The following is a 144179-nucleotide window of genomic DNA, read 5'->3' on the forward strand; positions in this document are numbered from 1 at the left end:
AGAAGTTGATGCCTAAAAAAGAAACTCAGAGAACTCCAGAATGCTGCATTTTTGAAAAGCTAGTGTAAGACAAAAAAGCCATGTAATGAACCAAAACACCAGAAAAAAAAAAAGTGCTTGTCCTGCGTTTCCTGTTTCCTATAGACCTTCAGCTATCATCTGGAGCTGGCATTTTTACTGCAAAACGCACAAAAAAAGGTGCAAAATTGCAGATTATTGGTGCGGATGTGCAGCAGAAACGCACATGAATCAGCACGGAAATTTGTGTGGATTCCTGTGCACAGGCTCGGACTGGCCCACAGGGGTACAGTCCGAAACCCCCGGTGGGCCCCTAGTCTCCCACCCCCTGCACAAGTGGCACATAACACATTAGATTTTCCTGCACTGCATATATATATTCAATGTACCGCACCTTAACCAGCCTGTGTTCATATAAAAAACTTGTTAGATTATTTATTATATTTGAATGTATCCGTACGGTGGGCCCCCCAAAATAAATTTTACTGGTGGGCCCTAGGTACCCCAGTCCAACACTGCCTGTGCAGGAGGTCTAAATCTGCACTTGTTATCATGGTTTTTATGCAGATTTGATGCAGATTTTCCAAAGATCTCACCATTTGATTGAAAAGGGCGAAATCTGTAAAAAACCACAACAATTGATATGCTGCAAATTTCAAAATCCACACAACAGGTCAATTTCCACACCTAAAAAAAAAAGCTAAGTGTAAACTTATCAGAATGCTACACCCTCGTCACTACCGGTGATGCGGGCGCACCGGAAGTGATGAGAATCAGCTGGAGGGGAGGGGGGTGCGGCGCTGCGCAAGCGCAGATCCACAGAGGAGTCAAAATTATAGCACCGCCGCTGGGAGAAGCACCCACTTAATGCGCATGCACGAAACCAGCCGGGACACACTGCGCCTGGAGCCATGGCTGGGTAGGAGAGGGTGTGCACGCGTGGCTATATACTCCCGTCAGCCACACACACCAGGATTACACTGCGCGTGTGCTCTCAGGGGTAGGGAGGTCTGATGGAACATTTTGCACTGACAAATCTACCTACCCCTGAGTGCGCACACGCGGTGTAATCCTGATGTGTGTGGCCGACGGGAGTATATAGCCGCGCGTGCGCACCCTCTTCTACCCAGCCGGTGCTCCGGGCGCGGGCGCAGTACGTCCCGACCCGTTTCACACATGCTCATTAAGTGACTCCCGCGGCGGTGCTATAAGTTTGACTTACCCGTGGATCTGTCCTTGCGCAGCGCCGCACACACCCTCCTCCAGCTGATTCTCGTCACTTCCGGTGCGGCTGCGTCACCGGAAGTGACGAGGGTATAGCATTCTGATAAGGTATAGTATTCTGACAGAACACCGGTGCTGTATTACGCTGTGATTTTTCTGCACGGAAAAAAAAAAAAAGCAATCCACTTTGTGTGCAGGCTCTCTAACGAATGCAAACTGAGCGCAACTAATGCTCAAAATAAGGACCCATTCACATGGCCGTAAGTGTTTTGCGATTCGCAAATTGCAGATCCGCAAAACATAGATACCAGCTGAGAGCATGCCACCATTTTTTTATCTCCTGCAGAAGTGTCCTATTATTTTCCGCAAAATGGACAAAAATAGGACATGTTCTACTTTTATGCGGGGCCACAGAATGGACTTACGGATGGGGAAAGCACAGGGGTGACGTAAGAGTGAGGGCTCATGCTGTAGCCTGTTCGCAAATTCTGGATCTGCAAAACACAGATATTGGCCGCGTGCGTTCTGCATTTTGCGAAAAGGAACGTCCGGCCCATAGTAGAACAGCTTTATCCTTGTCCGTAATGTGGACAAGGATACAACATGTTCTATTTTTTATGCAGGGCTGCGGAATAGACATACGGATACCGTGTGCTGGCCGCTCCTTTTGCAGCTCCATTGAAGTGAATGGGTCCGCATCAGACCTGCAAAAACTGTGGATCAGATGCGGATAAAAATACGTTTGTGTGCATGACCCCTAAGGCCTCTTGCACACGAACGTTGTGTGCCCGTGGCCGTATTGCGGCCCGCATACAGTGAATGGGTCACGTCATCAGGGAGATGCGGAACAGAAGCACGAATCGGAACCCCACGGAAACACTACGGAGTGCTTCCGTGGTGTTTCTGTCTGTGCCTCCGCAGCGCATGAAAAAATAGAACTTGCTCTATTTTTTTGCTGTGCGGACGGATCACGGACCCATTCAAGTGCCGTCGCACGGATGTTGCCTGTGCATTAGGGACCGCAAATTGCGGTTCCCAATGCACGGAACGGACCCACAATGTTCGTCTGCAAGAGGCCTAAGTGTGAACACAGCCTTAGATGCCCTAAGGGCAGTTTCACACACAGCTTTTTTCGTTGGAAGAAGAAATTTCATCCATACGATGCTTACAAAAAGTAGTCGTAGCTCTCCACCGAGGATTTCACACTTTGCATTGCAGAACGTGAAACCCACAGCCATTTCTGCAGCAAAATCCTGCCGTTTTTGCCACAGATCGGCGAAAAAATCTGCAGCAAACTTTACCACTGTATCCTACATCCCATGCGCACACGCTCTTATGGTGGCACTCTGACTGTTCTACGGCACCTCAACTTTGTTTTGGGTTGTCTTTTTTAGGCCTTGTTCACACTTCAGTGTTTGATCAGTGATTTCCATCAGAGACTGAGCGGGGCCTGCACTCAGCCTACCTGGTGACAGAACTGTGGCTGTATCTTGTTGCTTTGAAGCAGGTGTAATGTTCACATGTGTACAATCCACGCACTTGTATCCCTGCACATGACATTGCCACTTTAAGTAGAACTGTGCTGCTGCCCCTTTAAGCAGTGTTTGTTGCTGGTGCATGCTGGGACAGTGGGCGGTGTAGCAGAGCTGATGTAGGGAAAATCAGCTGCACAAGGTGTAGTGGTGACAGCAGTGACAAGACAGAGAGGAGCGTGCACTTATACACCAACTGTAAGTATCACTCTGTGTGATGGGAGACCTGGGCAGGGGCAGCGGGCGGTGTGGGCACATAATTTGGGGCACCTGTAGCTCACACCAGTACACGGACTACTGCGTCTACTACTGAGGAGTCTTGTGACAGCTTTATTCCAGTGACTTTTGTGGCCTCTGTATAGAGGCCACGGAGATCATGACTAGCCCTGGCATCCAGCAAGGCAGGGTTCATGTCTGGGTCACATATTCCAGCAAAACCTTATTGGTCGCTCCTCCCTGGGGGGAAGTGTTAGCCCCTACCTTCAGTGTTAGGGCACTTTCACACTTCTACTTTTCCAGCACTGAGTTCCGTCATAGGGGCTCAATACCGGAAAAGAACTGATCAGTTTCATCCCCATGCATTCTGAATGGAGAGCGATCCGTTCAGGATGTCTTCAGTTCAGTCACTGAACGGCGTTTTGGATGGAGGAAATACCGCAGCATGCTGCAGTATTATCTCCGTCCAAAATTCCGGATCAGTTGCTGGAATGCCGGATCTGGCATTAATTTACATTGAAATGTATTAGTGCCGGATCCGGCATTAAAAATACCGCAATGTCAGATCCGTTTCTCCGGATGATATCCAGAGAGATGGATTTGTTCTTGCAATGCATTTGTAAGACGGATCCGCATCCGGATCCATCTACAAATGCTGTCTGTTTGCATGCAGATTGCCGGTTCCGGCGACGGAACTGCTTGCCGGATCACTCTGCTGCAAGTGTAAAAGTAGCCTTAGCCTTTCAAGGTGACAAGCCACCTCAACGCCTGAGCCCCAGCCCGGTACTCAGGGCTCAGAGGTCAAGAGGCAAGAAGCCTGCTAGAAGAGCTAAATGGCTGCCGGACAGGCAGACACCGGGGCACTTCTCCCCCCTCCCTCCACATCAGGTGTAGTATTTCCCCGCCAAACCAGTCCCCACGGGATGGTGAGAGTAGCTGCTGACATTCCTCAAACTTACAGAGCCTACTCCTCATAGCAATCATCCTCATCACAGCTCTCTCCCTCCACGTCAGGTCTAGTATGTCCCCCACCAGTCCCCACGGGAGGTGAGGATTCTGGAGTGGTTGCAGACACTTATAGAGCCCAGAAGACAGACCCTGCTCCTCATAGCCATTCATCCTCACTTACAGCCCCCTCCCTCCTGCCATGTTTCCAGAGCTCTCCTCCTGTGCCCCGAGTTCATGAGTGCAGGGCCACTCGCCAGCCAGCCCATGGCTACATCCAGGTGCTGCCCCCTGTCCTCATTAACCTCAGCAATAGGCCTGAGGCAGCAATTTCCAGAGCCTCTTCTATAGGAAGTCCCATCCTAAGGACAGAAGTGAGCTGACCGTTGTCACACATGTCACTAGTCCCCTCTGTATACTGATCCCTTTGTTAGCCCATCACTTGTGCATCCCAGCACAGTATGTCCCCTGAGTCTGTGAGCCTTGCGGCTACACCTTCATAACCCCCATCTCTTAACCTGTATCATCAGCAAGAGGATCTACCACAGATAGCTCCCGCTGTCGCACCTCTGCTCCCAGATCCCTTAGGCCTCAACCTCATCTTTACTCGCCAGTGTCCAGCCTCCACAACAATCCACCTGCTCACTGTTCTGCTTCACGGCGGCTTCCTCTTATTCGCCGGAGCCTTCCCAAGAATCTCTCTGCCACAGCGAGGGACATCACAAACATTGCGACTCCAGTTCAGCCGGTATTCGCCCATAAGTAGGTCACGGTCCAGAGTGTTCACTAGGTGACTGTTACTGGGACTCGGTGTGGCGGTCACCGATAGTACACATAACATTAGAAAAGCACTTATTTTAGAAAAGTGTTCTGCCTCTCCAGCTAATGTACAGCACATAATCGCCTATTATTTCAATTTCAACTATTCTTTTGCTACCCTGGTGGCGGAGCAGTTGGTAGACAGCGAGAGCCGGTCTTCCGCTATATCGACGGGCCCCTGCTTGTTTGGTGTCGCCGCTGAGCTGGTACCTGGCAAAGTAAAAGAAAATCTGGGCCCAACAGTATGTAGATGTTTATGATTTAGTCGCCGGACAGAGAATCTGGATGAACCATTTACACGTCCAGGTGACTCGGAGGTAGACAAGTCTAATCTAAACAATCGAGAATTGGCTCAAGGCTTCTCTAAATTTGCGAGCACCCTCTGTGAGTGTTTCCCGGAATTGCCAACCCCCCCATTGTTTTCTTACCTGACATGATCTGGACGGTTGTTCATGCTGGGTTAGATATGACAAGCAGTTCCGCATGTCATGGTAGCATGACATGATTTAACTTGGGATAGCCATGATGTCAACCAGTGGCTTCTGGTAATGACTCCTAATCGTCCTGCATCTCACACCTTTCCAGGAAGGGCTGGTGTACACAGCAGAGCATCGGCCTACAGAACCAATCCCAAGCTATTACACCTCCTGTTCCCACTGCGGGGGATCACACCTAGCAGTGCGAGGCTTTGAGAATGCAAAGCTGGCGACAGCAAAATCCGCGGCTCCTGCCCCCTCTCGTAGGGAGGACGGCAGTGAACAGCCTAAGGATGGAACCGAGACTCGCCCATTATCCCAAAACTATCTGGGTTTTGGACTTTCACTCACTGCGACGAACCATCTTTTGCTGACAATGTAAAAACAGCCAAATGTAAAAACAGCAAAAAACTAAAACTTTTTTTGCAATTGGAAATCGCTCAGTTGAGTCAAAACTTCATTACTCTTCCTTTGATAGGGCGCTACTCCTATTGCGGCAAGCTGGTCAAGGAACATTGATGGCAAACCCGATCATTGAGTCGGCTTCCATCTCTTGGCGGTTCACCATGAATGCTTCCACCTCCTACGCCGTTTTTCCAGGGACACTACTACTATGATATGAGCTTACCAATGGGATGCTCCATATCCTGTTGCTACTTTTAAATATTTAGCTCTTTCTTACAGTTGGTGGTCTCAGAGGAGCTAGGACGCCCATCTTTACTGCATTATTTAGACTATTTCCTTTTCATAAGCCCAGCATTAGACACTTTCCGTCGCATGCTTGCTGAGATAAAAACAGACGGTCACCCAACTGTCCTTACATTCAAAATCGATGCAGATAGGAAGGTATTTTTTTTACCCCAACAAACATTGACCAACTTAAAAGGCCTCCTGTCCCAAGTCCTGTCTTCCAAAAAGGCTACCCTTAGACAGGTTCAGTCCCTTCACATTTGCCAGCAGGTTGTTTCCTGAGGGCAGAGCATTTTGCCGCAGGCTGTCTCTCGCTACTAAGGGAGTAAAGCAGCCGCACCATTTTATAAGGATCACAAAATCTATCAAGCAGGACCTTTCAGCGTGGCACAACTTTCTGTCAGAATTTACTGGTGCCTCTTGCTGGCAGGAGCCTGAGATCCCAAATACCCATTTAGAACTCTTTACAGATGCAGCACAGGCATAGGGGGCTACTTTCAGGGTAAATGGTTTGCTACGGCATGGCCACAGTCGTGGGAAGTGTAGTGTCCCACTAGGTAGGGGTGGGCACTACACAAGGGTCAATTGGTGTGCGCGTTACTCCTACTCACAAGGGACAGAAATGTTATATTTAATTGTGCATTTAATGTATGTTCTAATGTGTTTTTATATGCAATGTTCCCCTGTATGATGCAATAGCAGGCCTAGTTGGGTGTAGTTAGACATCCCAGACACTAGAGGGAGATAGGGAGCCCCTAGTATAAATGTCCAGGCCCAGACAGGGGGAGGGTGTGCAGAGTCAGGAGTCTGAGAAGACAGAAGTGAGAAGGCACCAGCCCAGGATATGCTGAGGGCCTCCTCCTGACATGCAGCTTGATAGCCCTGGCTGCTAGCTATGACCAGGAGGCTAGTGAAGAGACCTAGCCTGCCTGAAGCCAAGAGAGCCTTAGTTAGCTCTGAAGTCACCCCAGTAGCAGGACAGAACCTCCTGGGAGAAACCCACAGTCCTTCACCAGACAAGTAAGGATATCACAGGGAAAGATAAGTAACCCTGATGGGCAGATGCATTAGAAAGTAAAGCAAGTATTTAATACCAGAGGAAGAGATATTCACCAAGGATTTAAGCCACCATTTAGGCATCCGGGCCTTGGGATAGAAAGCCAGACAGGAGTTCTAGAAAGAACAGTGTACACTATTTCTGAGGAAAGGTACAACCTGATTCTGAGTGCTTGTGAATTTACCCTCTGAGTATCTTGCATAATCAATACCTGCCATCTTGTGAAATAAGCCTGCTTGTAAATCTGTGATCTAAGAGACTGTGTCACTATCTTTATGTACAAAGTTGGACTGTTAAGTAAAGCAACGTTTGGTTCACTATACCACCTGTGTACCTCACTTATTCCAACTATCAACCGGTGTGCCACCGTCAAAGGCACTGGCGTCACGAACCTTAAAGGGACCTTGCCCCAGGCACTCAAAATACCCGTAACATCCAGGGCACCTCATCCACCATCAGGACTGGTCCCTACATACAGAGTGTGCCCCAGAGGAACCGTGTCTACCTCTCCTTCACTGCCACGCGCCTGCCCAGGGTTCTCCAATACAGTGAGCAACCCTCGATTGCCCATAACCGTGACCTCGCTTCGCTATACCCTGCAGGTCTGGCGTGTTGCAGAAGGGTCACCATTGCTCCGTAATCTGACATGTATGGAGCTCTATCCCATAGTAGCAGCGGTCGTGGTTTGGGGAGAGGAGATGAGAAAAAGACACAGTATTCTTGACAGACAATATTAGTGTGGTATACATCCTGAATAGGTCTACCTCATCCTCTCTCCCAGTCCTCGCCCGACTGCGCCATTTCATCCTCCGTTGCCTAGCGCTAAATCTCTGGTTTAAGGCAGAACATGTTCCCGGGGTATGCAATGATTTAGCAGACTCTCTGTCCAGATGACCAGGTTTCGCAGTCTGGCTCAACACGCGGAGCAGTCAGCAACTGCAGTGCCACCCTGCTTATGGAACATCGTTTCAGAGAATTGTTGAACCTGATGAAGGAATCCATAGCTCCTACCACCTTCCGATCCTATTACAGTACCTGGCTCTGATGGCTCAATGTCACAAACAAAGAGCAGGGGATACGGGATCATCATAACGGAGTAATTGCCACTCTAGGTCTATTGGAGGCCATGCGGTCTCAAAGAGCCTCTAGAAATAGTTCAGGGCTGGAAAAAAATCCTCCTGCGCAAAAACAGACAAACGTTGACCAATTTCCCCTGCCATTTTGAATTGACTACTACTCACTCTCTGATTCTTCTGAAACACTCATTTTTCCTTCTGCATTTGCCCTTTTTCTTTTCGGGGCTTTTCGACTTCATATCACTACAGACTGCTTTACAAGGCGGTTTACAAAAAGATGATGTCCTCCTATTTTCTGATTCCATTGTTTGGCTGCCGAAATCCAAAACGGATCAGCAGGGAAATGGCCGTATTGTCCTGTTATACACTATTGGAGGCGGTTACTGCCCTGTTCAGAACCTTTGTCAATGTCTAAGTAGCAGACCCCCCCCCCAACAAAAGGCTCACTATTTATTCACAGGGACGCCTCAGCTCTTTCCTTATACCAATTCTGCCACATTCTGGAGCCTGTTGTAGCCGGGCAGGGCATTTTCTATTATAGTGCCGGCGATGTGCGGTCCGCAAATTGCGGAATGCACATTGCCAGTGTCTGTGTTTTGCGGATCCGCAGAACACTTACGGACGTGTGAATGGACCCTAAAGGAACAACTTTTAGCAAATGATGCAGTGGGAAAATGGCTCAAGGGTCATTAAAAGGAGTTAGATGGAAACCCTTCTGTCCTGTGTGGGGGGTCCTTGTTTGATCCTTGCTATGGGGCCCTTACTTCTCTATGGAAGCCACTGGTTGCAAGTTTCATATTCCGACTACTCTGCCCCAGTGCTATTCTTCTTTTAACCCCTACCCATTGCAAAATGTATACAGCGATTATATGAACAGAATATAGAGAGTACTTGGGCCCCTTTCACATCATGTGGACAGATATCTGTATGAGCAGTTGGCTCCCATGCTAAATTTTTGGACAATGCAGCATTAACCACTTATTGTACACCATAGCAGAAATTCACTCTGGGTTTACAATGGCCATTCATTTCTGAAAGCCGCTGTTGTAATTGCACGTGATCAGGGGTAACAATTGTGGACTTGCATGAGCTTTCACATTGTCACATGCTTGGCCTGGCGCGTAGCCAGATGGGAGTGATTATCCTGTCTGCTGAGTGATGGGACGAGGCGGACTATTGCTATGTATTGCAACATCCATAAACTTTCTTCTACTTTTCAGATACAACATTTCAGCCATGACTCAGTGTGTGCACAGATCTAGTGTATATTTATACCAGCGTGTCCGGGAACGGATATTATAGAAAGCCCATTGTCATAGAAATAGTTAGGTTTTATTTAAAGGATATTTTGAGATTTTGTTTTTAAATTTCATGTGCGCAATTTTTAGCGACTTTTTAAATTGTCGCAAAAGTAAATCTGTCTAGAGATTAATTTACATAAGAAAACACGCCTACTTTCAGAAAACTGGCGAGCATAGCGCAGAGCCAATAAGTCTCTAATTTTTGTGCAGTTTTAGCGATTGCGCAAAAATTTTCAACTTTTTCACTCCATTACTTTGACTTGAGCTAATGATAAATTAGTATTTTTTAGATTTACTTTTTTTTTTTTTTTTTTTTTTTTTTACAATGTGCAGATAGTACTGTACTACTAACCCCTCCAACCACCCAGCACCCTTACTCGCATAAAACAAGTAATATATAATATAGCTTACAGTGAATTACTGTAAATACTTACAGTTCTGAAGACTCCAGCAGGCTCTGGGCAGGGCTGGAAGTGGGCTTCGGCTCACCCTAGCGTTGCAGTGCTGGCGTATATAAGTTTGTAAATGACCACCTATATGTCTGTGTTCTGGCCTTAGTGGATTATGGGCAGTGCCAACGTTCATGATCCCTAAAACAGTGCCAGCCGGAGAAAAATACTTCTCTCCATGCTCCTGCGCCGCTCTGTTCCTTTTTAACCCCTTAAGGCCTCTTTCACACGGGCGTCATATTTTTGGCCCGCGATTTTTCTGCGCGAGTGCCAAACATTGTCATGCGTTTTGCACTCGCGTGAGAAAAATCGCGCCTGTTTGGTACCCAAACCTGAACTTCTTCACAGAAGTTCGGGCTTGGGATTGATGTTCTGAAGATTGTATTATTTTCCCTTATAACATGGTTATAAGGGAAAATAATAGCATTCTGAATACAGAATGTATAGTAAACTAGCGCTGGAAGGGTTAAAAAAAATAATATATGATTTAACTCCCCTTAGTCCACTTGATCGCGGCCCGGCATCTCTCCTTTGTTGAATAGGACCTGTGGTGAGCATTAAATACAGGTAAAGGACCTTTGATGACGTCACTCCAGTCATCACATGGTACGTCACCATGGTAAAAGATCATGTGATGACCGGAGTGACGTCATCAAAGGTCCTGTAATTAATGCTCACCACAGGTCCTATTCAACAAAGGAGAGATGCCGGGCCGCGATCAAGTGGACTAAGGTGAGTTAAATAATTTTTTTTTTTTTTTTTTTTTTTTTTTTTAACCCTTCCAGCGCTAGTTTACTATGCATTCTGTGATCAGAATTCTATTATTTTCCCTTTATAACCATGTTATAAGGGAAAATAATAATGATCGGGTCTCCATCCCGATCGTCTCCTAGCAACCGTGCGTGAAAATGGCACCGCATCCGTACTTGCTTGCGGATGCTATGCGATTTTCACGCACCCCATTCACTTCTATGTGGCGTGCGTCACATGAAAATCGGACAATATAGAGCATGCTGCGATTTTCACTCAACGCACAAGTGATGCGTGAAAATCACCGCTCATGTGCACAGCCCCATAGAAATGAATGGGTCAGGATTCAGTGCGGGTGCAATACGTTCAACTAGCGCATCGCACCCGCACGGAATAGTCGCCCGTGTGAAAGGGGCCTAAGAATCTCTCCCGTACATATGATCCCTAAACATGGCACTGTCCAGTCCCTAAAATTGGCACCCGCTCGCATGTGCAGCTGGGACCATAGCTGCCAGGTTTCTGCTATTTTAAGTCGCACGGTTACGATCCGGATCAGTGTTCCCCGACTGAGATCGGGGAACCTGTTAAATTACTGAAATAGACCAAATCCTCAAGCAGGCTTCAGTGCCTGTCTCAGGAAATGACCAAGACGGCAGCATTGTATTGGGATAGTGCAAATTAAGTGTTCAATGATGTCTATATAGCCATCAATATACACAATGGGCAATCTAATGGTTGCCAGTTATTGTCACCCAAGGTGACTTAAAAAAAGTAAAAAAAATTGTTTTTACAAAATATAAAAAATAATAAATAAAAAAAACATAAGTTCAAATCGCCCCCCTTTCCTTAAAATAAAAATACTTAAAGGGAACTTGGCACTGGGATTGTGTGTATAGAGCTGGGGACATGGGCTGCTAGATTGCCGCTAGCACATCCGCAATATCCAGTCCCCATAGCTCTGTGTGCTTTTATTGTGTAAAAAAAACGATTTGATACATATGCTAATTAACCTGAGATGAGTCCTGTCAGCACACAGAGCTATGGGGACTGGGTATTGCGATGTGCTAGCGGCCATCTAGCAACCTATGTCCCCAGCTCTATACACAAAATCCCGGTGACAGATTCCCTTTAACCAATAACAAAAATTAAACATCATGGGCATCGCCGCATGCGAAAATTCTCATACAATAAAAATATAACAATATTAACGGCAAGTGCCGTAACGGGTAAAAAAAACACACAAAAAAAATGCCAATTTTTTTTTTTTTTTTTTTTGTCACTTCAACTACCCAATATATTTTTTTTTTTATAAAAAGTGATCAAAAAGTCGCACACAGTTCAAATTTGTATCATTGAAAAGAACAGATCGTCCCTCAAAAAATGAGCCCTCACACAGTCCCGTACACATAACTACAAAAAAGTTATAGGGGACAGAATATGGTTATAAATTTGTTTTTGTTTTTTTCCCTCAAAGGTTTTAAAAAAAAATAAAAAATCTGTATCAAACCGCGAGAAAAATTCTACAAGTGTGGTATCGTTGTAACCATACTGACCTGGAGAATAAAGATAACAGGTCACTTTTACCGCATAGTGTGCATTATAAAAAATAAAAACTTCTATCGGCATTGCGTTTTTTCCCAATTCTACCGCATTTAGAATTTTTTTTTCCGCTTCCTACTACATGGTATGCAACCGTAAATGGTGCCATTAGAAAGTACAACTTGTCCCTAAAAAAAAATAAGCCCTCATAAGGCTATGTGAATGGGAAAAAATAAAAAGGTTAGAAATATGGGAAGGCGGGGAGTGAAAAACGAAAACCCCCGATCCTTAAGGGATTAACGAGGTACCATCATAAATAAACTGTACACAGGAGAAGATAGTAATAGCCGGACTTGGGGGCATAGCCTTTAGGGAAGTCAAACATGACAGGGGGCTGGTTTGAGGGAGCCCCCAGGGAAGCTAACTGGCTAGTTTAAGCTATGGGGGGCGTGGAGCAAGGGGTTAAATAGTCGAGGGTCCGGTGAAGGAGGCCATTTTATGGTGAATCAGAGCTGTACACATCGTTACTCACCATGGACGTCGATTCGCTCATCGCTGATCTCAGGAAGGCTGCAGCTGCTCGGGGACCCGACTGGCTTCGAGCAGGTCCAGCATCTGCTCAGAGGGGCGGCTGAGGCAATCACTCCAGCCTCAGCCAGCTTTATCCCAGCCGCAGCGGTCCAGGCTGCCGGCGCGCCTCAGCCCAGAGCTTGCCTCCCCTCGGGCTCAGCGCCGAAGACGGAGCCCTGCTTCTCGGGACCCTTCACGCCTGCAGGCGCCGGGTACCGCTCCTGCCCGTGTGCCCAGGCGTGGAAGGAATCCGGCCAATAGGCGGAGCCCACGTGCAGGCCACAGGAGGCCTCTTCAACAGCCCAGCAGCGCCATCTTGGGTTGGGTGTTGAGACAGATGAATTCAGAATTCCCATGCTGTTGTTCATTGGACATTGTAGAGAGGATGGGTGGTCTATCTTTAGAATTAACAGTTGCGTTTCGGGTTTGGCTTTCGGTTTTTGCCTCAGGAATCTGCCGGACGTCACCAAGTCTTTTCTGGTGGTGAGGGCGTTAAAGGGTTGGCGGCGTTCTCAGTCGGGGGAAGATGATCGTAGGCCGGTGTCTTTTGCCTTGCTTTTAAGGTTGGGGAGCAATTAGACTGTGTTTATGCCTCGCCGTGGGAGTTGCGTTTGTTTCGGTTAGCTTTTTCACTGGCATTTTTCGGGGCATTGCGTTTGGGTAAATTGGTTTGTCCGTCTGTTAAGAGACAGGGCGGGCTGTTCAGGGATGATGTGGACCTCTTTCCTGATAGGGTAGAATTTTGTATTAGAAGATCAAAAACGAATGGGGAGGGAAGAGGCCGCAAGGTGGTTCTTTTTGCTGTCCCGGGTTGTTTAATGTGTCCGGTATATTGGTTGCGGGAGTATGGGTTGGAGGTGCGGGGGACAACTTCCCCTCTCTTGGTGCATGCGGACGGGTCTTTCCTTTCTCGTTTCCAATTCACATCGGTCTTCAAACGGTGTTTAGGGCAGTTGGGCATAGGCCTCTTTCACACGGGCGTTGCGGGAAAAGGTGCGGGTGCATTGCGGGAACATGCACGATTTTTCTGCGCGAGTGCAAAACCTTGTAATGCGTTTTGCACGCGCGTGAGAAAAATCAACATGTTTTGGTACCCAAACCCGAACTTCTTCACAGAAGTTCGGGGTTAGGATCGGTGTTCTGTAGATTTTATTATTTTCCCTTATAACATGGTTATAAGGGAAAATACTAGCATTCTGAATACAGAATGCATAGTTTAATAGCACTGGAGGGGTTAAAAAAAAAATAATAATAATTTAACTCACCTTAATCCACTTGATCGCGCAGCCCGGGTTCTCTTCTGTATTATTTGCTGTGTGCAGGAAAAGGACCTGTGGTGACGTCACTCCGGTCATCGCATGATCCATCACATGATCTTTTACCATGGAGTGACGTCACCACAGGTCCTTTTCCTGCACACAGCAAATAAGAAGACAGAAGAGAAGCCGGGCTGCGCGATCAAGTGGATTAAGGTGAGTTAAATTATTTGTAGTGGTGGGAGGTCCTTGAAGTTGGAGAGATTCAGGTGAACGAGGATGGGAGGGCTCCCATGGCTGGTGGTCGGTTGTGGCGGAATTTGGGCAAGCCGTCAGTGGTGCCTCTGAGCTGGAGCTTAACCGCTGGGGGCAAGTCGGCTCAAAGATACTGGCGGAAAATTTCTAGGTTTGGGGCTTCAGAATCTCCCCTGTGTTACTGGGAATAAGTTGGATATATATTTTAAGGTTATGTTTTGTAAATAATATGATATTTATTTATGTATGTGTTTGTAGTAAAACGGCTGCTGTGGCCGATATACTCCAACTTGGTGTTCGTGTCTTATTGCGGTTCGGACAAGGCCGGGTTCTGGGGATCGGGCTGGGGGTGGGGGAGTCGGGGGCTAGTAAGCAATAGATCAAGGAGGGCGATCGGAGGATAACCAATACCCCGTCAAGCTAAAATGTACTATATTTTAGCCCATGCCGACATTTGCCTGGTCTCTCTCCAGTCTCTGCTCATGCCGGTGCAGTTGTGGCATCTCACGTGAGACTGCAGCGGTAACATCAGTGAGGAATAAACAAAGACCGTCTGGGAATCGGTAACGTTTTTATGGGTGTGGAAAACCCATAGCATTTCTTTATCCTTCCCTCCATATTGGAGTGGCGCCTCTCTCTTCTACTTCCTGGCTCCGGTGCAAGAGGAAAGCTGTTAACGGTGAATTCCCATCTTCTAATATTGTGTTTATTGCCAGGATGCTCCCTAACCTCCTACACTAGGGGAAATTTATCAAAACTGGTGAAAAGGAAAACTGGCTTAGTTGCCCCTAGCAACCAATCAGATTCTAACTTTCATTTTTCAGTTTTAATAAATCTCCCCTAATTTTATGCAGCAGTTTTTTGGGTCCAGCAGAAAGGAGAAGTAGATGTCCTTCCTTTCTATTTCTAAGCCTTCTTCTTTCCAACTAGTGTTGAGTGAAGTGAGCTTCTGATGTTACAGCCAAAGTCGCTTCGTTCATAGCCTCGAATTACTACTGTATGGAGATCCGTCTCTGTAAAGTATTAGAAAGTATGGGCTCCGAAGAGCCGAAGTTATTCTCGAAGTCATGCATGACTTCACTGAATAACTTCGGTAATTGATTTTTACAGTGGAAAACCACTTTAAAACTTAAAACTGAAAATCGACTTCAGTTCTGACTGGTACCTCTGAACCGAAGGTGAGTTTGGTTTCAAGTTTTAAAGGGGTTTTCCGCTTTAAAAATCAATTACCGAAGTTATTCAGTGAAGTCACGCATGACTTCGAGAATAGTTAACTTCGTCTGAGGAGAGAATATTTAAAAGAAGAAAAACTGCTACAAGAGGACACAGTTTTAAATTAGAGGGGCAAAGGTTTAAAAGTAATATCAGGAAGTATTACTTTACTGAGAGAGTAGTGGATGCATGGAATAGCCTTCCTGCAGAAGTGGTAGCTGCAAATACAGTGGAGGAGTTTAAGCATGCATGGGATAGGCATAAGGGCATCCTTCATATAAGATAGGGCCGGGGCTATCCATAGTATTCAGTATATTGGACAGACTAGATGGGCCAAATGGTTCTTATCTGCCGACACATTCTATGTTTCTATGTCTCTTCGGAGCCCATATATTTTAAGGGTCCATTGACATGTCCGCATCTGTTTCACAATTTTGTGGACTTTCCAGAGGTTGGACATATTAAACCGCCATATACTGTAAGTGAACTGAACAAAGCAATATGGGGGGAATTTATCATTCCTGACATGCCAATTTTTGTGCATAATAAAGTCGAAAGCCTTTTTTTGTGTGTGTTGCAAGTGGAGCCTCTCCGGTGCCCACGCCACTTTTCCCTGAAAATAGGGGGGCTTGCCGAGGGAGGGAAGAGCAGGCCTAGTTCAGTTATCTTTATTTGCACCATTTCTGGTGTAAATGAAGGCAAAAAATTTAGTTTAGGCATTCGAACTGCGCCTAATATGTTACGAGACCTGCACCTCCTCATAGATTAGGAGCATCTTCCTGCAGGGGAGATCAGAGACCGGTGTAAAACGCTGGTCTGTGATAAATCTCCCCCTAAGTTTCTTCAGGGTCAAAGCCAACTTGTGTTACTCAAAATGATCTCCGGAGACCGGTTGAGCAATTGATATCCAATATGGTGATCTACTGAGCGCGTAATACAGATGATTTATGGCTCGACACTCATCAGCTTGTACAAGGATAGGGAACATTTGAGGAGACGTTGGCAAATTGAGCTTCAAGTAAAAAAAACAAGCGGTGTTCACGTTCCCATGACTAGAGCAGCTGACGCTCTCCCTGGGTTACTAGAGGACAATGTACACATGGAATAACTTAACATTTAGATCAACGCAGAATAATAGAATTATAATATAGAACCTTATAAGTCACAAGGCACACGGGGATCCCTGGCTTCTGAACGTGGATTCCTGTATAGATTGTTATTAAGTCTATATGGTAACATGCTTTCTGTTAAAGGGAACCTGTCAGGTTGAACACGGTGTCTCATCTGCAGCAGGTTATAGAGCAGGAGGAGCTGAGCAGAGTTGTATATAGTTTTTATTGGAAAAGATTCAGTAAAACCTGTATTTTATACATTTAAATTCCTGGTCATTCTGGGCTTTGAAGTCCAGGGGGCGGTCTTATCAGTGATTGACAGCTCTCTCTGTATACACTGATAGGACCGCCTCCCTGACTTCAAAGCCCAGAATAAGCAGGAATTTAAATGTATAAAATACAAGTTTTACAGAATCTTTCCCGAGAAAATTGTCAGTCTGCTCAGCTCCTCCTGCTCTATAACACAGTGCCTTCACTATGACAGATTCCCTTTAAACCTGTAAGGCTCGCTGTTTACAAGCGGATTTTCTCACTAGCTCTGATGTACCGTCACCTACAGAATATGAAAAATCCTCTCTCATACGATGTAATATGTAATTATTACTGCACATGTAGCAATTATCCAACATAATCAAATGTATACAGTGTACTCCTACATAGTGTACTCACTCCTTATACGGTGTCCTCATACACAGGGGCGTAACTACCATAGCGGTAGACCAGGCGACTGCTGTGGGGCCCAGTCGTAGTTGGGATTATCTCTTCTACTGAAGGTGAAAACTTGGTCAGGACTTTACCCTCTAAAGCAGTGATGGCGAACCTTTTACAGACCGAGTGCCCAAACTGCAACATAAACCCACTTATTTATCGCAAAGTGCCAACACAGCAATTTACCTTGAATACTACAGTCCAATATAGAATATCTTCCATGTACTTTATCATTTATCTACAATATCCTGCCTACATTCCATGTGCTGCCTGTGCTGTTCATAGTGCGCCCTGCGCTGCTGAATGGCAGGAGAAGTCTAAGGCATATTGGTACACCATAGACTTCTTCCAGGGTGTGGGTGCCCACAGAGAGGGCTCTGAGTGCCACCTCTGGCACCCGTGCCATAGGTTCGCCATCACTGCTCTAAAGGAACAACTTTTAGCAAATGAGGCAGTGGAAAAATGGCCCAACGGTCATTGAAAACGGTCTAGGCAGAATCCCTTCTGTCCTGTGTGGGAGGCCTGGTTTGATCCTTGCTATGGGGCCCTTACCTCTCTATGTACGCCACTGCTCATACATTTACAGTGTACTCACTCCTCATACTTATACAGTGTACTCACTCCTTATACATATACAGTGTACTCACTCCTTATACATATACAGTGTACTCACTCCTCATACTTATACAGTGTACTCACTCCTTATACATATACAGTGTACTCACTCCTTATACATATACAGTGTACTCACTCCTCATACTTATACAGTGTACTCACTCCTTATACATATACAGTGTACTCACTCCTCATACATGTGCAGTGTACTCACTCCTCATACATATAGTGTACTCACTCCTCATACATATAGTGTACTCACTCCTCATACATATATAGTGTACTCACTCCTCATACATATACAGTGTACTCACTCCTCATACTTATACAGTGTACTCACTCCTCATACATATAGTGTACTCACTCCTTATACATATACAGTGTACTCACTCCTTATACATATACAGTGTACTCACTCCTCATACTTATACAGTGTACTCACTCCTTATACATATACAGTGTACTCACTCCTCATACATGTGCAGTGTACTCACTCCTCATACATATAGTGTACTCACTCCTCATACATATACAGTGTACTCACTCCTTATACATATAGTGTACTCACTCCTCATACATATACAGTGTACTCACTCCTTATACATGTACAGTGTACTCCTCATACATGTACAGTGTACTCACTCCTTATACATGTACAGTGTACTCACTCCTCATACATATACAGTGTACTCACTTCTCATACATATACAGTGTACTCACTCCTCATACATATACAGTGTACTCACTCCTTATACATATACAGTGTACTCACTCCTTATACATATACAGTGTACTCACTCCTCATACTTATACAGTGTACTCACTCCTTATACATATACAGTGTACTCACTCCTCATACATGTGCAGTGTACTCACTCCTCATACATATAGTGTACTCACTCCTCATACATATACAGTGTACTCACTCCTTATACATGTACAGTGTACTCCTCATACATGTACAGTGTACTCACTCCTTATACATGTACAGTGTACTCACTCCTCATACATATACAGTGTACTCACTTCTCATACATATACAGTGTACTCACTCCTCATACATATACAGTGTACTCACTCCTTATACATATACAGTGTACTCACTCCTCATACATATAGTGTACTCACTCCTCATACATATACAGTGTACTCACTCCTTATACATGTACAGTGTACTCCTCATACATGTACAGTGTACTCACTCCTCATACACATACAGTGTACTCACTCCTCATACACATACAGTGTACTCACTCCTCATACACATACAGTGTACTCACTCCTCATACACATACAGTGTACTCACTCCTCATACACATACAGTGTACTCACTCCTCATACACATACAGTGTACTCACTCCTCATACACATACAGTGTACTCACTCATACACATACAGTGTACTCACTCCTCATACACATACAGTGTACTCACTCCTCATACACATACAGTGTACTCACTCCTTATACATGTACAGTGTACTCCTTATACATATACAGTGTACTCACTCCTTATACATGTACAGTGTACTCACTCCTCATACATATACAGTGTACTCACTCCTCATTCACATACAGTGTACTCACTCCTCATTCACGTACAGTGTACTCACTCCTCATTCACGTACAGTGTACTCACTCCTTATACATTTACAGTGTACTCACTCCTCATTCACATACAGTGTACTCACTCCTCATTCACATACAGTGTACTCACTCCTCATTCACATACAGTGTACTCACTCCTCATTCACATACAGTGTACTCACTCCTCATTCACGTACAGTGTACTCACTCCTCATTCACGTACAGTGTACTCACTCCTTATACATGTACAGTGTACTCACTCCTCATTCACGTACAGTGTACTCACTCCTTATACATGTACAGTGTACTCACTCCTTATACATGTACAGTGTACTCACTCCTTATACATGTACAGTGTACTCACTCCTTATACATGTACAGTGTACTCACTCCTTATACATGTACAGTGTACTCACTCCTTATACATGTACAGTGTACTCACTCCTTATACATGTACAGTGTACTCACTCCTTATACACGTACAGTGTACTCACTCCTTATACACGTGCAGTGTACTGACTCCTCATACACGTGCAGTGTACTGACTCCTCATACACGTGCAGTGTACTGACTCCTCATACACGTGCAGTGTACTGACTCCTCATACACGTGCAGTGTACTGACTCCTCATACACGTGCAGTGTACTGACTCCTCATACACGTGCAGTGTACTGACTCCTCATACACGTGCAGTGTACTGACTCCTCATACACGTGCAGTGTACTGACTCCTCATACACGTGCAGTGTACTGACTCCTCATACACGTGCAGTGTACTGACTCCTCATACACGTGCAGTGTACTGACTCCTCATACACGTGCAGTGTACTGACTCCTCATACACGTGCAGTGTACTGACTCCTCATACACGTGCAGTGTACTGACTCCTTATACATATACAGTAAGAAAATTATAATTGCAGTAAAAATTATATGTATAATAGCACCATATATCAAAAAAGCCCTATAGCAAGTGCTATGTCTAAGGTTACGCCCATGCTGTACTCATACATACAGTAATAATGGATATATAGTATATACAAACATACACCGTAAACTCTTGACTATACAGTTACACACACGCTTCGGGATCTGCTAGCAATCTAATGGCTTTGGGGTGGCCATACTATATAGATATTTCTGACTGCTGATTTACATACAGTCAGGCTATCCTCAGGGTCGCTGGCCTAGTTATGTAGGGGATGGACAGGTTGTGTTTTCTTGTCCAGTCCTTTGTGTCACTGAAGACGAGCAGCACTTGAGGTTCACCACACGAGACCAACCTGACTGTAAAACTCAAAAAGCTTGGATTTTTCTTAGGCTATATTCACACAGGGGGTAATAGTGTTTCAGAAACTAAAACTGTACGCTCATACATGCTGCATCACTGCCAGCGTGACTATAGATATCCTCATTCTTCTCCCAGAGATAAGCGGCGCCTGGCAACAGCTTTTCTTCTTCAGCTCATTGTTACATTTACGGTAATGGTGTACTTTACAGCAGGATAAATCAGGGGCTGTTTCCCACCCAGTCTATTAAATACAGACTTATTACTGCATTTTTATCAGCTTATAATTATAGCAATCACCACAAAACTAAAGGCAGTGTACGGAGACCCTGTAGTCTTGTTTATACCGTATCGGATGCAGGGCGTCCTGTGTAAGAATTAAAGTGATTTGTAAGCTGTAATTTGCTGTTACATAATCGCTTTGTTCTAATCTGCAGAGCGGGGGTTATGGTGAGTGTGTGCTGTCAACGGTTGTATAGTGGATAGGTCTACATAATGCGTGTAATACAAATCATGCTAAGAAAGCAAATAGAAAACTTACACATAATGCACTAGACCAACAATGAATAGCGTAAACCATTGCTTTATAAATAGATTAAATAAACCTAAAACAACATATAAAAGGGACATAACCTTAGATAACAAATTGACACAAAGGTACTACATAATATAACGCCACATAAGGTACCCTGACGGCTATTCCCACAGCCATAGGAGAAGCTTTGGGAGCAAAACATACATCGGGGTGTCCAGTGCTTCAGTCGGTATATTTGGTGTGTGTGTGTGTGTGTGTGTGTATATGTGTGTGTGTATGTGTATGTATGTATGTATGTATGTATGTATATATCTATATCTCAAGAGCAGCACCATAAAAAATCAAGAGTCAAGGAATACAGTATAAGGAGTGCCAGTGGACATGGATTCTGACAAAATCGCCTGATTTAAATATAGAAGAAATTCCATGGCATCTCCATATGGTGAAAGAAATTGTGTCTTTTATTCACCCAAGACATGGCTGTGAAGCCCTGATTTTAACAGATTGTTTGGGAACCGTGTGCAGAACCTGCTGACAACACCCTCCAAATATATGGGTTGGGTGTTTTAGTGCCATAATGTATGGGAAATGACTAGTGATGAGCGGCATAGGTAATATTCAAATTTGCAATTTTTCTTGTATTTTTGGCCGAATATTCACCATAAAGTTGCGAATTTGAGAATTTGTGATTGCAACCACGTGCAATTTCATTACCTGTAACGTACAATAAACAGTCAATCACACAAAAGCTGTATGCCGAAAGCCAGTATGTGCAAGCTAACAACCTATCCATGAGACAGGTACAGTCAGCATGCCTTACAATGGCAGCCTTATGCACTATAAGACATACAAGACCAGCTCTCTATCGAGGAGGAAAGAGCCAGTACACCTCAATGCTTCTTGGTTTAAATTGGATGGCTTGGGGGACCTGCGCACCTAGATCATTATCATTAGGGTGACAAAAATGTAACATTTTTATTGGGATGCCAGCTAACTCTTCTCTTACTGCTTAGGAGGGCTGCATAAAAATTTTCCGTTTTCTAATGGTCCTAACATTATATTCCATAACCTTTCTATACTGTTTTGTCATGTAAGCTCATTTGCATAAACTTGGGCATTTGCATAAACTTCCCGTATGCCCAGATTTATGCTAATGAGTTTGCATATCAAAACATTATAGAAAGGTTATGGAATATAATATTAAGACAATTAGATAATTGAAAATTTTTATGCAGCGGGTCCCCCAAGCCATCCAACACAAATCAAGCAACTTTGAGGCTCACCGGATCTCTTCTTCTGGATAGAGAGCTGGTTTTGTATGTCTCTCAATGCACAAGGCCGCCATTGTAAGGTATGCTGAATGTACCGGTCTTCTGGATAGGTTGTTGGCTTGCCCATAGCCGGCTTCAGCTTTTGTGAGATTGTCTGTTCTATGTTGTAGGTAATGATTTATTTTAAAAATAAACTAATATAGCATCTATAAAAAGAAATTATTAATGGTAGGTAGGAAGATATTTATAATTTTTTTTTAATGATAGGTAAAATAATAACTATGAAGTAAAAAAAGGAATGGCTGATGGATAGCATAATAAGGCTAAAGAGAAGCTATATATAATAAGTGAGAAAAGATTATAGGTTCATCTAGTGATAAAAAAAAAAAAAATCTAGAATATTTGCAATTACGAAGATAAAGCACTATATTCCAGATCTTCGCAAATTCTCGAAGTGCCGATATTTGAGATAAAAATTCTGCGTTACAACACTAGAAATAACTACCGCCAAAAACATTACTCCAGTAAGGCCTCATGCAGTGTACCCCTGCAGTGTGGCATACAGGTCTATAGGCAGAAGCATACTGTAGTCTGTGTGCCCTCATGTAGTATTTTTGTGCACATTGGCAAGGCAAACTACAATACTACTGTGACTTGGAAAGTCAATACTATGCGGTGCTGAATTAGTAAAAGGTTTAACGATAATTTCAGCTCTGCTACATCTGTATTATAATAAAATAAACCATCTGATAGGCCATATAGACACACATAATGATGACATTACTATGTACCTCTAGTATAGTATGTCCTAATTTGTTGCTTTCTTTTTCAGTAATGGAAAAGCAGCCCCTTCCAGAAATGCAGGAAAACGCCTTGATCCGAAGTATTGAGGAAGAATACAGGAAAGCGTTCGTCTATATAAACAAAGGTCTGAACACGGATGAAACCGGGTACAAGGAAGAAGCCCGCAACTATTACAAGCAAGGCCAGGAGCATTTGATAAGAGGTCTAAGCGTCTCATTAGAGGGACCTCAGTGCGTTGGTCCAGCTTGGGACGCTGCCAGACAAATGCAAGTGAAGATGAGGGAGACTCTGGAGAACGTCAATACCAGACTAAATATCTTACAGCAGAGTATGGGAGGCTCTGCTATAAACCCTCCTGCTGTGAGTGCCTCTGCCCCAGCACCAACCTTATACCCATCACTGCCACCAAAAGAGAAGGAAAGACCTGAGAGGCCACCACTGCCCTTGTTACCACCATTCCCTCCACAGCCAGTGAATGGAGTCTCATGTATTGCAACAGACAGTGGGGCAGCACTTAACCCCTTTATAGCAGGGGTTTCTGCCCCCCCAGCATACACCCCCCAGGCCACAGATGGACATTACACTGTTTCCTATGGGACAGAGTCTGGAGAACATTCCATAGTTGGGGATGAGTTCTATGCTATGCCCACCCAGCCACCACCAGTGCAGAGTCTGGGGGTAGATGCAGAGGAACTTATTCTTATACCCAGAGGGGTGCAGATTTTTTATGTGACCCCAGATGGACTAGTGAGTGCCCCCTCATATCCGGGGTATCTGCGTATTATTAACTTTATGGACACCAGCAGTGAAATGGACCAGAGCCGCCCTCCTGCTTTCCTCCAGGTAAGACGTACATATGGCACAGTGTCCCTGAAGAGGGGCAGTACTAGTATCGCCAAAGAAGTTTCCACTAGTAGGGCCATTTTTAAACAGAAATGTAATTGGTGGGGAAGAGGCCTGGTAGTAAAATTACAAATGGGTCCTTACCTATTGTAATGTCACCACATCTCCACACCCTAAGACAGGAGTTCCTATAGTTGTCCACCGGTGTTCCTTAACATCTCTTTTGTATGAAGCCATATCTGCACAGTAGTTAATGTTTGAATCGGGGCATAACTCTAGGCCTGGTTTAAATGAGGTTCTCGGGGAACATTTGCACCACAATAAGGCAGGAGGAATGGTGCTTACCTGAATTGGATGACCACCTCTTGGCAGGTTCCATAGAAGCTGTTAAATCCAACTCTATGGTCTGTGTACCTTATTTGACTGTCTAATCCAGGGATTGCCAACCTGTGGCTCTCCAGCTGTTGTAAAACTAGAACTCCCACCATTCCCTGCTGTAGGCAGTGTAGGCACACAAGGAGTTGTAGTTTTGCAACAGCTGGAGAGCCTCAGGTTGGCCATCTAATCCCTCACACAAATCACTTTGGAAGGAGAGATGTAAGAGAAGATTTTAAGGTTGTTGTTAAAGGCTTTATCCCATGATTAATGTAAAAAATGAAAATCTGACATCCTCTAGTACATGGCAACCTCTTTCTAACAAAGCTAGAACCAGCCCTGTACCTCACATGGGTCCAGAGATCTCCTCATTTATTGCTCTGCTAGATTTATATCAAGCTGACAGCTCAGGGGGCGTGTCTCAGCTCCCCCTATCACAGCACAGGAAGCAGTTGAAGGATGAAACTGAGCATGTGTGGCCATATATATATATATTTCTCAGTACAGACCAAAAGTTTGGACACACCTTCTCATTCAAAGAGTTTTTTTTTCTTTATTTTCATGACTATGAAAATTGTAGATTCACACTGAAGGCATCAAAACTATGAATTAACACATGTGGAATTATATACATAACAAAAAAGTGTGAAACAACTGAAAATATGTCATATTCTAGGTTCTTCAAAGTAGCCACCTTTTGCTTTGATTACTGCTTTGCACACTCTTGGCATTCTCTTGATGAGCTTCAAGAGGTAGTCACCTGAAATGGTTTTCACTTCACAGGTGTGCCCTGTCAGGTTTAATGAGTGGGATTTTTTGCCTTATAAATGGGGTTGGGACCATCAGTTGCGTTGTGGAGAAGTCAGGTGGATACACAGCTGATAGTCCTACCGAATAGACTGTTAGCTGCTTTTTTCTTGCCATAATACAAACTCTAAGTAAAGAAAAACGAGTGGCCATCATTACTTTAAGAAATGAAGGTCAGTCAGTCTGAAAAATTGGGAAAACTTTGAAAGTGTCCCCAAGTGCAGTCACAAAAGCCATCAAGCGCTACAAAGAAACTGGCTCACATGCGGACCGCCCCAGGAAAGGAAGACCAAGAGTCACCTCTGCTGCGGAGGATAAGTTCATCCGAGTCACCAGCCTCAGAAATCGCAGGTTAACAGCAGCTCAGATTAGAGACCAGGTCAATGCCACACAGAGTTCTAGCAGCAGACACATCTCTAGAACAACTGTTAAGAGGAGACTGTGTGAATCAGGTCTTCATGGTAGAATATCTGCTAGGAAACCACTGCTAAGGACAGGCAACAAGCAGAAGAGACTTGTTTGGGCTAAAGAACACAAGGAATGGACATTAGACCAGTGGAAATCTGTGCTTTGGTCTGATGAGTCCAAATTTGAGATCTTTGGTTCCAACCACCGTGTCTTTGTGCGATGCAGAAAAGGTGAACGGATGGACTCTACAAGCCTGGTTCCCACCGTGAAGCATGGAGGAGGAGGTGTGGGGGTGCTTTGCTGGTGACACTGTTGGGGATTTATTCAAAATTGAAGGCATACTGAACCAGCATGGCTACCACAGCATCTTGCAGCGGCATGCTATTCCATCCGGTTTGCGTTTAGTTGGACCATCATTTATTTTTCAACAGGACAATGACCCCAAACACACCTCCAGGCTGTGTAAGGGCTATTTGACCATGAAGGAGAGTGATTGGGTGCTGCGCCAGATGACCTGGCCTCCACAGTCACCGGACCTGAACCCAATCGAGATGGTTTGGGGTGAGCTGGACCGCAGAGTGAAGGCAAAAGGGCCAACAAGTGCTAAGCATCTCTGGGAACTCCTTCAAGACTGATGGAAGACCATTTCAGGTGACTACCTCTTGAAGCTCATCAAGAGAATGCCAAGAGTGTGCAAAGCAGTAATCAAAGCAAAAGGTGGCTACTTTGAAGAACCTAGAATATGACATATTTTCAGTTGTTTCACACTTTTTTGTTATGTATATAATTCGACATGTGTTAATTCATAGTTTTGATGCCTTCAGTGTGAATCTACAATTTTCATAGTCATGAAAATAAAGAAAACTCTTTGAATGAGAAGGTGTCCAAACTTTTGGTCTGTACTGTGTATGTGTGTGTGTGTGTGTGTGTGTGTATATATATATATATATATATATATATATATATATATATATATTTTCTTTTTTTTTATTGAATAACTCAGTGGCTATACAAAATTTTGAATTACATGAAATTACTAAAGCATTCAGATCCAGGTGCTGGTTTGAAAACTGTAGAATATTTTTCATTGGACAACTTTTAGGTCTCTTTCACACGAATGATACGGACTGTGTCAGGATGCATTCAGTGAAACTCGCACCATTTTGCACGCAAGTTTAGTCAGTTTTGTCTGCATTTCCGTTCAGCATTAGTTTTTTCCGTGCGGGTGCAATCAGTTTTGATGCGTTTTTTAACATGTGAAAAAAAACCTGAAGATTTACTAAAATTTCCTAGCAACAGTTTTGTGAAAAAACGTATTGCTTCTGGGTGCAATGCGTTTTTTACTGAAGCCCTATTCACTTCTATGGGGCCAGGGCTGCGTGAAAAGATGCAGAATAGAGAACATGCTGCGATTGTCACGCAACGCAGAACTGATGCGTGAAAAAAGCGCTCATGTACACAGACCCATTGAAATGAATGGGTCAGGATTCAGTGCAGGTGCTATGGATTCACTTCACACATTGCACCCGCGCAGAAAACTCGCTTGTGTGAAAGGGGCCTTAAAAGGTAAAAATATTGTTGAAACGGATCAGTGTGTGGAAACAACGAACTCTCCAACAATCCCGTTACGAGGCTGCACAGTTCTCCAGTTCCTGCTACTGCGAAGATGTCCCAACACAGGGATATGGGACTGCTGCGGCAGAGGGGGACGGGTACGGTCATTATTAGGGATGAGCGAATTTCATGTTATGAAATTCGTTTGCGCTTCGTTTAGTGGTAAAAGCAGAATTGCGTTTATGGATTCCATTACCACGGACCATAACGCAGTTCTAAGACGGAATGTATTTAGTGGCATTCCGTTATTCATTCCGTCATAATAGAATCTATGGGTTGCATAACGGATCCGTCCGGCTTCCGTTATGCAGGGGAGTCCTCTCCTGCATAACTAAAACGGGACGGATCGCTTATGCAGCCCATAGACTTCTGCTATGACTGAATGAATAACGGAATGCCTCTAAAGACATTCCGGTATGCATTCTGTCATAGAATTGCGTTATGGTCCGTGGTAACGGAATCCATAACGCAATTCTGCTTTTACCGCCACAACACAAAGCGCAAATGAATTTTAAAATATGAAATTCGCTAACCTCTAGTCATTATTAGTGATAAGCGGCATAGGTAATATATTCGAATTCGCTAATTTTTGGCAGAGAATTTGCAAATTTGAGAATTCGTGATCTCCAGTTATTGTTTACTTGATTGCGAAAAATCGGCAATGTTATATATTCGCAATAAATTTGCGATTTAGAATATTCAACACTATTCATGAATACGAATATATAGCACTCTATTCGAAATATTTGCAAATTCTCGAAGTGGCGATATTCGCGATTTAAAATTTCCAATTTGAATATTCGCGCTTAACACTAGTCATTATGCCTTTTTTATTTCCCACCGGCTGACCTGTTTTAATGTTGCCTAGAAAAAAAAAAACTTCAATCCAACAAATAATAGTAAAAGTCCAGCTCACCTGCATCAACAGTTTTAAGAGTGCACGGATGGGATGAGACCCAAGCATATAAACTTGAACGGAAAGGAAGAAAGATCCAGCACCTTGTTTTTCTTGCTTGACGTTTATTCCACAAACCAAATGTACAGCGGTGATAGAAACCTCCAAAAATAAGCCCCAGTACGGTCTACATGTTTCGAACCAGATGGTTCTTAATCATGACCTCCACAGTAAATTTCCAACACAGTGTATATATAGAGAAGCTTTCTGGATTTTAAAACTAAATTCCAGAAGCCCTGCAGGACTAAACCAGAGAAAGGAACTTATGTATATTTACTGATAGCATTAACAACTACACCATGTTGCAACTTTGAAGGATATTATTGTATAGCCTAATTGAACTAAAATGGATTGCACCCAGCAGATACAGAGGAGTGTTCAGACAGGGCGTTTCCAGATGCAGAGGAGTGTTCAGCCAGAGCGTTTTCAGATGCAGAGGAGTGTTCAGACAGAGCTTCTTTAGATGCAGAGGAGTGTTCAGACAGAGCTTTTTCAGATTTTTTCATATATCTGTTCATTTTTTATATCTCGTGACTGCACTCTTATTTCTCTCCTCCCTACCTGCTGGATGCAATAATATTATAGAATGTTTGTTCATAATGGCTCATTTTGGATTTTAATTTTTAATTCTGAATGTGTTTTTGTGCACTTAAATTTCTGTTAGCACTTTTAATTACAACACCTGAGATAACCAGCACCGCCCTGCTAGTTTAATGGGGGAGGGATTTCTGTGTTCACCTCTCTATATATACACTGTGTTGGAAATTTACTGTGGAGGTCATGATTAAGAACCATCTGGTTCGAAACATGTAGACCGTACTGGGGCTTATTTTTGGAGGTTTCTATCACCGCTGTACATTTGGTTTGTGGAATAAACGTCAAGCAAGAAAAACAAGGTGCTGGATCTTTCTTCCTTTCCGTTCAAGTTTATATGCTTGGGTCTCATCCCATCCGTGCACTCTTAAAACTGTTGATGCAGGTGAGCTGGACTTTTACTATTATTTGTTGGATTGAGGTTTTTACCGTGTCTCCCTGCCTGGAACAAAGTTGCTAGACTATCACAAACCAGCGGTGACAATAGATTCCTCTTATATCAAGCCCCAAACACAATTTGTTGCACATGGCGTTTGCTATAAGGCCGGACCGCTTAACAAAAGCGGAGCAGGTATTTTCAAGAAGCGATCCAATCTGTCCAAAACCCATACAATATGGAAAGCATCTTTTTACAATTGGAAAACCTGCAAACTCAAGAATTAAGACTCTGGTGGGACCATACCACTCTGAACAAATATCTGGAAAAAGACATGATACCCAGAGGTCTAAGAATCAAAAAGATCCCTACTACTGTATATTCGAATGCTTTTGTACAAACATGGAATAACATACTCACGGACTGTTCGTTCAAACTTATGAAATTGATAGTGGAGTATGAAGCGGAAAAGCTGGTTTTGATACAACCTGAAATAGACAAATGCAAACAATCTATGTCTCAATATGAATCTACTCAAAAATATGACGAATTATTACAAAAGGTAAATAATAACATCAAAGAAGCTGAGGAACATATCATTGAGTTTAAACACAAAAAGTTCCAAAGGGATCTATACGATTATGACAAGGATCAAGTATACGAATGGGGGCGCAGAGAAAATCCCTATCAAACTCCAAAATCCATACTGAAAAATACAAAGAAAAAACAACAACAACAAAAAACGTACAAAAACCACAACTGTCAGTTTTGACTCATCAGACTATGAGGGCTTTGAGACCAGTATGGAGATACAATCAAGCGAAAAAGTGGACACAAAAAATAATACTACAGGAGCTCAGTCCTCATATTACAAGAAATCAAAAATGAAGTCTAAAAATCAATCAAAAAACGAGTCAGAAGAGGAGGAAGAAAGCACAACAAGAAAAGCACACAATATGGCTACCCGATTTCAAAGAAAACAGTGACTCAAACACATGAAGTGATTAATTTATCAGATGCCATTTTAACTAGAGCAGCAATTAGAATTGTTGAGTTTGGGTTTAAATTTTGTTCCTGCCACTGACTTTGACCTGTTTTCAACCTTACTGGATATTAATAAATTCATCAGATTACTCACGGTTAAAAAACATTTCAGTGAGGTTGGGAACAGTTCAGACTCAGTGGCAGACACGAGGGTTGAAAAACATCAAAATCTTTATACAGGTTTTTCTTTCCGTGAACAGGTTACATTGTTGCAATTGCACAATTTACAGGAATTTTCAGATGACATGTGTGAACATAATAAAGTGAATTTTCAGGTGAAAAATCCCAATTTCTATCCCCTTAAATCACGGAGCAGTGGAATGGATACATTCCAAGAAGTAATAGAGAAAGAACTGATGCAAATCCATGCTGACACAGTCGGCAACAAAATAAAATAATTATAAAAACAATAACCTTACTAAACTACAAAAAATAGCTATGGGGGAATTGAGAGATAGGGAAGATATTGTCATCAAAATGGCAGACAAGGGCGGCGCGGTGGTGGTTCTAGACAAAATAGTATACCAGCAACAAATGTTGGAAATTTTGGGGGATACAACTACATATTGCAAGTTGGACTCCAATCCTTTGGAGTGCTACCGCAAGGAGTTAACAGACATTCTACAGGAAGGTAGAGATTTGGGAATTTTTTCCCATGGTGATTTTCAATATTTAAATGTACAATGTCCGATTACTCCTATTATACACGCCTTACCCAAGGTTCACAAAGGTCTCTGCCCACCACCGCTCCGCCCTATAGTCTCGGGAATTGGCTCTCTGACAGAGAAATTAGGCCAATGGCTAGATACAATCTTACAACCTTTAGTCAAAAGAACACCGGGGTATATAAAGGACACAGGAGATATACTGAGAGGGTTCTATGATAAAAAATGGTCCCAAAATTATACATGGTTGACAACAGATGTAGTCAGCCTCTATCCTTCCATCCCCCATCATATAGCGCTCCTAGCGTTAGAATACCACTTACATCGCTACAGTATGCATGGTGACGTTTTCATTGACTATGTACTAAAGATAACTGATTTTCTACTCACACATAATTATTTTAGTTTTGACAACAAGTTTTATTTACAAATACAGGGTGTGAGTATGGGAGCGAAGTTTTCCCCGTCACTTGCAAACGTCACCATGGCGTACTGGGAGGAGCGCTATATATATGACACCGATAATCCCTTTGGTGATTGTATAGAGTGGTATGGCAGATACATCGATGACCTGTTATTCATTTGGTCTGCCGATGTATCTGCCATACCCTCTTTCCTGCAATATCTCAATGGTAATCTTTATGGCTTGCGGTTTGTTGGAGCACATGATGGCTGCAAAATTAATTTCTGGATGTAACTCTGACGGGTATTCCGGGACAGACAATATGCACCCGAACATACCGTAAACCCATAGCGGGAAATACAGTACTGCGAGCTGACAGCCATCATCCTCTCCACACAATAAAAGCCATTCCAGTAGGGGAGATGATCAGAGCCAGGCGCAATTGCAGCAGGGACTCTGACTTCTATGAGGAGATACAAACAATTGCCAACAGACTACAGGATAGAGGTTATCCACTGTGGATGACCGAAAGGGCATCTAATATAGCCAAGGGAAAAAAACTGCAAAATTTGTTATTTGGATCCCCCTTAAATCACAAAAAATCTAACAGAAAAGAATGTAATAGAGAAAAAACTGCTGAAAATAGACAGGAGAGAGAAAACGGAATCAAACCAGATTCCACCAATATCCCAACACTTGTACTAACCTTCAGCAACCAATTCTCTATAATAGAAAAAGCGGTCTCCAAGTGCATTCCCATCTTGTATGAGGATCCACAATTATATAAAATACTAAGGGGAGGACACAGAGTAGTATCCAAGAGACCTGCGTCTTTGGCTGCCTCACTGTCTCCTTCTTGTTTCAGTTTAAAATCAGTGGGAAAATCACGGACATGCTGGTTGCGATATACAGGCTTTTCACGATGTGGCAGCTCCCCATGCAGAGCTTGCAATTATGTTACCCCAAAAAAACAATTCCAAGATTCTGAAGGTACCAATAAATATCATATTAAAACTTACATTAACTGTAATACATCAGGGATTATATACATTATTGAATGTGAGGAATGCCGGCTAATATATGTGGGTTGTTCAACCAGAAAATTTAAAGTGAGGCTGTTGGAGCATATTAATTATATATTAAATCCTGCATATGTTAATATCTCAAGTCATAATAGAAGTCTATCTTCATTTACAGCCTATGCTATAGAAAGAGTGTTTTTGCCCACAAGAGGCGGAGATTTCAAAAAGCTTGTATATCAAAGAGAAGCTTTCTGGATTTTAAAACTAAATTCCAGAAGCCCTGCAGGACTAAACCAGAGAAAGGAACTTATGTATATTTACTGATAGCATTAACAACTACACCATGTTGCAACTTTGAAGGATATTATTGTATAGCCTAATTGAACTAAAATGGATTGCACCCAGCAGATACAGAGGAGTGTTCAGACAGGGCGTTTCCAGATGCAGAGGAGTGTTCAGCCAGAGCGTTTTCAGATGCAGAGGAGTGTTCAGCCAGAGCGTTTTCAGATGCAGAGGAGTGTTCAGACAGAGCTTCTTTAGATGCAGAGGAGTGTTCAGACAGAGCTTTTTCAGATTTTTTCATATATCTGTTCATTTTTTATATCTCGTGACTGCACTCTTATTTCTCTCCTCCCTACCTGCTGGATGCAATAATATTATAGAATGTTTGTTCATAATGGCTCATTTTGGATTTTAATTTTTAATTCTGAATGTGTTTTTGTGCACTTAAATTTCTGTTAGCACTTTTAATTACAACACCTGAGATGACCAGCACCGCCCTGCTAGTTTAATGGGGGAGGGATTTCTGTGTTCACCTCTCTATATATACACTGTGTTGGAAATTTACTGTGGAGGTCATGATTAAGAACCATCTGGTTCGAAACATGTAGACCGTACTGGGGCTTATTTTTGGAGGTTTCTATCACCGCTGTACATTTGGTTTGTGGAATAAACGTCAAGCAAGAAAAACAAGGTGCTGGATCTTTCTTCCTTTCCGTTAAAAAAAAAAAAACTACTGTATATTAAATGATAAGAGGTTTTGTAATGTATAGTTAAACCTCATTATATTATACAAATATGACAAGACAGTAGGTGTATATCAGCACAATAGCCTCCTGGTTAAATATACATGGGTACGATTGGATTACTGCCACATTCAGACTGGCACTCGACCTGCATTCTACTTGTTTTTCCATGAGTTCGACTGAACAGTAGACATTACCCTATGTGATTATTCCGGGTCTGCAGAAGATTGGATTGGGTTTCTTTGTTTTACAAAAACACAAAACAATTGAAGTGAATGGGACTGAACGCGATCCCAAGCACAGCCGCGATACAGTGTATGGTGCTGTGCTTGGTAAGCTGTGAGAAGGCAGCGGCGCTCACAGGAGCGCCCATGCCTTCTCAAACAGCTGATTGGCAGGGGTCCCGGGTGTTGGACCCCCGCCGATCAGATACTGATGGCCTATCCTAAAGTTAGGTCATCGGCATCCAAATCTTGGAGAACCCCTTTAAATATATAGAGTAAGAAGTGACTGTCCAATCGTGAGCTCAAAATGATATGAAGGTCAGTTTCTATTGGGGATTTTACCAGCTGTTTATCTTCTGCGGCTCTTTAACTCAGCTCCATTAGGGCAGAGTCTGTGGTTCCTACAGGGAGTCTGAGACACACCCCCTGGTCCCATTGGTCAGGCTGCTGCTGTCTCCCTTCCCCGGGCAGCTCATCCTCCTCTGATTGGCTGCTGTGCATGGAGAGCTGATTTCTACTATACGAAGGGCAGAATACATATAAAGTACAACGTCAAAAATAGACAAAACAGAACATGCTGCAGTTTTCTCTGAATGAACAGATGGTCCATGAAAAACTGATATGACTATATCCACTGGAGAGATGGACTGTGAGGAGAATTTCAGTCTGCATTGCTGTAATTTACGTCACATTTAGCAAATGTGGCACGTTATCTGATAAATTTGGTGCATTTCTATGTCTAATACTTTGGTCGTTTGAAATTAAAAATGTCATATAATATTTGCACAAATGAGCCCAAAAAGTGCAGGGAATACATTTCCACATTGACTTAGGGTTGTCTCAATAAATCAACCTATTCCCTATCCACAGGAAAGAGGATGTTTATCCCATCAATCTGCACTCAATACTTCATAATGACAAAGTAAAAACTGAATGTTAGAAATCTTTGCTCATTTATTGAAGGAAAAACTAAAATCTTGCATTCACATAAATATTCAGACCCTATACTCAGGACAAGCACCTTTTGGCAATGATTACAACCTCCAGTCTTCATGGGTATGATTGGGGGATTTTCTGCCATTCTCCTCTGTAGCTTCTCTCAAGCTCTGTCAGGTTTGATAAGGACCATCGGTGGACAGCCATTTTCAGGTCTCTCCTGAAATGTTCAATTGGGTTCAAGTCAGGGCTTATTATCCCCAAGCATCTCCTCTGTTGTCTTGACTGTGTGACAGGTAATTGTCTTGTTGGAAGGTGAACCTTCAGCCCAGGCTGAGGTCTAGAACACTCTGGATCAGGTTTACATTAAGAATATCTCTGTATTTTGCTCAACCCTGAGCAGCCCCCTGTTCCAGCTGCTGATCTTACAGGGGGATATGATGGTACAATTAACCCCTTCAGGTGCGGCATCTGAGGGGTTAATTGTGCTGATCACGGCCCCCCTGTAAGAGATCAGGTGCTGCCAGGCAGCAGGGGGCAGTCATGTACACAGTTTGTACTATATTCTAACTAGAACTCTAACTCATATCCGACAGTATATTCTAACATAGAGGCGTTCCCATGGTGATGGGGACGCTTCAAGTTAAAATATACCATCGGATTGGAGAAAACTCCGATCCGATGGTATAAAAGGGACTCCAGACTTTACATTGAAAGTCAATGGGGACGGATCCGTTTGAAATGGCACCATATTGTGTCAACGTCAAACGGATCCGTCCCCATTGACTTGCATTGTAATTCAGGATGGATCCGTTTGGCTCCGCACGGCCAGGCGGACACCAAAACGACTTTTTTTTTCATGTCCGTGGATCCTCCAAAAATCAAGGAAGACCCACGGACGAAAAAACGGTCACGGACCTACGGACCCCGTTTTTGCGGACCGTGAAAAAATACTGTCGTGTGCATGAGGCCTAAGAATGATGGAGGTCACTGTGCTCTTGGGAACTTTTTCAGTGCAGCAGCATTTTTTTACCCTTCTTCAAATCTGTGCCTCTAAACAATCCTTTCTCTGAGCTCTGTAGGCAGTTCTTTCCTCCTCATGGCTTGGTTTTTGCTCTTATATGCATTGTGAGCTGTGAGATCTTATATAGACATGAGTGGACACGATTTGGAAAGACCTGATCAACTGAATTTAGCACAGGTGGACCCAATCAAGGTGTAGAAACATCTAAAAGATAATAAAGAGAAATGGGAGGCCCCAGAGCTAAATTTCAAGTGTCATAACAGAGTTTGAATACTCAGTCAGGTCCATAAATATTTGGACATTGACACAATTCTAACATTTTTGGCTCTATACACCACCACAATGGATTTGAAATGAAACAAATAAGATGTGCTTTAACTGCAGACTGTCAGCTTTAATTTGAGGGTATTTACATCCAAATCAGGTTAACAGTGTAGAAATTACAACAGTTTGCATATGTGCCTCCCACTTGTTAAGGGGCCAAAAGTAATGGGACAATTGGCTTCTGAGCTGTTCCATGTCCAGGTGTGTGTTATTCCCTCATTATCCCAATTACAATGAGCAGATAAAAGGTCCAGAGTCCATTTCATGTGTGCTATTTGCATGTGGAATCTGTTGCTGACAACGCTCAAGATGAGATCCAAAGAGCTGTCACTATCAGGGAAGCAAGCCATCATTAGGCTGAAAAAAAAAAAACATCAGAGATAGCGCATTAGGCGTGGCCAAAACAACTGTTTGGTGCATTCCTCCTTTTAAAGAATGTTCCAATGAGCTCAATGACACCAAAAGACCTGGAAGACCACGGAAAACAAGTGTGGTGGATGACTGAAGAATTCTTTCCCTGGTGAAGAAAACACCCTTCACAACAGTTGGCCAGATGAAGAACACTCTCCAGGAGGTAGTAGCTGTATGTGTGTCAAAGTCAACAATCAAGAGAAGACTTCACCAGAGTGAATACAAAGGGTTCACCACAAGATGTAAACCATTGGTGAGCCTCAAAAACAGGAAGGCCAGATTAAAGTTTGCCAAACGACATCTAAAAAAGCCTTCACAGTTCTGGAACAACATCCTATGGACAGATGAGACCAAGATCAACTTGTACCAGAGTGATGGGAAGAGAAGAGTATGGAGAAGGAAAGGAACTGCTCCTGATCCTAAGCATACCACCTCATCAGTGAAGCATGGTGGTGGTAGTGTCATGGCGTGGGCATGTATGGCTGCCAATGGAACTGGTTCTCCTGTATTTATTGATGATGTGACTGCTGACAAAAGCAGCAGGATGAATTCTGAAGGGTTTCGGGCAATATTATCTGCTCATATTCAGCCAAATGCTTCAGAACTCATTGGACGGCGCTTCACAGTGCAGATGGACAATTACCCAAAGCATACTGCAAAAGCAACCAAAGAGTTTTTTAGGGGAAAAAAGTGGGATGTTATGCAATAGCCAAGTCAATCACCTGACCTGAATACGATTGAGCATGCATTTCACTTGCTGAAGATAAAACTGAAAGAACAAGCAGGAACTGAAGACAGTTGCAGTAGAGGCCTGGCAGAGAATCACCAGGGATGAAACCCAGCGTCTGGTGATGTATGTGCGTTCCAGACTTCAGGCTGTAATTGACTGCAAAGGATTTGCAACTAAGTATTAAAAAGTGAAAGTTTGATTTATGATGATTATTCTGTCCCATTACTTTTGGTCCCTTAACAAGTGGGAGACACATATGCAAACTGTTGTAATTCCTACACCGTTCACCTGATTTGAATGTAAATAACCTCAAATTAAAGCTGACAGTCTGCAGTTAAAGCACATCTTGTTTGTTTCATTTCAAATCCATTGTGGTGGTGTATAGAGCCAAAAATGGTAGAATTGTGTCGCTGTCCCAATATTTATGGACCTGGCTGTATGTCCATGCCAAATTTTACTAGTTTCTTTTTTAATAAATTTCAAAAAATTCTGTATTCGCTTTCTCATTATGGGGTGTTGGAGATTGATTGGGGGGCTTGCATTTTTATTTTTTTTTCTATTTTAGCACAAGACCGCAACATAAAATGTGTGAAAAGGACTGAAGACTTTCTGAATGCATTGTATTTTACTTGCTTATACAGCGCCAACATATTCTGCAATGCTATACAGACATCATCATCAGTTGCCCCATCAGTATGTCTTTGTAGTGTAGGAGTAAACCGGACAACCCAGAGGAAACTCGCACAAACACGGGGAGAACATGCAAACTCCATGCAGATGATGTTCTTGGTCGGATTGGAACCCAGGACCCCAGCACTGCAAGCCACCATGCTGCTCAATATGGTTCACATTGATTTAGTTGCTGAATCCGGGCCTAGTATTGTGTAGGCATCAATGTTACTGAATGCATTCTGTAAAGGTCTCGGAGATGTATACAATGTAACTACCGCTAACTGCAGTATGTAACATATGTGAGTGCCACTATATAGTGCTATTTATCGAACTATAACAACATATAAAAAGTGCTATTTGTTTGGCAGGTGTGTGACTGGCTATATCCCCTCATGCCTAACCAATCTCCGGTGCTACGCTCTAATAATGGGGTGTACATGTTCCCAGACCTGATGTCGCAGGAACCCGGCTCTTACGTGGGGGTGGTGCTTTCAGCTGAGCTTCCAGCCGCTGATCTGGAGCTCTTTGAAGACCTAATGAGACAGATGTCTGACCTGAGAATTCAGGTGAGTGGAAACCAAGGAAAATCCTACCGGTGTGCTGGGAGGGTCATACAGTGAATATGGTCTTTCAGAATGGAACTACTCACTGATTGTGTTCTAGATTAGATACTCGGACATTAGTGAGACTTGTCACTATCCTGAATCTCTGCTCAGCCCATATTAGAATATCAAATAGACTATATAGGTCCGTTAAATAAAAATGATGAAAAAAAGCCTTACTGACTTGCTTAATCCCCTGACGTTCCAGCACTCCTGCTCTAGGGGTCCCAGTAGTCTTTGTTTCCGGTGCTGCAGTGATATTGTCCCTCGCTGTTTCAGGTGATCTCTGCAGCTAGAATCATGTAAGGTAGTTGGGTACCTCACCCTTGTAGCAACACCGGCGCTGCAGTGATGACATGCCCAAGTACCTTAGGTGACCAGGGAGATCGGTGATTGGCGGGCATGTGGACTAGTCATTGCTATCATTGCTGCAGTGCTGGAAACAGAGACCCCCAGGTAGAGGTAATCAACATAATTTCAACGAGATGTAGTGCAGAGACGCTGACCGTTTCACGTCTTTATTACAATTGAGGCTAAAAAAAAGTACTGCCAGATGTCTCCAAGTAAACAAATACATAACGTCTGGACAGTGTCCATTGTCTTTGTGCTTAGATTGTTCAAGTAGGTCAGATGGTTTCACACCCACTTTGTTTGGTGGACAGTGTTTTCTTTGTACCCAAGTGTTTCAGAGCCTCATATGGTGCAATCTGGAGACCCTCCAATCCAGTACAGGGGATAATTCTGTGTCGCTTGTTTCACTGCTGCTAAAGCAGAAAATACTCATATTTCAGTTCAAAGTTCGCTGGCTTTTTTCTGTAAGAATTATTGTACCAGGCAGAAAAATCAAGACCTTTTTGGGGGCATACCCCCCAACATGTCCAACTAGGAACTTCCCTTTGAGTAGTCTGGCAAGGTGCATAAGTGCCTGATGCTCCTACATTAATGCTGAGAGCATCCGATCTTTATGTACCTGGCTGGTGGCAATGAAGAGGCCTTGGGTGGCCCTTGGGTATTGGCCTACTGGGAAATTATCCTATAGGGTCTGTGGCCAGTCCGCCCCTGAAAGGATCACGGCAGAGGCCAGTGACTGGCTGCAGCAGTCACATGAACGGTGTATGTGATAGTGGCACTAGAGCAGATGGCGGGATTTACTGTGTGCGTATACAATATTTTTTTTTTTATTGCATACCATTAGCTGAGTTTTGGAAACTTTTTTTCTCAAAGGGTCACTGTACTTTCAGAAAACATTTGATATGTCATAGGGATATATCAAAAGTTTTTTTGCTCGCTGGCAATCTGAGTGCTGAGCCCCCCACCGATCTGTACAACGATGAGAGAGAAAACTCTAGTTAGTGAGATTGGCCCATAGACTTTCTATTGAGTCGGTCTCGCTTCCTATCCTGCAGCGAGTAGAAAGAACACGCTAAGTGAGTGCTTCTCTCCTCTCATTCTAGAGTTCGTGGGGGTCTCGGTGCTCAGAACCCCACTGATCAAAAACTTTAAATATCAAGGGTTTACTAAAAGTACTGTGGCCCTTTTTAAAATCCCAGAGAGCCCCCTTAATTTATTATTGAGTTTAATGGGGAGGAGGGGGCATATAAATCCTTAGCAGACAAAATTTTTGCATGTTAATCAGTATAAAGAAAAGCAAAAGAATTCGGGACCTGCATCAGAAAACCTGAGCTCCAACGTCTATAAAGATTTATGAACCCAATTAGACTAAAATTAAAGGCACCCCCATTATTAATCCCTTCATATAAAATTCTGTAATTTACAATATACTGTAAGTGTTAACCTCTGAGGCACTCCAGTCTACCGCCAACTACATGATCAGTGATTCAGTGCTATATACATAGTTCATCTGTAGCGTTAGATATGCAACACATTGACCCCAAAGATATCTGATTCAAGGCTACATTTTTAATATGAATGCAATAAAGAAAGGCTCAGTATTAAACAGAAAAGACTTCTATAATGGCTCATCTTGAGATTTTACTCAACTGTATGTTATTGTGTCTGCTATTCAAGCCTGGTGAAGCATCAGGTGAAGTCATAGACCTGACCCAGACAATTCATGTCATTGAAATACCCGAACCGACACCAAAGGAGAAGGAAGACTTTCCTCCATGGAGTGAGAAGGTTGCCCATGGAATTCTTCAAGGTAAAGATAATTATAACTGATACAGGCTTTTCTCTCAGATTATGCATGAAAGGAAGTAAGAAAAACAACTGAAAATGAATTAAAATGACTTTAATAAGCTGCGGAATGAATAACATTCCTTAGGATATGGAAAGAAGTAAAATGTGAAGACTGATAAAGCAGGAACATCTAATTCATAGGGATTTCTGTAGCTACAGTCGACTCAAACTGCATACTTGGAGGATATCCGCTCACTGAAATAAAGAATTTTATTTATTTTTATGTATTTTATGCACTTATATAGCTCTGATATATACTGCAGCGCTTTACAGACATTATCATCAAGCTGTCCCCAATGGAGCTCACAATCTAAGGTCCCTGTCAGTATATCTTTGGAGTGTGGGAGGAAGCCGGTGTACCAGGAGGAAACCCACACAAACACGGGGAGAACATACAAACTCCATGCAGATGTTGTCCTTGGTCCGATTCAAACCTAGGACCCCAGCGCTGCCAGGCACCAGTGATAACCACTGAGCCACCGTGCTGCTTAAAGAGGACCTTTCACTGGTCCTGACATAATAATATTAGTACCGGTCAGTGTAGAGCATAATGAGTAGAAGTACCTGCAAATTTTTTTTTTCAGATCAGCTGATCCGTTCCCCCGCTGTGCCCCTCGTTCTCTATTGCCGCTTTGTATGCTAATTTAGTAGCATTGGTACAGGGAGGAGGAGAGGGCCGTGTTTCTCAAGGGAGCATATCCTTCTTCCTGGCTGTGAGCTGCCCAATCGCAACAGAGAGCGTCACAGCCAGAGAGAAGGTGAGCTTCTTTTTTTTTTTTTTTTTTTTTTTTTTTTTTTTTAAGGGAAAAGCAGACACCCCTTGAGAAACAGAGCCGTCTCCTCCTCCCTGTACCGATGCTACTAATTAGCATACAGGGCGGCAAAAGAGAACGAGGGGCACAGCTCCCCAACGGAGCAGCCAATCTGAAAGTAAGAGCAAACACAACGCAACAGCACTCTGCAAACAAAATATATGGACTAAGGCTATATTCACTGTATAAATAAATGAGGCACTTGGCAAATATATTTTGATAAAAAAAAAAAAACATTAGTGCCCATCCACCACTGCAAGATGACCTCAGTCTGGATGGGAGCCTACTCTATGCGATACCTCTCTCTTTGCTTGCTATGGCTGATACAGCAAATTACACAGATCCCTGCTGCAATTTTGAGAAAAACTGGTTTCAACTCATATGCTAATTGGGTCTTAAGTGCATCAAAGACGGTCCTCCTCTTTCACCGGCCACTCCTCCTTCATGTTGACTAAGCGGGTCAGGTGTCTGAATTGTCATCTCACCTGATCCTGATCAACTTAAAAGGAGAGTGGCAAGCAGAGAATAGAGGAGCTAGTATTCACCAAGTGGCTCGGGCCTGGCCTTGGTGCACTGAAAAGGGGAGTCGAATACTGATGACCTATATTCAGGATAGGGCATCAGTATTCTAATACTGGAAACCCCCTTTAAAACCTAATTAACATATGTCTTATTGCAGCCAGTGCATAAGTTCACAACTTAGAGCTGTCGTGGTAAGCCACAAAGCTGGTGGTCTTGAGGTACATGAGCATTCCAAACCACTGGTTGGGGACTACTGTTCTTGATTGACAGTGTGACATTTTTGATGGCGAAGCACCTTGCTGCCACTTGGACCGACATAACCCCATGTGATCTCAACACAATTAGTTTTTTGCATAAAAGGTTGTTTCCTATAAGATTCATGAGAAAAAGTCATGTATTGCTCTGCATTTCAAAAATCACATTATTTTCCTGCCACATAAGCTCTGAAATTAGAGGCTCCACGGGGAAAAAAAAACTGTTTTCCATCACCATGACCATATCTTTGTAGTCTTCAACATTTAAGTTGTTTGGCTCATACTGAAGAAAACAATGGTGTTGATGTTTTTATCTCTTTATTATTTTACAAATCGGTGTGTATGTATGTGTGTATGTATGTATGTATGTATGTATGTATGTGTGTGTGTGTATATGTATGTGTATATATATATATATATATATATATATATATATATATATATATATATATATATATATATATATATATATAATATATATAATTTATTTTTATTTTTTTAGGAGCTTCTTGGCTGAGTTGGGGTTTGGTAAAAGGAGCAGAGTTGACTGAAAAAGCCATTCACAAAGGTGCCACCAAGTTGAGAGAGCACATACAGCCTGACGATAAACCTCTAGAGGTCAATCCCACAGTGGCCAAAGGTCTCCACGTAGCCAAGCAAGCCACTGGCGGAGCAGTAAAAGTCAGTCAGTTCCTAGGTAAAGAAATAAAGTACACTGGTAACACCACTTAAAGTGTTTTAATGATCTTTAAAAATTGTGTGCAAATGGTTACATGCAGTAAGATGATTCAATTACTAATGCAGTGTCTGATACCCATGTAAGCCAGTGTCACATGCAGTCTCATGACCACGCTCCTTGTTTGACTCGCTAGTCTTGACACAGTTATCTCCCTGTTCACCTTCCTGTAATACAGGACATCACATCATATGCCTCCTATTTTCACTGCTCCTTCGCTCTTCTCTCTCGCCTCCTGTCTCTGGAGGGATTGTGTTGTACATGCTGAGCAGCAGACAATGCAGTCTCAGTACAGAACATAAACGCAGAGCAGACAGTGAGTAATTAAAGCATTTTGCATTATACCTTGCAAAATATGCAGGCAGCTGTATATGGAGGAAATCTCTGAGAAGTGATTCATGGGAATTGTAGTTCTTCACTTTGGTAATCCCGCCCATTGCAAGCCCTGGCGGCATCAAAACAAAGGAGCTATACAGAACCAGGCAAGATAAGAAAAATAATTACTTCTGGGCAATGGTGGCAACATCTAGTGAGCATTCAGATACCTATAGGTACATTTCTAGAAGCTCAGAAAATCCCTATAAATGTACTATTTTATTTTTCCTGGATTATGTAACATGTAATATAGGAAGTATATATTATAACAGTTGATTAGACGATGACTAATATGGGTAAACTGATCATAGATATGGTGTTATGGGTAAATTCTTCCATAGCAGAGACATCACTTGGTAAAAGTTATGTCTACCATGGAGGTTAATTGCTTCACTAATAAGTGTATCTTTAAATTTTTCGGTAATTAACCATGACCAACTGGATTTTCCTTGTACTAGTGGATGGGGTCTGTGCTATAGCAAGTTGTGTTGGGAGAGAGCTGGGGCCCCACGTGAAGAAACATGGCAGCAAACTTATCCCTGAATCTCTAAAGAAAGACAAAGATGGGAAATCTCCATTTGATGGTGCCATGGTGGTAGCGGCCAGTGGAGTACAAGGTATTTAAGTGGTTTTAAGGCTAGTCTATGTGCTTTTGTTAATACAAATCTCGCAGATAAATTTCTAATGTGTTTTTATCTTAAGGATTTGCAACAGTTTGGCAGGGTTTGGAGTATGCTGGGAAGAACATTGCCAAGAGCGTGGCCTCAGAGACGGTTCATACGGTCAAATACAAGTAGGTCTCGCCATCTGTGTTGCCACGGTCTACTGGAGATAATGTACAAGTCGTCTTATGCAATCTATATATTCAACTCGCATCTCTTCATTTATCTCTTAACTTCTTGGTAATGTAGTTATGAAGGGAAGACACTCAAGTTGGTATTTGCTGAATATCATGCTCTGCATAGAGAGTAAAGCCTCATTCACACGTCGGTATTTGGTCAGTGATTTCCATCAGTGATTGTGAGCCAAAACCAGGAGTGGAGCTACACAGACATACTGTAAGGGATCAGAGAAAGATCTGCACCTGTTTTGGCTCACAATCACTGATGGAAATCACTGACCGAACACTGGCATGTGAATGAGGTATAATACATTGCCAGGACAAAGCAGCATTAGCGATCACATCTCACTAGTACCACGTACGTTTGTGGCCAGGGAGTAGTGATGTTACAAGCAGTGCCAGCATGCTGAATTCTAATTACAAGCATGATGAAAGAAGCAAGGTGGACAGCACGCCAAGCAACATCAGATTGGAAGTAGGTGAGCGCCTCCTGGTGCATTTGGTCCAACTCACCTGTGGAGCACCCCAGCTGGTCAGCAATATGTGGACTACTTGGTCCAGTAGCAGTCTCTCGGCTAACACACAGCCTTTTTCAAGCATAGGTCGCGACTGGTTGAAGGTTGTCCACATTTGGCTGACCAGTCTGGGTGCTGCCTCCATCTCTTCTTTTACTTTATACACTGTATCACGCCTGTAATTATATCTAAAGTGTCTCGGACTACCGCCACAGTTTGACAGTCTGAAGCCGTGGTGATGCAGATAACTATGGGTACCATCTAGATTGCAAGTTAAAGCATACATGCCAACATTAAAAAGGCAAAAATTGAGAGGGGTCATCTGGTTTGCATCGACATCCTTTAAAACAATAATTTATGTAGATAGGCCTCGTTCACACAGGTCTTTTTGCCAGCAGAATTTTGGTGTGGATGCTGTGCCAAAAAGTTGCCTAGCAGCAGACCTGAATCCGCCCCCCATTGTTTTCGATGGAAGGTCACCCTGCACTTCACACGGCTGGAGCTTAAAGCTGCAATCGTGGCAATAATGGACACATCCTTTCCTGGGGCGGTGTCTCCTGGAGACTGCGGTGGGTGTCTACTTGTGGTTTAGCTCCATTCAATGGGGCTAAAAGCAAGGGGGTCTGCAGATTTGAAAATTAAAATCCATGGCACAGACTTCATCGTTTTCTGCCTCGGAATAACTGGCAGATTTTTACACTGTCGAAATCCACCATGTGAGCTAGCACTTAGGAGACTGGAAAACCCCTTTGATGTCTCAACATTTGGGCAGTTTGGTCACACTAATGGCTTAGGGCTCGTTCACACGAATCTGTGCTGCCCGATGCCGTATTGCGGACCGTTCCGTGGCCATTCCGCATCAACGTTGCGGACCTAGTAATTTTAATTGGTCCGCAAATCCGGAGATGCGGAACACTACGGAGTGCTTTCTGGGGTTCTGTTCTGTGCTTCTGCACGGGTTGAGGAGCTGACAGATTCCCCTTAATGGCATGGCTGCACATGATATTATCCAAGAGCTTGGCGATTTGGCTAGAAATGAAGACTCCTATCTCTCATCATTATCTGTAACAAGACGAATATTTCTGTTTTAGATGCAGGGGCCACACTATGAACGAACCTCCGGCTACGAAACCTTAAGTGATTACCACTTATTTGTTATTTTGATGTCATAATTTCCAATTTCAATCATCGCTGATTTGGACTTTTTATATAAAATATTATACCCTAAAAAGACCTGCAGGTTTGCATTTTTCATGGAGTTATGTTGTGCTATCATAATGGCACTCGCATTAAGGGTGCATTCACACAACCGTATTTTCGGACAGTGTCCGCATTTTTTGCAGATCGCACCCTGACCTATTCATTTCTACAGGGCTTCCAAAAAAAATGCAGTCAGCACATGAATGTAGAATTTGTCCTATTCTTGTCCGCTTTTCACTAGGGCCCATGAAAAGTGCGGGATGCACACAGACCCCCATCAATATTTTGCGGATCCACGATTTTCGGACCAAATAATGGATACTTTTGTGTGAATGAACCCTAAGTAGGACAGTAAGGCTACTTTCACACCAGCGTTTTTGCTGGATCCGTCATGGATCAGCAAAAACGCTTCTGTCATGATAATACAACTGCCTGCATCCGTTCTGAATGAATCCGTCATGAACACCAGTGAAAGTCGATGGGGGAACGTATCTTGCTCCTCTTCCAGGACGCACTCAAAAACGCTGCTTGCTGCGCTTTTGTGTACATCATGGGGATGCAACCAAATGGAACGGAATACATTTTGGTGCACTCCGTTTCGTTCAGTTTTGACCCTATTGACAATAAATGGGGACAAAACAGAAGCGTTTTCCCTCCCTGCTGAGATCCTATGACGGCTCTCAATACCGCTAGTGTGAAAGTAGCTTAACTTACATCAGTGATCCTTCACAAACGAAAAATGTCACAACTGAACACGTGTTACTTTTCAGGGTATAATTTTATCTTGTAATTAAGATATGTGTTGTAACATTTGTCAATCTATGAGAAGATAATACCGGGGTGAGCATGCCAGGACATCTGGATCATTAGGCTGGCTCGCACAGTTAGAATTTGACACCAAAGGGCATGAAGTGTAAAGCTTCTGATTCTCATTTTCTGAGACGATCCTAGTTTTGCCAAAAAAATAAAAGAACATAAGTGCACTGTGTGAACAAAGCCTTAAAGGGGTTCATGATTAATGACTGCATAATGAAGAGTCATGCCACCTGTCGATTTATTTGGTATTTTAATTCTTCACAATTTCCAGATTTTTTACTGTCTAACTGTAATTGTTCTTGGTTACATCCAAAAGCTAATAACGCTTACCGACCAAATACTTCTCAGTGCTGAGGGTTTGTTATAGTTTAAGGATTTGGCATTTCTGGGTCCCACGTCGAAGCGCTTGTTCATCGGGTGAGCCTGTCGGTCTTGCAGGCGCACCAGTCATCGTTTCTGGGCAGCAGATCATGCGGTCTAAACAGCCATCTGCTGCCCAGAAACAATGATTCTGTATGAGGACGAGCGATCGCAATAACGATCCCCCGTCTTCATACTGTGAAGGAGATCGCTGCATGTAAATGCAGAGGTCTCCTTCACTGAACCAGCAGGAAGTAACGCTTACTGACAATCGGCTGTACATCGGAGCGTCTAAACCCGGCTTAAGCTGCAGTTTGTTTCTTTGTGAATTCATGTATGAACAAGGCCTGATAAGTATTAAGTCTGTACGTTTTCAGACACTGGATGTTAATCAGAAATGTTTTTAATACATGACTGCAAACAGATCTGTTGATGCCACTTTTCTGAATAATGTATTCAGTGATTTGGGGGTGGTTGGTGCTTGATTTAACAAAAAACAAGCAGCATCATATTCTGTTAAAGGGAATCTGTCAGCACCATATTAAACTGCTGACAGCACTAGGTAGGGGCTGGGAAGAGCAGTACAAACATATGCTTTGGCAAAGCTTTTATTATTGGGAGTAGTGAGACTATTAAGTTTTATTATGTTTTTGCAAGTGCCCAGGAGGTGGAGCGTCACTGTCCAACCAGGACCCCACTACAGCGGTCACTTTGTATGGCAGAGGGGCGGGGCTGTGAAGCAGATCAATTCAGACAGCACTTCCTAGCAAAGCTCCACCTCCTGGCCACTTGCAAGAGCAGAGTCTGGCAGAATAAAACTTAATATTCTCACTTCTCCTGATGATGATCAGTCTACAAAAGGTATGTTTGTCCTTCTCTCCTCAGACCCTACCTAGTGCTGTCAGCAGTTTAGCATAGTCAAAAACGCTAACAGACTCCTTTTAATTCCAGGTAATATGGGTAGAATCATTCTATAATCTGTTTACAAATGTGCAATTAACTGCCAGGAAGTGCAATCCTTAAACAGAACCCAATCTACTCTTCCCCCTTCTTTTATCACTTCTAGATCAGGTCATATATATACACTACTCTACTCTTAACCACTTAAGGACCACAGGTTTATACCCCCCTAGTGACCAGGCCCTTTTTTACAAATCGGCACTCCACAACTTTAGCGGTTTATTGCTCGGTCATGCAACTTACCACTCAAATTAATTTTACCTCTTTTTCTTCTCACTAATAGAGCTTTCATTTGGTGGTATTTCATTGCTGCTGACATTTTTACTTTTTTTGTTATTAATCGAAATTTAACGATTTTTTTGCAAAAAAATGACATTTTTCACTTTCAGTTGTAAAATTTTGCAAAAAAAAAAAACGACATCCATATATACATTTTTCGCTAAATTTATTGTTCTACATGTTTTTGATAAAAAAAAATGTTTGGGTAAAAAAAAAAAAATGGTTTGGGTAAAAGTTATAGCGTTTACAAACTATGGTACAAAAATGTGAATTTCCGCTTTTTGAAGCAGCTCTGACTTTCTGAGCACCTGTCATGTTTCCTGAGGTTCTACAATGCCCAGACAGTACAAACACCCCACAAATTACCCCATTTCGGAAAGTAGACACCCTAAGGTATTCGCTGATGGGCATAGTGAGTTCATAGAACTTTTTATTTTTTGTCACAAGTTAGCGGAAAATGATGATTTATTTATTTTTTTCTTACAAAGTCTCATATTCCACTAACTTGTGACAAAAAATAAAAACTTCCATGAACTCACTATGCCCATCACGAAATACCTTGGGGTGTCTTCTTTCCAAAATGGGGTCACTTGTGGGGTAGTTATACTGCCCTGGCATTCTAGGGGCCCTAATGTGTGGTTAGTAGTTTGAAATCAAAATGTGTAAAAAATGGCCTGTGAAATCCGAAAGGTACTCTTTGGAATGTGTGCCCCTTTGCCCACCTAGGCGGCAAAAAAGTGACACACATCTGGTATCGCCGTACTCGGGAGAAGTTCGGGAATGTGTTTTGGGGTGTCATTTTACATATACCCATGCTGGGTGAGAGAAATATCTCTGCAAAAGACAACTTTTCCCATTTTTTTTATACAAAGTTGGCATTTGACCAAGATATTTATCTCACCCAGCATGGGTATATGTAAAATGACACCCCAAAACACATTGCCCAACTTCTCCTGAGTACGGCGATACCAGATGTGTGACACTTTTTTGCAGCCTAGATGCGCAAAGGGGCCCAAATTCCTTTTAGGGGGGCATTTTTAGACGTTTGGATCCCAGACTTCTTCTCACGGTTTCGGGCCCCTAAAATGCCAGGGCAGTATAAATACCCCACATGTGACCCCATTTTGGAAAGAAGACACCCCAAGGTATTCAATGAGGGGCATGGCGAGTTCATAGAAATTTTTTTTTTGGGCACAAGTTAGCGGAAATTTATTTATTTATTTTTTTTCTCACAAAGTCTCCCTTTCCGCTAACTTGGGACAAAAATGTAAATCTTTCATGGACTCAATATGCCCCTCACGGAATACCTTGGGGTGTCTTCTTTCCGAAATGGGGTCACATGTGGGGTATTTATACTGCCCTGGCTTTTTAGGGGCCCTAAAGCGTGAGAAGAAGTCTGGAATATAAATGTCTAAAAATGTTACGCATTTGGATTCCGTGAGGGGTATGGTGAGTTCATGTGAGATTTTATTTTTTGACACAAGTTAGTGGAATATGAGACTTTGTAAGAAAAAATAAAATAAAAAATATTTCCGCTAACTTGGGCCAAAAAAAATTCTGAATGGAGCCTTACAGGGGGTGATCAATGACAGGGGGGCGATCAATGACAGGGGGGTGATCAGGGAGTGTATATGGGGTGATCACCCCCCTGTCACTGATCACCCCTCTGTCATTGACCACCCCTCTGTCAGGCTCCATTCAGACGTCTATGTTTTTTTACGGATCCACGGATCGGAACCGCAAAACACATACGGACGTCTGAATGGAGCCTTACATGGGGGTGATCAATGACAGGGGGGTGATCAGGGAGTGTATATGGGGTGATCACCCCCCTGTCATTGATCACCCCCCTGTAAGGCTCCATTCAGACGTCCGTATGCGTTTTGCGGATCCGATCCATGGATCCGTAAAACACATATGGGCGTCTGAATGGAGCCTTACAGGGGGGTGATCAATGACAGGGGGGTGATCAATGACAGGGGGTGATCAGGGAGTGTATATGAGGTGATCACCCCCCCTGTCACTGATCACCCCCCTGTAAGGCTCCATTCAGACGTCCGTATGCGTTTTGCGGATCCGATCCATAGATGCGTGGATCCGTAAAACACATGCAGACGTCTGAATGGAGCCTTACAGGGGGGTGATCAATGACAGGGGGGTGATCAGGGAGTGTATATGGGGTGATCACCCCCCTGTCATTGATCACCCCCCTGTAAGGCTCCATTCAGACGTCCGTATGCGTTTTGCGGATCCGATCCATGGATCCGTAAAACACATATGGGCGTCTGAATGGAGCCTTACAGGGGGGTGATCAATGACAGGGGGTGATCAGGGAGTGTATATGAGGTGATCACCCCCCTGTAAGGCTCCATTCAGACGTCCGTATGCGTTTTGCGGATCCGATCCATAGATGCGTGGATCTGTAAAACACATACAGACGTCTGAATGGAGCCTTACAGGGGGGGTGATCTTCCCATATAGACTCCCTGATCACCCCCCTGTAAGGCTCCATTCAGACGTCCGTATGTGTTTTGCGGATCCGATCCATGTATCCGTAAAAATCATACGGACATCTGAATGGAGCCCTACAGGGGGGTGATCAATGACAGGGGGGTGATCAATGACAGGGGGTGATCAGGAAGTCTATATGGGTGATCATCCCCCAGTCATTGATCACCTCCCTGTAAGGCTCCATTCAGACGTCCGTATGTGTTTTGCGGATCCGATCCATGTATCCGTGAAAATCATACGGACGTCTGAATGGAGCCTTACAGGGGGGTGATCAATGACTGAGGTGATCAGGGAGTCTATATGGGTGATCACTCCTCTGTCATTGATCACCCCCCTGTAAGGCTCCATTCAGACGTCCGCATGTGTTTTGCGGATCCGATCCATGTATCAGTGGATCCGTAAAAATCATACGGACGTCTGAATGGAGCCTTACAGGGGGGTGATCAATGACAGGGGGGTGATCAGGGAGTCTATATGGGGTGATCAGTGGTTCATAAAGGGTTAATAAGTGACAGGGGGGGGGGGGTGTAGTGTAGTGGTGTTTGGTGCTACTTTACTGAGCTGCCTGTGTCCTCTGGTGGTTGATCCAAACAAAAGGGACCACCAGAGGACCAGGTAGCAGGTATATTAGATGCTGTTATCAAAACAGCGTCTAATATACCTGTTAGGGGTTAAAAAAAATCACATCTCCAGCCTGCCAGCGAGCGATCGCCGCTGGCAGGCTGGAGATCCACTCGCTTACCTTCCGTTCCTGTGAGCGCGCGCGCGTTCACAGGAAATCTTGCGTCTCGCGAGATGACTCCTATTGGCGTTAGTGTGACCTGGGAGAGCCGCCGCGATGACGCCTTTCGGCGTTAGCGTGGCGGCAAGCGGTTAAAGGGGTTTTCCACGGGTAGAATATCGATGGCCTACCTTTAGGACAGGTCATTAATATTTTATATGTAGCAGTCAGACTCCATGCCCCCCTCCGAACTGCTGTTTGAAGAGTCCACAGTGCCCTGTCATGTGGCCCATGTGCCTGTGCAGCAATACCAAGAGCAGCCACTATACAATGGACAGCGCTGTGCTTTGTATGCCGTGAAGAGGCTGCACCGCTCACCGGAGCGCCGTTGCCTCGTCAAACTGCCGATTGGTGGAAGTCTTGGGTGTTGATCCCATACCAATCAGATACTGATGACCTTTCCTGAGGATAAGACATCAATGTTCTACTCCCAAAATCCCCTTTAAAAAGTGAGCTTACATAAATCTCCCCCTATTAGCACTGAAATGACCCTGTAATATGGCTGCATTTTAGCATCTGTATAGCGCCTGCAGCAAATAGAGACCCAGCGGTTCTGCTAAACCAAACCTGTTAAAGGATTCTAGGGTAGAATCGGTGAGGAACCAGAAGAGTAATAAACTGCAGTGATTTTATGATCATAGCTCAAAAACTTGCATTAAAAAGTACAAAATAAAAAGCTGCATGTCGGCTCACCCATAAACCGGGACACCAGACTATTCACTAAGCAAGACTTGTTTGTTGCTCCGTAAAACTTCTGACCCCTAAATCCTGGTCAAAGATTCAGTAGTTTGGACCTTGACCCTCTACTCTTCAAAATACAATTTTTATTGCATCTACATGAAGTCACCATTGAAGATCCCCCCCCCCCCCCCCCTTTATGCCTATTCCCATCTAATAGAAAGTAATAGGGTTGTGATGCACGTTAGCTGGTGCACTCACTGGTACATTATTTGCACAGTTGTACAGATTGCAGTATTTTATTTTGACTGATTTGTTTTTCACTGACAGCATTTTCGTTTTTTTTTTTTTTTGTAGGTATGGAAAAGATGCTGGTCACGCCACCGACAATGCAGTCAATTCTGCTATCAATGTCGGGGTGACTGCATTTAATATTGACCACATAGGTATAAAAGCAATAGTGAAAAAAACTGCAAAAGAAGCCAGTCACTCCATCCTGGATGACTACAGACTGAAAGAGAAAGAGGACAAGAAGGGCGATCCCCACTGACTGAGTCCTCCAGCGTTCTCTGCTGCCTTAACGTGTGACACTAAACCTCTCAGTGGTTAATACAGTAATATCTGCTTGGTCTGTAATAGAGTTTGCTTCTGTAAGTTAAAGTAAGAAACTTAAGCTTGAAACATAAGAGCAAACAACGGGTATGCTAAAAGAAAAAAATTCCATTGCAAAGATCTAGACATTAGCAATATACTAAAATATTGCCTGTTACAAAAACTCAACAAATCTCCAGTCCATAAAACAAAGGATATATCATTTTTTTTTTTAGATATTTTTGACTAATAAGAGGTTGTCTGTGATTTTTGATGACCTATCCTCAGGATAGGTCATCAATATCAGATTAGTGGGTTCAGTCCCAATCCCTGCACCACCGTGTTTGAAGAGAGTGCGGTGCTCTGGTGATGTGCATTCATCGCTTACGTGGCCTAGGCACAGCTCAGTCCCGGGGGCTAAGCTGCAATACCAAGCACAGCCGCTATACAATGGACGGCGCTGTGCTTGGTAAGCTGTGTAGAGGCCACAGCAATCACCAGAGCACCACGGCTTCTTTAAACAGCTGATCAGCTGGCTGCGAGGAGTCAGACCCCCACCGATCAGATATTGATCACCTCTACTGAGCATAGGCCACCAGGATCAAGATCTTGGAAACCCCTTTAGGGTCCATTCACACGTCCACAGGTGTTTGGCAGGAATATTCTACCACATGCCATAACCCTGGAGAGCATGTGGCCTGGACACGGTACAGATGGGGGGGAGGTGTGTAGTGATTTGGTGCCAACTTTACAGGTACTACAGATCAGGAAAAATAAAAACTAGTCCAGCAAGAGCGAGAAAAGCAAGTCCGAAATGTATTCAGTTCTAAAAAAAAGTCCAGGGACATGTTGTAAAAAGTCAGTACAGTAGATTGAGTTTTCTTAGCACTCACAACGCATAAGCTGTTGATTGGATCTGTTACAACATATCCTAGAACTACAGTTTTATTGGATTTATCCCTCATGCTCTGCTGTGAACACAAGCTAAGCCACAAGATGGCCACGGAATATTGTCAAGACGCAACATGCCAGTGGCATCTCTGCATAAATGCTGCCCCCTGCAGTCAGCAAAGCGTGCTGCTCAAGACAAACAGTCCCCCTCCGCTCCTGGACTGGGCACGCCCAGGAGGTCCCCCTCCGCTCCTGGACTGGGCACGCCCAGGAGGTCCCCCTCCGCTCCTGGACTGGGCACGCCCAGGAGGTCCCCCTCCGCTCCTGGACTGGGCACGCCCAGGAGGTCCCCCTCCGCTCCTGGACTGGGCACGCCCAGGAGGTCCCCCTCCGCTCCTGGACTGGGCACGCCCAGGAGGTCCCCCTCCGCTCCTGGACTGGGCACGCCCAGGAGGTCCCCCTCCGCTCCTGGACTGGGCACGCCCAGGAGGTCCCCCTCCGCTCCTGGACTGGGCACGCCCAGGAGGTCCCCCTCCGCTCCTGGACTGGGCACGCCCAGGAGGTCCCCCTCCGCTCCTGGACAGGGCACTCCCAGGTTAACAAATAAATATTCTGAGCAATAATTATCCACATGTTTCAGATTTAACATAAAACTAGCCTAAAACTGCCATGGATGAACTAGAGCAGGCATCCTCAAACTGCGGCCCTCCAGCTGGTGCAAAACCACAACTCCCAGCATGCCCGAACAGCCTACAGGTATCAGCCTACAGCAGGGCATTGTGGGAGTTGTAGTTTTACAACAGCTGGAGGGCCGCAGTTTGAGGATGCCTGAACTAGAGCATGCACCAAACCTTTTGGTGTAATAGTGACATATACAGATACTGTATACATAGAGTGTAGTGAATTTTGTACTTCGGTGGGGTTTGCCTCATTTAATACTGAAGCTGCATTTCCTTCTTCAAAAATCTAATATAAGTAATACAATAAATCCAAAGATAAATACGTTTATAATGACCAAAGTTCCACGGAAAACTAGAAGCCAGAGTGACGACCAGGATTTGACTTATTTGCACTACCACAGGGTATATACAGTAATATGTAATAAAGGATAAACTCTAATAGAAAATGGATATTTATATATTTTGTTGAGTGATATAGTTTAGAAACTGATTATTAAAGGATTATGTGCAACTTTCATTCTTCTCTGGATTTTGTGATTATTTTAAGTTGCAGTGAACTAAGGGTACTTTCACACTAGCGTTTTTCTTTTCCGGCACCGAGTTCCGTCCTAGGGGCTCTATACCGGAAAAGAACTGATCAGTTTTATCCTCATGCATTCTGAATGGAGAGTAATCCGTTCAGGATGCATCAGGATGTCTTCAGTTCAGTCATTTTGACTGATCAGGCAAAAGATAAAACCGCAGCATGCCAGATCCGGATTTTTTTTTCTCAATAGGAATGTATTAGTGCAGGATAGGCATTCGAAATACCAGATCCATCCTTCCAGTCTGCGCAGACCGGAAAAAAGGTTAAAAAAAATAAATGCTGGATCCGTTTTGCCACCGGAAAGACGGATCCGGCATTTCTATGCATTTTTCAGACTGATCAGTTGGCATACGTTTTTACTGGATCTGGCAGGCAGTTCCGGCGACAGAACTGCTTGCCAGATCACTCTGCCGCAAGTGTGAAAGGCCCATGTTATATAATGTGGGGCAGGACGCCATCTAGTTGTGAGTGGCTTTCAACACAAGTGAATACAATGGGAGAGATGTATCACAACTAGTGGATAAGAACAGTGAAGATATTTGTAATCCCCTACAGCCCGTTTCAATAGTATTTGGCAATATAGATAACCTAAGAGATGCTCTAATAAATACGTTAATGGATGCTATCGTCCCCCTTTGGCACCGGTTTTTGGTGAAAAAAGTACCCAAGAATCCAAAATGGATTATATAGCTGCACTGATGGCATCTTGGCAAGAACGTTCCACTGTATGAAGCCACACGATTCATCTTCGCTGAAAATAGGGAAGTGTCCGCCCCAGAAGCTCTAGTAAATGCCCTAATTTTCAGGCGTATGTCACCATGGCAGATTTTGGTAATATAAAGACTATACAGCCCTGCTATTAGTTTCAGGTGAAATATTTGGAAAGCGTAAAAAGTTCACTCTACAGTGATATATCATGAAAGTAGGGCATTTAGGGCCTCTTGCACACGAATGTTGTGTGGCCGTATTGCGGCCCGCATATGGTGGGTGCGCAATAAACGGGCACCAGCCATTCACGGAGATGCGGAATGGATGCGGAACGGAAGCACCTCGGAGTGCTTCCGTGGTGTTTCTGTCCGTGCCTCCACACAGCAAAAAATTTGAACTTGCGGTGCGGATGGATCCATTCAAGTTGTATGGGTCTTGATCCGTCCCAGCCGCCGCACTGACTACCACAAATTGCGGTCCCCAATGCACAGAACATATGCACAACGTTCGTGTGCAAGAGGCCTTTAGAAGCAGCAATGGTGATTTCCTAATCTCAAACAATTTATTGAAACAAAAGCCAACACCGGTGGTGGGTATACCCCCACAAGATATGTCAGTGTCTCAATAACTTGTCATGTGGCCTTCAGCATCTATTAGGCCTCTTTCACATGGGCGTCAGCGTGTGAGGGCAGGATAGGGTGCGTTGTTGGAAAATGCAAGATTTTTCAGCGCGAATGCAATGCGTTTTGCACGCACGTGAGAAAAATCTGCATGTTTGGTACCCAGACCCGAACTTCTTCACAGAAGTTTGGGTTAGGTGTTGTGTAAATTTTATTATTTTCCCTTATAACATGGTTATAAGGGAAAATAATAGTATTCTTAACTCGCCTCATCCACCTTGTTCGCGCAGCCCGGCTTCTCTTCTTTCTTCTTCTTTGATGACCTGGGAGGAAAAGGACCTTTGGTGACGTCCCTGTGCTAATCACATCACATGGTGATGGATCATGTGATGAGCGCAGTGATGTCACCAAAGGTCCTTTTCCTCCCAGGTCATCAAAGAAGAAGAGAGAAGACAAGCTGGGCAGCACGAACAAGTGGATGAGGTGAGTTTAATATATAAAAAAATAATGTAACCCCTCCATCCCTAATTTACTTAGCATTCTGTATTAAGAATACTATTATTTTCCCTTTATAACCATGTTATAACGGAAAATAATAAAGATTGGTTCCCCATCCCGATCATCGCCTAGCAACCATACATGAAAATCACATCGCATCCGCACTTGCTTGGGGATGCTTGTGATTTTCACGCAGCCCCATTCACTTCTTTGGGGCCTGCGTTGCATAAAAAAAAAAAAAAAAAAACACACAATATAGAGCATGCTGTGATTTTCACGCAACGCACAAGTGATGAGTGAAAATCACCACTCATGTGCACAGCCCCATTGGAGTGAATGGGTCCGGATTCAGCGCGGGTGCAATGCGTTTACCTCACGCATTGCACCCGTCGTGTGAAAGGGGCCTTACAGCTTGACAACATCTCATGCTGATCACAAGTCGACTTATTGTCTGCTGAGGCATGGCATCCCATTCTTCTTGAAGGGCGGCCCTCAGCTCATTGAGGTTCTGGGGTACAGAGTTACGAGACTCTACACGGCGAAGCAGCTGATCCCATAGGTTTTTAATGGGATTAAGGTCTGGATAAAGTACAGGCCACTCCATTTGAGGTCCCCCAGTCCCCAGCAGCCATTCCCTAATGATCCTACCTCGATGAGCTGGTGCATTGTCATCCAGGACGATGAAATTAGGCCTGTGCTGTTCATGCAGAGGCACAATGACTGGATTAATGATGTTATTCAAGTAGTATGGGCTTGTCACTGTACCATTCACAAAGTGGAGGGCAGTTCTGTATTGACTAGACACACCTGTCCACACGAAACACCACCACCAACGGCTCATCTGGTGACAACAACGGCTGTTGCATAGCGCTCTTCTTGACATCTCCAACATCGTTGGCAGCCATAATTTCTGCTCAGCGTGAATAGACTTTCATCAATGAACAGCATTGAGGCTCACTGGTCCCTCGTCCAGTGTAGATGCTCTTTGGCCCATGCAAGAAGATGACACCTGTGCCTGCTGGTGTGGTCAGGTACCCTTGCAGGTTGTCTAGCACGCAGACCATGCTGATGTAAACTGTTTCAAATGGTATCACCTCCCTTGAATGTGCCTGGAGTTGTGTGGTATTCATCATCCAGCTCCACAGGGCATTGTTTACAATGAAGCTGTCATCAATGTGGCCAAAGGACATCCACTTCTATGCCTTTCTGTGACTCTTCCAGTCTCTTTGTTGCAACCTGCTGATGACACTTTGTGACACCAAGCTCAGTGGCCACTTCAGTCTGAGAACATCCTGCTTGAAGCCTCACAATATCGAGGTAATGTTGATCAATTGTTAGGTGTTGTCTTGGCCTCATGATGTGAAAATGTGAACTGCATGATGAGGAGGACTGTTTAAAATACTAATTCTAATTGAACCAGGAAATGTATTGGGCGATTTATGGATCAAACACTGGTTGTGATTTTTGCAGTTAAGTTGTGCTAAAAAAAAGTACTGAAACACTGAACAGTTGGACATGTGCATTCAAGAGTTTAGAGAAGGTCACATTAACTTCACCTGTAAAGGTTAGAGTGCATTTTAGGTTCATCCTGAAATTTCACCCACAAGCCAAACTTTGTGTGAGTAGTGTATATATGGGCCTTAGATTGATAGAACATATATTTTATGATGACATTTTCTAAATTCCTATGAAACTAAATATACAAACTATGCATACTGTAAAAAAATTATTTTGGAGTTGGTACATTACTGCTAACCATGCTCATAGGAGCCATTAGAATAAATGTGAGGTAGGCCAGACTGTCCAGTTATCATTCAATTGTGGGTTTGTGAAGATTACAACATAAAAGGGTTGTTCCAGGCAAAAAAGTAAATGTTTCATTGCCTCTCATCCTCCTCTCAGGCCTCAAAGCAAAGTAGAGGTCAGCACATGGGCAGTGAACTAAGATGTCCTTCAACTTTATTAGACGGGTTGTCCAGGCTATAGATATTGATGCCCTATCCTCCCTATCTAATCTGTGGGGGTCAGATACCTTGCAACCCCACTGGTCAGCTTCAGCGCTTAAAACCATACAGTGTGTAGAGCAGAAGACGCCATACAATGTGTAGCTTCCAGCATCAGCGTACTGCAACTCAGCTCCCAGCATGTCCACTACACAGCGTAGGGAGCCGTCTGCTTGTACCGAGGCTGATCGGCGGGTGTCCAACTCCAACCAATCTGATATTTTGGCCTATCCTGGGGGCAGGGCATCAATATCTACAGTCACTCATCTTATAATGATTTAAGGTCCCTAGTATCTGTCATAAACGTGGGCAGAACACATACATTTTTGCCTAAAATGTTATAATCTATATTTAATAAAATGCATAGACCTAAATGTGTTTTCTAAGTTACTTAGAAAACCTGCTCCTTTGCCCTCCCGAATTCGCTGATTTGACAAAGATGTCTGACTACAGAGACAAACCCATGTAATATATGCGGTGTGTTAATATAGCGTCGGGACAGATGTTTCAGCCAAATGCATCATGGGCCAGGGTGCCAAGCAATGCTTTTAGGGCAGGGATCGGCGACCTCCGACACTCCAGCTGCTCTGAAACTACAATTCCCAGAATGCTTCATTCACTTTTATGGGAGCCAAAGAGTGCTGAAGGTTGCTAATCACGTTCTAGGGAGGGGGATGTTCGACCTGCGGCCCTCCATCTGTTGCAAAACTATAACTTCCAGCATGCCCTAATAGCTGTAGGCTGTCCAGGCATGCTGGGAGTTGTAGTTTTGCAACCGCTGGAGGGCCGCAGGTTGAGCATCCCTGTTCAAGGGTATAACCTCCATATGAAATCTGTGGCACACCGGCACAGTATGACTGCGGTATACAGCACAGTGTGCATGAACCCTACACCAAAGACTTCCCTCCTGCACAACGGTCAGCATTTATTTAGAATCACATTCCACAATGTGCATTGCTTTGTAGAGGACTTGTGGCTATCCCTGCATGTACATACATGTAATAAACCATGCTGCACATATGACGCTCCATCCTGTGACCGCGGAGTGTCCTTTTATAGAAGGATGTTGCTGAACTCTGGTTTTACAGCTGCAACGCGCACCAGTCTGGACTGAACCTGTAGGAAAAAAACATAAAAAGAGTATTACAGAGGACTAAGAAGAAATGACACAGAGGATACATGTGGCCACATGGAAAGTGTGCGGCGCTATATGAGAGAGATGGCGGCACTACTTATGGGTACGGTTTGAAGACGTTTACCACAGATGTGCTGCTAGAGACATAGATACGGTATCACCATATCATACACACAGCCCCGTTCATTTCTACAGGGCTGCAAAAAACGCACGAGGCAGCACACAGGTGCCCGTTCTGAAAATTACATGTCCTATTCTTGTCTAACACAATTATCCATTTCTACTGATGGGAGTGAGAAAAACGTAGATTGCACACTGAAGGTGTCAGCAATACGGACACAGGTCGTGTGCATGGGGCTTTAGTGTCGGCGAAATACCAGCTCGTAATGTAGAATTAGATCCTTTCACTAATTGTAAAAGTGCCTGTGAAACCCTCACTTGCTAGCGCAGGGATCAGCAACCTTCAGGCACTCCAGCTGCTGTGAAACTACAACTCCCAGCATTCCCACTTGTTCAGCTGTTCTTGTAACACCTATAGAAATGACTGAAGCATTCTGGAAATTGTAGTTTCAGAACAGCTGGAGGTTGCTGATCCCTGCACTAGAGCAGTGTTTCCCAACCAGTGTGCCTCCAGCTGTTGCAAAACTACAACTCCCAGCATGCCCGCACAGCCAAATGCTGTCCGGGCATGCTGGGAGTTGTAGTTTTGCAACAGCTGGAGGCACACTGGTTGGGAAAAACTGCACTAGAGGATGTAGCCCCCCCAGTTCACACCACGTATATACTTCCGATGTGTGCTTCTCTATAGACACGCGTCATCCATCGACTCACAAGCTGGGAGGAATGTAGCATTTGTTCTGTGCAGTTTTATTTTTGTTAATTGCACCTTTTTTTTTATATAGACTGTTCTCCCCCTGCGTAATTTATTAGGTATCTGCACCACTTTCATGCCCTCTTGCCCATCAGTGTTGCATTTTGACTGCAAAAGGTAACATGGCTAATTGGAGTAAACCTTCCAACCACATTCATCAATTGAGCGTTTTGCAAATGTCGCAACATTTCTGTGCAAAAAAAAAAAATTCTAGTGCTAGGGTGGCGTACACACGCAAGACGCAAGAAAATGCACCAGATGCATCACAGGCTGTGTACCAAGACCATACATTTAACGACTACCACATTACCATTATCTGAAAAATGGCATAAAATGCTTTTAATAAATTCCCCCTATGACTATGCTTTACTACACTGCGTCAGAAGAATGGAGTGAGGACAGAGCCTAAGGGGATCCAAGTTTTGCACCATTTTGCTGGTCACACATCAGGCCATAGTAACTGAAATAAATTCCTGGAGTTACATGGATGCTGCATCTCCATTCTAGTCAGGTTTGCATCTTGCGTGCATCCGACATTTAGGCCCCAAGCCAAGAACCTGGGCTCCTCTGCTGTATGTGGGGCAGATTTACTAAAAACGGCTAAGGGTCCATTCACACATCCGCAATTCAATTCCGCATTTTGCGGAACGGAATTGCGGACCCATACATTTCTATGGGATCCGAAATTGCGGACCCGCACTTCCGGGTCCGCAATTCCGATCCTGAAAAAAAAAATAGAACATGTCCTATTCTTGTCCGCAATAGCAGACAAGAATAGGCATATTCTCTTAGTGCCGGCAATGTGCAGCCCGCAAAACACACACGGATGTGTGAATGGACCCTAAAAGTAAGAGTGTGTAAACGTGGACAGTCGTGGGCTGCGTCCACACGTGACTGAAATGTTGCAGGTTTGCCGTAGTTATTAGATGACCGGCACAAAGTGAAAGCACCAGTCACACGGCTAGAAAAACTGTTAACCCTTTGTGACAGACCGGCTCAATATTTTTAATAAAGACCAATTGAAAAATTTATTTTTAGCCCAAAATAAGTAAAAAGAGATCATAAAAAAAAATAGTCCCCGAAGGTTTACATAGCCTTTAAGCCACAATGCCTTGTTAGAGGAGTAAAAAAATGCAATGCAGAGCATGTGTGCCACGTTGGAGCGCACGCTACTCCAGAGATCTGGCCCGTTTACAATAGTAAATCTGCCTTATGTTTTTCTTAACACGCGCACAATCATACAGCAGCTCCTGTGGACATGATGTCTTCAGTGCATGTAATAAAGCGATACATATAGGGGGGGGGGGGGGGGGACATGGCGGGATTGTACCTCCTGGATTTCCACATGGGAAGTCTGTCATTTGCAGCAGAGAACCCCAACATGGCAGAATACCCATGGGAATTGGGCACAGGTTTTGCAGCAGATTTCACCCTGTGCATTGGATGAAATAACTTAGGGATGCTCAATCAGCGGCCCTCCAGCTGTTGCAAAACTACACATCCCAGCATGCCCTAATAGCTGTATGCTGTCCAGGCATGCTGGGAGTTTTGCAACGGCTGGAGGGACGCAGGTTGAGCATTCCTGGCTAGTGGATATCTGCAGCATGCACTGGAAACCCCACTGAAAGTCAAATTTATGCTGCAGATATTTTCCCCCCTTTTCCCATAGTGAGATGCTGAACCTTAAAGGGGTTGTGCAAGAATGGGAGGGACCTGCAAAGGGAAGCGTACTTACCTTACTCCCCGCTCCTTATCCCGGCCTGCAAAGCTCCTCGGGGCCCCAGCGATGTCAACATCCCGTTTGACATCACTGCAGCCAATCACAGGGCATGGTGGCGTCAGGCTCCCCTTGCGTCATGACAAATGGTCGCCTGACACCACCGCGGCGACGTCCCATTCTTGCACAATCCTTAGTGACACCCTCGGCCCACCTTGCTGAGCCCCATTTACTTGTGCGGCCGATAGCACAAAGGGGCCTCCAACGTTTTGGCATTTTCTAGCGATATCCCAAAAATGTTCAATGGGGCCAATGCACAATGGTTATTACCAGAACTCCTCACCTGGTGAAAGCTTGTGTTTAACTTTTCCAGGGTCGCGTCGTGCGCCGCCGCTCGCTTGGTGTGCTCGGCCAGAACAGCAGCTTCACTGGTTAATTTCTCTGCAAACAGAAAGGAGAACATTAATATCTTGTTATACAGGGGGCCCACGAAAACGATAGTATGACAAGATGAACCAGCAAGTGGATTACTGTACAGGCAGCGGCTGCATGAAGCGCACGGCGTCATAGCAACCAATGACGCCGTGCGCTCATGCTGTCAGCAGGAATCCCGGCCGGGTTTCCACGGTCCGCTCTCGGCCGGCCGCGTGCATGAGGCCTAAAGCTGTATACGCTGGGGATCCACAGCATCGTGGATGTAAATCTCATCTGTGTGTTTTGTTAGGGTATGTTCACACAAAGGATTTTTGAAGGGAATTTTGGAGCAGATGTCGCACCTAAAATGCGCAAAGAAAATGCATGCAATACACCTCCCATTGATTTCAATGCATGGTAATTTCACTTTTTTTTTTTTTTTAAACATGGTACAGAAAAAAAGAAATTACATCCTAATTCTCGGAGAGCAGATTCCACCCCAAATCCACACTTCCCACTGAAATGGGAAGGAACAAAAACTGAATCAAAACTTGTGCGGAATATCAAATGGGTTTCCTTATCTCTTTTTTTATTTTTTTATTTTTTTTTTTAAACACAGAAATAACTCAGTGTGAACATTCCCTAATAGGCCGTGCATTAGATCCTCACAGAAACCGACAGTGTGGAGTTTAAATCTGAAGCATGTCAATGTATGCGGCAGATGTCACATTCAGCAAGACCTCCTGCTGTTATCCCTCCCTGCGCAATGACGTGATGTCACCGTGAAGCCACGTGAGGTGGCGGCTGCAGCAGTCACTATGGACATCACATTGGCACATATGGAACGGTGGGGGGCTGCAGCAGTCACATCCAGATTGCCGGGGGGGCTGCAGCAGTCACATCCAGATTGCCGGGGGGGCTGCAGCAGTCACATCCAGATTGCCGTGGGGGCTGCAGCAGTCACATCCAGCTTGCCGGGGGGGCTGCAGCAGTCACATCCAGATTGCCGGGGGGGCTGCAGCAGTCACATCCAGATTGCCGGGGGGGCTGCAGCAGTCACATCCAGATTGCCGGGGGGGCTGCAGCAGTCACATTGATGTATACAGATTGCCGGTGGGCTGCAGCAGTCACATACAGATTGCCGGAGGGCTGCAGCAGTCACATACAGATTGCCGGAGGGCTGCAGCAGTCACATACAGATTGCCGGAGGGCTGCAGCAGTCACATACAGATTGCCGGAGGGCTGCAGCAGTCACATACAGATTGCCGGAGGGCTGCAGCAGTCACATACAGATTGCCGGAGGGCTGCAGCAGTCACATACAGATTGCCGGAGGGCTGCAGCAGTCACATACAGATTGCCGGAGGGCTGCAGCAGTCACATACAGATTGCCGGAGGGCTGCAGCAGTCACATACAGATTGCCGGAGGGCTGCAGCAGTCACATTGATGTATACAGATTGCCGGGGGGCTGCAGCAGTCACATACAGATTGCCGGAGGGCTGCAGCAGTCACATACAGATTGCCGGAGGGCTGCAGCAGTCACATACAGATTGCCGGAGGGCTGCAGCAGTCACATACAGATTGCCGGAGGGCTGCAGCAGTCACATACAGATTGCCGGAGGGCTGCAGCAGTCACATACAGATTGCCGGAGGGCTGCAGCAGTCACATACAGATTGCCGGAGGGCTGCAGCAGTCACATACAGATTGCCGGAGGGCTGCAGCAGTCACATTGATGTATACAGATTGCCGGGGGGCTGCAGCAAAATCAATAAGGGACGCACGTTGCAGAGTTTGTTACTTTCCTATTTTGAGCCTGAATTTAGACTTTTTCAGCTCTAGAAAATCCCTTTAAATCTTCCCCTGTATTATTCATCATGAGGGAACACAGCTGTGACCTGCAGATTACCACACATCAGGCACTACCCCGACCCTCTCAGTTACCCCGGGGGCCCCTCACCCAGCGCAGCCCGCACTCCGCTGTACACCTGCACCGACGGCGTCTCCATGTCTCCCGCGCGCTGCTCTCTGGCAATTAACCGTGTCGCTGCTGCTGCATGACTTTAAGGACTTTCTAAGTCCTCCGGGCTCACGGGCTGGTGCAAACTGCCGACTCCCGCGGCAATGAAAGGGTCACAGGTCTACAGCACCACGTGACCAGGGAGGGACCTCGGCGCGGAAGTCATGCGGCGAGGAGATGGCCACGTGACCAAGTCCTGTTGCTATGGGAACGTCAACAAGGGGCTTGAAGCTAGGCATGCGAGATGGAGGGGAGGACTGAGAGGAGCCGGGCGGTCACTGACCCCGAGCGGCGGGCGGAGGAGCTGCTGATGGAGACCAAAATGAAGTGAGAAATGGCGGCCTGGTGTATTGTCAAGTACTGACTGCGGGTTATAGGCTGTGAATATGTGGGGCGCACACATTACAGGAGGCTTGTGTTAACCCCTTAAGGACCGGGCTCATTTTCACCTTAAGGACCGGGCCATTTTTTGCAAATCTGACCAGTGTCACTTAAGTGCTCATAACTTTCAAACGCTTTGACTTACCCAGGCCGTTCTGAGATTGTTTTTTCGTCACATATTGTACTTCATGACACTGCTAAAATTGGGTCAAAAAAGTTATTTTTTTTGCATAAAAAAATACATTTTTTACCAAAAATTTTGAAAAATTAGCAAATTTCAAAGTTTCAGTTTCTCTACTTCTGTAATACATAGTAATACCCCCAAAAATTGTGATGACTTTACATTCCCCATATGTCTACTTCATGTTTGTAGCATTTTGGGAATGATATTTTATTTTTTGGGGATGTTACAAGGCTTAGAAGTTTAGAAGCAAATTTTGAAATTTTTGAGAAATCTTCAAAATCCCACTTTTTATGGACCAGTTCAGGTTTGAAGTCATATTGTGAGGCTTAGATAATAGAAACCTCCCAAAAATGACCCCATTCTAGAAACTACACCCCTCAAGGTATTCAAAACAGTTTTTTCAAACTTTATTAACCCTTTAGGTGTTCCACAAGAGTTAATGGCAGATGGAGAAACAATTTTGAAATTTCTATTTTTTGGAAAATTTTCCAATATAATAAATTTTTTCCAGGAGTAAAATAAGGGTTAACTGCCAAACAACACTCAAAATGGGTTGCCCTGATTCTGTAGTTTGCAGAAACACCCCATATGTGGTCGTAAACTACTGTTTGGCCGAACGTTAGCACATAGAAGGAGGGGAACACCATATGGGTTTTGGAAGGCAGATTTTGCAGGACTGGTTTTGTTTATACCATGTCCCATTTGAAGCCCCCTGTTGCACCCCTAGAATAGAAATTTCAAAAAAGTGACTCCATCTAAGAAAGTACACCCCTCAAGGTATTCAAAACTGGGTTTACAAACTTTGTTAACCCTTTAGGTGTTCCACAAGAGTTAATGGCAGATGGAGAAACAATTATGAAATTTCAATTTTTTGGAAAATTTTCCAATATAATCAATTTTTTCTAGGAGTAAAACAAGGGTTAACTGCCAAACAACACTCAAAATGGGTTGCCCTGATTCTGTAGTTTGCAAAAACACCCCATATGTGGTCGTAAACTACTGTTTGGCCGAACGGTAGGCACATAGAAGGAGGGGAACACCATATGGGTTTTGGAAGGCAGATTTTGCAGGACTGGTTTTGTTTATACCATGTCCCATTTGAAGCCCCCTGTTGCACCCCTAGAATAGAAATTTCAAAAAAGTGACTCCATCTAAGAAAGTACACCCCTCAAGGTATTCAAAACTGGGTTTACAAACTTTGTTAACCCTTTAGGTGTTCCACAAGAGTTAATGGCAGATGGAGAAACAATTATGAAATTTCAATTTTTTGGAAAATTTTCCAGTATAATCATTTTTTTCTAGGAGTAAAACAAGGGTTAACTGCCAAACAACACTCAAAATGGGTTGCCCTGATTCTGTAGTTTGCAGAAACACCCCATATGTGGTGGTAAACTACTATTTGGCTAAACGGCAGGACATAGAAGAAGGGGAACGCCATATGGTTTTTGGAAGGCAGATTTTGCTGGACTGGTTTATTTACACCATGTACCCTTTCAAGCCCCCTGATGCACCCCTAGAGTAGAAACTCCATAAAAGTGACCCCATCTAGGAAACTACGGGATAAGGTGGTTGTTGTTTTGGGACTATTTTTGGGGTAAATTTGATATTTGGTTGCTCTATATTACTCTTTTTTGAGGCAATGTAACAAAAAAATTAAAATCTAAAATTGTTTCTACATTCGCTATTTAGTTTTGTGGAACACCTAAAGGGTTAACATAGTTTGTAAAGTAACTTTTGAATACCTTGAGGGGTGTAGTTTCTTAGATGGGGTCACTTTTTTGGAGTTTCTAGTCTGGGCTACATCAGGGGGGGCTTCTAATGGGACATGGTGTCAAAAAAAAAACTGTCCATCAAAATCTGCCTTCCAGAAACCGTATGGCGTTCCCTTCGTTCTATGCCCTGCCGTGCGGCTATATAGCCATTTACGACCACATATGGGGTGTTTCTGCAAACGACAGAATCGGGGCAATAAATATTTAGTTTTGTTTGGCTGTTAACCCTTGCTTTATTACCGGCAAAATGGATTTAAATTGAAATTTTGCCCAAAAATAGGTGTTTTGGCACCGTTTTTATTTTATATTTTTAACACCGTTCATCCGAGGCGTTTGGTCAAAAGTTATTTTTATAGCGACGACTTTTACGCACGCGACGATGCCCAATATGTATGGCTCTCAGACTTTGGAGACACTAAGCAGGCATCCTAAAACTGCGGCCCTCCAGATGTTGTAAAACTACAATTCCCACCATGCCCTGCTGATGGCTGTAGGTTGTCTGGGCATGCTGGGAGTTATAGTTTTACAACATCTGGAGGGCCGCAGTTTGAGGATGCCTGCACTAAAACTAATATTTTTGGGGGAAAGAAAAATAGTTTTCGTGTCTCCAAAGTCTGAGAGCCATAGTGTTTTATGTTCTCTAGTGAACTGTTGGGGATTATAAAAATTTAGTACTCCATGGAAGTGTGATACTCCCTGAAGCAATCGATAACGCAGAGGCCCGGATGATCGGGGCACGTGTCGCACTGAGTGGTGGTGTCCTTCCGTATCCCCCTCCTGCGACACACTCTGCACTTTTTTTGGGTTCGTCCCTTCTTTCCAGTATGGGGGACCACACCTGGAAAGTGTTGGCCAGGGACGATCCGGGCGCCTCCAGTTCCCGAGGTACTCCGGCCTGCTCTTTCCCGGTCCGAAAAGATCAGGTCCTTGAGGACTGCCTCATAGAATTGGAGGAATGTCCCTGTGCTGCCAGCGCTTCGGGATAGTACAAAAGAGTTGTACATGGCAACCTGCACCAAGTAGACCGCAACTTTTTTGTACCATGCCCGGGTTTTGCGCATGGCGTTATATGGCGTGAGGACTTGATCCGAGAGATCAACTCCTCCCATATACCGATTGTAGTCGACGATACAATCGGGCTTGAGGACCGTTGCCGCGGTACCTCGCACAGGGACTGGGGTGGTGCCGTTACCGTGGATTGTGGACAGCATAAGGACATCCCTCTTGTCCTTATACCTGACCAGCAACAGGTTTCCACTGGTAAGTGCACGGGTCTCACCCCTGGGGATAGGTACCTGGAGGGGGTAGGCAGGGAGGCCGCGCTGATTTTTCCGCACGGTCCCACAAGCGAACGTAGATCTGGCGGCAAGGGACCTGAACAAGGGAATGCTGGTATAAAAGTTATCCACGTACAAGTGGTAACCATTATCCAGCAGTGGGTACATAAGGTCCCACACGAGTTTCCCGCTAACACCCAGAGTGGGGGGACATTCTGGGGGTTGAATACGGGAATCTCGCCCCTCGTACACACGAAATTTGTAAGTGTACCCTGAGGTACTCTCACAAATTTTGTATAGCTTCACGCCATACCTCGCTCGCTTTGTGGGAATATATTGGCGGAAACTGAGTCTCCCCTTGAACGCAATGAGCGACTCATCAACCGCGACCTCCCTTCCAGGTACGTAGGCCTGCTGAAATGTGGCCCCAAAGTGATCGATGACAGGCCGTATCTTATACAGCCGGTCATAGGCAGGATCACCTCGGGGTGGACATGCTGCATTATCGGAATAATGCAGACATTTCCGGATGGCCTCAAACCGGGAGCGTGTCATGACCATACTGTACAGTGGGGTCTGGTACAGGACGTCCCCACTCCAGTATTGCCTGACACTGGGTTTTTGGACTAGACCCATATGCAGCACGAGGCCCCAAAATGTCCTCATTTCGGCTGCACTGACCGGCGTCCAGCCACCGGGTCTAGCCAAAACTGAGCCTGGGTTTTGAGCGACGAACTGTTGGGCGTACAGATTCGTCTGCTCCACCATCAAATTCACCAGTGGGTTACTGAAAAAAAAACTAAAATAGTCAATTTCAGTAAACCCCACTGTGGGAATCTGGATTCCAGGATTGCCAGCGAAATCCGGAATCTCAGGCTCAAAGTCCACTGGGGGACACCAGCTAAGTTCATCGGCAGGGGTCTCCGGTGAACTTATTTGGTGGGCCGGGAAACCAGTACGAACCCCAGGGCGGCTCGTACTAGGGTGGGCCACAGGATCCCTAGCATGTGCGGCCCCTGGCTCCGCCTGGCGGCGTCTCCGCCGCCTTGGTGGCTCATCGTCATCCGATGATGATGAGGAGGATGCTGATGATAAGAGGAATGTGGGGTCATCCTCATCCTCACTGGGGCTCTCGGAGTCGGAGGCAATCTGGGCATATGCCTCCTCGGCCGAGAACACCCGGCGGGCCATGGGTGTGTGTGCGTGTAGGTGTGCGTGTGTGTAAAACTTTATTATATGTGCGTGTGTGTGGGGGCAACGGGTGTTCGCGTACTAAAAAAAGGAAAAAAGGGCAAGTGTTAGGAAAAAAAAAAAGTTGCTGATTAGCGGTACAACGCTGATCAGCGGTGGGGCAGGCGATGCGCTAACAGTGGACGGACGCTAAAAAGTGCCGACCAGTCAGCGAACGCAGAAAAAAAAGTGGTGGTGAGGGGGCTAGTGGTGGTGGTGGGGGGGGGGGGGGGGTTGGGGGGAGTGGTGGGGGGATGGGTGGAGGGGGTGGGGGGGCTGGTGGTGGTGGGGGGCTGGTAGGGGGGGGGCAAGTGGCAGGGGGGGGTCTGGGGTCTGATAGATGGATCAAAAAAAAAGTTTTGTGTAAAAGTTAAAAGTTTTTTTATTTTTTTTTCCTAACTAACTTTTCCCTTCTTTCCCTGCCTAACGGTGCCTCTCCCTCACTGACCCTAACCTACCTGGGTGGCGATGGGTGCAGGAGGGTGATGGATGGCGATTAGGGGGACACAGGAGCTGGTGCTGGACGATGCTGCCGGGTGCTCGTGCAGAACAGGAAGAGGAGGGGAGAGAGGAGCGCAGGAAGTTTGAATCTCGCGCCTCTCTGCCCTGCACCAATCAGCACCCTGGACAGCAGTGTTCAGCACCAGGGCCAGCACCGCCTCCTCAAATCCTCGGACTGCGATTGGTGGTGTATAATTACGCCACCGATCGCAGTCTTTTTCCGGTTCATCGGGTCACCGGACACCCGAATGGACCGGAAACGCAGAAAACCGCAGGTCTGAATTGACCTGCGGTTTTCTGCGATCGCCGATACGGGGGGGTCAAATGACCCCCCCCTGCGTTGTTACGGGATGCCGGCTGAATGATTTCAGCCGAAATCCCGTTCCGATTAACCCCCGCGGCGCCGGAATGCCGATTTTAAGTCAGGACGTACCGGTACGCCCTTGGTCCTTAAGGACTCGGGAAATAGGGCGTACCGGTACGCCCTGTGTCCTTAAGGGGTTAAAGGAGGTTTCCAGCTTTTTATAAAGTTATTAAATTAAACCCCCCTTTATGGAGTCAAATATGTTTACAAGCCCCCCCCCCCCCCCATGTTGGAGGACACACCACCACTGTGGACAGTCATTGGTTACAGCGTTGCACGTGACCCCCATGGACAGACCAATGGGGCCAGAATCCAGCAGCTGGGGGCAGGTAAGTAGACTGACTCCAGTGGGGGTTGTCTCACTTCAGGAAGTGGCATTTATCATGTAGAGTAGGTTAGGCCCCTTGCAGACGAGCGTGTCCGGATTAGGTCCAGATGCGTTCAGTAAAAACTGCGCGATTTCGCAAGCAAGTCCATTCAGTTTTGTCTGCAATCACGTTCAGTGCAATGCGATTTAAGGCCCCTTTCACACGGGCGAGTTTTCCGCGCAGATGCGATGCGTAAAGTGAACGCATTGCACCCGCACTGAATCCCGACCCATTCATTTCTATGGGGCTGTTCACATGAGCGGTTATTTTCACGCATCACTTGTTACTTGTTATTTTGTGCGTTTTTCACGCAACGCAGGCCCCATAGAAATGAATGGGACTGCATGAAAATCGCAAGCATCCGCAAGCATGTGCGGATGCGGTGCGATTTTCACGCACGGTTGCTAGGAGACGATCGGGATGGAGACCCAATCATTATTATTTTCCCTTATAACATGGTTATAAGGGAAAATAATAGCATTCTGAATACAGAATGCATAGTACAATAGGGCTGGAGGGGTAAAAAAAAAATAAATAAAAATGTAACTCACCTTAATCCATTTGATCGCGCAGCCGGCATTCTCTTCTGTCTTATTCTTTGCTGTGTGCAGGAAAAGGACCTGTGATTACGTCACTCCGGTCCTCACATGGTCCGTCACATGATCTTATACCATGGTGATGTGCAGTGACGTCACTACAGGTCCTTTTCCTGTACACAGCAAAGAAGAAGACATAAGAGAAGCCGGGCTGCGCGATCAAGTGGATTAAGGTGAGTTAAATTATTATTATTTTTTTTTTATTCAGAATGCTATTATTTTCCCTTATAACCATGTTATAAGGGAAAATAATACAATCTACAGAACACTGATTGCAAGCCTGAACTTCTGTGAAGAAGTTCGGGTTTGGGTCCCAAACATGCCGATTTTTCTCACGCGAGTGCAAAACACATCACAATGTTTTGCACTCGCGCGGAAAAATCGCGCATGTTCCCGCAACACCCGTGTGAAAAAGCCCTAATGCGTTTTGCACGCGCGTGATAAAAAACTGAATGTATACAAACATCATCTCTTAGCAACCATCAGTGAAAAACGCATTGCATCTGCACTTGCTTGCGATTTTCACGCAGCTCATTCACTTCTATGGGGGCTGCGTTGTGTGAAAATCGCAGAATATAGAACATGCTGCGATTTTCACGCAACGCAAGAGTGATGCGTGAAAACCAATGCACATGTACACAGCCCTATTGAAATGAATGGGTCCAGGTTCCGTGTGTGCGCGCAATGCGTTCGCATCACGCATTGCACCCGTGCGGAATACTCGTTCGTGTGAAAGGGGCATTAATACAAAGCACTTACTAATGTATTGTGATTGTCCATATTGCCTCCTTTGCTGGCTTTATTCATTTTCCCATCACATTATACACTGCTCGTTTCCATGGTTACAGACAACCCTGCAATCCATCAGTGGTCGTGCTTGCACACTATAGGAAAAAGCATCGGCCTGGACAGACGCAGGGGTGTCCACCCTTTCAGTAGCTCACGCTCAGAGAGCAGCACTGTGAGCTGCAGCAACTGATTGAGGCAGCCACTAGAGCCGCAGACATGGCTGACTGAGGGGGAGAGAAGCACCCGGCTGCCCCCAGCTCACCTTCTATTCAGAAAGTTCTTCCCTCTCCTCCCCCCTTTCCCCCCGGCTGGTGATAGAGGGTGTGGCTTCAATGAGGTGGGCGTGGTCAGTGAGGTTGGGCTTTCTGGGGTGAAGCCAGTGGCCACCCTATGGCCGGGACCATGGGAGCTCGCATAGGCTGGTGCTTTTTCCTATAGTGTGCAAGCACGACCACCACTGATGGATTGCAGGGTGGTCATAACCATGGAAACGAGCAGTGTATAATGTGATGGGAAAATGAATCCAGCCAGCAAAGGAGGCAATATGGACAATCACAATACATTAGTATTGTATTCACTTTCTCTACATGATAAATGCCACTTACTTAAGAAAGACAATTCCTTTAAGAACCCCAGCTAATGATGGTACTCCCATCTCTGTAAGTGAGGATACATGGCGCTCCTTCGCGAGAAATAGCGCACAGCACAAGTAGTCTTGTTCCGTAATGCAATAGAAATGAAGACTTGACACGCCAAACCGAAAAATCTTATTTATATGTATATATTAGGGCTGCACGATAAATCGAAAAAACAATCGAATCGCGATAATCGGCAAATGCGATTTGGCCGACCCGAAAATGCCGCGATTATATATAAAGGGGCCCTGCGCACATAACTGCCTATTGCGTGTAAAGTGTTTTACTAGTGTGTGTGGGTGAAACAATCTCTCTCCTAACAGGTCCGGTGTTCCGTGAAAAGTTGGTACCTGTAAAAAGTTGGTACCCTCGTCACTTCCGGTAGTGACGTAGAGGCATCGGAAGGCTCAGAAGGAGGTGTGTCGCCGAGCTCGCCACCTCAGTGGCTGAAAAGGTGTGTTAGCGCCTGCGCAGAACTAACTATGGTACCAACATTTCACGGCAAGTGAATGTGAACGCGCCGACGGGGGGGCGGTAGGTTAGATTTATGGCCCACGCGCATGCGCCGGGAGCCTCAGCAGAGTTGGGGTAGGCAAAAATTACGGGCGCTCGGAACACCGGCCTCTGTACTCACTATGAATGCAATGCGCGGCAGCGAGCTGGCCGGCCGGCGCGTGACTGACGTCACTTAGTAACGCTCCTCCCACTTCAGGAAGCAGGAGCGTTACTAAGTGACGTCAGTCACGCGCCGGCCGGCCAGCTCGCTGCCGCGCATTGCATTCATAGTGAGTACAGAGGCCGGACCTGTTAGGAGAGAGATTGTTTCACCCACACACACACACTAGTAAAACACTTTACACGCAAAAGGCAGTTATGTGCCCAGTTTAGGACACATGAGGGGGACCAGCATAAGATGCTATATGTCTTAAGCTGGCCCCCCTCATGGCCCTATGTGTCCTCCACACATCCCCTATATAACAGCGCCCTCCACAGGTCCCCCATAAGTGTCCTCCACAGGTCCCCATAACAGCGCCCTCCACAGGTCCCCCATATAACAGCGTCCTCCACAGATCCCCCATATAACAGCGTCCTCCACAGATCCCCCATATAACAGCGTCCTCTACAGATCCCCCACAACACAGCGCCCTCCACAGGTCCCCCATATAACAGCGTCCTCCACAGATCCCCCATATAACAGCGTCCTCCACAGATCCCCCATATAACAGCATCCTCCACAGATCCCCCATATAACAGCATCCTCCACTGATCCCCCATATAACAGCGTCCTCCACAGATCCCCCATATAACAGGGTCCTCCACAGATCCCCCATATAACAGGGTCCTCCACAGATCCCCCATATAACAGCGCCCTCCACAGATCCCCCATATAACAGCTCCCTCCACAGATCCCCCATATAACAGCACCCTCCACAGATCCCCCATATAACAGCGTCCTCCACAGATCCCCCATATAACAGCGCCCTCCACAGATCCCCCATATAACAGCACCCTCCACAGATCCCCCACAACACAGCGTCCTCCACAGATCCCCCATATAACAGCGTCCTCCACAGATCCCCCATATAACAGCGTCCCCCCACAGATCCCCCATATAACAGCATCCTCCACAGATCCCCCATATAACAGCATCCTCCACAGATCCCCCATATAACAGCACCCTCCACAGATCCCCCACAACACAGCGTCCTCCACAGATCCCCCATATAACAGCACCCTTTACAGATCCCCCATATAACAGCACCCTTTACAGATCCCCCATATAACAGCACCCTCCACAGATCCCCCATATAACAGCGTCCTCCACAGATCCCCCACAACTCAGCGTCCTCCACAGATCCCCCACAACTCAGCGTCCTCCACAGATCCCCCACAACTCAGCGTCATCCACAGATCCCCCATAACTATGTCATACCCAGCCGTGTCAGCGGCTCATATGGGAAAATCCAAGCAATTAGACCTCTAGCACAATTCCCTTAAAATATCGCATCGCATATCGTTATTGCAATTTTTAGGGCCCTAATCGCAATCGCACAAAATTCCCATATCGTGCAGCCCTAGTATGTATACACACTGCTACAACGTTTTGGCCTTACAATATGGACCTTCCATTGCATAAACTGTGGAGAAATCCTTATAATGGCGGCACGTAGCTTGAAACCAGCGTGAGGGTATGTTCACACACGGCTACAATCCTCCGCAGAAAACGGCTATTTTCCAGGCTGTAATCCGCTATGAAGACGCCACCATCAGCCTCTCATTAACTTCATGGGAATTCAGCTTCAGACGTGTCCAGAACCTTGAAGCAGAACTTAGTGGGGAAGGGTTAAAATAGCGTCATTTTATTTTTTTTAGCGCCTCAGCCTACTGATCTGCCACTGTATTTTGCGCACTTTATTTTAGCTGTGTGAACATACCCTTCATTGGCAGTATTTGGACTGGGCCTCAAAACACGCCTGACTTGATCAGTGTTTTTTCTACAAAAAATTTTTTTTAGGTGTTTTAGCACCTGGCGTTTTTAATGGTGTGTTTTTTGCATGCCTGCCACCTGTGCGTGCCGCCTGTAATGTCACTGCTAGGGATGAGTGAACTTGTGGTTTAAAGTTGGGCGTACAAGGTTCTGGTTATCTAAGAATTCCGTTATGGTTCCCGATAGCGGAACCAGGGGCGTAACTACCATAGCGGCAGACCACGCCACTACTATGGGGCCCAGGGCAATAGGGGGCCCAGTCTTAGTTGGGATCCACTCGTCTTCTACTGGGGGTGAAAACCTAATCAGGACTTTACCCTCTAACGCTGCGTTCACACCTCGGCGTACGCGATGGAGCGCTCTGTATGCGCAATTGTATGCGCGTTTACAATCGCGGCTCCGGAACAAGCGAACGCCCTTTGTCGCGCGTTCCCGGAAGTCTATGTACGGAAATGCGCGACAAGACGCCCTAAAGAAGCTCCCGTACTTCTTGGGGCGTCGGGCGTTTTACAGCGAGATCGTACGCGCTGTAAAACGCTCAGGTGAGAACCCAGCCTAAAGGAACAACTTTTACAAATGAGGCAGTGGGAAAATGGCCGAAGGGTTATTGAAAGGGGTTTAGGCAGAAACCCTTCTGTCCTCTGTGGGGGGCCTGGTCCTTGCTATGGGGCCCTTACTTCTCTATGTACACCACCGAGCGGAACCAAAACGGAAACCTTAGATAACCCAGACCCGAACCTTGTACGCCGAACTTGAAACACAAGCTGTATGGGGAAAAATTATAGGCCAGATTTATCAATGTTTTGATGTAAAAATGGCAGTTTTAGATGTTAGCTAAAGGTCTATGGAAAATTTTTTGGTGTCTTTTTTTTTATTTAATTTTTTTTAATTTTTTTTTAAAGGGGTTGTCCAGGCTTTTTAATATTGATGACCTATCCTCAGGATAGGTCATCAATATCAGGATTGGAGGGGGTCCGGCATAGACTTCAGATCTAACTTATGCCACTTTCTGGCGAAAGTTATAGTAAATCCGTCTGACCCTCACAGTAACAAGGTGCAGAGAAGCTTAAAAAGTCGCACATATGGCGTAAAACTCTAACTGAATGTCCCCCGCTGTGTCCAAAAAAACACCCAAATAAACGCATTGAAAATCTCAGGTGACTAAGAAAGCTGCGGGCGGTCGTTCATTGACTCGTTGTTTTCTTCTGCTCAGGGAAATGTTACAGGCGTCCGTATCTGATATGAAGAACACGGTCGCAGATCTGGAAAGAAAACTGAGCAGCGTGGAAGATGAAGGTGAAGAAACCTGGGACCGACTCTCGGCCTAATCCATTCAGCTGCTGTGTATTCACACGGTGCATTCGTATCGCAGTTTTCTGTGAAAAAGTGACATGACACCATGTGAATACGTCCCTACAGTGAAAAGTCGACTGCAGCAGAACTGACTCCATTTATATCAGGGGTGCACAACCTTTTTTTTTTGGTCTGGGGGCCGCATTGTCAGATTGCACTATTTCAAGGGTCCGCAAAAAAAAAAAAAAATGCCGATCGGCGCTCATTTGCATCAGTCTATTACACAGGCCAATGCAAAGTGATTGATGAGGAATGATCGCTGCCGCAGTTCTATTGATTATCGGTAGCTGATCCCTAATTACACAGAGAGATGTGTTGCTGATAATCAGACATCTTTCATCCTGATAAAATATGCAAATCAGCCGACAAACGAGCGATTCCGTGTTTATCAACTGATCAGCGGCACTATTATACCGGCCAGATATGAGTGCTCCTATGAACACTGTTTCCCAGTAATTGTCCCGAATATCGTGCAGCAGCATGGCCCCTGAAACCGAAGAGTTAGGCCCCTTTCACACGGGCGAGTATTCCGCGCGGATGCGATGCGTGAGTTGAACGCATTGCACCCGCACTGAATACCGACCCATTCATTTCTATGGGGCTGTTCACATGAGCGGTGATTTTCACACATCACTTATGCGTTGCGTGAAAATCGCAGCATGCTCCTCTTTGTGCGTTGCGGTGCGATAATCCACGCAACGCAGGCCCCATAGAAATGAATGGGGTTGCTTGAAAATCGCAAGCAAGTGCGGATGCGGTGCGATTTTCACGCACGGTTGCTAGGAGACGATCGGGATGGAGACCCGTTCATTATTATTTTCCCTTATACCATGGTTATAAGGGGAAATGATAGTATTCTGAATACACAATGCATAGTCAAATTGCGCTGGAAGGGTTAAAAAAATAAAAATGAACTCACCTTAATCCACTTGCTCGCGTAGCCGGCATCTCTTCTATCTTCATCTGAGCTTTGTGCAGTAACAAGGACCTTTGGTGACGTCACAGTCATCACGAGGTCCATCACCATGGTAAAAGATCATGTGATGACTGTGACGTCACCAAAGGTCCTTGTTACTGCACAAAGCTCAGATGAAGATAGAAGAGATGCCGGCTACGCGAGCAAGTGGATTAAGGTGAGTTAAATTTTTAATTATTTTTTTTTTTTTTTTTTTTTTTTTTTTTTTTACCCCTCCAGCGCTATTGTACTATGCATTCTGTATTCAGAATGCTATTATTTTCCATTATAACAATGTTATAAGGGAAAATAATACAATCTACAGAACACCGATCCCAAGCCCGAACTTTTGTGAAGAAGTTCGGGTTTGGGTACCAAACACGTGCAATTTTTCTCACGCGAGTGCAAAACGCATTACAATGTTTTGCTCTCGCGCTGAAAAATTGCGGGTTTTCCCGCAACGCCCGTGTGAAAGGGGCCTTAAACTTACCTGCTACCCGCGGCTCCAGTCCTCCATGGCCATGCACTGCCAGGTGTAAACAGTGCGGGGACCGGAAGATGGGGGCAGCGCAGAAGACCGGAGCAGGTAAGTATGAACCTTTGGTTTCAGGGGCCATGCTGCAGGAACGTCTTAAAAATCATTTTTGCCTCCTATTCATAAATCAGCATTTTACTTCACTGAGACCGGCGCTCACTGGTTATTACCGCCTCCTACCGTTATAGGGGCCCTGCAATAACCGGTACGCGCTTTCCTTCACTGCAGAGGCCGGGGCTCACTGGTTATTACCGCCTCCTACCGTTATAGGGGCCCTGCAATAACCAGTAGGCGCTTTAACTTTTTTTACTAGCAGGGAAGGAGCTCATTGGTTAACCCTTTAATGACCAGGCTTGAAAAAGACCTTATTGATCAGACACTTTTTTGTGATTTACCACAAGTGGTTGAAACGGCTGAAACTATCTTATTTGTTGAACTACAAAAATAATTTTTGTAGGGCTTTATAATTTATTTTTTTGTAGTTTTATTTGGGGGAAACTGTATAAAACATTTTTAAAAAGTATTTTTTTTTGCAAACTGACACCAAAATAAATTATTATAATTAGTTCCCTATTTTGTGTAGGCCATTTTTTTATATAATATATATAGTTTCTTGTGAATGGGGCGGTAATGGTGACGGTTTTGGTTGGTGTGGGTGTGTTTTTTCTTTTTTTTAAATCTTTTTTTAACTTCATTTTTAATATATTTCTGCTACATGATATGTCTCCCAAGAGGTCATAAAAAGACCTTTGGGGGACACTGACTCTTTTTTATTTTTTTATTTGCACCTTTTCTTTTTCTTTTTTACTTTTACTTATTTTATTGTATTATTTTTTTTTATAATTGATTTATTACCTATTTTTTTTAAAATACATTTTTGCCACATAATATGTCCCCCAAGAAGTCATAAAGAGTCTGTTGGAGGACAATGAACACTCTTTTATTTTGCACTTTTTCCTTTTTATATTTTAATTTGTATTTTATTTTTTAATAATTTTTTTTTTTAGAACGTTTTATTAGTTTTTTAAATATATTTTTGCCACATAATATGTCCGCAAATGGTCAGAAAAAGACTTTTGGGGGACAGTGAACATTTTTATTTTTATGATTTTTTTTTATATCTATTTTTTTGCCACATAATATTTTATTTCTTTTTTTCCTTTATTTGTATTTTATAATATTTTTTATTTAGTTTTAAAAAAATTATATAATTTTTTAAAACTTATTTTTTATTAAATATATTTTCTCTACATAATTAGTCCTCAAGAGGTCACTGTAAGACCTTGGGGAGAAAATGAGAGATTATTTTTTTTTTTACTATTTCCACTGTTAGGGTCCATTCACACGTTTGCAAAATGGGTCCGCATCCGTTCCGCAATTTTGCGGAACGGGTGCAGAACCATTTATTTTTAATGGGGCCGGAATGTGCTGTCCGCATCCGCATTTGCGGATCCGCACTTCCGCATCCGTGCTTCCGTTTCCGCAAAAAAATAGAACATGTCCTATTCTTGTCCGCATTTGCGGACAAGATTAGGCATTTTCTATTATAGTGCTGGCGATGTGCGGTCCGCAAATTGCGGAATGCACATTGCCAGTGTCCGTGTTTTGCGGACGTGTGAATGGACCCTAACTGGGGCATTTAAATGAACCCCAGTTACAGGGAAAACCAGCCTCCTGTAGAAGGCAGAGCTGATCAGCTCTGCGCTCCTCTGCCCGAAGCCGCTCATCGGCCCGCTCATCTATCTGAGGGGAAGGCAGAAGCGCTGATAAAGCGCTTCTGCCCTCTCCTCGGCTCTCCGCTGTCACTTACAGTCGGGAGCCTTTCCTGCTACAGTGCAGGAGCTGTCATTCATCGCCATGCGGCGCTTCAGGCAGAACGATCAGCAGTGCTTCTGCCCAGGAAGACGGGGGCCGCAAAACTTCGCGTTCCACGGGTTGTGCACCTCTGGTTTACATGATTTCAAATCTGCACTGCCAGTCAATTTATGCTTCACATTTTTTATGCTTTTCTTTAAGGGCTCATACACACGACTGTTGGATGTCCCCTAATAGAACAGTCCTATCCTTGTCCGTAATGCTATTGTGTATGTACAAACAAGTTCCGTTCCATTTTTTTGCAGTCCTATTGACGTGAATGGTTCCGCATAAGGGCTGCAAAAAAACCCACAAAAACAACGGAACGGACAAGGGAAAAAAATACATTTGTGTGTATGAGCCCTAAATCTTATCCTCTTTTCCTGATACAGCAGATTTGCTACATTAAAATCTGCCGTGTCTCAGTCACCTATAGACATAGCCAAACGTTGAGGAGACGCCACCTCAGATTTACATGCGGCAGATCCGCAGCATTGTATAGTACTAGCAAAGTGGTTGAGATTTTAGTAAGAAATCTCCAAATTAGGCTACTTTCACACTCGCGTTTTGGCTTTCCGTTTGTGAGATCCGTTCAAGGCTCTCACAAGCGGTCCAAAACGGATCAGTTTTGCCCTAATGCATTTTGAATGGAAAAGGATCCGCTCAGAATGCATCAGTTTGCATCAGTTCAGTCTCCATTCCGCTCTGGAGGCGGACACCAGAACGCTGCCTGCAGCGTTTTGCTGTCCGCTTGACGAGACTGACGTCCTGGCACACAATGTAAGTCAATAGGGACGGATCCGTTTTCTCTGACACAATCTGGCACAATAGAAAACTGATCCGTCTCCCCTTGACTTTCAATGGAGTTCATGAGGGATCCGTCTTGGTTATGTTACAGATAATGCAAACAGATCCATTCATGACGGATGCATGCGGTTGTATTATTGTAACGGATCCGTTTTTGCAGATCCATGACGGATCCGCCCAAAATGTGAGTGTGAAAGTAGCCTTAACCACTTCCCGACCACCCATTAACTATAAACGTCCTATGGCCGGTCAGTTTATCTCTGAATGGACGTTCTGGAGATCGCAGCTGCATGCTAATCGTGCAGCTGCCGAGCGGGTGGGTGACAGCAGGGCACCCCAGGGAGAAGGCAGGGACCATTCCTGGGTGTCCCTGCCTTCTAGATTGCTGTATACACAGCGTTCAATGAGCGCTGTGAATACAGATCAGGAAGCGCTATGCCGCTTCCTTTCCCGGCCCAGTGGTCATGTAAACCGCCGGGGCCGGGAGAGTGCAGGAGCTGTAGGGTCTTCCATAGACCTGACATATTATGCTGTTATAGTATTACGCTGTACAGCCTCTCTGGGGGGGTGTATTTCCCCTGTAACCGGGGCTACTGTGTCAGCCCCAGTTACAGGGGAAATCAATAGTGAAAAAAAAAAAAAGTGAAGTTAAATGTCCCCGAGAGGTCTTGTATGACCTTTTAGGGGACACAAAGTGCAAAATAAAAAAATTTGTGGTTTGAACAAATAAAAAAATGTTTCACATGAAAAAAAAATAAAAAAAAAATTCACCCCAAATCCATTATTTAAAAATGTAAAAAAATTGAACAAAAAAAAAAAAATAGACATATTTGGTATCACCGCGTCCGCAACGACCGGCTCTATAGTAATATCATATGATCTACCCCATCAGGTGAACGCCGTAAAGAAATAAATAAACATTGGGCCAAAGCAGATTTTTTTAGTAAGCTCACCTCCCCCAAAAAATTATGTTAATCAATCAAAAAGTTGTAGCAATAAACCCAAAATGGTAGCAATAAAAACGTCACCTCATCCCACACAAGACCATAGCCAGAAAAATAAAAAAATATATAGCTCTATGAAAATTGCAACACAAAAATATGATTTTTTTTCTAAAAATGCTCTTATTGTGTAAACTGTAAAAAAAAAATAGACATATTTGGTATCGCCGCGTCTGTAAGAATTGGCTCTGCAAAAATATCACATGATCTACCCCATCAAGTGAACAGTGTAAAAAAAAACTAATAATAATTATGCCAAAACAGTTTTTTTTAGTCACCTCACAAAAACATATCAATCAAAAAGTCGTATGTATCCCAAATGGTAGCAATAAAAATGTCACCTCGTTAGGCAAAAAATAAGTCGTCATGCAAGACTATAGCCAGAAAAATGAAAAAAATATGGCTCTAAAAAAATGAAAAACTGAGAAAGGCTGAATTAGCCGAAACGTGTCCTGTTATTAGATATTTTTGGGATGAGAAAGGCTTTGGATGAGAGAGGCTGAATTAGCCGAAATGCTTCCTGTTATTAGATATTTTTGGGATGAGAGGCTTTGGATGAGAAAGGCTGAATTAGCCAAAACGCGTCCTTTCTCATCCAAAGCCTTTCTCATCCCAAAAATATCTAATAACAGGACGCGTTTCGGCTAATTCAGACTTTCTTATCCAAAGCCTTTCTCATACCAAAAATATGTAATAACAGGCTGAATTAGCCAAAACGCGTCCTGTTATTAGATATTTTTGGGATGAGAAAGGCTTTGGATGAGAAAGGACGCGTTTTGGCTAATTCAGCCTTTCTCATCCAAAGCCTTTCTCATACCAAAAATGATTTAAATAAAGAATACAACGCTAAATCAAGTGCGTCTGCTGGGATTTTCTAACTGGACAGTCTGATATTGATGACCTATTTTATTGCAAATCGACAGTTTTGACAAAACGTTTTACTTTTCTACGCCAGTAGTATGTCTTACTAAGTAAAGTGTGCTTTTATGATTACCAGCATGTGTTAGTACTAATGGAGAAGTCTTTCACTATCCCCAGGAGTCTCTAGTGAGGACTTCAGGGAGCTTCAAATCCTTAAAAGCCTAGGAACTTACTGAGAAGATTGACTCTAAGGGCACATGCACACGACAGTATGGCTTTTTCAGTGTTTTGCGGTCCGTTTTTTATGGATCCATTGTTCCGTTTATTGTTTCTGTTTCATTTTCGTTTTTCCGTTCCGTTTTTCCGTATGGCATATACAGTATACAGTAATTACATAGAAAAAATTGGGCTGGGCATAACATTTGAAATAGATGGTTCTGCAAAAACAGAACAGATACGGAAGACATACAGATGCATTTCCGTATGTGTTCTGTTTTTTTGCGGACCCATTGACTTGAATGAAGCCACGGAACGTGATTTGCGGGCAATAATAGGACATGTTCTATCTTTCAACGGAATGGAAATACGGAAACGGACCGTATACGGAACACAAAAAAACGGCCCGTACACTCGCAAAAAACGATCATGTGAACTAGGCCTAAGTGATTGTATTTAAGGCACAAGGCTAACACTGTCTGTAGTGACTCCATTACTTCTGTACCACACTGCAGGCAACGAGTGGAAGACGAGATATGAGACACAAGTCGAGATGAATAAACAGTTGGAAAGACAAATTCATACGCTTCAAGAAAAGTCTGAATACATACGGGGTAATCCAACTGGTGAGTGACCAGCAGTCTTTTCTGTAGTGGTTGAGTTTTCTTCTATTGTAGTCTTTTTATATACAGTATATTTAAAATGTCAGCAAATAAAGGTAAAAAATACATACCAAAATGTAGCCCGGTCCAATCCGGTAGAAGTAGGAAAAACAAAGGACATTAATTTATTATTAAACATTAGATCTCACCTCTCTTATGTTCCATATGCAACGGCTTATATTTGAGTTTTTCATATGTCATTTCTAATTTAAAGGCTATGGACACCTTTGGGTACATTTTTAATTAATTTATTTATTTTATGCACTCATATAGCGCTACTATATTCTGCAGCGCTTTACAGACATTAGCATCGAGCTGTCCCCAGTGGGGCTCACAATCTAAGGTCCCTATCAGTGTGGGAGGAAACCGGACCACCCAGAGGAAACCCACGCAAACAGAGAACATACAAACCCCATGCAGATGTTGTCCTTGGTCAGATTCGAACCTAGAACCCCAGCACCAATTCTAACCACCGAGCCACCGTGCTGCCGATTTAAAAATTTCATTTACTTATTTTGAGCTAAAAATCATTTTTCAATAAGTTTTTATTAAAAAATTTCAGCCGTTTTTGTGATACACGCAGTTCAAAATCAGTCTATATGCAGACTGTCCCTCCTGAGTTCTAATGTGATTCCTTATGTCTGATCTCCTGACCTTATAAACAATCATTTAAGCCGTATTCTTATCACTTTGATCAGAGTTTACCTATAATGAGTGTATATCAGATCAGGAGATTAGAGATAAAGGCTCATATGAGCCCACAGACCTCAGGAGGGACAGTCAGCAAATAGACTGATTTTACCCACATGTATCAGAAAAACTGGTAAAAAATTATTTATAAACCAATTGAAAAAAAATATTTTAGCCCAAAATGAGTAAAATGCAATCACAAATGATTGCCCTGAAAGCGTCCATAGCTTTAACTATTTCAAATTATCAGACACTTTTGGGAACATGAAGTCATGACTATAACCAAATGGATTAAAGAGAAAACTGTGGTGACTTGAATTATCTCCCCAAATCTCTCTTGCCGGACAGTAGTGTTTGCAGCTGGCCTTACACATAGGGTAATGTCGCCCCGAAGCCACCAGTATCAACAGGAATGGACAACTATGTCATGAGTGCGGGGGCATTGCTGAGCTGCTTGGTTACCGTGGATTAGACAGAAGTAGATATCTGTCGATGGCTATTATATGTGTGTGGACAGTTTAGGGTTAGCAGTAAGCGGCCATGTTGATTTCTATAAAATACAGTCAGTGCCTAAGGTGGGAACACCCCTTTGAGGGCAGATAGTTTCCATTTTATTTCCTTAGGATATTATCTAAATGTTTTTTGTATGATTACATATTTGATACATCCTGTAACAATATTTTCTGCTTTCTTAGATCGGCTATCCTCCATTCGATCTTATGATCAGATGCCTGTGGTAAGTTATTATATTTACTCTCTTTAGATCTACCTCTGTCCTACCCCTTTGTGTCATTTGTCAAGGGCTTGTCCAGGGTTTTACAAGTAATGGCGTATCCTCAGAAAAGGCCATCGATAGTTGATTGACGGAAACCCAACACCCCTCACCCTCAGTGATCAGATGTAGATGCGGTAGCTCCGATGCCAAAATTTGGCGCTGTAACTACAAAGCTCTTTGCTGGTTACTGCTCATATTGAGCTACTCTGACACAGCTGATCGGCAGGGGTGTGGGGTGCTGAACCCCCACCGATCAGAGATTGATGGCCTATCCTGAGGTTCTGGAATTGTCATGGACTCACCTTATCTGCCTCTCCTCATTGCATAATGACTGCCATTGGCATTTACCTTTTTACCAGAGGAGCATTGCTTGGCCTATGAGACTCTTTACACCTAGTAGGCGCCCTCCGTAAAGAGAACTAATACCCCCGAGATGGATATTTTAGGTGATATAAGTAATCTGTAGGTGCATTTCTACAGTTGACCACAGGGAGGCACCATATGCCATAATCACAAGCACATATGAATCTAAAAATGCGTTAAGAAGTAAAATATTTTTGGTTGCTTGTCTTCTCTCATCCACAGGGCTCATCCACACAACCATGTTTTTGGTCCGCATCCTGTGCGCATTTGTGGCAGATAGGATGCGGACCCATTCTTTTCAACGGGTGCACAAAAAATGCGGGCAGCACACCGTGTGCTGTCCGCATCTGTATGTCTGTCCCATAGCCCTGCAAAAAAATAGAACATGTCCTAGTCTTGTCTGTTTTGCGGCTAAGGATAGGCATTGTCAGAATGGATCCGCAAAAAATAAAAATAAAAGCAGGCCGCAAAATACATATGGTCACGTGAAAGAGGCCTTAGGCCCCTTTCACACGAGCGAGTTTTCCGCGCGGGTGCAATGTGTGACGTGAACACACAGCACCCGCACTGAATCCTGACCCATTCATTTCAATGGGTCTGTGTACATGAGTGTTTTTTTTGTTTTGTTTTTTTCACGCATCAGTTCTGCGCTGCGTGAAAAACGCAGCACTGTTCTATATTCTGAGTTTTTCACGCAGCCCTGGCCCCATAGAAGTGAATGGGGCTTCAGTGAAATACGCATTGCATCCGAAAGCAGGTGCGGATGCAATGCGTTTTTCACTGATGGTTGCTAGGAGATTTTGTTTGTAAACCTTCAGTTTTTTTTATCACGCGCCTGAAAAACGCATCAAAAAACATTGCACCCGCGCAGAAAAAACTGAACGCAATTGCAGACAAAACTGAGTGAACTTGCTTGCAAAATAGTGCGAGTTTCACTGAACGCATCCGGACCTAATCCGCCACGCTCGTGTGAAAGAGGCCTTAGGCTACTTTCACACTAGCGTTCGTCGGTCTGCTCTTGAGCTCCGTTTGAAGGAGCTCACGAGCGGACCCGAACGCCTCCGTCCAGCCCTGATGCAGTCTGAATGGAGCGGATCCGCTCAGACTGCATCAGTCTGGCGGCGTTCAGCCTCCGCTCCGCTCGCCTCCGCACGGCCAGGCGGACAGCTGAATGCTGCTTGCAGCCTTCAGCTGTCCGCCTGGCCGTGCGGAGGCGAGCGGATCCGTTCAGACTTACAATGTAAAGTCAATGGGAACGGATCCGCTTGAAGATGACACCATATGGCTTAATCTTCAAGCGGATCCGTCCCCCATTGACTTTACATTGAAAGTCTGAACGGATCCGCTCAGGCATCTTGCGCACTTAGAAATTTTTCTAAGTTATTAATGCAGACGGATCCGTACTGAACGGAGCCTCCGTCTGCATTAATATGATCGGATCCGTTCAGAACGGATCCGATCAAGCGCAAGTGTGAAAGTAGCCTTACTGTGTCTTTTCCTAGTAACTTATACAGATGTTATCTCATTATTGGGATTGTATGTATAATAAATTGATTAAATAGATATTATTTCCTGGAGTTCTTACCGGCTGTGCGGCAGTGATACATCACCTTTCTTTACTATTGATGACCTGTCCGTCTGAGGCTCTCATTGCCTCCCTTATATCATGACACAGCCCCCCAAAAATGACAAACCTTCCGTCCCTAACATGTCCCATCACATCTCATGTAGGTCACTATGATTTATCCTAATAAGGGCACTTTCACACTTGCGGCAGAGAATTCTGGCAGGCAGTTCCGTCACCGGAACTGCCTGCCGGATCCGGCAATCCGGACGCAAACTGATGGCATTTGTAAGACTGATCCGTCTGACAAATGCATTGAAATACTGGATCCGTCTCTTGGGTGTCATCCGGAAAAACGGATCCGGTACTATTATTTTTTTGCATTTTTAAAGGTCTGCGCAAGTTTTGCCGGAACACTTAATGCCGGATCCGTTTTGCCGGAACACTTAATGCCGGATCTAATACACTTCAATTTAAATTAATGCCGGATCCGGCATTCCGGCAAGTAATCAGTATTTTGGGCCGAAGAGAAAACTGCAGCACGCTGCGGTATTTTCTCCGGCCAAAAAACGTAAGAGGGACTGAACTGATGCATCCTGAACGGATTGCTCTCTATTCAGAATGCATTAGGATAAAAGTGATCAGTTCTTTTCCGGTAAAGAACCCATGTGACGGAACTTAACACCGGAAAAGAAAAACGCTAGTGTGAAAGTACCCTAAGGCTACATTCACACGGCTGTGCTGTGTTTTGCGTTTTGCAAATTGCGGATCCACAAAACACGGTTGCCGCCCGTGTGCATTCTTAAATTTACGGAACAGGCGGCCCTTTATAGAAATGCCTATTTAGGCTACTTTCACACTTGCGTTCGGGGCTCCGCTTGTGAGTTCAGTTTAAAGGCTCTCACAAGCGGCCCCGAACGGATCCGTCCAGCCCTAATGCATTCTGAGTGGATGCGGATCCGCTCAGAATGCATCAGTCTGGCTCCGTCTGTCCTCCGCTCCGCTCAGCAGGCGGACACCTGAACGCCTGGCCGTGCGGAGGCAAACGCATCCGTCCAGACTTACAATGTAAGTCAATGGGGACGGATCCGTTTGAAGTTGACACAGTATGGCTCAATTTTCAAACGGATCCGTCCCCCATTGACTTTCAATGTAAAGTCAAAACGGATCCGTTTGCACTATCATGAACAAAAAAATAAATAAAAATGCAAACGGATCCGTTCTGAACGGATCTAAGCGTTTGCATTATAGGTGCGGATCCGTCTGTGCAGACACCAGACGGATCCGCTCCGAACGCAAGTGTGAAAGTAGCCTTATTCTTGTTTGCAAAATGGACAAGAACAGGACATATTCAATTTTTTTGCTGGGCCGCTGAGCAACAGATGCAGAGTGCATACGGAGTGTTGTCTGCATCTTTTGCGGTTCCATTGAATTTAATAGGTCCACACCCGAGCCGCAAAACAACGGCCATGTGAATTTAGCCTAATACAGTAAAAGTAATTTCAAGCATAGCTGTCACCTCTCCTGACATGTCAGCTTTATTAACTACTTCCATCCCCATAAAATAACAAGGCTGGAGCACACTGGAAATGTATGAATAAATTGACAGCTCAGTGTTACCAATTGTTTTGTCAATGGGTTGTGTCCCAGCACAGTCAGTCACACTACATAGGAGGACACCCTATTGACAAGGAGACTGGTAACACGCAGTTGTTTATTCACACTTCATTTCCAGGAGGAATAACAGAGGAATAACACAACACTGAGTTCTAAAAGAAAATTTGAAAAAAATAAATAAAAATGCAAAGTCAGGAGAGCTGAGGGGTTGCACTTTAGGAAGGGTTTCTATAGCACATGTCATAGAACCAACCCCCCGCCCCCCCTTAATTTGCCAAATGTACAGAGAGTTAGTTGTATATTTATTGTGCCCTGCAATCCAGTTGGCACATGTGCAGAGATTTCTTAGGGCACGGCCACACAGTCACGTTTCCTGATGCTGTTTTGGAAGCCAAAATAAAGGAGTAGATCATAAAAGGAGAGAAAGTATAAAGGACAGATACAACTTAAAAAAAAAAAAATGTTTTATTCACTTCTGGTTTTGGCTTCCAAATTTGCACCAGGAAACCTGACCGTGTGGCCAAACCCTTACGCTGGGTTCACACCTGAGCGTTTTACAGCGCGTTCCTACGCGCTGTAAAACGCACAACAGGCAAGAACCAATGATTCCCTATGGGAATGGTTCTCACCTGGGCGTTTTACAGCGCGTACGATCGCGCTGTAAAACGCCCGACGCTCAAACAAGTGCTTGAGCTTTTTTTTGGGTGTTTGTCGCGCGTTCCCGCACATAGAAATTCGGGAACGCGCGACAATGTGTGAACGCCAATCTCTGTATGCGCGATTGTAAACGCCCGTACAATCGCGCATACAGAGCGCTCGTTTCCGAACGCTCAGGTCTGAACCCAGAGTTAAGGTCCCTCTAGACGGGACGATACAGCAGGCGATTGTCAGGGGGGAAGCGTTCCTCCCCGGCAATCGCCTGCTTGTCAGTGAAGGAGACCGTTGCTATTACATGCAGCGATCTCCTCCCCAGTATGGGGATAAGTGGTGATCAGCAATGCCATCGCTCGTCCACATACAGACTCGTTGTTTGGAAATGATGATTTAGGTGCCTCCACAAACAATCAAATTACCCGGTAAACGAGTGTTTTCCTCTTTTATGGGGTAATCGGCGGCACACGTACACCGCCAGAAGATCGCCAACCGCCCATTATCTGGTGGCTCCTCGGCCTGTGTAAAGGGCCCTTCAGGCATAAAATGGCTTCCTTTTCTTCTAATGCCCTTTCTTGTTGGACTTACAGGGAGCATTAAACCAATATCTTAAGCGTCTGGAGGAGGAAAAGATCTTAATGGAAAATCAGCTCAAAGATTTTGAACTCCGGATAGATCAAGAAGCAAAGGTAGGAGATTTTATGTGTAGTGCATAGCGTCAGCTGATGTGCGATAAAAACATTCCCCTGTCAGCGCATGTTGGGAGTTGTAATTTCGCCTCCGGTTGTGTATCCTGAAAATTACTAATGGAAAATTGTTATTATTTATTTGAAAGAGTTATTAACCTCTTGAGGACAGGGCAATTTTTAATTTTTGCATTTAGTTTTTTTCCCTGCCTTCCAGGACCCATAACTTTTTATTTTTCCAATCGCATAGCCGTATGAGGGCAATTTTTTTTGTGGGACAAATTGTACTTTCTAGCGGCACCATTTTATATTGCATGCGATTTAATAGGAAGCTAGAAAAAAAAATTTAATGGGGGGAAATTGGGGGGAAAAAAATGCAATTCTGCCACAGTTTTCTGGAATTCCTTAGGAGGTAAAACTGACCTGTTACCCTTCTTTTCCAGGTCAGTATGATGATAGTATGCCACATTTATATAGTTTTTCTTGTGTTTTAAGAACTTAGAGTTTTTTTTTGTTACTTCTACTGAGCTTTGTCAGGGCACATTTTTTTGCAGGGTGATTGTTGTTTTTTATTGATACTGTATCATTTTGGGGTATGTATGACTTTCTGATCACTTTTTGTTATTTTTTTTTGGGAGAGGAAGTGCCAAAAAAGCAACAAATCTGCCATTTTGATTTTTTTTTTTTCATTACAACATTTATGGTATGGGATAAATCTGTATTGATTTTAATAGCATGGGTGTTTTAGGATTTGGCTGTGCAAATTGTATTTTTTTTGTTTATTTTTATTGAGAGAAAAGAGGGGTGATTTTATTTATATTTATTTTTTTATTTAAAAAACCTATAGGTCATCAATATCTGATCAGTGGGGTCTGACACCCAGCACCCCCGCTGATCAGCAGTTTAAAAAGGAGGGGACTTCAACATGCAGTCGCTAGATTGCTGGTCCCATAGACTGCAATTCGGGGCTTCATAGAAACTATTGCTGTGGTAACTTCGGATACTTCAGAGGGACCAAACCTACCGGAAGGAATAAACAATGGTATCTGAGGGGTTAAATGTCTGTGATCTGCATTATCGCCGATCACAGACATTTAGCCCCGGGTGACTGCTGCTCGAAACAGCAGAAAGCCGGAAGCTCTAGCAGCTGCTTGAGAGCACAGCATTTTTAAAGAACGGACTTGAGTCGTACATGTACAGTTGATGTCCTCAAGGGGTTAATACCACTGAGCAAAGAGGAGGTATACAGACATAATATAAAAGAGAAGTACAATAAGCATGAACTTATTAACAGACTGGTACATAGAGGGAGAGGACCCTGCCCTTGAGAGCTCACAGTCTACAAAGGAAAGGGGAAGGACCCAGTAGGTGAGGGTAAGAGCTGCCCATCTGGTTGTGTGGTGGCTGCATGCTAGGTGGAAGACTTTCCCGAAAAGGTGGGTTTTCAGGTTGCTTTTGAAGGTTTGGATGTTGTGGGAGAGTCGGATGTGCTGGGGTAGTGAGTTCCAGAGTATGGGGAAGATTGCGTGTGGGGATGTAGCAGAAAAGCAGGTAAGAGATGTAAGGAGGGGACAGATTGTGGACAACCTTATATTGGTTGTCTCCTAGATATCACAAAGAAATGGCTGAAATTTTTAAACTTTGCAAAAAAGAAAACACGTTCACTTCTGACTTGTTTTCTGCAGATTTAGCCCTTGTGTCCTCCTGCCTTGCTCATAAGTTTCTCGGTACAGATAGTACAAGTATAAATAATACAGTTAGTTACGGATGTAGCAGGGGTATCACACACACTCTTAACTCAAATTTCTTAACTCCTCGCATTATCTTGAAACAAAAACCATTGAAAAGCAATTGCCTAACGCATTTAGTTGCATTTAGTTTAGATAACATGTCTCATAAAGCATGTGTTAACCGTGCTACATCCGTATGTTCATATATATTTGGACACTGACATAATTTTTATTTATTTTTTACCTGTTTACTAAAACATATTCAACTTAAAGCTATATAATGGGCATGGACATATAGTCCGGACTTTTAGCTTTCATTTGAGGTATCCACATTAAAATTGTATGATGGGTTTAGGAGTTTCAGCTCCTTTACATGTTGCACCCTGTTTTTAAAGGGACCAAAATAATTTGGACAATTGACTCAAAGGCTGTTTCATGGGCCGGTGTGGGCAATTCCTTCATTATCTCATTCTCAATTAAGCACATAAAAGGCCTGGAGTTGATTTGAGGTGTGGCGATTGCATTTTGAAGATTTTGCTGAGAAGTAAACATGCGGTCAAAGGAGCTCTCTATGTAGGTGAAACAAGCCATCCTTCATCTGTAAAAACAGGGGAAAAAAACGAGAAATTGCTACGCTATCAGGAGTGGGAAAATCTACAGTTTGGTACATCCTGAGAAAGAAAGAAAGCACTGGTGACCTCAACAATGCAAAAAGACCTGGACGCCCACGGAAGACAACAGTGGTGGATGATCGCAGAATAATTACCATGGTGAAGAGAACCCCCTTCACAACAGCCAACCAAGTGAACAACACTTTCCAGGATATAGGCGTATCAATATCCAAATCTACCATAAAGAGAAGCCTGAAAATAAATACTGCACAGTGCAAGCCACTCATAAGCCTCAAGAATAAGGCGGCTAGATTGGACTTTGCTTAAAAACATCTTAAAAAAACAGAACACTTCTGGAAGAACATTCTTTGGACAGATGAAACCAAGATCAACCTCTACCAGAATGATGGAAAGAAGAAAGTATGGCGAAGGCCTGGTACAGCTCCTGATCCAAAGCATACCACCATCTGTAAAACACGGCAGAGGCAGTGTGATGACTTGGGCATGCATGGCTGCCGGTGGCAAAGGGTCCATAGTGTTTATTGATGATGTGACACAGGACAGAAGCAGCCGGATAAATTCTGGGGTTTTCAGAGACATACTGTCTGCTCAAATCCAGCCAAATGGATAATACAGATGGACAATGACCAAACATAAAGCCAAAGCAACCCAGGAGTTTATTAAAGTAAAGAAGTGGAATATTCCTGAATGGCCGAGTCAGTCACCGGATCTGATCCCAATGGAGCATTTCACTTGTTAAAGACTAAACTTCAGACAGAAAGGCCCCAAACAAACAGCAACTGAAAACCGCTGCAGTAAAGGCCGAGCATTAAAAAGGAGGAAACACAGCGTCTGGTGATGTCCACGAGGTCAAGACTTCACGCAGTCATTGCCAACAAAGGGTTTCCAACCAAGTATTAGAAATTAACATTTTATTCACAATTCTTTAATTTGTCCAATTACTTTTAAGCCCCTGAAATGAAGGGATTGAGTTTATAAAATGCTTTAGTTCCTCAAATTTTTATGCAATCATTTTGAATTAAAGCTGAAAGTCTGAACTTCACCTGCATCTGAATTGTTTTGTTTAAAATCCGTTGTCTCTGTCCAAATATATATGGACCTGACAGTATATAGAAGGAAGAATTGATGAGGATGAACGTAAGCTGGCATCTTACTCGGTAAAGAGCCAGTTCTGTCACATTGATGTAGCATTCTTCACAAGTCTTCCCTATCTGGCAGAGACCTAGTGAACTGTCCTATATAATGTTAAAGGGAAGCTCTGCTGTGAGCTCCTCCAGCATTGATCTCTGTTAGCAGTATAGGCTGGTGGGTAAGGTAAGTACATGCACTGTGTGAGAGGGATCCTGCTGCTTATACTATTACTGGGGAGAAACATGGGGGGAAAAAGTCTTTCAACACTACTACTAGGATGAAGGGAGAGGACACTTTGCAGAGGTGGGACCCACACCTGTCTGACATTGGGCCAACTCCTTTAAAGTGGTTATCCAAGCCTGGAAATGCACCCCCATATTCCCAGGCCCCTCACACTGATTCTACTTACCTGGCTCCCCGCGCCGCACCAGTGTCGGGGGGCAGCCAATGGCAGGCGGTGATGGGGATGAGCCTCCCTAGCATTGCGGGTGAGGCTAGGGAGGCTCGTCGCCGCCTACCATTGGCTGCCCTCCCCAACCCCCCCACGACACCATTGTTTTCATCCACACACAAGGAGAAGCAGCAGCTCAGGTAGCCAGGTAAGTAGAATCAGTGTGAGGGGCCTGGGCATATGGGGGGGCCATTTCCAGACTTGGATAACCCCTTTAAGCTTGTTCTTCAAATAGTTTTATTTTATGCAAAATGATAATAAATTAGCATTATAGTCTGAGATAAGAACTGTGGTAGGATTAATTGAAATCCAGAAATAAATTCATATTGTATATTCATTCATGTTATTACATTTTGATATTTCTGTTACAGGCGTATTACAAAGTTAATGATGAAAGAAGAATGTATATTTCTGAAATCGCCCAGGTTTGTGATCTTTCCTGTCTCCAAGGTTTTGCAGAAAGGAAGGTTGTCCTGTGTGTGTAACCTCTCAAGGTTAAGATGGATTTAGAAGTGCAGAAGAGCAGCGGATTGTCGGCAAGGAAGCGTTCCTTCCCGTCAATTGGCTGCTCGCTCGGTGGAGGTGAAGCGCTGCATTTACATGCAGCGATCACCTCCACAGTGTGAGCACAAGGGATTGCTATTGCGATCGCTCCTCATACAGCTGTATTTTTTCTGGGCAGCAGATCGCTGTTTAAACCGCACAATCTGCTGCCAAGAAACGATAATTTAGGCGCCTCTACGAACTATAGTTTCACCCGATGAACGAGCGTTTCATTCGTTCATCAGGTGATTGGCTGCTACTTTAGACAGGAAAATTATCTAGACGTGTAAATCCACCTTTAGGCCCCTGGCAGACGAGCGTGAGCGGATTAGGTCCGGATGTGTTGCGGAAAAATGCGTGATTTCGCAAGCAAGTTCTTTCAGTTTTGTCTGCGATCGCGTTGAGTTGTTCAGTTTTTATCACGCAGGTGCAATGTTTACAAAAAACATCTCTTGGCAACTATCCGTAAAAAACGCACTGCATCCGCACTTGCTTGCAGATGCAATGCGATTCTCACACAGCCCCATTCACTTCTTTGGGGTCAGCATTGCGTGAAAATCGCAGAATATAGAACATGCTGCGATTTTCATGCAACCCACAAGTGATGCGTGAAAACCAACGCTCATGGACACAGACCCATTGAAATGAATGGGTCAGGATTCCATGTGGGCGCAATGAGTTCGCATCATGCATTGCACACGCGCGGAATACTCGCTCGTGTGAAAGGGGTCTTAGGCCTTATTCACACAGTCAGTGTTTGGTCAGTGATTTCCATCAGTGATTATGAGATTATAAGGTTTTTTTCTCACAATCACTGATGAAAAGCACTGACTAAGCACTGACTGTGTGAATAAGGCCTAAGGCCTGTATTACACCAACAGATTTTCTGACCAATCATTGGTCAGATGGCCAATTACACACACAGATCTTTTGTTATACACACCAACTATTGGTCTGATTGGACAGATATTGGTCAGATAATCTGGTAATACAGGACTTAGTGCCGATATGTATTTCTGTAAGTTACCTTAAATCCTTTCCAATTTAAAAGCCAAAAACACAAGTGATTATTTCTGGCAAGCTCCATAAAGTCATGGTTGGTTGAGTTTGGTGTGGAAGAACTTTTGGGATGAACTAGAATGAAGATTGCCGGCCAAGCCCTCTCGTCCAAAATCAGTGTCTGACCTCATAAATGCTCATCTGGATGAATGGGCAAAAGTTCCCAGACACAATCTAAAACCTTGTAGAAAACCTTCCCAGAAGAATGGAGGCAATTTTACGTGCAAAGAGGGCACCCGCCATATATGGAGAGGGGGAACCATACATCCCCCCCTTAACGCTGATCACACAGTACAAATTTGCGGAACGCATGTGAACCCTTTCATTTCAATGGGGCCGCAAAAGATGCAGAACAGCACGCTGTGTCCTGTCCGCATCCGTACTTCCGTTCCGCAATAGCGGACAAGAATAGGCATTTCTATCACAGGGCTGGCCATGTGCGTTCTGCAAAATGCTAGAAAAATGCTCCCTATCACTGTCCCTACACATTAGCAAAAATAAATATGACAGTTACACTTTTTAAAAATATTTAACATAAAAACATGGTTTTAACAATATGTAATTTTCTGCTGACACATTCCCTTTAAACCTCGGCTCGGCCTAGTGCAGGGCCTGGTGTGGGGATGCAGTGTGTAGGAATTCAGAGAACACCAAAGGGACAATCATTGTCTCAGGCATTCAGGCCTTTTTACTGGGGCATAACACATTGTTGCACGGATTGTTTCCTAAATTGCCTTGGTCAGTTTTACTATATTTCTTTAAAATCTGATTCTTGTAATGCTTGTTTACAGTACTAGTTTTATACTTTAAAGTATTTAACTGCTTCAGGACCCTGAGATTTTCAATTTTTGCGTTTTTGTTTTTCATTTCTCCCCCTTCCCTTAGTCCTAACTTTTTTAGTTTTCCATTCACTTAGCCTTATGAGGGCTTATTTTTTGAGGGACAAGTTGTACTTTCTAATGGCACCATTTACGGTTGCATACCATGTAGTAGGAAGCTGAAAAAAAATTCCAAATGGGGTAGAATTGGTAAAAAACGCAATTCTGATATATATTTTTTTTTTGCTTTTTTTTTTTTTACACTGTACAGTATGCGGTAAAATTGACCTGTTATCTTCATTCTCCAGGTCAGTACGGTTACAATGATACCACACTTGTATAATTTTTCTTGCGTTTTAATACTGACATTTTTTTTAAAACCTTTTGAGGGTTTTTTTTTTATAACCATATTCTGACCCCTTTAACTTTTTTGTAGTTATGTGTACAGGGCTGTTCTTTTCAGTGATACCAATTTGAAGTGTGTGCGACTTTTTGATCACTTTTTATAAAAAAAATTATTGGGTAGTGACAAAAAATGGCAAATTGGCATTTTTTTTATTTTTTTTATTTTTCCCCGTTACGCCATTAATATTGTTATATTTTAATTGTATGGGCATTTTCGCACACACCGATGCCCATGATGTTTATTTTTTTATTGGTTAAGTATTTTTTATTTTAAGGAAAGGGGGGTGCTTTGAACTTTAATGCTTTTTTATTTTTTTATATTTGTAAAAAAAAAACAACTTATTTTTATTTTTTAACTTTTTTTAAGTCACCTTGGGTGACAATAACTGGTAATCATTAGATCGCCCATTGTGTTCATCAATCGCTAATAGCCATCATTGAACACTTCATTTGAATTATAACAAAACAATGCTGCCATCTAGTGGCCTGTATTGGTATATTTGTGAAATAGACACCGAAGCCTGCTTGAGGCTTCAGTCTATTTCAGCGATGTAACAGGTTCCCCGATCTCAGTCGGGAAACGCTGTTACCGGAGCGGAAGCGTGCAACTTCTGCTTACGGACTGATCAGATGCCATGGTCACATTTGACCACAACATCTGAAGGGTATAATGTTTGTGATCAGCCTTATGGATGATCGCATACATGTGTCGCGGGTCTCTGCTATTTTAAATAGCAGAAACCTAGCGGCTATGGCGCCCGCTACACATGCCATGTTTAGGGACCAGACTTCCGCCTTACATATACGGCGGAGGGGTTAATGTAGATAAAGTTAATACAAGGCACTTATTAATGTATTGTGATTGTCCATATTGCCTCCTTTTCTGACTTGATTCATTTTTTCATTACATTATACACTGCTCGTTTCTGGGGGTTCCGACCACCGCTGCAGCGCAGGTACGAGGTGGCCGGGATGGAAACTGCTGTTCATGCCTGCCTATGCACGCTCACATGGTCCCAGCCACCAGAGAGGCCAGCGCTTTTTCCTGTAGTGCGCAAGCATGACCACCACTGCTAGATTGCAGGGTGGTCGTAACCCTTGGATACAAGCAGTGTATAATGTGATGGAAAAAGAATCAAGCCAGCAAAGGAGGCAATATGGACAATCACAATACCGTAGTAAGTGCCTTGTATTAACTTGGATGTATCAATATTTTATTACAGGGCTTAGGGTACTTTCACACTTGCGGCAGGACAGATCCGACAGGCTGTTCCACCATGTCGGATCTGTCCTGCGGCTATTTCGCCGTGCCACCGGACTGCCACTCCGTCCCCATTGACTATAAGTCGGACATGCAGTACTTTTTGCCGCCAGACCGCCGCTCCGTCCCCATTGACTATAAGTCGGACATGCAGTACTTTTTAGTCCGGCGGCTTTCGCCGTGCTGCGCCGGAGCTCCGCCCCCGTCCCCATTATAGTCAATGGGGACAGAGCGGCGGTCCGGCGGCACGCCGAAATAGCCGGAGGACGGATCTGACATGGTGAACAGCCTGTCGGATCCGTCCTGCCGCAAGTGTGAAAGTAGCCTTATGTGGACTGTGCAGGTTACCTTAACAGAAGGTTAACTTTTTGTAATAGACTTTTCTTTATTTATACTGCATTAATCTAAAGTCTTAAAATGAACAGATGAGACAGCAAAGACACACCAGATGGCAAATCCTTGTTGAAAATGTCCAAGATTGATAATTGGAAGACTAGTCAGCCACAAAAAGCATAGTAATTGGTAATGAAGATGCAGGAGTATTTCATGCTCTGATTTATGACACGATATTAAGGCCATTACAGATAGATTCTGTTCTGTGTCCACGGAGGCACAGGTGCAGTGCTTTCCATTGCTGGCCGGCTGCAGCTGATACTACAACTCCCAGGCTTGATTGCCAGGGAATGCTGGGAGTTGTAGTTTCACAAAAGCTGGGGAGTCAAAGTTGGAGACCACAGTATATGGTATACGAAGCACATTGAAAGCTTGTCGGGGGCTGCTTGTAATTTTCTCCAGTGCTATTTTCATCAACCCAGTACAGCAAACTGGTGAAAATGTGTGAGCTGGAACTTGTGCCATTTATCAGAAAGAGCATGTGATGCAGTATGTGTGTAACCCTAAACCTTACGCTTGAAAGGGATCCTGTGATACCTTTAAATGCCAAATTTCTGTGCTGATTAATTTTATAATATACAGCTCCATTTTTTGTTTCAGAGTTTGAAAACCTCAGCTTAACATACTGCTAATATTAATTTGTTCTGGAACAACAATTTTAATCTCAAAATAGTGTAGACCAAGATTGTATTGAAAACTCCCAATAGGTAACAAAGCCTTCAAAATGCCAAAAGGAACAAAAAAGGACACTAAACAATTTTGCAGATAATTAATGCAGATGAAACAAAACCAAAGATATAACAAATGTTAGAAAGAGCTACAAGTAGAGAGCAGTACAGTAGACAATAATACAGGTAGAGAGCAGTACAGTTCGTGTTGTACAGGTGGAGAGCAGTATAGTACGTGTAGTACAGGTAGAGAGCAGTACAGTACATGTAGTACAGGTAGAGAGCAGTACGGTACGTGTAGTATAGAAAGAGAGCAGTGTAGTACATGTAGTACAGGTAGAGAGCAGTACAGTACATGTAATACAGGTACAGAGCAGAACAGTACGTGTATTACAGGTAGAGAGCAGTACAGTACACAATAATAGAGGTAGAGAGCAGTACAGTATGTGTAGTACAGGTAGAGACAGTGGGGTATCTTGGTTTTGTGCTGCCCTAGGCGAGACTAAACTCGGGCACCCCCCCCCCCCAATATAAATTTGACCCACCCCTTCCTGTCAAGGCCAAACCCCTTCCTCTGTAAACTCCACCCCTTCCTCTTTAGGCCCCACCCTTTCCTATGCACATTCCTAGTTTGACACAAATATTTTGTATTTTGCAGATGTATAAAAAATATAAAAAAATCTGTAAAATACAAAGTATGTGTGTTAGAAGTTGCGCTTTTTTAATTTTTAGAATAATGATACAGGCAGCCATTTTATTTCATACATTTGTGCTAATTTCTGTGTTGGTTGGAGAGGGGTGAGGGGCAGTATTACACAATCTGTATATGTATAAAAAAAAATACCATATTTTTCGCCCTATAAGACGCACCGGCCCATAAGACGCACCTAGGTTTTTGAGAAGGAAAATAAGACAAAAATATTTTTAACCAAATGGTGTGCTTTTGGTGAGTTTTGAACTAATGGTGGTCTGTGCATGACACTACTATGGGGGATCTGTGGGTGGCACTGTTATGGAGGGGGATTTGTGGATGGCACTGTTATGGGGGGTGGATCTGTGGATGGCACTAGTATATATGTGTCACCCACCCCAAAACAGTGCCATCCACATGTCCCCCACCCCATAACAGTGCCATCCACAGATCACCCACCTCCCATAACAGTGCCATCCAAAGATCTCCCCCCCCCCCATAACAGTGCCATCCACATATCCCCCACCCCATAATAGTGGCATCCACAGATGCTCTAATATACTGGAGCTATGGTAAACCTGTGGAAGGGGCCGGTGTCATGCAAATGCGGCGGGGCCGGTGATGTCACCGTACTCCGGCCCCACCGCTCACTCACTGCTTTATTGCCTAAACATTTTATAATAATAGCTTTCATTGAAGTTCCGATCCCCAGCCCCATCTGTACTACTTACTAAATGTCCTGTAGCAGGCAGAGCAGGGCGGCCGGCCGTAACTTACTGACGTCACGTGCCTGCGCCGCCTACTTTATGAATGAAGTAGGCGGCGCAGGCACGTGACGTCAGTGAGTTATGGCCGGCCGGCCGCCCGCCCTGCTCTGCCTGCTACAGGACATTTAGTAAGTAGTACAGATGGGGCTGGGGATCGGAACTTCAATGAAAGCTATTATTATAAAATGTTTAGGCATTAAGGAATTGAGTGACCGCACCGGCCCCGCCGCATTTGCATGACACCGACCCCTCCCCCCTCCAGCTGATACATCACAGTCTGCGATGTAAAATGGCAGCATTCGCCCCAAAAGTTGCACTTTTTTGGGGGGGGGGGGGAGTGCGTCTTATGGGGCTAAAAATGCGATAAAGATTGTGTAATATTTACCTGCTCTGTATACAGCTGACACCTGTCCACAGTGACCAGGATCAGAGATGACGCAGTTCCCGGTCATTTAACCCCTCCATTTGGAGGTTTCTCTGATCGCCTCCCGTGGCTAAATTGTGAGGTGCCAATCAGTTGATATGGCAGCCAGGGACATTGTGAAGGCCTAGGCCCAAATGGGTTCTTCACCCTGTGGGGGGCTTTCAGGCACCCTATCAGACCTGAGGAGGAAAGCATACTTACCTGCTCCCCGATGCTGAGTTCTGACTTTTTTGTTCTTCTGTTGGCTTCCACTGTCTGGCATCCAGTAGTCAACATCCAGTCTGACATGGCTGCAGCAGTGACGTGTCCCCTTGCATCACGTGACCCAGTGACATGACTAATAGGGGACATGTCACTGCCTTGACCACATTTCCTGTGTCAAACCAGATGAACAGCCTCTTTAAAAGGGTTTTTCGGGCTCTTGATATTAATGACCTATTCTGAAAATAGCCACAGGAAAAACAGCCGGCACTCACTCAGTTTGCACGTTGCACGGGATAGGAAGTGGTCTCCACGAATATTCCAAGAAAATCCCAGCAATGGTGTCTTCAAATGTATGGGGTTTATTGCATCAAATCACAAGATGTCCTCAATCCAGGACGCGTTTCGGCTAGCATGCCTTTATCAACAGGTACAAGTATACAAAGTGACCAAGTATATATAATGGGATAACTCCTCCCCTTGTGACATCATCACCAACTCCCCTCACCTGCACAGGTGGTGGGAGGGGTAAGTAACACACACAAGTATGTCAATCAGTGAATTACTACAGCAGGGTTCATGTCTCTAACTACACTTCACATCAGTATATATAGAGAAAATCCTTCAAACAATATGTATATCTACCACAAATCATATTTCATATTTCCTGGTGTGTGAGATCCCTCAGCGAATATTTGATGTCTGAAAAATAAAGGTTATATATAAATAACACTATATCAGATGTGCATGATCTCATAATCCCTATTGAGGCCTTTAGGGTGCAAAGTATCCAACGTATGGATCCAATAGGCCTCTCTGCGCAACCACAGCTTCTGCAAATCTCCTCCTCTCCTTGGTCTTTTAACCTGTTCCAATACCTGGAACCTTAATTGAGCAATCCCATGTTTGCACTGTTCAAAATGGAATAGGATAGGTAACATTAGATTCTTAGTGTGGATAGTAGATTTGTGTTTCCCTAATCGTTTGTGTGGTCTCTCCTATATACAATAGGCCACAGGGACATTTTATCAGATAAATCACATTGGTGGATTCACATGTGAAAAAACCTTCAATCGCAAAGGGTCGCCCGAAATGCCAGTGTTTACGAATAATGTTATCGAATTTCTGGTTATAGGGATGAAACTTATGTGGCACTGGTACATAAGTTTCATCCCTATAACCAGAAATTCGATAACATTATTCGTAAACACTGGCATTTATTGGAAAAGGCTTATCCTACCATAGAAGAGTTCAAAAATCCACCCTTGATATGTAATAAGAAGAATCCTAGTTATAGGGATAAACTCGTACATTCTGATATTGGGAGTACGAAAAAGACGTTAAAGCAAATGGTGTTAGCAACTCAACGTAGGGGCACATTCCAATGTTTGCACTGTTCTTAATGTTCCCATATAATTAGGGGTTCCACATTTTATCATCCACATAGCGGGCGACCTTTTGCGATTGAAGGTTTTTTCACATGTGAATCCACCAATGTGATTTATCTGATAAAATGTCCCTGTGGCCTATTGTATATAGGAGAGACCACACAAACGATTAGGGAAACACAAATCTACTATCCACACTAAGAATTTAATGTTACCTATCCTATTCCATTTTGAACAGTGCAAACATGGGATTGCTCAATTAAGGTTCCAGGTATTGGAACAGGTTAAAAGACCAAGGAGAGGAGGAGATTTGCAGAAGCTGTGGTTGCGCAGAGAGGCCTATTGGATCCATACGTTGGATACTTTGCACCCTAAAGGCCTCAATAGGGATTATGAGATCATGCACATCTGATATAGTGTTATTTATATATAACCTTTATTTTTCAGACATCAAATATTCGCTGAGGGATCTCACACACCAGGAAATATGAAATATGATTTGTGGTAGATATACATATTGTTTGAAGGATTTTCTCTATATATACTGATGTGAAGTGTAGTTAGAGACATGAACCCTGCTGTAGTAATTCACTGATTGACATACTTGTGTGTGTTACTTACCCCTCCCACCACCTGTGCAGGTGAGGGGAGTTGGTGATGATGTCACAAGGGGAGGAGTTATCCCATTATATATACTTGGTCGCTTTGTATACTTGTACCTGTTGATAAAGGCATGCTAGCCGAAACGCGTCCGGAATTGAGGACATCTTGTGATTTGATGCAATAAACACCATACATTTGAAGACACCATTGCTGGGATTTTCTTTGACTATTCTGAAAATAGGACATCAATATCAAGGCCTGGAAATAGGAAATCGCAGAATCCCCATAGGCTATAATAGTAAACTATAGCAGTCTACGCTTATAGCCTATGTTTAGTAAGAGGGAGCGTCTGATGTGCTGGGGTCTCGCGTTCCAGAGCATGGGAGAGGCATGGGAGAAATCTTGTAGGCGATTGGGTGAAGAACAGATGAGAGGAGAACAAAGTGAGGATCAGAGATTACGGTACTTATAGGGAAGTATCACAAACAGGGTGAATGTGGAGCAAATCAGTTTTTGAGAAAGGATGGCTGGGGTCAGTGGTGCCAGACAGAGCAGAAACATACCTGTGGATGAGATAAGTGGGATGTGAGATGGGAAGGCAGAGGTGAAATAGATATTCCATGATGTTACATGATGATGTATAATTCCTGCCAGTGACGGCCAGTTCGCATTGTTTGCCCGCGAACATATGCGGGCTGCCATCTTTTTTCACAAGTCCGGCAAGACACAGGTAAACCCTTACCTGTGCCTGTGCTCGAGCCGGTCTGAAAACAAATGCGGTCAGCGGGAGCAGGCAGTTCCGAGAACAGCCCGGTGAAGGCCCCCGGTGGCTGTTCTCGGAACTGCCTGCTCCCGCTGACCGCACTTGTTTTCAGACCGGCTCGCGCACAGGTAAGGGCTTACCTGTGCCTTGCCGGACTTGTGAAAAAAGATGGCAGCTCGCATATGTTCGCGGGCGAACAATGCGAACTGGCCATCACTGATTCCTGCTATACACTTAGATGTTGCACAGAAATGACCAAAATATAAAATATATCTATCCTGCACAGTGAACACTGTTGTTAAATAAATCAAAATGCCTGAATTGACATTCTTTGATCACCTTGCCCGCTGAACAAAAAACTAAAAAATGATGTACTCCGTATTTTTCGCCGTATAAGACGCACTTTTTCCCCCCCAAAAGTGGGGGGGAAATAGCAGTGCGTCTTATACGGCGAATGTAGCCGATTTTGCTTAGTTTTCAATGATACACCCGCCGCGATGCCGTGCGGCGGGTATATCAGCTGTGAGGGAGGAGGGGCTGGGGGCGGCATCTGCATTTATAATGACAGCGGGGCCCGTGCAGTGACTGTATTCTACTACACGGGCCCCGGAGCAGGGAGGAGGGAGGAGGCAGGAGGCAGGCCGGGAGGACGGGCGCTGGCAGTGTGAGTCATACGTCACGCGCCTGCGCCGCCTGCTTCATGAATGAAGCAGGCGGCGTGGGCGCATGACGGATGACTCACACTGCCAGCGCCCGTCCTCCCGGCCTGCCTCCTGCCTCCTCCCTCCTCCCTGCTCCGAACGGCAAGCGCTTCTAATTGTAAGTAATAGCGCTCATCATCGCTCATTATGCTTTTACATGCAGTGCACACAACAATTAACTACGGTATTAGGGATATGATTGTACAGTAAGCGGGGCCCGTGTAGTAGAATACAGTCACTGCACGGGCCCCGCTGTCATTATAAATGCAGATGCGACCCCCACCCCCATTATAAAAGCAAATGCGACCCCCACACTTATGGAGGGGATCTGTGGATGACACATAGCATAAGATGCTATATATGTGTCATCCACAGATCCCCCCCATAACTGTCATACACAGATCCTCATAACAGCGCCATCCAGAGAGGATCCCCTATAAGTGTCATCCACAGATCCCCCATAACAGTGCGTCATCCACAGATCCCCATAACAGTGCATCACCCACAGACCACAATTAGTTCAAAATATTTTTTTTCTTATTTTCCTCCCCAAAAACCTAGGTGCGTCTTATACGCCGGTGCGTCTTATACGGCGAAAAATACGGTATGTACCCCAAACCAATAAAAACTACAGCTCGACTCGCAAAAAGTTGAAAAGAGAGTTCTGGGTGTCCGAACATAGCAAGATAACTCTACCTTTTTTGCAAATTTTTTTATCTTTCCTTTAGTTATAAAACATAAGAAAAACGTTATATACACTCACCTAAAGAATTATTAGGAACACCTGTTGTATTTCTCATTAATGCGATTATCTAGTCAACCAATCACATGGCAGTTGCTTCAATGCATGTAGGGTTGTGGTCCTGGTCAAGACAATCTCCTGAACTCCAAACTGAATGTCAGAATGGAAAGAAAGGTGATTTAAGCAATTTTGAGCGTGGCATGGTTGTTGGTGCCAGACGGGCCGCTCTGAGTATTTCACAATCTGCTCAGTTACTGGGATTTTCACGCACAACCATTTCTAGGGTTTACAAAGAATGGTGTGAAAAGGGAAAAACATCCAGTATGCGGCAGTCCTATGGGCGAAAATGCCTTGTTGATGCTAGAGGTCAGAAGAGAATGGGCCGACTGATTCAAGCTGATAGAAGAGCAACGTTGACTGAAATAACCACTCGTTACAACCAAGGTATGCAGCAAAGCATTTGTGAAGCCACAACACGCACAACCTTGAGGCGGATGGGCTACAACAGCAGAAGACCCCACCGGGTACCACTCATCTCCACTACAAATAGGAAAAAGAGGCTACAATTTGCACGAGCTCACCAAAATTGGACTGTTGAAGACTGGAAAAATGTTGCCTGGTCTGATGAGTCTCGATTTCTGTTGAGACATTCAAATGGTAGAGTCCGAATTTGGCGTAAACAGAATGAGAACATGTATCCATCATGCCTTGTTACCACTGTGCAGGCTGGTGGTGGTGGTGTAATGGTGTGGGGGATGTTTTCTGGGCACACTTTAGGCCCCTTAGTGCCAATTGGCCATCGTTTAAATGCCACGGGCTACCTGAGCATTGTTTCTGACCATGTCCCTCCCTTCATGACCACCATGTACCCATCCTCTGATGGCTACTTCCAGCAGGATAATGCACCATGTCACAAAGCTCAAATCATTTCAAATTGGTTTCTTGAACATGACAATGAGTTCACTGTACTAAAATGGCCCCCACAGTCACCAGATCTCAACCCAATAGAGCATCTTTGGGATGTGGTGGAACAGGAGCTTCGTGCCCTGGATGTGCATCCTTCAAATCTCCATCAACTGCAAGATGCTATCCTATCAATATGGGCCAACATTTCTAAAGAATGCTATCAGCACCTTGTTGAATCAATGCCACGTAAATTTTAAGGCAGTTCTGAAGGCAAAAGGGGGTCCAACACCGTATTAGTATGGTGTTCCTAATAATTCTTAAGGTGTGTGTATTTGGTATTGCTGTAGTCCTGCTGACCCTCAGGATAAAGGTCACATGCCATTTTTAGAGCCATAAAAATAAGACCTAAGAACAGTAGTGGAATTGTGCGGGTTTTCTATTTCGTCTACAAAGAATTTTCTTTCCAATACTGTATTAAAGGAATGAATCCAACATAATAGGTAATAACTGTATGATCCTGGGGGCCGAACAGCTGGGGTCCCCACGATCAGTAGAATGGGCATGTGCGCCCCTGTTATGGAAGAGTGTGAATGGGCGCACTGCCCCTCCGTCTATGGGATTGACGGGTTGAAATGGGCAGCTATATCTGTCAGCCCCACTGACTTTGAATGGAGCAGTACTTTGTATGCCTCCTTCCACTCCATTCAAACTTGCTTGGGATCCATCTGCTAGTGACTATGGTTGTCCCAACATTGAAGACCCCAGAGATCCTACATATATAACCTATCCTATATACAGTATGGGATGTTTTTCGTTGGATAACCCCTTCACATTAGTGCAATCACAAGACGTCTAGTAAAGTTTCATGGAAAGCAGTGGTAGACCGTGTTCATCAATGGCAGATTTGTAGATTCTCCCCATAGAGTGTGCACTCTGTTCTCTGTGTATAAAATCACTGGTTATGAATTATGGAACTGAACGTGAGCAGGCTACAGGAGGCGCTCTGTATTCTTAGAGGATGCCGTTATCAGAGCTGATGCAGTCTGTGGTTTTATTACGCTCTGGTGATTAAAGACGTAGGCTGAACGCACTGAGCCCATCATACGCTATTCTCCAGAGTCTGCCTGTTCACCAGCCCAGCTTCCTTCATCTTTATAAAACAGGTCCCTTGTCAAAAGGAGAGCAGAGTGACGCAGTATTTCCTCCAAATCACTGGCTTCCCGCTGATGTTAATTGCCTATCACCATGTAGGAGACACATTCAACTGTTAGCTATTGCTTTGGAAGAGTTATTTTTGTTTAGCAGCAAAAAACGCTCCTTGTACAGTACTGAAATAAACCTTAAACACTTAAAGGACCACCACCTAAAAGAGGCCACCACCTTATTTTGCACGACATGTCGTCAAATAGTATTGGAAGGTAAAGTCTCGTGCACAGAGCCCCTATAGAGATGCATGGAGTCCCTATAGCTGTTTATGTTGGACCTGTAGGCTGAAGCACCACCCGGATGAAATAGTAAGAAATAATCACCATGACCTTGTGACTGTGGAGAGTCTTGCTACATGTGCAAACCTCAGATGGACAGCTGTGACATATAGCACTGTACAAGCAAGCCCATAGGACCCATGCTATAAAAACATATACTACACGTCAGTGCAAGACTCTGTATGGAAGAACACAGTGGACTACACTTTTCTATACAGTTGATAAAGGGTATACTCTCAACAGATGCCAGAAGGACTCTCTTTGGGGATCCCGCTCATGACTGGGACTATTGGGATATTATGGGGCAGTGTGAACATACCCGTATCAACATATTTTTGATGGGTGGGTGGTTCTCTGGATGTAATTGTTTTAATTCGCTCCATGTATTCTGCTTGCTGTCCTGGCCCTTAAACTTCCTGCTTTGTCTTGACTTTTAGCATGGCAAACAGTTTTGCTTGAATTTCTCAGTCAGACCATTCACTCTGACCAGAGAGGGATAGGGGTGAGTGACTCAATTAGAGCACCACACATTACACTGATAAGTGGCCTGCTGTTCTTTGGCCAGGCCTACCAGGTGACCAATAGAGATATCATACTATTAAACTAACAGATAACATATTTTCTTAGCAGCAGCAGCAGCAATAAATTAACAATGGGTTGCTTATTTTTATAGGAGCTACAGAAGGACAATATTTTGTATTAAAATGGTCACTAACTTTTCACACAACTTTGCATAAATCAGTAGTAGAAGCGACTACAATAAATTTTGTAATAAGTCTCATCAGAGATAAATGTGTAGTTCTCCAGTTTCTATCTCAGCCCAAGTGCTGTATTTCCATCTGTACTTCTCTATAATGTTCTCCATGATCTTGGTGCTTCTTCTGAGTGAGTGTGAGAAACGTATAAAGTAGATTCTTCTATGTTTTCTGTGTGCAGCAGGTGGTAGCTAGTCTCCACCCACCAGCTCTGGGAGGACTGCATATTAAAGATCTAGCATAAATAGGAGAAAACTGCTAAAAATGCTAGATACAAGTGATATAACAGCCAGAATTAGTGTTGTTCCTCTATACACATACTGTACTATTGATTAATGCAAAGTGTGTTAAAAAGTTAGGTACACTTTAGCCTCTTAACCCGTTAGGACCCTGGGATTTTCCATTTTTGCATTTTAGTTTTTCACTCCCCGCCTTCCTATAGTCCTAACTTTTTTATTTTTCCATTCACATAGACTTATGAGGGCTTATTCTTTGCGGGACAAGTTGTACTTTCTAAAGGCACCGTTTACGGTTGCATACCATGTAGTAGGAAGTGGGGGGGAAAATTCCAAATGGGGTAGACTTGAGAAAAAACACAATTCTGCTAAAGGTTTTTTTTTTTTTACACTGTACACTGTGCAGTAAAATTGACCTGTTATCTTCATTCTCCAGGTCAGTACGATACCGCACTTGTATAATTTTTCTTGCGTTTTAATACAGATTTTTTTTTTTCTACCTTTTGAGGAAAAAAATAAATAAATGTTATAACCATATTCTGACCCCTATAACTTTTTTGTAGTTATGTGTACGGGGCTGTGTGAGGGCTCATTTTTTTGCGGGACGAGCTGTTTTTTTCAGTGATACCAATTTGAAGTGTGTGCTACTTTTTGATCACTTAAAAAAAAAAAAAAATATTGGGTAGTTGAAGTGACAAAAAATGGCAAATTGGTTTTTATTTTTTTTTTCCCGTTATGCCATTTGCCGTATGCCATTAATATTGTTAGATTTTAATAGTATGGGTATTTTCGCACACGGCAATGCCCATGATGTTTATTTTTTTTTTATTGTTTAAGTATTTTTATTTTAAGGAAATTTGATTTGAACTTTTCCTTTTTTTTTTACTTATTTTTTATATTTGCAAAAACTTCTTTTACTTCTTTTTTTATTTTTATTTTTTACTTTTTTTTAAGTCACCTTGGGTGGCAATAACTGCCAATCATTAGATTGCCTATTGTGTTCATTGATGTCGATATAGACACCATTGATCACTTCATTTGTACTATACCATTACATGTGCCCGCGGGTCTCTGCTATTTAAAACAGCAGAAACCCGGCGGCTATGGCGCCTGCTGCACGTGCGAGCGGGCGCCATGTTTGGGGACCGGACTTCTGCCGTACACGGTTAAGGACAACCACCATACATGTATAGCAGAAGTCAAGGGTTTAAACATGGCAAATGATCAGAAGCTGAGTGGGCACCATAGAAACCTGGTTTGTGCTGGGTAAGATAGAGGGGTAAACCCCTTATTAAAATAGGTTAGTTACACATAGACAGGCAGTGGCTGGGGCAGAGAGAGAGCAGAGGGTCGCTGAGAAGCCTGCCTCTGTACTTACAGTGTCATATTGGGTGTTCAGTAGGCCCATTCTCTTGAAGCTCAGTTAGAGTGTTGCTAAGGGGACAATTTAGGGGCAGGCAACAGCCTTAGTGGTTTCCGAGTCTCTCAATGAGGGCACAGTGTCAGCCAGTGGCAAGAGGCAATAATAACATAGTCTCTTTGAAAAGCCACAGTTCACCCTCCCTCTGACTTGCGTTGCACCCAGCACCATAATCAGCAATGAAGATGGTTACATCTGCAGTTATCACCATGGCTGTCTCTCCACATAAGAGCGGTACCGCACAATCTCCCGCAGGCCATGAGATTCCTCTTCCTTGGCTGCCTGGTCTTATTACAAGCCCGGACTCCTCTACAGACCAAGGCTGTTTGGATCCTGGAAAAGTGTAACGTAAAGATGGATGCCTCTCCCCTAGCCTCTGGTGCTTCTTTAGTGAAGCAGAAAGCAGTCTAGCTCACAGATCAGAATAAAACTTCCATCAACCCCTTTTTACATCAACAACATTTGATGTAAAAGCTTTGTCAGTCACTACTCTCCCTCAGCCTTTATTGGCTTTGCTATGTATTTTTGGCTACTGATCATTTATTTATTCTCTATATTACTGTATTGTTCTTCACTACGTAATGCACATAGGGCTGGCACCCTGTTCAGCACTTTGATTCTAAAGATTTGAGTTTTATAGTGTGCCTAAACTTCTACATAAACTTTTTTTTAAAGGCTATGTACACCTTCATAGTTAATAGTTTTTTTATGATTGCGTTTTACTCATTTTGGGCTAAAAATCATTTTTTCAGTTGGACTTTTTTATAAATATTCAGCCGTTCTGTTTGTCTAGCTATGTGAATCCTACTTTCACTTTTTTCGCCAGTCATCTAATAACCTTCGTCTCTAAATTACTAAAAGGTCATAAACACTTATTTAAGCCATGTTCTTATGAGTAAGATCAGAATTAAGCTATAATGAGTGTTGAAGAGGTCTGAAATAAGGAGCCATCAGCTGAGCTGCCTGATGGGAACAGATTGAAAACAGACAGCATGCTACTAGAGAATCTCAAGACTTTACAGAGAAAGGGGCTACATTTTCTTTTGTAAAGACCAATTGAAAAAAAGATTTTTAGCTCAAAATCAGTACAATGCAGTAAAAAAAAAAAATTGCCCCAAACGTGTACATAAACTTTAAACCTATTTTATATCTGATAAAAAGCATATTTCTAATATACTTGACATTTTGATTAGTTTTCTTCGTGAAGTTCAGGTGCCGATCATGCTTTTGAATCCGTACACTCCAATCACCGCTGACATATCAGTGGTGTATGGATTCCACAGCGGTTGCTGTACAGGCCAGAGCACACATCGCTGCTCCTACCTGTACCAGGTCTGCTCTGTAAATGCTCTGTATAACACATGACTAGTGTGCTGTGCCAGGTTGTAGTGCAGCGAGCGCAGGCAGGAGCAGAGATGTCCTATGCAGAGGTCCTTCCTGCCTCTGCTCTGCTAAAAGCCTGTAACGACGTGGTAGGCTTTTAGCAGCGTGGAGGCAAAAGCTCACATAGCAGATGGCTGTTCCCCGCTGCGCTTGCTTCACTAAAGCCTGGCATAGCACATCGGTGATGTGCTTTTCAGAGCTTTTAGAGAGCGGAGATGGTACAGACAGGAGCATTGATGTGTGGCCTGTGCATCGCTTACTATGCCCCACAGAGAAATCTATAGACCACTTACCGCTGAGGTGTACACTCCGTCACAAGGGAATCCGTCACCAGTGAACTCCCTATCCAGCATAGACACATGATTAAAATGCTGCTTTTCTTTTGTTAATCTGATGTAACGTTCCCGAGTTATGATCATTTTTCATAATATGAAAATTAAGCCTTTGGTGCAATGGGGCGTCACCATTGCTCTTGTTGCACACGGGCTCCAATCCTTTCTGTGGCCAGCCCTTTTCTTACTGCTTTACCACTGCCTGGCCCCAACAATCAATGCAGCTAGGAAGGGAGTGGCCACAGAAAGAAGCAGAGCTTGGGTGCAACAAGAGCAATGGTGACACCCTCATTGCACCTAAGGCCTAATTTGCATATGGAGAAAAAGTATCATAACGTGGGACCAGAGCGTTCCATCAACAAAAGAAAAACTGTGTTTTAATCAGCTGAACCACAGCTATGTGTCTATACAAATAGTTTAATAGGGAGGTCACCGTGACAGATTCCCTTTAACTGCCCCACAGGCTAAAATTAGGAGCAGGAATCGGAGCTTGTCATTTTTTTAATTCAAATCTTTGCAGAAAGTTGGCCATGAATTCTCTTGGATAAAGCATTGCTTCTGGAAATGTACTGCCGCTGAAGGATCCGCGTTGAGCTTTGCAAGTCAGGCCTCAGTGGAGCTCACAGTAATCGTGTCTCTTCAATCTTAATTGCAGACCTCTGCCGCACAAGAAGCCGTCAAGAAACCGACAACCGATCCAGCACATGTCACGAGGGAAAAGCAAGCGCATAAGTAAGGATAGTTCTAACATCTGATTATTTTTTTTGAAGGCCGGATGTCAGGTCCTATGACAATATTTGGTAAAAAATTGCGATATCTTATTAGGCAGGTATATTTTATTAAGCGAGATACCTTTTGCCCCCGGACATACTATGCTATACATCACAGCTCTCAGCGCAGCTGCATTCTTCATATATAAGAAGAAGACACATACTAAGAGTAACATAGGAGGCGGCAAAGCAAATCTTCCCTTGTTAATAGTATTCATTTTTCCACCTCACTGTCCCCACATTTTTTGGCATAGAAAAAAATCAACTTCAGTCTCCCTGTATTTTTAGGCTTGAATAAGCAGATGTATCTCTGACTCTTAGGCCTCGATTACATTTCCATTTTTCACTGACCTGCGCTGTCCACATTTTCTGCGGACAGCACATGTACCCATTGATTTAAATGTGTCTGTTCACATTTCAGTATTTATTTACTGACCGCGGGTCAGTAAAAAATCACGGGGACATACACTACTTTGATCCGTGATGCAGACCAAACACGCCCATGTGTCCGTGTTGCGTCCCCACACCCTAAGGTCCCCACACCCTGAAGACTAATAAGAGATTCTTTGGAAATTCATTTTCAGCTGAGCAAGGTCGGTGAATTACAGATGAGACACTGATGGTAAAAACAGATGCACGGATCCTTCACGGACATCTTCACGGATGAAACACGTGTGCTTTTTTCACAGACATGACACTGGCACGGAAATGTGAACAAGGCCTTAGGGTGCATTTACACAACCATAAGTGTTTTTGTGCTCCACAAAAAAAGGATGCGACATGTTCTTCGCTTGCACCATGATGCGTCTTGCCAGTATCCATGGGTTGCAGACAGCAAAACACTTACGGTCATGTGAATGCCCCCTTAATCTGGCCATACACATTAGACAAATGTTGGCCAAGCCCAGTGTTTTCAGCAGGACTGGCCAGTCATCAAATATGTACGGGGCCCTCCTGACTCTCCCCGGAAGATACATGCAGGGGGGGGAAATAATGATTGGAACATTAGATTTTACTTGCCTGATCCTTTGGTTCTCAGGAGGCACCTCTGGCAGCGGCTTTCTCCAAGTGTGCATTTGTATGAGGAGGTTGGGACAGATACCTGTCAACTGAACGAGTGCTTGCCGGACAGCTATTCATTGTGTGCTGTATGGCCGGCCTTACACAGCAGCAATAAACTATCCTCAGGGCACAGCCATGTGAAGGGCCCACTATGCCGCCCATCATTCACCATGATTAAAAGTGGTTTTCCATGACTTAAGGGAAAATTATCGAGAAGGAAATGTACCTTTCCGACAGTCGGCTGCTTGTTCAGTGAAGGAGACCTCTGTATTTACATGCAGCAATCTCCTTCACAGTATGAGTACAAGGGATCGCATATGGCATCCCTTCTCCTCATACAGAATTATGGCTGATTGCTGTTTAGACCATAATTGGTGGTGTCTGCATGAACAATAGGATCACCCTATGAACAAGCGTTTCACTCGTTCATCGCCTGATCGGCGGCACATTTACACGGCCAGATGATCAGGAATGACCATTCACAGGAAATGTTGCTCCCGATAATCTGGGTTATTATTGGTGCGTCTAAATGCACCCTATTACAGAAGATATATCCTTAAAGGGGCTGTCCTGGCTTTTACTATTCATGACCTATCCTCAGCATAGGTCATCAGTATCAGATCTGCGGGGGTCAGACATCCCCTGCCGATCAGCTGTATAAGGAGACGGGGTGTGCAGTGTCCACGTGCCGTCACCCGTCTCTCTTCCTGTTCACCGCTGCTGTCTATGGCAAAGACCAAAGCCCGCAGCAGCAGACAGGAAGAGAGAAGGGAGACGGCGCCCCGTCTCTTTATACAGCTAATCGGCAGACGTGCTAATAGGTCATCAATAGTAAAAGCCCGGACAACCTCTTTAAAGGTTATGGACAACTTTGGGGCCATTTTTTTTCAGTTATTGCAGTGTACTCATTTTGAGCTAAAATCATTTTTTCAATTGGTCTTTATTAAAAATGTAGAGCCCCTTGACATTCTCTAGTAGCAGTCTCTGTATTTTTACTGTTTCCCGTCAGGCAACTCAGCTGACGGCTCCTTATCTCTGATCTCTGACCTTATTAAAGCTCAATCCTTATCTTATTGATAAGAATGTGACTTAAATGTTTATGACCTTTTAGTCATTTAGAGAACAGGTTTATTAGACGAATGACACAAAGTGAAAGTCAGATTCACACAGATAAACAGTTAGCCCTTTGTGAATATTTTTAATAAAGGCCAATTGAATAACTGATTTTTAGCCCAAAATGACTAAAATACAATCATAAAAAAACTTGTGTACATAGCCTTTAAGTTAGGTCATTGATATTAGATCAGTGGGGGCCAACTCAGATGACTGCAGAGCAGGCTGCGCAGCGGCACCAGGAACAGCTCCATACACTGTGTAGTGGCCATGCCTGGTAACTGCAGCTCTCACTTTATTCACTTGTATGGGACTGAGCTACTACTCTAGATGAAAATACACTAAGGTACACTAACCGCAGCAAATATAGCAATAACATTTTATATTTTTTCGCCATTCTAGGAAATCTCTACATTGAAGGCCATGTCCTAGTACACTACCTACTGTATTTTCACAAATATCTCATATGCAATAGCCTTTGTGAGTTGAATCGGTATATTATAAAATAATCCACCTTTCCTACGTGGCCAGAGATTGACTTTAGATAAAGGAGAACAAGCAGCAGACAATTGCATGAGCGGTTGTCGGGGCTCAGCGGCCATGTTGCCATGATTCCTATGAACTGAACATTTTTGGACCACATTATTATCAGCAGGACGAGCGTTCAAATAAGAGCCACAAATCGCTTATAAGAAGCTAAATTTCTTACACGTCTTTTGTCGTTTAATCCCGCATTTAAAAGTAAAGCCTCTGTGCAGATCTCAGCTCAGAAATGATTGAGCGGATTAGAGGAACAGGGGGCCATAGAAGTGAGCAGCACAGGGAGGAAGCAGAAGAGGATGGAATGGTATAAACAGGACACATACATAGTGACCGGTGAGCATTGTGCGACAAAACGCCAATATCGTTGAGCACTTTTGAATGGGGAAATATGTCCTGATCTGGGCACCTATGGAAGTGTATGGGGTTAAAACTGTACCTCTGTACGCCTCCCATTTCTGATGCAGTCCAGAACATAAAAATGTGCCATATTGCGAGGGTAAAATCCCTATATATTAGCATAGAAACAAAGTAGTATCGCTCACCTGAGCTAACGGGGACTGCAGGGTGGGCTCTGCACAGCAGTGGGGGTGCCATCAGGCGCCATTATTACCAATAGCAGAACGAAATGTGCATCAACTGAACGTGCGCCCACGATCCGAATAGTTCCGTAAGCGGTACCAGTCTGAAGAAGGCCGGATTGTGGCCGAAACGTCACGCATATATGATTTACCGCATTTCCTTTTAAATACAACTCAGCAAATCGCATAAACTGGAGTTTATATTTTTCTTGTTTCTACGGGGTGGGAACCCGACTTCGAGTAGCGTATCTACAAAAGAGTTTTCTCTTCAACACCACTCTGGGAGCGTCAGGTCCTGCTGCCATTGAGGAGAGAATATCCCCACTCCTGCGAGTGGATGATGTTTTTTGTTTTGTTTTTAACCCCCTGAAAGGCCCTTTTTCACAGTGTACACGTTTTTAACGGGCGTTGGACGGGTACACTGCTTTCTAAACGACCATTAAGAACAGACCCATTGATTTTGGTGGGGCCCTATTTTTTGACTGTTAAAAAAACAGCCATGTGAATATCCCCGTAGACTTTGGTTCTAAACAAAATGGCGGTGTGACAGTTGTGTTTCATGTTCGTGTTAATGTTTGTTTTTTCTTTTGTTGATCCGAGGCTTCTTTCCCAAATTATGATACTTTTGCTTAATATTCAAATTATTTAGTGCAAGGAGGGCGCCACCATTGCTCTTGTTGCAACCAATCTCCACTTCTTTCTGTGCCCAGCCCCTCCCTCGCTGCTTTGATTGACAGAGCCAGGCAGTGGCAAAGCAGTGAGGGAGCAGCTGGTCACAGAAAGGAGTGAAGCATGGGTGCAATGGTGACGCTCTCCTTGCCCTGAAGGTCTAGTTTGCAAATTAAGAAAAAGTATAACTCTGGAACGTAGACTTAGATGGACAAAAGAAATCAGGTGAACCACCGCTATGGGTCTATGCAAACAGTTAGGGAGGTCCCTGGTGACGGACTCCCTTTAATACCAGAATGCTGGGCTTTTTACATATTTTCCTTGTATATATTAACACAGCAGGTGCCAATAGCCGGCTCTCATCAGCATGGACAACATGTCACCATTCAGCCATGGAACGCTGCATATGGGATTCCACTTTAATTTTTCTGATATTTTACAGTTTGTTAGAATTCCTTGTTGGGCAGTGTCAGGAGTTCAGAGATAAGACAGAGCAGCTCCCCGATGGATTCAGTGTGAAGCAGAGAGTCTGCAAATGTGCTGAAACTGAAAGCTGTAGAAAAACTGCTGAAATAAAGCCCAAGTGAAAAAAATCTTTTATTTTATTTTTTTTTTAGCCCAAAATGACTGCAATAATAAAAAATAAATTGGCTCCAAAGATGTCCATAGTCTTTAAAGGGGTTGTCCAGAACATTTAAAAATAGCAAATCATGGCAAATGTAGAGAATATGCTCAAATAACAAAATACACTGAGAAATACTCACCCAGAAATACTGCTGCTGTTTTGGGGGTCCCAGCAGTCTCTTACAGTGATGACCAGCATGACCACTAGAGCGGCGACACTGGAGCAACACCAAATTTTCCACAGCAATATTTATCTTGTTATTTTAGCATATCCTCTGCAGTCAGTGCGATTTTTCAATGTCTGAGGCTCCGCCGCTAAGTATACTTTGGATGATTTACAAGTTTCTTAGTGTTGAGCTAAGATTACAAGGTTCAGGTTATCTAAGAATCCCATTATGTATTCCGCTACCACGGACCATAATGGAATTCCAGCATAGACTTTTATCATGACAGAATGCCTTTTATAGGCTTCCGGGGTGCATGGCGTCATAGAATTCCGTTATGGTCCGTGGTAGTGGAATCTATAACGGGATTCTTAGATAACCCGAACCCGAAACTTGTATGCCGAACTTGAAAACACAAGTTCACTCAACACTATTCAGCACGTTACATCTTTTTGCATTACACTGTTAGGGCTCATGCACACGGCCGTGCCGTTTTTTGCGGTCCGCAAATTGCAGATCCGCAAAAAACAGATGCCGACCGTGTGCCTTCCGCAATTTGCCGGAACAGGAGGCCCATTATAGAGATGCCTATTCTTGTCCGCAAAACGGACAAGAATAGGACATGTCTCATAATTTTTGCGAACCCATTGAAATGAATGGTTCCGTATATGGACCGTATACGGAATCAAAATACAGTCCGTATATGGAACGCAAAATACTGTCCTATGCATGAGCCCTAATACTTTTTATTTTCTGCAGAGGTGTGCATAATGCTTCCACCAAGAAACAGACAACAAGTAAAAAGAAAGATGCTACACGGAAGACTACAAAGCAGTCAATCTCCTAAAATGAGACATTAGGCTGTTGACAATCATGCGCTAAAAATGTACTTTGCGTGGGATTTAAACCCATGCCATTGAAAATACACAGAAGACAGCCAGAAGATAGGACAGAAATGTACTGAAGATCTCGTAGCCGGTCCACAAAAATCTGACAAACACATGAAAGATTTACTTCTTGTAGGCTGGGAGTGCAGCGTCCGCCTCCCCTAGCATTTCTATGTGATCGGTTTAGCTTCTCGGCTATTCTGGGTCTCATTCTGGGGACTGGTACGTATGTATGTTCAGTTTCCAAGGCAATGTAAGGGGTTTATCGGGCTGCATCCATGACTCCGTAATAAACCGCTACGCCTTTATGAGTCATGCTTTCAGCTCCAGTCAATTTTGTATAAATTGTCATTTTAATAATATTGTTATGTTTGTTAATATTCTAATAAAACATTTTGCTAGTCTTTGTCTTTTATGATCATTGTGACATGTAATTAATGGACTATTATTTAGTTTATAATTGACTTTCATTAGACTCTGGGTTTCTCTTTTTCTTTAGAAATAAAGTTTAATACATTTGCTCAAACAAAATGACTACTGCATTTCCCACGGGAGTTGAAGGGGTTATCCCATGATTAATGTAAAAAAATGACAATCAGACATCATACAGCACATGACAACCTCTTTCTAACAAAGCTAGAACCAGTCCTGTATCTCACATGGATCCAGTGATCTCCCCATGCATTGCTCTGCTAGATTTATATCAAGCTGACAGCTCAGGGGGAGGGTCTTTTCTGCAGCAGCTCCGGGGGCGTGTCTCAGCTCTCCCTATCACAGCTCCGGGGGCGTGTCTCAGCTCTCCCTATCACAGCTCCGGGGGCGTGTCTCAGCTCTCCCTATCACAGCTCAGGAGGCATGTCTCGGCTCTCCCTATCACAGCTCAGGAGGCAGTTGAAGGATGAAATTGAGCATGTGCGGCCATCTCAGTGAGCCAGACAAGAAATAAGAAACAGAACAAACAGCAGGTGGCGCTATACAGATACATTTTACTGAATAACTCAGTGGCTATGGAAAATTTTTAATTGCAAATAAAGGGGATGGGCACTCTTATATCTGGACCACAGAGTAAGCAAGATGACAGAGATTTCTTTAGCAGAGATTTAATTATGACAATATAGGGGTTACCATACAAGGAATAGTATTATCCCAAACACATTAATATCTTATTAAAATATCATTCATAAAATATTCATAAAATATTAAAATAACTGTAAATGAATCCACTGATATATAGGAATAAGAATTAAATGATCATACATATAATATATAATGATTCAGATCGTATTTAGACTGCAATATTCAATATATTTGATTGATTGGAGCAGTGGCAATGACTAATCAGAAATTCCAAAGGATCAAATATAATGTGAATATAAAAATTGTGACTAGTGTATCAAATGAATAAAACTAAATTTCTATAATAAACATAGTGCCATCTAAATATTGTGAATAAGTGCAATAAATATATATAGCTTATATATAATAAAATAAAACTCAATAGTGTTTAAATAATTGCAATAATATGCAATAGTGCAGGATGCCTTTGGAATTTGTTCTTAGAGCTCAATCCAAAAGTTCCAATACTTGATCCGGAAGGTAGATGTAATTATACAATGTAATAGTCCCGGAAGGTAAGTACGTTTGTGCAATGTAACAAAGAGCAATATGTTTATACAAAGTAACAGTTCCACAGTCCCGCAACTCTCTGATTACAGCCGCCTTAGAGCTCAGTAACAGTGTATCATTGCTTGTACAATAACGCCTTTATGTGATAATGTATACACTTGTCCCAAGTTATTTGGTTACTCACATACAGGTTTTCCTGTTGTCCTCACCGTGGCGTCCCACGTGGTGGAGGTTAGATGGAACTTATCCCTGGACACAGATGTAGGAAGCAGCCTGCTTATTTGAATAAAGGCTGTATAGTGTGTTACCGTGCTCTTTAAAATCCGGCTGTGAGTAGCGGTGATGCGCACTCTGACTCACTGCAGGTTCAAGTCCGTCTTGTGTGATAATACCAGCTCTGACTTGCTGCAGGTTTACCTTATCTTTCCTTGATTGGAATACGTGCGCCACCTCTCTTTGCTGCGATCACGTCCATAGATGTCTGTTATACGGCCATAAGATTTTTATCCTAGAAAGCGCTTTCTAATGTCCAACAAAAGTATATCTAACTTTTGCGGTATCCAGTCAGATCCAGTATGTCCACGCCAGACGCGTTTCGAAGGGTATCCACCTTCTTCCTCAGTGGCTCTATAGAAACTGACTGGTTTAGCTTCTTTTTATTCCCTATGGCTATCAAAGAGGGTTTTATCACAGACCCGGGATGGATCAGGGAGTACTAAATGTCCCGGGTGCAATTTGTCATCTGTTTCACTGTTGGTGCAATTTGTTTGCGGTTTTTTAATGCGGTTTTTTTCTGACCATGCGTTTTCTTGTTTTTTAGAAGCTAGACTACATCAGGATCGTTGGTCATATTTACTTTTCTGAGTAGCCTTTTTGTATTGCTCTTTTATAACAATACACCTTCATATATAAAGTACCTGCAATAATATTATGTGAAAACATAACAATAAATTCCCACAAGTATTCCTTTTATAAGATGGGTAGATTAATACCATAAAAAACAACAACAAATTTAATAAAAACAATAAATTTAATAAGTTAATTAAAAATATATTAAATAAAGTTATGTATATTTTAAATCTCTGCAAATAAAAATCTTTTGTATTTGTTCTATAGTTTGGGAAGAGCACTTCCATATATAACATAATCCAACTTGTAACATAGCAATAATGCAAATAGGAGGAGCTTGGAGATAGATGGTATCTTGGTTATAAAGGAGCCAAATGTCTGCATGGAATAAATGGATATCTTGCTAGATGTTAAAGGGGTGGAGACCTGCAGCACAGGAGGGGTCCTAGTGCTGGTAAACAGCCTAACTAGTACCCCCCGTGGTCCGAAGGCATCCAACCCCTTACAAGAAACCAAATATTTCAAGTTCAGCATTCAATCCAGCTGGAGCCAGGCTGCCGAATTCAAAGATCTTCCTAGATTCGGCCCTGGACATTCGGGCAATATGATTGCCTCCCCTCCAGTTTCGCTCTATCTGTTCAAAAGCTGCAAAGGTCAACGTTCTCGGGTCTTGATTATGTATCGTTTTGAAATGTTTGGATAGTACATGTTTCTCATAGCCCTTTTTAATATTATTGATGTGTTCCGCTATCCTGATTTTTAAAGATCTTTTCGTCCTGCCTATATACTGTTTCGCACATGGGCACTCAATGATGTATATGTTACATATACATATTGCTCTTTGTTACATTGCACAAACGTACTTACCTTCCGGGACTATTACATTGTATAATTACATCTACCTTCCGGATCAAGTATTGGAACTTTTGGATTGAGCTCTAAGAACAAATTCCAAAGGCATCCTGCACTATTGCATATTATTGCAATTATTTAAACACTATTGAGTTTTATTTTATTATATATAAGCTATATATATTTATTGCACTTATTCACAATATTTAGATGGCACTATGTTTATTATAGAAATTTAGTTTTATTCATTTGATACACTAGTCACAATTTTTATATTCACATTATATTTGATCCTTTGGAATTTCTGATTAGTCATTGCCACTGCTCCAATCAATCAAATATATTGAATATTGCAGTCTAAATACGATCTGAATCATTATATATTATATGTATGATCATTTAATTCTTATTCCTATATATCAGTGGATTCATTTACAGTTATTTTAATATTTTATGAATATTTTATGAATGATATTTTAATAAGATATTAATGTGTTTGGGATAATACTATTCCTTGTATGGTAACCCCTATATTGTCATAATTAAATCTCTGCTAAAGAAATCTCTGTCATCTTGCTTACTCTGTGGTCCAGATATAAGAGTGCCCATCCCCTTTATTTGCATTTTCATATATACTTCATTTCTGGTGATTAGGGTACGGCATCGGGTTGGAGCACCTTGCCAGCTAGTACCAGGGGTGAGCCGACCTTTTTCCTAATTATACATATTACCTAAAGTACCCACTAAGGTCAGAGCTCCCTCTGCTACTATAATGGATATCTGGACTCACATTGAAAGTAAACGACTGAAGGTAGAAACCTATAGGTTTGATAATTCAAGCACCCATGACTTAAACACTATTGGATGTGAGAAACCCTTAGAAGATATATTCAGAGAGCTTGAACCGCTGCTGCATAAACAACTAAGACAGCAGTGGGAAATCAAGTCGCTGAAATTATGCATTGAGGAGAAAAGTATTCCTAGGGGATTAATGCTATCTAAAATCCCTGCACAAGATTTGTGCAATGAGGAATTTAAGAAAGAATGGGAAGCATTGTTATTCTCCCAATCTATAATGTTGATACAACTTATTATTAAAAGGAGAGGAAAAATATTGGAAGAGTTAAACGAGAAAATAAAACAAATTAAAACCGTGGTAGACAAACTACCAGCTAGTGAGGAGCTAGCTATGTGGCAGGAACGCCTATGTAAAAGCCTTGATAAAATGGAGGTAGAGATAATTAATAGGAAAACTAAAAAATATAGATTTAATGCTAAACCAATAGAGGAATGCAATTATAGAGGGAGTTCACAAGATGATGATCCTGATAATAGACCTCTGGATCACTCTAATGATAATATTTATCCCCCTAGATACACCATTCCTGTAAACAATAGATTTGAGGCTTTAAACTATAATCATTTTTTAGACAGAACTCCACCCCATCACAAGACAAGGACGAGACAGAGATCACAGAGTCCGAACGATATATATGCTCCATCCCAACAGATAGGAGCATACCACAATATGAGGACCAGACACAGATCATGCACACCACGCAGAGATCAGCCATATCAACAGACATTACCGACACATACATACAATCTGAGGAACAGGCCAGAAGATCAGGAGCCACAACAGAGGAACAGATTTCAACAAAATCACAGATACCAACATACACCCAAACATTTGAGAGAGGGAACACACAGATACCAACGGAATTCAGAACCAAAAGAAAGACACGAAGATCCCAAAGAAAAAAGAGGGACTTACAACAGACACAGATAGCTGAACCAGGAGCTATAGTGAACCTCAGTTCTGTAGTCCTGACGGATTCCCAGACAAGACTACTGAACAGGGGTCTTAAGTTTGCACCTACAGCTAAATTGAATAAATTCGACACCTATGTAGGTATAGAGAAATTCGTGAGGAAACTCTGTTTGAAAAAGTATTTTTTGAAAAATCCAATTACAAAGAATATAATTGAAGGTGGAGACACAGAGATTAAATATACATCTCTTAAACCCAAATCAAAAAAGTTTCCAAGACAGGAGATTGGTATAGAAATAGCTACCTTTAGAAAAAATATAGAGACAGATCTGAGAAAGTTATCTGATAAAAGGTTAAGGAGAAATAACTTGACTATACAAGAAATTAAAGCGATCAAGGAATTACAAAAATTAAATAATCTTACCATCCGTCCCGCCGACAAAGGCGGAGCTATTGTTCTCCTAGAGACAATTAAATATAATGCTGAGTGTCTAAGACAACTCGCGGATATAACTACGTATAGGAAGTTGAGAAAAGACCCCACAGAAGAGTTTTCAAAACTATTGGACCAATATTGTAATAGAGGACTTGATGATGGATCACTCTCTGGGCAGGAAGCAGATTACATCTTGGGGACACAACAAAGGCTACCGGTGTTCTACTGCCTGCCCAAGATACACAAACATACGACTGATCCACCAGGTCGCCCCATAATCTCGGGTATAGGGTCTTTGACATCCAATTTGTCCCAATACATAGATCAACTTATTCAGCCAGTAGTAAAGACCATACCATCTTATCTCAAAGATACCACCCAGATCGTACAGATTTTGGAAAATCTGAAGGTGGAGTCACATTGGATGATAGGGACATTGGATATACAATCGCTCTATACCGTGATCGAACACGAACACGGCATCAATAGTATGAAGTTACAACTAAGCAGTCATGGGAGTCTGAAAGAGAAACAGATCGATTTCTTGGTGGAAGGTGTAAGATACATATTAACGCATAATTATTTCTTCTTTGAAGGGGCTTATTATCTCCAGATTCGAGGCACCGCCATGGGCACCAGATTCGCCCCCAGCTATGCCAACCTTTTTATGGCACAATGGGAACAGGAGACCATCTTGCCCAAGCTGGGGTCGGATCTGGTGCTCTGGCGGCGCTATATCGATGATATCATTTTCATTTGGCAGGGAGATACTAATAGCCTCCACACCTTCCTGGAAGAAATCAATATAAATAAATATAATTTAAATTTCTCCTCTAGTTTGAACCAGGAATCCACAGAATTTCTCGATCTACGAATTACCACACAGATGGATCATTATGTGTGTACAACTTTTCAGAAAGAAGTAGCTAAGAATAGCTTCATCCTCTTCTCTAGTTGTCATCTGCCCTCCTGGTTACTAAATATACCAACTGGTCAGTTCCGAAGAATTAAGAGGAATTGTACAAACCAGGTAGAGTTTGAGGAGGAGGCTATGAACATGAAAGAGAAATTCATGGCAAAGGAGTACCCAGAAACGATAGTTAATAATGCTCTAAAAAAGGTCAGAATGATGGATAGGAAAAAATTTTTGAAAGCAACAAAGAGAAAACTGTTAAGCCCAAGGAAGATGACAAATTCCGCATTATACTGCCCTATAATGCACAGTACAAGAAAGTAGAGCAAAGTATTAAAAAGCATTGGCATCTAATACAAAAGGATAAAATCATAGGCCCTTTGATCCCCTTAATACCAGAAATAGTCTATACGAAGGCCCCGAATTTGGGTCTGAAGATAGCGCCATCAATTAAATATAATACAAGAGATACTGGGTCTATTAATAAGTGGTTAAACAGGAGTGGATTCTATAGATGTGGATGCTGCGTGAACTGTAAAAATACATCCTTTGCAAAGAGGACCCAGCGAGTAATGTCAACACAAAATACCTTTGCAATTGAGATTAAAGATTTCCTTACTTGCAACAGTTCAAACGTCATATACATCATTGAGTGCCCATGTGCGAAACAGTATATAGGCAGGACGAAAAGATCTTTAAAAATCAGGATAGCGGAACACATCAATAATATTAAAAAGGGCTATGAGAAACATGTACTATCCAAACATTTCAAAACGATACATAATCAAGACCCGAGAACGTTGACCTTTGCAGCTTTTGAACAGATAGAGCGAAACTGGAGGGGAGGCAATCATATTGCCCGAATGTCCAGGGCCGAATCTAGGAAGATCTTTGAATTCGGCAGCCTGGCTCCAGCTGGATTGAATGCTGAACTTGAAATATTTGGTTTCTTGTAAGGGGTTGGATGCCTTCGGACCACGGGGGGTACTAGTTAGGCTGTTTACCAGCACTAGGACCCCTCCTGTGCTGCAGGTCTCCACCCCTTTAACATCTAGCAAGATATCCATTTATTCCATGCAGACATTTGGCTCCTTTATAACCAAGATACCATCTATCTCCAAGCTCCTCCTATTTGCATTATTGCTATGTTACAAGTTGGATTATGTTATATATGGAAGTGCTCTTCCCAAACTATAGAACAAATACAAAAGATTTTTATTTGCAGAGATTTAAAATATACATAACTTTATTTAATATATTTTTAATTAACTTATTAAATTTATTGTTTTTATTAAATTTGTTGTTGTTTTTTATGGTATTAATCTACCCATCTTATAAAAGGAATACTTGTGGGAATTTATTGTTATGTTTTCACATAATATTATTGCAGGTACTTTATATATGAAGGTGTATTGTTATAAAAGAGCAATACAAAAAGGCTACTCAGAAAAGTAAATATGACCAACGATCCTGATGTAGTCTAGCTTCTAAAAAACAAGAAAACGCATGGTCAGAAAAAAACCGCATTAAAAAACCGCAAACAAATTGCACCAACAGTGAAACAGATGACAAATTGCACCCGGGACATTTAGTACTCCCTGATCCATCCCGGGTCTGTGATAAAACCCTCTTTGATAGCCATAGGGAATAAAAAGAAGCTAAACCAGTCAGTTTCTATAGAGCCACTGAGGAAGAAGGTGGATACCCTTCGAAACGCGTCTGGCGTGGACATACTGGATCTGACTGGATACCGCAAAAGTTAGATATACTTTTGTTGGACATTAGAAAGCGCTTTCTAGGATAAAAATCTTATGGCCGTATAACAGACATCTATGGACGTGATCGCAGCAAAGAGAGGTGGCGCACGTATTCCAATCAAGGAAAGATAAGGTAAACCTGCAGCAAGTCAGAGCTGGTATTATCACACAAGACGGACTTGAACCTGCAGTGAGTCAGAGTGCGCATCACCGCTACTCACAGCCGGATTTTAAAGAGCACGGTAACACACTATACAGCCTTTATTCAAATAAGCAGGCTGCTTCCTACATCTGTGTCCAGGGATAAGTTCCATCTAACCTCCACCACGTGGGACGCCACGGTGAGGACAACAGGAAAACCTGTATGTGAGTAACCAAATAACTTGGGACAAGTGTATACATTATCACATAAAGGCGTTATTGTACAAGCAATGATACACTGTTACTGAGCTCTAAGGCGGCTGTAATCAGAGAGTTGCGGGACTGTGGAACTGTTACTTTGTATAAACATATTGCTCTTTGTTACATTGCACAAACGTACTTACCTTCCGGGACTATTACATTGTATAATTACATCTACCTTCCGGATCAAGTATTGGAACTTTTGGATTGAGCTCTAAGAACAAATTCCAAAGGCATCCTGCACTATTGCATATTATTGCAATTATTTAAACACTATTGAGTTTTATTTTATTATATATAAGCTATATATATTTATTGCACTTATTCACAATATTTAGATGGCACTATGTTTATTATAGAAATTTAGTTTTATTCATTTGATACACTAGTCACAATTTTTATATTCACATTATATTTGATCCTTTGGAATTTCTGATTAGTCATTGCCACTGCTCCAATCAATCAAATATATTGAATATTGCAGTCTAAATACGATCTGAATCATTATATATTATATGTATGATCATTTAATTCTTATTCCTATATATCAGTGGATTCATTTACAGTTATTTTAATATTTTATGAATATTTTATGAATGATATTTTAATAAGATATTAATGTGTTTGGGATAATACTATTCCTTGTATGGTAACCCCTATATTGTCATAATTAAATCTCTGCTAAAGAAATCTCTGTCATCTTGCTTACTCTGTGGTCCAGATATAAGAGTGCCCATCCCCTTTATTTGCATTTTCATATATACTTCATTTCTGGTGATTAGGGTACGGCATCGGGTTGGAGCACCTTGCCAGCTAGTACCAGGGGTGAGCCGACCTTTTTCCTAATTATACAAAATTTTTAATTACATGAAATTACAAAAGTATTCAGATCTAGGTGCTGGTTTAAAAAAAGGTATAATGTTTTTCGTGGGACAACCCTTTTACTAATGTTTTCTAGGAGAATTCTCTGTTCATTTATTTTAAAAGGTGAACTCCAAATAAAAAGTTGAAACCTGAGGGTATTTCTGATGAATAATGTAATAAATTAAAATCCGATTTCATATAGTTGAAGAGATTCATTGCACTGATCGATGGTAGTCTCCTGGCATGTACTCAATTTTATTTATGTATACTCTATATATATTTTATTGCAGAGATCTGGATTTAAAGGGCTTACACCATGAATAATGTAAAAATGAAAACCATATACCATACAGTGCATGGCACTCTCTTTCTAACACACTTAGAACCAGCCCTGTACCTCACATAAATCCAGAGATTTCCCCATTCATTGCTCTACTAGATTTATATCAAGCTGGCAGCTCAGGCAGTGTGTTCTCTCTCAGGGGTGTGTCCTTTCTGCTGCATCTGGTATCAGTTGGAGAATGGAACTGAGCATGTGCTTCCATCTCAATGAGCTGGACAAAGAATTTTGAAAAAGAGCAAACAGCAGGTGACCATGCAGATACATTATATTGAATAACTCAGTGGCTATAAATTTGAATTACATGCAATTACAAAAGTATTCAGATGCAGGGGCTGATTTGAAAAATTTTGAATATTTTTCGTGGGATAACTCTTCTAATGCAGTTTCCACTCAAATTCTAACATATCCATTTACTGCTGGGGTTTTTCTTCCCTTCTTTCTCTAACTCTTCATTGATGGTACATAGAATGTATTTTCCAGAATATACACCGTATTTTTCACCCTATAAGATGCATCTGCCTATAAGACGCACCTAAGGTTTTACAGGAGGAAAATAAGGAAAAAATATCTTTTCATCAGATATCAGCTCATAGCCACAATCAGATCCCCAATGTTAATCAGACCTCAGCACAAACCCCAAATGTTCATAAGACCCCCAATCAGACCTCAGATCACAACTCCAATGTGAATAAGACCCTCCCATTCAGACCCCCCATGTGAATGACCCTAAGCAGCCCTCATATCAGACACCCAATGTGAATATGACCCCCCCAGAAAACCTCAGATTAGAGCCCCAATGTGAATGACCCCTTCCCCCCCAAGCAGACCTCAGATCAGAGCCTGATGTAAATGACCCCCAACCAGAGCTAAGATCAGACCTCGGGCTCAGAGCAGACATGAAAAAACTATTAATTTACCTGCTTCTGAAGCCGCTGCTACTACTGACATCCATGCTCTTTTCGTTCTTCTTGCCTTGCGCTTTGCTGTGACCCGAAGCGCACAGCGTGAGGTCACAGTACACCAACATCCTCACACTGCGCAGTCACAGCACAGCGAGTGGCCGAGGAAGACCAGGAAGCAATGCATTCACCGCTCCCCTGTCCTCCAGTACTAATGAGCGCTTCATTAGTATTCACCCCACATCTTCCCCCCACTTTGGGGGGGGGGGAAAGTACATTTTATAGGGCTAAAATATTGACATGCACGACCTCTGGTTTATGGACTATAAAATAGGCTGGATCCCAGTTACAATCCAACAGTTGTCCCCATCTTAGGCCTCATGCACACGACCGTTGTGTGTTTTGCAGTCTGCAAATTGTGGATCCGCAAAACACGGATGGCGTCCGTGTGCACAGACAGCCATTGATATAACTGCCTATTCTTGTCCGCAAAACGGACAAGAATAGGACAGGCTATATTATTTTTGCGGACCACCGAACGGAGCAACAGATGCGGACAGCACACGGAGTGTTTTCCGCATCTTTTGCGGCCCCATTGAAGTGAATGGGTCCGCATCCAAGCCGCAAAAACTCGGATGTGGACCAAAACAACAGTCGTGTGCATGAGGCCTTAGGGAAAAAAAATCTTTCCCAACTCCAAATATGGGACTAGAGAACAAATCTCAATGACCCTTCTCCTGTAATCGAATAACTGTAACTTGTAATATTATTACACTCCAGAAATATATATTTTAGCAACTTCAAAATGACCGTTTCCTCTGGCAGAGAGCTCCATAGTCTCACTGCTCTTGCAATAAAGAACTTGCTCTGTACTTTTCTAGAAACAATTTTTTAGACGGAAAGTACACTTTTGTGTTAATTATTTAGGGCACGTTCACAATGTGCATTACCTCATCCGGTAGTCTGTTCCAGCAGAGGATTTCACAGTATCCAGCATATCGGGATACTGTTGTTCACTTTCCAGACCCCATAGTCTATAAAGGGATCTGGTGGGGATTGCCGGGTTTCGACCAGACAAAAACCAGTGCATGCATCAGTTTTGTCCGGCTGAAACATGGCACTCATGCTGGAAATCGGATGGATCCCTGCCAGATCCCACTATAATCAATTGGGTCTAGTGGCGAACGGCATTATCCGCCTAGGATGGACCCAGTAAACTTAGGCTGGCGGCTCCTCTGCCTGCCTTGTAAACGCAGATGTGAACCTAGCACTACTCAGTTTAGTGTAATCTGAAAAAATTCATACTTTACTCTACAACCCCTCTACAAGATCATTAATAAATATATTGAAGAGAATAGGGCCCAATACTGACCCCTGTGGTACCCCACTAGTGACAGTGACCCTACAGTACTGACCACTGTGGTACCCCACTAGTGACAGTGACCCTCCAGTACTGACCCCTGTGGTACCCCACTAGTGACAGTGACCCTCCAGTACTGACCCCTGTGGTACCCCATTAGTGACAGTGACCCTCCAGTACTGACCCCCTGTGGTACCCCACTAGTGACAGTGACCCTCCAGTACTGACCCCTGTGGTACCCCACTAATGACAGTGACCCTCCAGTACTGACCCCTGTGGTACCCCACTAATGACAGTGACCCTCCAGTACTGACCCCTGTGGTACCTCACTAGTGATGTTGACCCTCCAATACTGACCCCTCTGGTACCTCACTAATGACAGTGACCAGACAGTAATGACCCCTGTGGTACCCCACTAGTGACAGTGACCCCCCAATACTGACTGACCCCTGCAGTACCTCACTAGTGACCGTGACCCTCTAGTAATGACCCCTGCGGTACCCCACTAGTGACAGTGACCCCCCAATACTGACTGACCCCTGCAGTACCTCACTAGTGACCGTGACCCTCCAATACTGACCCCTGAGGTACCCCACTAGTGACAGTGACCCGATCTGAGTGTGTACCGGTAATAACCACCCTCTGTTTTCTATCACTGAGCCAGTTACTTACCCACATACAGACGTTTTCTCCCAGTCCGAGCATTCTCATTGTATATACTAACCTTCTATGACATCAAACAACTTCCCCCATTTCAGTCTAGACCTCACCTCCTCATAGAATATGATCAGATTCGTTTTACAGAATCAGTCCCTCAAAAACCCATGCTGATACAGTGTTACATACTTTTTCCATTCAAACTCCTGTTTACTAACTTGCTAATAAAGGAACAGTCCTACAGAACTAAGTGCAGTCTGCTGATTAGGTTTGCACACGTACATATTACACATAATTCTACCTTCCATCCCTTCTGTATTATTATCAGTGAAGAACTATCATTTAGTTACAGATTGAAAATTGCTCTATTACATTTTTAATTACCCTTTCCATTTGTAAAAAAAAAATATGGAAATCTTCTGTGTTTCGGACTCAATCCTGCTTTTGGCTTACAAATGCTGGTGAAAAATATTGACCAAAATACTCCCATGTGAAAGTGGCCTTATATAGCATGTTCACACTGTGTACAGTATGTTTGGCATGTACGGTATGCACTTTTTTTTAACTATATTTAAAATGATAGTTTTTCTACACATTTTTTAGTATAAGGGAGTCCTGCAAAAAAGTAGATCACAAGGTCTGTGATTTTTCTTTACAGTCATTGGAACGATAAACTCATCTGCAGTTGCTTATGACAGGCCTATATTTTTGCTGTGTACACCTGAAGATCCTCCTGCCCCACAGGCTAACCACAAGTGATTGGAGTCTTCATATTAGATGTGGGATGAGTTTGTAACTTTGTACCACTGCATTAAAGGTTTGCTTTCCTCTAGAATCCTTTATGTTCTTTAATATTCAAACATCATTCGGGCCCAACTTCAATTAAAAGCCGGAAAGCAGCCAAACCTCTACATTCAGCTTGAGTACTGTTTGACTTAACCGTTTAGGAATATCCGACAATTGCAACAAAGCGTCTGATATTACAATGAATATTTAAAGTGCTGAATAAATGCTATGAGTTTCATGGACATACATTCAGCATGTTACCTTCCAATGCCAGATGTATCCAGTAAATTCATTGGTGTGTCCTGTCAATGCTCTATTATTTATAGTCCTCCAGGAAGTCATGATATGTATCTTAGATGATGAGCATAATTCCATTAGAGCAAACATCTGGGAAACCTTAAACTCTCAGAATTTCACATTTACTGTAGATCTCATCTGCTCATCCTCATGAAGTGTTGTATGGGAATAAGATGGAAGGGTGGTGAACTGTAACAGTGCAAATCAAATACACTTATATTCTGCTTGTTGTTTCACGATAACACCTGCAAAGACCTAACTGTTACAGCGGTGGCTCATGGACACTGTTGCTCTGCCTATCTGGCGGCACGGCCTCTCTGTCCCCTCCCCTTCTTTCCAGCAGGCCAGACTCTTCAGTTCCTGCAGCCTGCTTCTTGCCGACAAGTCCTCTCCTTCTCTGCCTATATGGCGATCGCACACACCTTAATCCGCACCAGCCAATGGCTGGCCACCTTGAGAAGCCTGAGAAATACGTTCTAGTTCACTAGTGTCCTACAAAGGTGTACTGTAGTTAGTGTGTTTGCCCATATACCAATTCTTCCTGTTTTCCAGATTTGACTCTTCACTGCCTGACCTGACCTCTACCTGATTTCCGTAATGACCTTGAGCTACCCGCCCTGACCTTGGACAGGTTAACGGACTGTCTTGTTACCCCCGTTGGTCAGCTGTCAACCAAACAGAGAATACTCCAGGAGGCAGTGGCCTGATGGTCCAGATCCATGTATAGGGATTAAAGGGTGAAGACCAGAGGACTTCCAGAATAACGCACTTATCAGTAGCCCCAAGTCAAATTTTTTATTTGACGCAGCGGTTTCATACCGACTGCGTAACACTAGCCCGCTTGATAGAGTATTGTGACATAAAACATGGTGTACTCTACAAAATGCAGTAAGAAATTTGCTCCTGTTCTCAGTACAGAACTTTTCAAAGTTTGTATTGAAAACCACAATAAATGCAAATTTGATAGTCATCACAAATTATAACTGCCATAATTAAAGGAGGTTCTCCTCTTTTGCTATATTGATGAACTATCCTCCTGTTCAAGTGAAGGGCAGGGCCATCTTATTGGAGTGAAAGGGACAGAGGAGCTGTAATTACTTGCTGCTGCAATGTCGACGGTGAGCAGCTAAACAGTGAGGAGTACGAGCGCTGTGTTCACTTCAGCAGCCGATCAGCTGGGATGCCAGCAGTTAGACCCCGCTGACCAGATATTGATGACCTATCCTGAGGTTAGGTCATCAATATAGCAAAAGCGGAGAACCCCTTTAAATACATGTGTTCCACAGAGGTCAACAGACGAGCTGTGAACAGATTTTGCTAGGCCAAGGATTGGATTCAAAGGGCAATACTGACCATGACATCTAAAGGTTTTGACAGAGGGGCTATTGTGGGGTACCAAATTGTTGTCATTAAAGCTGGTGGACCTAATGAGGGTTCCACATCCGCCATATTTGTACACCTATTATACCCTGCAAGAGGCAGGGTCTAATAGGATGCATCTCATCCACCTTGCTGCTACTGTAAAACCTTACAGATTTTCCACAATTCAGCCGCAGAAATTTTAGAGTATACAGGCCCAATCCGGTCATGCGCTTAGTCTGATTGGCATAATAAACTATAATACAGAATATTAGTGATCAGGTGGCTTGGTGTCCAAGTCCCATAGCAGAACTAAAATCATTTTTTTATAAAAAAAAAAAAAAAAAAAAAAAAGAGGCCTTACCCATGGCAAGGAGTTAAACTGCCATGATTGGAGTTGTCTTTGATCTCAGCAGTTGCAGTAGGAGCTGCAGTGTATCAGCCGTGCTCCTGCAACTGATCTTGTGGGTCGAGTGCAGTGCCTATGAGATCACTATGCCGTACATATCTGTGATACAGCACAAACTAGCCCCTAGGGGTAAAAGTAATCAGTTACAGGTTAGACAAAGCAACCTTTCAGTAGCTACAGGGAGTAAATTGTGTGTGGCAGTTACAATTCTACTGTTCTATTTTCATCTTATGGTTTCTGCAGATTACAGTTCTAGAGTGGAATTTCACTGTGTTTTAACAATAATATTGAATTCAGTTAGAGGTGACTACAATGCACTTCAGCAAGAAGAGGCAGATTCCGGGCTCGGTCTCTGTTCACAGTAATGCATATAGCTTTTAACCAAACTTTCTTTAGTTAGTTTATTCATGAAACAAGCGAGCCTTGCTGAATCAAGATATAGATTCCAGGTTCGGTCTCTGTTCTCACCAATAGACATCATTTTCATGGACTTTACACTATTACATGTGCTGTATTTATTAACTTTCAGCCTAAAGTTCTGCATTAAAATTTATTCACAGAACTCAATATGTCCCTGAAGATTTCATTTACAAAATTCTGGAATCCTGCAGGGGTGCTGTGGAGGCTGAATGAAATTACCAAATATACACCTATAGTGAGTATCCTGAGTGTTGAATGCAGTCTTCCATTCACATCCCTTCTTGATACAAATCACATTGTAGGACCCATGGATATCCAATCTGGAGAAAAAGCACGATCCCTAAATCCGGTCAAAGGGTTCAGAAATGAGAGGCAGTGGGTAACAATCTTGTTTAGACCCTCCTAGATGATCAATGGTGTTAAGGATCCATCCTTCTTTTTCACAAAGAAGATTGATATAGGCTGACATGGCCTGCATCTCAGGCAGACAGGGTATACACTTTCTCTAGGTGGTTGAGCACCCAAAAGAAGAAAAATGGCACAAATGAATGATAAGGTCTCAGTTTTTGTTTTCAAACACATCCAAAAATCCTTGTAGGGTGAAAAAATGGTAGAGTTAATATAGACAGAATTTAAAGACAAGGAGGGAGGTCAAGGTAGGGCGTTAAAGGGGTTGTCTCACTTCAGCAAATAGCATTTATTATGTGGAGGATGTTAATACAAGCCGCCAACTAATGTATTGTTATCACTTCCTTTGCTGGCTGGATTAAATTTTCCATCACATACACTGCTCATTTCCATGGTTACGACCACCCTGCAACCAATCAATGGTGGTCATGCTTGCAAAGGAAGCAATATAGATAATAGAACATTAGTAAGTGGCTTGTATTAACTTCCTGATAAATGCTATTTGCTGAAGTGAGACAACCCCTTTAATAAATGTTGAAAACAAAATAGACCTACTGAGTAATTTGTTTGGTTGCCCAACCAATTACTGGTGCATACTGTTTTAGCAATGACTGTCCCAAGAACACCAGAGTGCTAGAATGAGGAAGAACTGAAGGGGCAGTCATTGAATATTCAGCTTGCTGGCCAGGGAACAGTCAATGAAACTTTTTGCAGCTCCAGAATCTACAAATGCTTGACGACCTGAAGAGAAATTGGTATTAAGAGTCTGTTGTGCTGAGGATAGCAGTAGCCCATAGGTGATCCTTCAATTCTCACCCAGGGCCTGGAGCTTCCCTGCTATGCCTTCATTCTGGAACAGTCCATATAGGAATAGACATCCTTCGCACAGTATAAGTTGAGGCCCTCAGACAAATGGTGGGTCCTTTCTGAGGGAAACAGGGTAGTAAATCCTCTCCTTGGGTGGAGGCTTGGAAGGCATATGGGCATACAGGGCCCAAAAATCTTAAAGGGGTTGTCCGAGTTATTTTTTTGTTCTTTCCATGTTCCTAACTAGGCAAATGTAACAGCTTTCCAATTAACTCACTTTATCTGCAGTGGCTGGTTTCTCAAATTTGACTGAGGGTCACATGACCTGTGATGTCAGCTTCTCTCCCTGCTCTGATAAAGTTAATTTACAAGCCTGCAAAAGAGACGTCACTGTGCTGGCCACGCCCCCCTTCACTGCTGGGCTGTCTGCTCTCTCCTAGGATTCTTAACCCCTTCAGCTGCACAGACTGGGTAGCTGCAGCAGTGACAATTCTGGGCACAGGAGCTGACAGACTAGAGAGAGCATTGCACAAGAAGGTAGGGGGAAGATCCTGTGTGTATTAGCAATGTCATTTTACAGCTGGGACTTTTAGTTCTACACTTACAAGTTGCTGTTGATTCTCCCAGCACTCAGATCAGCTCTTGTATCCACTCCCTTAGCAGTGTCATTATACAGCTGGGACTTGTAGTTCTACACATAAAACATGCTGCTGAGTCTCCCAGCAGGCAGACATGTCACTCAGGGCAGCACTTGTATTCACTCCCTTAGCAGTGCAGGGGGAGGGGCAGAGATTGTTTTTATTGCATGTAAACAAAGGGCCAGAAAAGAACCAGGGAAATGAGGAAATATATATATTTTTTGGCATAAAACTTGCTTAGCTTAGTTATATATTGCTGCCCATCAGATTTTCAGTGCTATATATATTTTTTTCATAACTCGGACAACCCCTTTAATTCTTCTTTTTAGATCTCATCTTGAAATGTAAATCCACCCTCTGCCACAGAGATCAGTTCGCAAAGGGATGTAGGTTGATCAATTCCCAACAGCTTGTTTTAAATATGACTCCATAGTCTGGCATAGAAAGTTGCTAGTAAGTCCTTGTTTCTCCATGCACTGGTTGATAACCTCTTAGGTTTCCATCTAACTGGGCAGGTGTTGGCAGATGGGTTTGAGAATCCCCAAGTGATAGACTTTTACAGAGGAAATAATAGTGGATCATGTTGCAGGGCAGCAGGCGATGCAGTTGGGGCATAATCCTGCATGTCCACAAGTGAGAGATCACGTACAGCCTTAACTCTTGATGACTTGTACTGTAGTAAGTTGAGTCATTAATCCAGCCATTTCCTCAAGCGGCAGTGGTATAGGTGTCGCTGCACCTTTGGGATCCATGGCCTGATAATTCTATTATTTTCTTTCACCTGGTGATGTGGATCCTTTAAGCCGCTTGCCTGGAAGAGTAGGTCTTGAGCTTCACAGATAGGTGGTGCTAGTACAGTGGGTGGGGAGGCAGATGTAACAGAACTGGACAAACGGTGTAGATCTGGTGCAGTAGAGTTGGATAGAAATATAACGAGTTGTAGAAGCAGAGTTGCTTTGGCAGATTAGCAGAGTGGATGCTGCATAGTAGCTGACAGGACAGTGGGAACGTCGGCCACAACCTGAATTATCAGACAGTGTCCCATGTAAAGGTTGCACTACTGCTTTGACCAGAGTATGTTCAAGTTTCTCTTGCAGATTGGTCGCTGCAGTTCCCTCACTTCCAACATCAACACCACTGCCCCCGTAATCACAAGTCTGCTACTACAAACCGGATTCCAAAAAAGTTGGGACACTATACAAATCGTGAATAAAAACTGAATGCAATGATGTGGAGGTGCCAACTTCTAATATTTTATTCAGAATAGAACATAAATCATGGAACAAAAGTTTAAACTGAGAAAATGTACCATTTTAAGGGAAAAATATGTTGAATCAGAATTTCATGGTGTCAACAAATCCCCAAAAAGTTGGGACAAGGCCATTTTCACCACTGTGTGGCATCTCCCCCTTCTTCTTACAACACTCAACAGACGTCTGGGGACCGAGGAGACCAGTTTCTCAAGTTTAGAAATAGGAATGCTCTCCCATTCTTGTCTAATAAAGGCCTCTAACTGTTCAATCGTCTTGGGCCTTCTTTGTTGCACCTTCCTCTTTATGATGCGCCAAATGTTCTCTATAGGTGAAAGATCTGGACTGGCCATTTCAGTACCCAGATCCTTCTCCTACGCAGCCATGATGTTGTGATTGATGCAGAATGTGGTCTGGCATTATCTTGTTGAAAAATGCAGGGTCTTCCCTGAAAGAGATGACGTCTGGATGGGAGCATATGTTGTTCTAGAACCTGAATATATTTTTCTGTATTGATGTTGCCTTTCCAGACATGCAAGCTGCCCATGCCACACGCACTCATGCAACCCCACACCATCAGAGATGCAGGCTTCTGAACTGAGCGTTGATAACAACTTGGGTTGTCCTTGTCCTCTTTGGTCCGGATGACATGGCGTCCCAGATTTCCAAAAAGAACTTTGAATCGTGACTCGTCTGACCACAGAACAGTCTTCCATTTTGCCACACTCCATTTTAAATGATCCCTGGCCCAGTGAAAACGCCTGAGCTTGTGGATCTTGCTTAGAAATGGCTTCTTCTTTGCACTATAGAGTTTCAGCTGGCAACGGCGGATGGCACGGTGGATTGTGTTCACTGACAATGGTTTCTGGAAGTATTCCTGAGCCCATTCTGTGATTTCCTTTACAGTAGCATTCCTGTTTGTGGTGCAGTGTCGTTTAAGGGCCCGGAGATCACGGGCATCCAGTATGGTTTTACGGCCTTGACCCTTACGCACAGAGATTGTTCCAGATTCTCGGAATCTTCAGATGATGTTATGCACAGTTGATGTTGATAGATGCAAAGTCTTTGCAATTTTTCGCTGGGTAACACCTTTCTGATATTGCTCCACTATCTTTCTGCGCAACGTTGTGGGAATTGGTGATCCTCTACCCATCTTGGCTTCTGAGAGACACTGCCACTCTGAGAAGCTCTTTTTATACCCAATCATGTTGCCAATTGACCTAATTAGTGTTAATTGGTCTTCCAGCTCTTCGTTATGCTCAAATTTACTTTTTCCAGCCTCTTATTGCTACTTGTCCCAACTTTTTGGGGATTTGTTGACACCGTGAAAATTTGAATCAACGTATTTTTCCTTTAAAATGATACATTTACTCGGATTAAACGTTTGATCTGTCATCTACGTTCTATTACAAATAAAATATTGACATTTGCTATCTCCACATCATTGCATTCAGTTTTTATTCACAATTTGTTTAGTGTCCCAACTTTTTGGGAATCCGGTTTGTAGAACCAGCAGGAAAAGCTACGTTTTATTTTTACCCATAAGTCAGAGGTGAAAATCACATAACAAAAGTACCAGTATAAAGGCAAAAAACAAAAGTGGAAATGTAGTCAATGGCTGAGATTGTAAGTCAGCAGCCAAGACCTTACAACCAGGTGGAAGTGAAGCAATACGATACAGGTTCAGACGAATAGTTTACAGTGAAGGCATCCAGAAATGCACAAAGAAACTCAGGAAAGTGGGGTTTAAATTTTACATGGTCAGAAGACAAGCCTCGGTGATAGAGAACAGTGCAGAACAGAGATGGAGCCAGGAGAGTTGATAAACTAAGTGTACAGGGGGAATTTATGAATGGATGTACAACAGACGTACAAAGTTTACAATTTTCTGCTCAGGCATTAAATAAATTTGGCACATCACTTACTCTAGTGCTCATCTTGTTAGGATTGATGTATGAAATGCCAGTTTTAATAAATTCCCCTAAATACCTTTATAACAATTTTAGCCTGCAGCCACCACTAGGGGGAGTTTAGCATTTTCCTTTCACACGTTTATCCCTCTGTCCCTTTTTTCCCTTTTGACCTTATGAATAGATTTGCATTTATTACTTCAAAATGCAACCATCTGCTTCCTAACTGTATATTACACCTCAGTTTCATGATTCAATGCAATTTAGACCTTACAAATGTGTATTTTAAGATGATATTTGGATTAATGTGTAAATTAAAAACTATTCAACTCTATAGACTTGCATGAGACAAGGGATCACACAAGGAACCACAAGTGTACTTCTTTGACATACATAAAGATGGGAATTATGGATTTGGTCCATGAAGACTTTTTCTTGTGGTGGCTTCCTGTCACAGCCTCTGTTGTGTTCGTCGTGACACTGTTGCCGTGCATGCTTTTGCCTGCTGCAACTTGTAGTTGTTGCACCATGTAGGTGGCTCCTCCTTTCCCCTGAGTCCTTCCCTGTCTGGTGCCGGAGGGATTAATTATCTGGCTGGTGTGGATTTACAGGTAGGTGTGTCTTGGGTGTGGCCTCTTGGCTTTTTATATGTTGTGAGCTTGAAGTCAGTTGCCCTTCAGCCTTTGTGAGTGCTGGAGTGCTGCTCCTATCCTGGATATACCATCTGTCCAGTGGGGGGGCCTCCTAGCTAGACATCAATGTCGCCATGATGTCTCCCTCCCCTATGTTCCCTATGTCTTTACCTTCCCTTGTATCTATGTGTGGTGTGGGTTATGTGCGGGGTCTGTTGTATGTCTAGTTGTTGTTACATTTCTGGCATGTGGGTGTCTGTTTCCAGCATGTTTGCTAGACAATTCTCCCGTGAGTAGGATAACCTCCGGAAGGGGGTGTCAGGGTTCCCCGGAGGGGGAATCACAAGTCGGTGAGCAGCTCTCCTCAGGGGCCCCCATGCTTCCTGTCTGCATGGGGGTCCAGTTGTCATTGGGGCCACAGCAGGTAAGTGCATGTTGTTTCCTGGACTCTTACCTGCCTATCCAGTGGCTGTTCACTGGCTGTCCTTTTCCTTGCAGCTAGGTCAGTGAAGACTTCTGTTCATCCATGTCAGGGATGAACAGGTCGTCTCCTGCTCCTAACCTCTTTGCAGGGATCTTCAGGGCTACTCAGGGTCCCAGGTTCCTGTGTATGAGCCCACATACCATCTGGGTCTGCTCATATGGTTAGGAGTCAGGGCCAGGATTAGGGCAGCTTTAGGAGGTGACCTGCTCCACATTCCTGGTGTCCAGGCCTAGCTGCTTCCCCATTTTCACTCCTTATACGGTGGGGAGTTTCCCCCCACTCCCCACCGTGACACTTCCATAACTTTTTATGAAAAAGAGTAATCATGTATGAGTAAATACCTCTCCATTGTGCACCAGTGGTGGTCTGTTCTTTGGATTGGTGTGGTTACCACCCAATGGACCCAACTATTCTTTTTTGACATATTTGTTTTCATAAAAACTTTTTTTTTTTTTTTTTTTATTAGGATCTTTAAGTAAACGGGACAGATCTGGAGGATCACAATGAATTTTTAAACAATGCGGGTCATCCTTAATGAAGACAAACATGCTAAATAATGTATAAGGCAAAGGCTACTGTGCCCTGTATTAAGTATTCATGTTGTCTTTCTGGTCTAGTAGATAATCATGCGAGCTCCATGGTCCAGTAGGATGCTCTCACTGAGGGACATGGTAGAGAAAGTTCAGACAACCCATGCATGTGTGCAGTACTATGGCATTAGACATAGCAATCTGCACAGAGAGATGGGTTGACACAATATTTTTATTCAAAACCCTGAGCAGCTAATTCCTAACATGCAGATGTCAAAGTTGGGCTGAATATTGTCAGCTCTCATTAACTCTGATGCTTTGGGTCTTGTTGCTGCTGATATGTTTTGGGCATTACACAGTAAGTTTCAGAGTTTGGATGAAATGAGACTTGACGTTCTAAATTCAGTGGGATCGTATTTGTGGCAGAACATCAGAGTATTCCACCCACTTACCTTTATTACATATAGACTAGGAATGTTATCATTGCACATTCTCCTATGTACTCCGTAAAGGCTTGTCATGTTGCTTGGGATGTTCATAGTACATAAGTCAGCCTAGATTTTTCTCTGTGTTCATGAAGAATGAATTATATTTTGGAAGAACATAGGGTATGTGTTGTCTGGATTGACATTAAAGGAATATGACACCTAAAGAATAATTTGGCTTTTTGGTTGTCTTCCTGGATGTTGCAGGACACAGTTTATGAAGAGCATCTGATGCTTGCTCACACTATATCAGTCCAAGTGTAGTTTACAACTACTTCTCAAAGGTGACACTTGTTGCCAAAAAATTGCAAATGTCCTTTTTTAATCACTGTAAAGCGGTTATCCCATGAAAAGCATTACTCTATAATGAATCGAGTATTTTAAATATAGTATTATTGAAATATACAAGCAATAAAAATTGTTGTTCAGTTTTTGAATGTACATTATATTTTTCCCACTGTTAGCGCCCCCTGCTGTTTTTGCTTCTGGTCCACCTTCTCCTGCATTCAGAGGTGGACGTCACAGATGGACCAACATCCTCAGTAACTTCCCCGCTCCGTTCCCCCCCCCCCAGTGCTGGCCTAGTGACCTCATAGTGAAGCAGGTTAAGAGGTCCACACACCTTTCATTCTAAATTCATAGATATATACACTCACCTAAAGAATTATTAGGAACACCTGTTCTATTTCTGATTAATGCGATTATCTAGTCAACCAATCACATGGCAGTTGTTTCAATGCATGTAGGGTTGTGATCCTGGTCAAGACAACCTCCTGAACTCCAAACTGAATGTCAGAATGGGAAAGAAAGGTGATTTAAGCAATTTTGAGTGTGGCATGGTTGTTGGTGCCAGACGGGCCGGTCTGAGTATTTCACAATCTGCTCAGTTACTGGGATTTTCACGCACAACCATTTCCAGGGTTTACAAAGAATGGTGTGAAAAGGAAAAAACATCCAGTATGCGGCAGTCCTGTGGGCAAAAATGCCTTGTTGATGCTAGAGGTCAGAGGAGAATGGGCCAACTGATTCAAGCTGATAGAAGAGCAACGTTGACTGAAATAACCACTCGTTACAACCGAGGTATGCAGCAAAGCATTTTTGAAGCCACAACACGCACAACCGAGAGGCGGATGGGCTAGAACAGCAGAAGACCCCACCGGGTACCACTCATCTCCACTACAAATAGGAAAAAGAGGCTACAATTTGCACGAGCTCACCAAAATTGGACTGTTGAAGACTGGAAAAATGTTGCCTGGTCTGATGAGTCTCAATTTCTGTTGAGACATTCAAATGGTAGAGTCCGAATTTGGTGTAAACAGAATGAGAACATGTATCCATCATGCCTTGTTACCACTGTGCAGTTTGGTGGTGGTGGTGTAATGGTGTGGGGGATGTTTTCTGGGCACACTTTAGGCCCCTTAGTGCCAATTGGCCATCGTTTAAATGCCACGGGGTACCTGAGCATTGTTTCTGACCATGTCCATCCCTTCATGACCACCATGTACCCATCCTCTGATGGCTACTTCCAGCAGGATAATGCACCATGTCACAAAGCTCGAATAATTTCAAATTGGTTTCTTGAACATGACAATGAGTTTACTGTACTAAAAGGGCCCCCACGGTCACCAGATCTCAACCCAATAGAGCATCTTTGGGATGTGGCGGAACGGGAGCTTCGTGCCCTGGATGTGCATCCCTCAAATCTCCATCAACTGCAAGATGCTATCCTATCAATATGGGCCAACATTTCTAAAGAATGCTATCAGCACCTTGTGGAATCAATGCCACGTAGAATTAAGGCAGTTCTGAAGGCAAAAGGGGGTCCAACACTGTATTAGTATGGTGTTCCTAATAATTCTTTAGGTGAGTGTATATATAGCTATATATCTGTCTAGACAGTGTAGAAGGAAATTGTCAGGGCATTGCATAATGTATGTATCTCTGGGGCTGTATGTGTGGGGCTATTTTCTATGCAAGGGAGCAAGGGGTTAACAAGTCCTAATTGCAATGCTTCCTGGGAGATGAAGGTGCTTGATTGAGCTACTGCCGATCCAAAGAAAGGCAAGCAATACCTCCAGATAATCTGCATGTGGCACAACCACATATAGAAAATGCATGGATGCATGTTTACATGTAAGGATAAATTATATAATGAGGGCAAAAAGGTTGTTTCAGGAGCCCAATGTTTCTGAGGGTTGGGGACCTTACCGGCCTGGTATCCAGTTTATTGGGACTGTCCTAGGAGCAGATGATTTATGGTTGAAAGTCAGGGTCAATATGGCTCGGGTGCAATCCGAAATGATGAATGTAGACTCCAATCTTTACTGAAGAATTTTGTTAAGAATTACTGCTAATTTCTTTCCATGCTGATGGTGGTAGAGAAAGTACAGGAAGGAATCACTAGGCTGGTCTCTCTGGTTTCCTCAAAGGGGTTGTGTCATCTCAGACATTGGTGACCTATCTCCAGGATATGCCACCAATGTCAGATAGGTGCGAGTCACTTTAAAGAAAACTGCCACAAAAATTGTTATTCCTTGTCCCGTTAGAAAGGTACATGATGTACATTGTAGTGAAGGTAATCTTCTTACCATTGATTGTCCTTGTGAGTTATTCGCTTTAGGGCTCGTTCACACAAACG

General features: G+C 43.5%; 2 protein-coding genes and 1 long non-coding RNA gene across 6 annotated transcripts; 2 read left to right on the forward strand and 1 right to left on the reverse strand.

Moving 5' to 3' along the window:
• Nucleotides 1-2870: 2870 nt before the first annotated feature.
• Nucleotides 2871-54873, forward strand: SPART (spartin). 4 transcript variants are annotated; one of them, XR_006388195.1, is made up of 9 exons: nt 2871-2972; nt 23330-24144; nt 38122-38319; nt 40384-40516; nt 42645-42839; nt 43712-43870; nt 43956-44046; nt 52552-53878; nt 53915-54873. XR_006388195.1 is itself a non-coding variant. In XM_044284771.1 (9 exons), exons 2-8 carry the CDS (start codon nt 23332-23334, stop codon nt 45744-45746), a joined length of 1635 nt encoding a protein of 544 aa, XP_044140706.1. In that variant the 5' UTR covers nt 2871-2972; nt 23330-23331; the 3' UTR covers nt 52552-52667. The 4 variants fall into 4 exon arrangements, 3 of the variants coding, with proteins under 3 accessions (XP_044140706.1, XP_044140704.1, XP_044140705.1); XM_044284771.1 differs by lacking the exon at nt 53915-54873 and adding an exon at nt 45701-45746 and having other exon boundaries at nt 52552-52667; XM_044284769.1 differs by having other exon boundaries at nt 52552-54873.
• Nucleotides 54874-59676: 4803 nt separating this feature from the next.
• On the reverse strand, nt 59677-65054 carry LOC122932516. Its single transcript, XR_006388312.1, has 3 exons — nt 64866-65054; nt 62838-62935; nt 59677-59887 (listed from the first exon to the last, which is right to left on the reverse strand). It is a non-coding gene; the product is annotated as an uncharacterized LOC122932516 (long non-coding RNA).
• A 78-nt stretch (nt 65055-65132) lies between these two features.
• LOC122933202 (coiled-coil domain-containing protein 169-like) lies at nt 65133-118713 on the forward strand. Its single transcript, XM_044288045.1, has 8 exons — nt 65133-65252; nt 76724-76806; nt 83608-83718; nt 85140-85180; nt 90005-90103; nt 94416-94469; nt 112643-112719; nt 118270-118713. Exons 1-8 carry the CDS (start codon nt 65170-65172, stop codon nt 118355-118357), a joined length of 636 nt encoding a protein of 211 aa, XP_044143980.1. The 5' UTR covers nt 65133-65169; the 3' UTR covers nt 118358-118713.
• Nucleotides 118714-144179: the final 25466 nt, after the last annotated feature.

The sequence above is a fragment of the Bufo gargarizans genome, chromosome 3 (genome assembly GCF_014858855.1).
Source record: "Bufo gargarizans isolate SCDJY-AF-19 chromosome 3, ASM1485885v1, whole genome shotgun sequence".
NCBI classification, from domain to species: domain Eukaryota; kingdom Metazoa; phylum Chordata; class Amphibia; order Anura; family Bufonidae; genus Bufo; species Bufo gargarizans.

What these genes read in the sequence shown, in the direction of transcription:
- SPART (XM_044284769.1), top strand. Translation starts at nt 23,332, where the DNA reads ATGGAAAAGCAGCCCCTTCCAGAAATGCAGGAAAACGCCTTGATCCGA. An exon ending in TGTCTGACCTGAGAATTCAG is followed by an intron (nt 38,320 to 40,383) that starts GTGAGTGGAAAC and finishes CTGCTATTCAAG; the next exon opens with CCTGGTGAAGCATCAGGTGA. An exon ending in AAAAGTCAGTCAGTTCCTAG is followed by an intron (nt 42,840 to 43,711) that starts GTAAAGAAATAA and finishes TCCTTGTACTAG; the next exon opens with TGGATGGGGTCTGTGCTATA.
- LOC122933202 (XM_044288045.1), top strand. Translation starts at nt 65,170, where the DNA reads ATGGAGGGGAGGACTGAGAGGAGCCGGGCGGTCACTGACCCCGAGCGG. An exon ending in GAGCAGCGTGGAAGATGAAG is followed by an intron (nt 76,807 to 83,607) that starts GTGAAGAAACCT and finishes ACCACACTGCAG; the next exon opens with GCAACGAGTGGAAGACGAGA. An exon ending in GGATAGATCAAGAAGCAAAG is followed by an intron (nt 90,104 to 94,415) that starts GTAGGAGATTTT and finishes TTTCTGTTACAG; the next exon opens with GCGTATTACAAAGTTAATGA.